Source organism: Rattus norvegicus, chromosome 16, assembly GCF_036323735.1.
Source record: "Rattus norvegicus strain BN/NHsdMcwi chromosome 16, GRCr8, whole genome shotgun sequence".
Classification (NCBI taxonomy): domain Eukaryota; kingdom Metazoa; phylum Chordata; class Mammalia; order Rodentia; family Muridae; genus Rattus; species Rattus norvegicus.
The window spans coordinates 67,564,381-67,675,545 of record NC_086034.1 but is presented as its reverse complement, the minus strand read 5'-3'; the positions used below and the strand labels follow the sequence as shown (position 1 = coordinate 67,675,545).

General features: G+C 43.9%; 1 protein-coding gene across 6 annotated transcripts; it reads left to right on the top strand.

Moving 5' to 3' along the window:
- Positions 1-13,731: 13,731 nt before the first annotated feature.
- On the top strand, positions 13,732-103,718 carry Fut10 (fucosyltransferase 10). Of its 6 annotated transcripts, none has more exons than XM_017600205.3 (6): positions 13,733-13,911; positions 20,845-21,180; positions 26,955-27,249; positions 75,033-75,868; positions 92,741-92,983; positions 100,244-103,718. In XM_017600205.3, exons 2-5 carry the CDS (start codon positions 21,100-21,102, stop codon positions 92,978-92,980), a joined length of 1,452 nt encoding a protein of 483 aa, XP_017455694.1. In that variant the 5' UTR covers positions 13,733-13,911; positions 20,845-21,099; the 3' UTR covers positions 92,981-92,983; positions 100,244-103,718. The 6 variants fall into 6 exon arrangements, with proteins under 6 accessions (XP_017455695.1, XP_017455694.1, XP_017455693.1 ...); XM_017600204.3 differs by having other exon boundaries at positions 100,195-103,718; NM_001411761.1 differs by having other exon boundaries at positions 13,793-13,911; positions 92,741-103,718.
- Positions 103,719-111,165: the final 7,447 nt, after the last annotated feature.

Sequence of the window (111,165 nt, the reverse complement as noted above, 5' to 3'; positions counted from 1 at the left end):
ACGCGCTCCAGACTTCTACAAAGTGGGGCTTCTTCGTCCTCTCGACCCGAAGGCGCGTCCCTGAGGCCCCACTGTGCACGCGCGGGGATTTAATGCTAATTGCCGTCCCATTTCTGTGCTGTGACTGTGAGCCTGTTAAGGCCAGAAGCTGTCAGCTCTTACAACCCGCGGTAACTTATAGCAGCCATCTCCATCCTCATTTTGAAATACACACGGTAGTGTCATTAAAGTGAATCAACAACAAATAACAAACTAGAAATCTTATATGCATGCGACACTAAAACGGACAGATTCTTCTGTCCCTGTCCTGCTTCTTCTCTAGGAGTGCTAGGGATCAAACTCAGGTTACCAGGCTCACACAACTTCCTGAGCTGTTATCCAGGCCTGAGAAAAGTGCTTTCTAAAAGGTCATCAGGAGAAACAATAAAATGGGGTTTGCTTCCCCGTTCTCCCTTCTGAAAGCCATTAAGTAGTTCAAGTGATTTTTGAAGCAATTGCCATGCGCCAAATACAGTCCCAGAGATAGAGCAATGAAGAGGGAAAATGTTCTACCCACTTACTTGGTAATGGGGTTCAGAGAATTGTACTGAAAAGCTCTCAGGGAGAACTTTCCCTCGGGATGGAGACCCTCCAACTCTAAAGACCAGACTGAGACACCACAGGATGCAATCAGCAAGAGGATTTGGTTTATTGTCGGGATACACAGGCACAGGCACCTGCGGGCGCTTCAGTCACTTGGGGGACTGGCGCGCCCCACGGAACCAAGGATGGGCTTTTTATAGGATTTTGGGGAGCAGAAGCAAGCATACAGAAGCAGATGCATGGTTACAGGGATATAATTGGTGGATTCTAATGTGGCAAGGGTTCAGCCCGGGGGCAAGTTTCCTAGCTACCTTCTTGAAACTTAATGGCTGACTCGGCCCCCCACCAGGGTGTGGGACCTCTCCCGGGGCTTTTCTCATTGTCAGGTGCTCAACCGCAGTCGTCCTGTTGCCAGGCCTTCAACCAAACATATCTTGCTTGGCAGCCGCTGTGTACTCAGTGTTCTAACCTTTCCCTGAACCAGTCATCTTAAGTACAGCCTTGCAAAATGGCGTTACTGCTGTTAAGCTGGGGTCTTTCAGTACCATATACTGTATAACGCAATGTTTAAGTCCTGCTAAGTTGTAAGAGAAACTAAGCAGTTGTGAACCATATATAACCTCTCAGGTAGTCAGAAGGTTTGTTCCAGAGCTTGAGACCAACGAGTATTATAGGGAGGCCACACCCCAATGCTGGTGGTAAAGGTGATGTATGAAGCAAAGCAAGTTCATGCACTCAGGCTCTTTTAGAAGGTTTATTGGGAGAACGCCATAAAAGTGATAACTAGATAGAGAATCTCAGTGAGGGGCTGCAGTAAGTCATGGCATCAGGGTGTGTGTGCCTTTTAAGGAAGGATAAAAAGCAAATGTAGAACCCTTACGTTAAGGATGAACAAGGGGAAAGTGTGGGCTGGAGAACGGAGAGCAAGAGGAAGGATCAGTAGGAAATTAAATCAGGAGGAACCCAGGCCCAAAGTACGTGCAGCCTTGTACTTGACTTTTGCAGTAAAGGTCTGGGGGTCTTTTAAACAACCCCAGTGGCTAGATCAAACAGTAACAATATGGCAGAATGGTATTGCTTCCCTCAGGGCTCTCAAACTGAGTGTAACTGCAGCCAATACTGCGGTCAGCTTTGTGTGTGGTTGTAGGGAACCCAATGTCTTAATCATGCTAGGCGAGGTTCTAGTGTTGAGCGACACCTGTAGCCCTGTCTTGAGCTATATCTGGTGATCTAATTATTTTTTTGAGACAGATTATCACCATAACACAGGCTGGCCTGCAACTCACTCTATAGCAGCCCAGACTGCTCTGCTCTCAAACCTGTGAGCAATCCCTCTGCCTCCCTACCTTCTCCATTGGGATTACAAATGTGAGCCCCAATATTGAACTGTGACTAATTTTAAAAGGTGGTGGCATCCACTGCTTTCAAGGAGAAAAGTATCCTTCTACAAAGCCCCTAATTACAAAATTGCAAGGTCCTAAGAGGCTGGATAAAGGGATACAATTCCCTGACAAGATTACAAACTTCACACAGCCCTGTGTAACAGCACCAGGTTACGTTGAGAAAAAAAAATGGGACTGAATAGAGAGCCAGGAACATTTCCACCCACATGAGGAGAGCAGACACATCAGAATCTGCATCAGGTAGAGTATCACTACACTGTTGATGGGACAATAGGTCACTTATATGACAAAACTCACAGAAAGCCACACTAAGGCCATCCTAACTGAAAAAAATGAAAATCTGAGTTAAAAAAAATTAAAAAAAAAAGTATCAGAGAAAGAAAAACCTTGGCTACAGAGAAAATGAACTCAAACGGGAGCAGATTCCTATCAGACATCATATAGTCAAAGGAAATGGTATAGTATTCTTCTAAGTGCTTGGGGGGGGTCACTTAGAAACGTAGACCCTGGTAAAATGTTCCTTAGGAATAAAGGAGAAATCACATGACAGGTTCTGGTAAAGTAAAACCAAGAGACACTGGTACCAGGAAGCCTACAGAATGGGTTTTAAAAGTTGTCTAAATGATAACAGAAGTTTTGGAATCTGTGGAGGAAGGCAAGACTGTGTGGTCAGAAAGCTATGCATAGCACTTGAGAAGTTCGTCACCTCTGAAGCTTTAGCTTATGCCTGGTATAAACTGAAGACATGACAATTCCAAGGGATGACTGAGGGGAACCTTTTCGTTGTGTAGATATGAGGGATAATACAGTCAGAGGTGTCTGGAAGAGTCCAGAACACTGAGAGAAAGGAGTAGATTAAACATGGCCAGCAGACTGCAGTAGGCCACAAGAGGAGCAGGAAAGCAATAGAGGAAGAGAAAGGGACAAAAAGAGAGGGGGCCAAGAGAACATAGCCAAAATACCAGGGTTCCATGGGAATGAGAAGCTGGGGGGAAGGGAAGCCCATAAGCTGGAGAAGTTTAGAGTACGGGGTGGGGGAGGAAGAGACACAGATAGTGAATGAACCTGGAGACCGGCGTGTGTTTTGATCTGCCAATAGACACCACATATAGCCTTTAGTCCCTTCTGACAGTGAGGAAGAAATGGATCCTTTGGTAGAGGGGAACAGACTCCAGGATTTGGGGGAGTGGAGTTTCCTCTGAACCTGATGCTTGGTAATAAACACAACATGTATGATGTTGTTACTTATTGTGACTCTAAATGACACAGAACAGAACTCTCACCTCTCTCTGAGTTGTTTCATTTCTGTTGACTGATCAGGGACAGGGGACATGTTTCTGGTTGTCCTAAGTGATGTGTTCCAACGTGAAAATGATCTCACAAAGTTTTTGCAGCTATAGAACAAAACAAAGTTGTAAGGCAAGGCGTTTTTCAGATTCGTTGGTAGAAGAATTAAGTAGTGGGTTCCAGCAAAGCAAGGGAAGCTTTGTTATAGACTTTGGGTGCTGTCTTATGACCTTCTTGGCCTTTTGTGAAGTTCTAATCCTGCAGCCTTGTAGAATCTTTACCATAGGTGTGTTCTCCCAACCCCTGGGTACATTAGATCACACAGAAGACTAAAGCAATTATAACTTGTAAAGGGCTGAAGCAGGTGGAGTGGTTTGAACAAGAATGGCCCCCATAGGCTCACATATTTGAATGCTTGATCTCCAGTTTGTGGAATTGTTTGAGAAGGACTAGGAGGTGTGGCCTTGTTGTGAGAGGTTTATCACTGGCGTTGGGTTTTGAGGTTTCCAAAGCCCACACCATTCCCAGTTAACTTGCTCTCTGTCTCATACTTGAGGATCAGATGTAAGCTCTCAGCTACTGTTCCAGTGTCATGGCTGCCTACTTGCTGCCATTTCTCTCCACCATCATGGTTATGAAGTCTACATAATCCTCAAGAAACTACAAGTCTAATTAAATGTTTTCTTTTATAGGTTGTCTCGGTCATGGTGTTAGGTCACAGTAATTGACAGAAAGCAAAAGTACTCAACAGAGCAGGTGAAGTGAAGTAAGGCTTCTAAATTTCACTCAAACTGGAAGGTGGCAACATCAAGCACTACAATGTTAGGACATGCCTGTGATCGATACTATTATCAATATTATTGATACTATTATTACTTAGAATGGAGAGCCAAATGGGAATCCTGGTCACACGGAAAAGGACTACCATGTCACTTTTCTTGCTGTCCAAAACACCTCAACAGTGCCCATGTACATCAAAATGTTTTGTGTTTAAGTAGTTTGGAGAAGATGTGTTTCCTGAGGCTTAAGTGAAGGGAGGCCTCATGTGCTAGGCCAGTTCTCTAAGACAAAGCTATGTTCCCAGCCTACACAAACACACACAAGCACTCGAGAAACGGTCTTACCAAGTCACCCCAAGTGCTGACTTGTAACTTGCTGTGTAGCCCAAATCGGCCTGAACATTCATTCCTCTTGCCTCAGCTTCCTGAGTAGCTGGGATTATAGATCTTTACCACTAAACCAAGGCTGGGTGTTAAAGTATTTTGGAATAATTAACTTGTCCTCTTTAAGCCTTGTTTTCCGTAACTAAAAACCAGCCAACCAACAAACACAACCCCCCCCCCCAATCCAGTTTGGTTTAATTTAATTCACAAATCCTAGTGTGGTTTCTGTACCTGAGTGCATGGCACTTGGCCTTTTAATTCAGGGTTCTAGATCCTGCTGACTGACGTTGGGTATGTTTTCTGAAGGGTTGGACACTGTGCATGAGACTTAATACTGCCTCAGTCCCAATGGGCCACCTCCTCTGAGCAGTGGAGGCCACATCTGTTGGTCAGTCAGAACCAGTGGGCACGTTCTTTCCAAGGAGAAATAGCAAATATTCTGGCACAAGGGTTTTGTGGCATACATATTTTGTTTGGTTTTTGACTTTTGTATTAGTGACTCTGATTAACGCTGGATGAATGTTTCAATAAGACTTGTTAGAACATTATTATTTGAAATGAAAAGAACAATACATTATTTTTTTCCTTGTCTTTAAGAAGGACCTTAGACTGTCCTTCTGGACTGGAGAAGTGGGAGGGTCCAGGTGACAACACTGGAGGAACATTTGCTTTGGAACTGAGATATACTACTTGAAGGTAAGTAAGGAAGAGCGGCTTGGTGGAGTGGGAAGATGCTTTACCAAGAGCTTCACTTCTCAGTCAAGTGACCCTGAGGATTTCTCACTGATGCTTTTCTAGGTTTAGCACAGAGAGATCTTAGATGAGAGGCCTTGAATTCCCTTAGAGGACTTTCAAAGCCTGGCTGTCAGCCTTCACCCAGCTGTGGAGTGGCTTTGAAATAATGGGGCTAAGAGTCCTCTTCAGTCGGCAGTTTGATCATCCATCCTTGCTCTCTTGCTTTGAATCCAACAGTCTTTTCAAGGCATTCTTCAAGAGCTTATGAGCTTAAGGGTACGGAAAGAAAGAAAGGTAAGTGTTTGTAATTCCATTCTGCGAGGATAAAAACTCTAAAATTCCAAGGAAGTGTTTTGTTGTTGTTGTTTTTTTTGTTGTTGTTTTGATATTTCTTCTTTCCTCCTCCTCCTCCTCCTCCTCCTCCTCCTCCTCCTCCTCTTCTCCTCCCTCTCCCTCTCCTTCATCTCCTTCTCCTTTCTCCTTTCTCCTTTCTTCTCTCTTCTTCTTCTTCCTCTTTTTCTTCTTCTTCCTCTTCTTTCTTCTTCTTCTTCTTCTTCTTCTTCTTCTTCTTCTTCTTCTTCCTCTTCCTCTTCCTCTTCTTTCTTCTTCTTCTTCTTCTTCTTCTTCCTCTTCCTCTTCCTCTTCCTCTTCTTCCTCTTCCTCTTCCTCTTCCTCTTCCTCTTCCTCCTCTTCTTCCTCTTCCTCTTCCTTCTTCTTCTTCTTCTTCTTCTTCTTCTTCTTCTTCTTCTTCTTCTTCTTCTTCTTCTTCTTCTTCTTCTTCTTCTTCTTCTTCTTCTTTCCCTCCTCCTCCTTCTCCTCTTCCTCCTCTTCTTCCTTCTTCACTTTTCATCTCTCTCATTGCCCCACTCCTGGTCACTGTCTCCCACAATCCCTCCCCCATCCCCTCTCCCCTTTCATTCTAAACAGGTTGAGGCCCCCCTGGGTAGCCACCACCCTGACACATCAAGTCTCTGCAGGGTTAGGTGCATCCTTTCCCACTGAGGCCAGACAAGGCAGCTCACCTAGAAGAACCTATCCCACAGACAGGCAACAGCTTTTGGGATAGCTCCCACTCCTGTTGTTCAGGTCCCACATAAATTCTGAGCAGCACATTTGTTCCATATGTGCCGGGAGGCCTAAGTCCAGCCCATGTATGCTCTCTGTTGGTAGTTCAGTCTCTGAGAGCCCCAAGGGTTCAGGTTAGTTGACCCTTCTTGTGGTGTTCCTTTCCTTTTCAAAGCCCACAATTCTTCCTCCCCTATTCTTCCAGAAGAGTCCCCAAGCTCCATTCATTGTTTGGCTGTGGGTCTCCGCATCTGTCTGAGTCAGTTCTGGTGGAGCCTCTTGGAGGACAGCTAGGCTAGACTCCTGTCTGCAAGCATAACAAAATATCGTTAATGTTGTCCGGGATTGGTGCTTGTCCATGGCATGGGTCTCAAGTTGGGCTGGCCATCCCCTCAGTCTCTGCTCCACCCTCTGTCTCTGCATTTCTTTTAGGCAGGAAAAATCTTCAGTTGAAAATTTCGTGGTTGGGCTGGTGTCCCTATCGCTCCACTGGGGTTCCTCCCTGGCTACAGGAGGTGGCCTCTTCAGGTTCCATATCCCCAGTGCTGTGAGTCACAGCTAAGGTCATCCCTGTTGATTCTTGGGCCAGCTGTCTGTCACTTTCTGGAGATGCCCCTACCTCCCCACCCCTATAAGTTGCAGATTTCCATTCATTCTCATGGCCATCTGGCCATCTTTTCTGTCCCTCACCACACCTGATCTGGAAACACTGCATTCCCTTCCCCATCCCCACTCCCATCTAGTTCCCTCCACCCATCTGCCTCTCATGACTATTTTATTCCCCCTTGTAAGTGAGATTCAGCATCCTTACTTGTGCCCTCCTTCTTTTTTTTAGCTTTTTTGGGTCTGCAGAGTGTGGCGTGATTATCCTGTATTTTATGACTAATATCCACTTATAAGTGAATATATACCATGCATGTCCTTTTGGGACTGGGCTACCTCACTCAGGATGATATTCTCAAGTTCCATCCATTTGCCTGTAAAATTCATTATGTCTTTGTTTTAATAGCTGAATAGTATTCCATTTTGTAGATGTTCCACATTTTCTTTATCGATTCTTCAGTTGATGGGCTTCTAGGTTGTTTCTAGTTTCTGGCTATCACAAATAAAGCTGCTATGGATATAGTTGAGCATGTGTCTTTGTGGGATGGTGGAGCGCCTTTTGGGCATATGCCCAGGAGTGGTATAGCTGGTTCTTGAGGTAGAACTATTCCCAGCTTTCTGAGAAACTGCCAAATTAATTTTGAATGTGGTTGGTTTTTTGTTTGTTTGTTTGTTTGTTTGTTTATTTTTACGACAGGGTTTCTTTGTGTATGCCTGGATGGCTGCAAACTTACAGAAATTCACCGGCCTCTGTGTTTTACTTAGGGTTTTCTTGCTGTGAAGAGACACCATGACCAAGGCAACTCTTATGAAGGATGACATTTAATTGGGGCTGGCTTACGGGTTCAGAAGTTCAGTCCAATATCATCAAGTCAGGAGCATGGTAGCATCCAGGGGCTGGAGGAGCTGAGAGTTTCACCTCTTGTTGTGAAGGCAGCTAGAAGACTGGCTTCCAGGCAGCTGAGATGAGGGTCTTAAAACCCATGCCTATAGTGACACACCTACTCCAACAAGCCACACCTCCAAATAGTGTCAGTCCCTGGGCCAAGCATATACAAACCGTTACATTCTACCACTGAGCATATTTTCATAATGCATGATTTATCTTATTATGACATTATATTGCCCATTATATATGCATTATATTACCCGTGTTCTGCGATGTTTGATTCAGAGAAAATAGGCTGCATTTCTTAAATGTGTCTGAATTTTGAAAGTATGAACGCTTTTCATTTTACCCTCAGAAAACTTAAGATTCTGGTGGGGCAAACAGACAAAATGAACAAGCCATAACGCCATGCTGAATGAGAAAAGGGAAACAGGAGAAGAACTGAGGCGTGGGGGAGGGGTGGTTTCAATAAGACTTCAAGCAAAGCCTCTCTCAGGAGGTAACTTTAATATTGGTGTGGCAAGAAGTGGAGAGTGACCTGTGCAAGCAGCTGGGGAAAAGACCCTCTCTAGCATTTAACAGCAAAGAGCCTACACAGATATGGGTAGAGACAGCCTACATGAAGAGGTAGGCAAAGAATCTCAGTCAGAGAAATAGCCCGATCCAGATAATTTATGGCCTTAAACTTCATTACTGCACTCTTTATGGGTACTTTTTTTTGACTTTTAAAAAATTTTAAGTTGAAAAAAATACATCTGATCATACCTTTCCCCTCCCCCAACTCCTCCAGATCCCTCCCACCTTCTACCACACAAATCCATGGTCCCCTTTCTCTTTCTCTCTCATTATAAAACAAACAACGAAGCATACAGAAATCACCACTCCAAACACAAAACACACAGGCAAAAGATCAACAAGACAAAAAAAAAATGGCCAAAGGAAGCAAAATGAAGCCTAAAGTCTACAAAACTACCATCGAGTTTGTCGTTGGTTGGGCAACTGGAGCAAGGCATACATGGGGCTTAGCCTGAAGCTTGAGTAATATACCTAGCGAGATCCCATCCCTAGTGAGAAAGAACAATATGTTCTCAGGTGTCAAGTGTAGACAGCTTCTTGGTTAGGTGGGAGCCCTCCTCTTCCTCTGTCTCTCAGCACTGAGATCCCTTTCTGGCTTGAACCTCTGCAGGCCCCATGTGTGCCACACAGTCTCTGTGAGTTCACACATGTATCAGCTCAGTTGAGTGTAGCCGACGGTTTCCTTGGCAACGTCCATCACCTCTGGCTCTTAGAGACTTTCTGCCTCCTCTTCCACACAGATTCGTGAGATCCGAGAAGAGAGGCTTGAGCGAGGCATCCCATTTAGGGTTGAGGGACTGCTCTGAGGCCTCTCACTCTCTGAGTAGCATCCCACTGTGAGTCTTTCTATTCATTCTCGTCTCTGACAAGAGGAAGCCTCTCTGATGAGGATGGCTCTGTGGAGGACAGGGATGAAGTGAAGGCGGAAAGAGAAGCTCCAGGGCCTATGGTAGCTGTGGTATTTGAATAAGATGGAGGATTCGTTGGTTTTATGAATTGCTCTGGGAGTCCTGGAGAAAAGCAAAGGACCTGTCCGGTGTGCTAACTCACGACCCAAACACGGTGGGACTTGAGAAGGTTTCCATGGCTATGCTGAAAGGAACATCTCCTGCAGATGCAAGGGATAGTGTCTTGAAAACCAGGCCAGACTGTAACAGTTATGAAAGAGACAGGAGGGAAAGCCAAAGCAGGTATCCTTTTCCAAAGTTAGGGTCCTGCTAGGAAAAATGTAAGGTCAAAAGAGCTGGGACAGGGATCAAAAACATGGAGTCACTGGCATGTTTTACCTGTTTCACAGCATCAGGCTCAGCCTGCTAGGAAACCCTGTCTACTTCTCCTGGGTCTTGCCTGGCAGAGTGATGCTCGCTTGTTCTCCAAATCCTCATCCATGTCTACTTACTGGCTGTAGGAACACAGCCATACACACAGCTTGGCTTAGCACATGGAGAAGCATGGCTCTTCCCTAGTAGGAAATGATTTGCTGAGAATGGGAGGAGTTGCTTCAATGTGCACAGGCAGGCCCCTGGACTCGCTTAGGACAATAGGTTCTGAGGCTGTCGGGAAAGAATAGAAATAGAAAATACAGACAACACAACGTGTAGACACCGGAGCACTGTTTTTTTATTTAATTCTGTGTCCTGGCAGGATTCCTGGAACAGTCTATTACCAAGATGGTTTCTTTAGATGTTGGCAAAATAATGATCGGCCGTAAATTGAGTCCAGGTGTTCAGGTGCTAGAATCTTCCCGGCAGAACATTGAGGAGGACAGCAGAAAGCCTCAAGGCATGCAAACATGGGAAGGGAGTCTTTTTCTTTTTGCTCCCTGTTTATGGATGGCACGTTTCTAAAAGTATTCAGAGTCACAGAGTCAAGTGCAATTAAATGGTGGAAATCCGTAGGAAACACACCCATATGCATCTATACAGAGCGTATAAAAAAGAGCCAAAAGAAAAAGCATAAGAGATATATACATACTCTGAGATGCACATATTTGTACACACAGAAAACCCATAAAAATGAGATCAGAAACTATAATCTATAAGCAAAAGCTTTGTAAGGAAAAACAAAACAAAACAAAAGCTCAGACAAAGCTTTGTGAAATCAAAACCTCCAGAATAACAACAACTACAACAACAACAACAGACAGACATTAAGTTCGGTTTGCTTTGGCCATCTACTGCGCGTGGACCTGCCTTAAGTGTGGTTCATGGACCCAGTGAGACTCTGGTGGAGAAAAAAAAAATTCCTCTGTGAGTAGTTACCTTCTGGGTTCGTAAATAACCCAGTAAAATAATATGAAGTGTGCTTATCCCTGCCTAGCTTCAAATGAATGAGACCCAAACTATGATTTATTTATTAGGCTCTGCGTAGTTACTGGGGGATCACCCCTCATCTAAATCTCTAATGCTAGTCTGGCTACTTCCCCGACTGTGTTCCCCAAATACTTGCTGTTTGAATCTTCCTGGGTAACTTCTGCTCCAGCAGCCTGGAGTCCTGGGGAGGAATTTCACTTCGGCCAGTGCTGCTGCTCCCTCATGACCAACAGAGACCTCCTGTTCTCTCTTTCCATGTCTCCTCCTCTTCCTCCACCCTCCAGCACTCTTCTTTTTCTTCAGTATGAATCATTTCAGTCCCTATAAACCTAAGCCGGGTGCATTTTTCACTATGTGAAATGTAAAACACAAACAAACAAACACAACAACAACACTGTGAACATCCTGTCTCTGCCGCCTCTTCATTTAAATCTACCCCACTGGACAAAAGCTGGGTGCACACTCCCTACCCCCAAACTCCAAACAAAATTCTCTATCTAGATTTGTGATGCATTGCCTTGGGTGCCAAGCTGCTGTGGAGGAGGGAAGGCATGTTTATCATCTTACTGGATTTTTGTTTAACTGGAAAGATCTGCCATATAACAAGTGATCTGGGCTGGAGAGAGGGCTCAGAGTTTAAGAGCACTGACTGCTCTTCCAGAGGTCCTGAGTTCAAATCCCAGCCACTACATGATGACTCGCAGCCACCTGTAATGAGATCTGATGCCCTCTTCTGGTGTGTCTTGAATATACAGTGTACTTATAATAAATGAAAAATCAAAAAACAAAACAAAACAAAAATCAAATGATCCTCGACTGGCAGGAGATCCTGGAGAACTGCTTAGGCTTATTTTACAACCTGATACATTTTTCCCCTAGTTTTCTATCTGCCCCCCTCCCCCCCAGTAAAGCTAAAAGATACCATTAGGCACAGTTACATTCTGCCTGAGATCTAAAGTTCTAAGAGTTCAGTGTGGTGGAAGTTACAATGGGATAGTTTTACCACAGACTTCACAACTGCACAAAGCATCAAGAACATGTAACAGCTTGTTGCAACAATTTTCTCTCTTTTTGTCCTAGTTTGCTTTCTGTTGTTAGGATAAAACACCGAGAGCAAAACCAGCTTGCGGAGGTAGGGTTTTATCATCTTACAGATGACAGTCCATTGGGAAGGGAAGTTAGGGCAGGAATTTGAGACAGGAACTAAAGCAAGGGCCATGCAAGAGCACTGCTTCCTGGCTTCCTCTTCTGCCTACCTTTCTTGTACCTTCCAGGACTCTCTGCTCAGACCTGACATATCCCACAGTGCACTGGGCCCTTCCACATCAATCTTTAGTCTAGAAAATGTCACTGGGCCAGATACTTGCTTATAGATCAATATGACAGAGACATCTTCTCTAGTTTGTGCTAAGTTGACAAAACAAACAAACAAACAACCAACAACAACAACAACATCAACAAAAACCCACCAGTTAGAGTGTCTCACTATGTAGCCCAGGGTAGGCTTGAACTCATAGCCTTCTATCTCAGTCCCCTGAGTGCTGGGATTATAGAAATGCCCCACAACAACAGGTCCAATTTCTTACTACTTTAATAATTAAAAAAACCCCATCAAACCTTCAAATTTTAGATTCCTTTTGGAGTGGAGCATGTTCTTTAGGTCCGGCTACATGAACTACTTAGCACAATGGCTGTGGATTCAATACCCGGCACCACAGACAGCAATTATAAGGTTATTTCTCAGCTGCGCAAATTCTGTTTTCCTAAGGATCAGCCACACATCTCCTGACTGTCTACCATTATTACAGTTTGCCCAGGGAGTAGCACTATTAGATAGTGTGGCCCTATTGGAATAGGTGTGTCACTGTGGGGGTGGGATTTAAGACCCTCACCCTAGCTGCCTGGAATCAAATATTCCACTAGCAGCCTGCAGATGAACTGAAGAACTCTCACCATTTCCTGTACCATGCCTTCCTGGATGCTGCCATGCTCCCACCTTGATGATAATGGACTGAACCTCTGAACCTGTAAGCCAGCCCCAATTAAATGTGTCCTTAGAAGAGTTGCCTTGGTCATGGTGTCTGTTCACAGCAGGAAAACCCCAACTAAGACCATCATTCAGCCCCAGGAAGGATCAATCAGAAAGCACATGATGCTTTTTATTTGTGTCTGTATTGAGATAGCATACAGTAACGAATTTGGGCAATTAAATGCAGTATTATTAGTGTTCATTTTTCCTCCAGCCATTGAGCACCACATTGTCCCAAGATCAGTGCCACAATGCCACAGTGGTCCTGTTAAAAAATAAGCAAGCAAACAAACACAACCCTAACCCCCCACATCCCCCGGGCCCCAAGAAACCAAAACAGCTTACTTTAAGCTAGGTAGTGCATTTCTACCTTAGACAGGTAGCACTTAGGAGACAGAGATAGGAGGATAATGAGTTCAAGGCCAGCCTGGGCTATGTAGTGAGATACTATAATAAAATAGAAACAAGAACATTCTGAGTTGGAGGCCAGCTACAGAGCAAGGTCCAAGACAGCCAGGGCTACACTGTCTTGAAACCCTGTCTCAAAAACCCTAAACCAACTAACCCGGTAAATAAAAAGTTGAAAACAACTTCAGGTGCTGGTTTTCTTCACCTAGCCGTGGCTAACATACCTATTCTGGATTTGAATATGTACACTGGTAGTATTTGGAACTGGGGGCCCCTACCTTTTCATAAGGGGTCGAATCGCATTAGTGAGGACTGACTTTGTCACCAAGTAATGCCAGCACCATGGCCACCAGGAACTTGCAGCAGACTTGCCAATCTAAGACACTGAGACCAAAGCGACCCGCTGCTGGGGACCTTAGTTGAACGAAATTGGGAATGACTTCGTGCATCGGTCCTCCTAGCTGGTGAGAACAGTCTCCTCTGACTGAAAAGGACATCAGTACCCTTCCTTTCAAGAGGGGCTTTTATAGAGAACTTTCCAGAATTTGCAGGACCTGATGCGTTCGTGAGCCAATAGCACTGAGAGGTACCAGTAAGGAGGCGGTCCAAAGTGTTTTGAAGCCCTGACCGCTAGCTTTTAAACACCGCATCCACGAAAACGTGGATCCAGGATTTGGCAGGCTGACTGCGATCCCGGAGCTGCGCCTGCCATTCCATCGAGTCTTCTCCGGGTCTCCGTGAGAGCTCAGGCGCGTAAATAGAAAGTGAGGGCTCTGGGGAGTGGGTAGAGCGTCCTGTATTCCCTGAGGATGGTTGAACTACTGTGCTGGGGACTTGTTTTGATACCCTGCCGCCTAAGGTGAGTCTCCTGCTGCCGGTGGAGACCAGAGCGCTGTGCCGAAGCAGAGTGCAAGAAAGACAGTTTGCTGGGCCCTGGCGAAGCATCCGAGTCCGCTGGGAGGAGGGGTTGCGGGGAGGATCTTAGAAACCCTAAGCACTGCTTTCTGGAGCCAGAAACTGGGGCGCAAGCCGATCTGGCCGCTGAGAGTAGGTGACCCAGAGCCTTGGGATCAGGGAACAGGGAGGAGCACCGAATCCCGAGGGTCTGATTTAGCACGAGCTGGGGCTGCTCTCAGCTTTCTTCCCAAGGCCCCAGGCAAAGTCTCCCGGCCCTGCTGTGTCGAGAACTGCAGTTTGTACCTGCGAGCTCCCTTAGAAACACTTGTTGATAGGACTTGTGTCCAGAGAGTAGCAGTTTTGACTTTCCTGAGGTGGTTACATTGTGCATTTAGTAGCTACTTTGGGAGCGCCTCCATAAAGCAGGTTTTGCTTATGTGTATACAAGTAGTTTCTTTGGGTTTTTGTATCCAGCTAGGGCACTTAAAATGTGACTCATTTTGTATTACAAGATACAGAACTTGTGATTTTTAATGATATTCGATTGGATTTTTTTTCCATGATTCCTTAACGGATAACAAATCTTACACAAAATGCCTTTTTTCCCTTAACATAACAGCTCCAATAGATTACCTCCTAAGCACTAACACGCTGCCCTGAAACAGCGCTTAGAACAGTTGATGAAAGACTGGTTTGTGCTGTGCAATGCATGCAAACCAGATAGGCCCAACTTTGAAGAAGGCTAGCCGAGCCTCAGGAAGAAGGCTAGCCGAGCCTCAGGACCGTAATGCTTTCAAATGCAAGTGTGTCAGTCCTCACAAGCACAGGGCCAGCCTTGCACTTGCTGGAGATGTCATACTACAGTGTAGATTCTTGCTTTCCTTTTGCTCCACCAGACTCTCAGGTGGGGTCCTTACAGGTAGGGCCGGAATTGATGTCTGCGTTGAAGAATCAGCCCGAGTGTCTGAACATGGACTGTTCCAGCTAACAACACGCAGAGTACTCTATTTCAGGGTTAGAACTGCCTCTCAAATGCTCTCCAAGATGTGTGCAGTGCTCCTCTGCTGATAGGGTTCAAAAACAAAACAAAACAAAACAAAACAAAAAAACAACAACATGGCTCACTGAGGTGGTGCTTATTAACATACCAGAGTTGAGGTTGGCAGCCGTGTTCTCCCAGCATCTTGCAGTTCCTATCTGTTGCCAGGTCCTCCTGACATACCCAGCCCCCCTACCCTAAACTTCTCCAGTGAGCAGTCCTTCCCTCAGCTGCTCTGGACTTTCCTTCATGTCTACTAGGCTTACCATCATCTCTCCAATAAACCTCCTTCACCATACTTGGGAGAGGTCATCTCACGCCTGCCTGCCTGCCTGCCTGCCTGCCTCCCTGCCTCCCTGCCTCCCTGCCTCCCTGCCTCCCTGCCTCCCTGCCTCCCTGCCTCCCTGCCTCCCTGCCTCCCTGCCTCCCTGCCTCCCTTCCCCCCCTTCCCCCACCCCCCATTCTTTCTTATTCAATGGCCTGTATCTCTAGCACTCGTTCTGGAAACCAAGACAAGAGAAGGTGATTTAGAGGCCAGTTCAGGATCAGAGCCAGACCCTGCCTTAGAAAAGAGAAGAAAAAAAACAAAAAACAAAACAAAAGAAAAAACCAAACAAACCAAAAAAGAAAAAGAAAAAAGAAAAGAAGAAAAGAAAAAGAAAACCTGTCTTTTGCTTCTAAGCCAAAGGCATTTCGTCAAGTGACCAAAAAGGTGTGTTAAAAGTCTGTAGTTGTAGTAACTCATCTGCAGGCTTCCTGCTAGATGGCAGTGTCTGACAGTGAATCAGCCTCCATTGTTACTGCGTTACTGCTCATCCTGTATTCTTCAAGGACAAAAATAAAGGGGTTTTCAAGGTTTTTTTTTCCCCTTATAAACAATGTTCAAAAACCCTTCCTTAGGGTTATACCTAGGAAATAAAGGAAGAGATGGTAATTTGGCCAATGTTACTCATGCACACATAAATCTGGCATAGCACAAAAAACCTTCCCAGACTATATTTAAATGCTTTTCCATGTATGCAGGATTGTCCCAAGAAACATAACATCGTACTCTCGTCATTCTACACCAGACGCCCTCTCCCACAAGCTCATGTTTGTACACACTTGGTCCCTAGCTGGTGGCACTGTGTGGGGAAGTTGTAGAGCCTTGAGGAGGTGGGCTCTAGGTGATGGAAGTAGGTCCGGGAAGAGACTATGAAAGGAAGCTCGAGAATTAGAGTGGGGTTCACATCTGTGTTTCTTTTTCAGTGTTGGGGTTGGAGCCCAGGGCCTTGTGTATGGTCGGCAAGGGACCTATCACGGAGCTGCAGTCCCATATTGGACCTCTTTTTAAGCTGATATTTGGAACTTTTGTGAAGGCATGGGCGGACTTCAGTCAGAGCAAGATATTCAACTTTCCTTCTTGGGACATCAATTTATCACTAGCTGAGTGGAGAATCCAGGAGGCATGGGAATGGGAAGAACACTAGTTTTGGGGCCTGAGGGGTGAATGAGGAGCCTTGACTCGGCACAGTTGAAAGGAGACAGATAAAAGTGCTTGAAAACGTGACGCATTCCTGCCAGTGTCCCATGTCATTTCTTCCTAAGGACATCCACACTTTAAGCGGTGCACTGGAGATCTATGCAATATGAAGTGACAATATCTCTTGGAGAGCCGAGTCTGTTTGAGACATTAAGCATTACTGTGAATTTTTCAGGTTGGATAATCAGATTCTTCCAAGACCCATCTCTGGTGTTCTTTATTTATTTATTTATTTATTTTTTCTTTTCTTTTTTTATCGGAGCTGGGGACTGAACCCAGGGCCTTGCTCTTGCTACCACTGAGCTAAATCACCAACCCTCTGGTGTTATTTTTATAGCCTAGTAAAGACGATTGCTGTTGCCTCCCAGTTGCTAATGGAGAACAAATTCAGGGAAGTCATTTTAGAGCTGCGTGTCTTCTGCCTCACTTCTGTCCTGCCTATGGGGAGAGGGAGGAGGAGAGGAGCCCACTGGGTGTCAGGATTTGGGATAGTTAATCTTGATTGTCAGCGTCAGGGAAGCATGACTCTGGAAACTTCTCAGAGAGTGTTTCCAGAAAGGTTCAGTGGAGAAGGAAAGGCTTGCTCTGAATGAGGGCACGAGCATCCTGTGTGCCGGATGAAAGGGAGGAAGTGGGTTGAGCACTAGAATCCCCGTTTCCTGACTGGACACAGTGTGAGCTGCCCCCCTCACACAGCTGCTCCTGTGTCCTCCCCACTGTGTGGTGAGCCAAACCTAGCCCACCCTAGCTCCCCTAAGTCCCTTAAGTTGCTTTCACAATACTTTCTTACAGCAACAAGGAATGTAGCAGTTCCAGAGTGAGACGACTCAGTGCGTCAGGCATGTCAGTGGACCTGCTTTATCAACTTTGTCAGGGATAGGGCAGAAATCATCCCTTGGTTCTATCGCTGGCCCCCCACTGCCAAAATCTGAAGCTTGGCACCCAGAGTCTGCGGATTTTCTTTGGAATACTTAGCCTTATCTTCTGTAGAAAAAAAAAAAGCAGGAATTATTTTCCTGCTCATTTCTTTGTGTAAAAGAACTTCTAGATGTTCTCTACTCATCCGGACCCTTTCCTCAGGGCAAATGGGCAACCGTAGATAGTGCGCCAAAGCAGCCATGGGATGCATTAGGGAAGCTCAGCTCTCAGTTAGGACGTGGTTAGTCAGAGTCCGTCTCAGATGTTACATACCATGGCCTATGAAGAGATACTTCTTCTCTCCTGGAAAATATTATTATTAATATTATGTCCTGATGTTCTCTCTTCAGAGTTCTCTCTGAAGAACTCTGAGGTTCGTCCTGTAGGTGATGATGAAACAGAAACAGAGTGGAGCCTTCCTTTTGGAGTGCCATTTCACTGGAGCTTGAGGGCCTGCATGGCGCTCTCCGTGGGTCCATCTGCCCTCCCCAGCTGGAGGGCTTCCGACTTGATGCCATGCTCCTGGCTAATTACTGGCATGGGTTAGATTGCCTGCTACTTTTGTAAATGCACCCCAGGCCTGGCAGGTTGCTAGGGAGTGTAATTCAGATGCTGGAATTCGCTCTTTAGTGGCGAATATTTAAATCACAGCCAGGTTCCTGACACCTTACTACAGCCCTAGCTTGAGCAGGAACCTAACTGGAAGTGATGTACGTGAAGGGAATTTGTACTCTTGATTCATTCTTTGGTAGTTGATACGACTGTCTAGAAATTGCAAGGCAGAAGCAAAAACAAAAACCAAAGCCCTGCATATGCTGAACCGGAGTAGCTGCAAAAATATCCCAAACTCACTTCTGAGTCGCTTCAGCGTGTGTTTTCCTTCATTCTTGACTCTTTCCGTCCTAATAGCTGCCATGTTGATGGTGTCTCTTCCTATTGATCTTGAAATCATATGACCTGATTTCTAGACCTATTTCTAAAAATATGATCCCAGGCCAGTTGCTTAAATTTGGTAAGGCTTACTTTTCCTTTTGGAATAACAGGAGTCATCTCCACCTTGTCTTATTTTTCAGAGTGATTGTAAGTGAGATTGAGGGAAGTGACAGATTTGAAACTCTTTGGCAGCCCACGTCATCTTCATTTTACTTTGAGTGATTTATATGACTGTACGTGTGTTTGGTGTGGGGTGAATGTGGCTGTGTGTGCCAGTGATACATGACAGGGTCAAAGGACAACTTTCTGGACGTTGTTTCTAGTCTTTCTCCATGAGTTCTGATGGTCGAACATAGGTCGGGGGTTTGTGTCGTAAATGATCTTACCCACTGACCCATTTAACTGGGCTGAAAGTGATGTATTTTTTTTTATTCCCGTATACAATGGGAATATTTTACTCTCTAATCTGGGTCATACCAATTATAGCTATAGTAAATTGCTTTTGCACATAAGATGAAAACTTAATAATCTTTCTGCCATGCAAGGGAAAGGATGAACTTTATTATAACTTAACAGTGAATACGCTAAGGACTTGAAACACTCAGTAACGTCTCCAAATTGATATTAGGTTTGAAGGAGAGAACCTGAAACTGGAATTCAAAACGCTAGCTCTGTAGCTTATAGCTGATAGCTATTGATATGCGCAGAGTAGAATCCTGCAGGGTTCTTAGAGCCTTTTGTTCCCTTCCTCTGACCCATCAGCTCTCAGCTGTTCTAGGAAGGGTTGGCTGCTCTCTGTGTTAGTATCCTTTAGTAGGAATGTTATAGTATTAATGTTAAAAACTATGAAAGAATATGTGAATTTCAGAGCTAAACTGGTTTCTGTTTGTAGCATTTATCAAAGATGATTTTGTAAAATAACTTTTTAGATTATATTTATAGTATTTCTCTCCTTCCCTTTTATTCCTCCAACTCCTCCCATGCTTTCTCTCAAATTCATGGCCTGCTTTGTATATTGTACACACACACACACACACACACACACACACACACACACACACACACACACATTGATTTGCTCAGTTCTATCCCTTACTCTTCCACAAGACTCCCCAAGCTCCATCTAAAGTTTGCGTCTGGGTCTCTGCACCTGTTTCCTTTTGGGAGACTTATATGCCAGGTTCCTGTCTGCAAGCATCATGAATAGTGTGAGGGGTTGGCTCTCCCGTGGGATGTCTCAAGTTGGGCCAGCTGGGCAAGCCTTTTCCCTCAGTCTCTGCTCCATCTTTGTCCCTGTGCATCTTGCTGTCAGGACCGATTTTGGATTGAAGGTTTTGTGGGTTGGTTGATGTCACCCTCCTTCCACTGGAAATCCTTTCTGCCTACAGGAGGAGGTGGCCACTTCAGTCTCTGTGTCCCCTTCTGGTAGGAGTCTCGGGGACTGAGAACAGAAATGGGTTGGAGGCATTTCCCCAGCTGGAGAACTGGGATGGGGGAGCCTAAAGGGAGTCTGTGGGAGTGACTCTATCCATCCATCCATCCATCCATCCATCCATCCATCCATCCATCCATCCATCCATCCATTTTCTGAAGAGGCTGAGAATGTACCTTACTTGATTTGTTGCCTGTCTGGAATACACAGGGCCCTGGGTTTCATGCCTAATACCCCATAAATCTGGGCATGTTGGTGGGTGCCTCTCATCCCAGCATTTAGGAGGGAGAATCGGGGGTGGGATCAGAGGTTTAGGGCTCTCTTTGGCTACAATAGTGAGTTTGAGGCCAGCCTGGCTTCATGGGGAACCTGTCTCTAAAACGCCAAAAACATTCACCCAGTTCAGGTAGATGAAACTCTTCCGCGAGGCTTTCAGAATCTCATATTCCCCGCACAGCCCCGGCTTTGCTGTGCTTTCTACAAAAGCCTCCTTGGCAAATAATGCAGAAAACAGAATTCCCTGATGGGCTGCTTGGTTTCTTCAGCCTCAACCTTTATTATTCCGCCCCCCCTAGGTTTATCAGAAGTAAGTGTGTGTGTGTGTGTGTGTGTGTGTGTGTGTGTGTGTGTGTGTGTGTGTGATTTGTTTCTTTTTTTTTTTTTTCTTTTTTTTCGGAGCTGGGGACCAAACCCAGGGCCTTGCAAGCGCTCTACCACTGAGCTAAATCCCCAACCCTGATTTGTTTCTTTATTCCTGGATAGGAAGTAACTTCCTGTAAGTAACCCTGGAATTCACTGGTCTGATGGCGGAAGAACTACAGAGAGATTTAAGACTTGGGAGTTGACGAAGCTCTGTGGTCCCGAGCAAATTAGACCATTTTGGTCTCAGTTAACCTTATTTCTGAGTGAGGTATTAAGTATATGAATATGATTAGGTTTTACATATATGATCTATAAGGTTTCTTGTAGCTTCAGACGTCTGTGCTTTTACCCAGTAAGGCTTTGCCAATCAGTCCTTCATAATGGTTAATAAGCGATTCATTTGTTGCAGTGTTTTTGGCTGGCACCGTGTCTGAGGACTCCAGCTGTTCTGATGATAGCCTAAGAAGATCACACGCTGTTCCCTCTCAGCGCCAAGCCAGGCCCATTCGGAACCGTGGCTCTCAGTCCTTCATGGAGACCAGCTCCCAGCAGGAAATTGGCACCCAGATGGTTCCTCCATGTGACGTTGTCTCTGGATGTGGGCTGACTAGAGGACACCTGGAGGCCAGGCCAGCCCTTTGTCAGTCATTCGTGTCGGGGCAGCATGGTGCGGATTCCGAGGAGGAAGCTTCTGCCATCTTGCCTTTGTATGACAGCCACTGTCTTTCTGATGGTGACAGTCCAGGTACTGGGAATCTGGGTTGTGCAGAGCAGATTCACTGCTAGGCCTTGTCCATCTCCTTTCTCCTCCTGTTCTCTTCCCCCAGGACTCTGAGTAATTGGTGTTTGCTCAACTTTTCAGCATTGTGAACCCACATTACACGATGCAAGGAGAGCACCTCTGTTCTGTTCTTTCCTTTTATTATTTTTCTTCCTTCTCTCTCTCTCTGTCTCTCTCTCTGTCTCTCTCTGTGTCTCTGTCTCTCTCTGTGTCTCTGTCTCTCTCTGTGTCTCTGTCTCTGTCTCTGTCTCTCTCTCTCTCTCTCTCTCTCTCTCTCTGTGTGTGTGTGTGTGTGTGTGTGTGTGTGTGTGTGTGTGTGTGTAGGTTTCTTTTCTGTAGTGCATGGTGGCCTGGAACTCAAAATACTTCTGCTTCTGGCTCCTTAGTATTGGGATTAAAGGAAGGAGCCACCATGCCCAGTTGGGAGAACACTTTCTCTTTTTCCTTTTAACATTGTCTCATGGGCCTCAGATCTGATGTGTATTCAAGGATAACCTTCAGCATTGATCATCCTGCCTCTAATCTCCCAATTGTTGTGATTATGGGCATATGCCACTGTGTTCAGTTATTTTTTATAATTTTATTGAAGTTTTTCTTAGTATACTTTGATCAAGTTTTTCTTCTTCTTCCAATGTCTCTGTGATCCTCTCACCTCCCTACCCACCCAACTGTTATGTTCTCGCTCTTTTTTTTTTTTTTTTTTGGTTCTTTTTTTCGGAGCTGGGGACCGAACCCAGGGCCTTGCGCTTCCTAGGTAAGCGCTCTACCACTGAGCTAAATCCCCAGCCCCCATGTTCTCGCTCTTAAAAAAAGCATAAAAGCACAAAACAAATATCAAACAATGAAAAAAATAACAATAAGAAAAAATGCCAAAATGAAACAAAACACCTACAAAAAATGGGGTGTGTGTGTGTGTTGGCATGGAGTCTGCCACGGAATGTAGTTGATAGACCCAGCGAGCTGGCATCAATTGTAGATAGTTCTTGGTTAGGGATGGGAACCCACTCATGTCTACTTTCAAACTGAGTGATCCAACATCTCTCACTCTTTGCACATCGTCCAGTTGTGGGTCTCTGTGTTGCATCCCATATAATGAGAGCAGAGTGAGACACCGATCTATAGGAATAGCAGAATGCCATCAGGGGTCCTTTTATTGTTATGTTCCTTTCCCCCATAGGCCCGTGTCCTATCCAGTCTGATGTTCTTGGAAACCCTAGCAACCTTAGGCCCGAGTTCTTCCTCATGGAGTGGGCTAAGGCCCCCTTAAAAAATGCAGTTAAGAAAAGTGATTGGTTATACCATTATATGATGTTGGCGTGTTGCTGCTGTAGGTTGCAGGGTTTGTGGCTGACTGATGTTGATCGTTACCTTTCTTCTCTGGTAGTGGGCAGAGCGCCTTCCAGCACCATGGATGCTAGCTAGTAGCGATGGAGCTTCTAGTTGAACACCGGATGGTTGTGTCAGTGTTCAGAGACCATCTCCTGCTCCTCACTGTCATACCAGGTGTGGTGGTGTTTCATGCCTCAGAGTGTTAGACAGTTGTAAAACACCACTGATGACAAATATAACACCTGTGTTCCGAATTGTTCCGTTGTTACTGGTCCATAGGCTAGATGAATAGGTAGGGTAAAGGTAAATAGAAGAAACAGCCTGTTGTGGATCCTCCATCACTCAGCTGGAGTTGTCATTAAAAAGTACTTTATGCTTAGAAGCTTAAACAAGATAAATTTATTGTGTTGCAAATAGAACTTGCTTGGGTTGTCTCAGGACTGAGGTGTGGACTGGGTTGTATCTTCTGAGACTCATCTCCTTGTCTTCTTTCTCTGTGTTTATATGGCCTTTCCTCTGTGCTTCTTTGTGCCTAGCCATGCTTCTGTATACCCTTTTTTAGTGATCTCAGTTATACCGGCCCTAATGACCTTATTTGGATGTAATTATCTCCTTCAAGGCTATACCACCAAGTATAGACATATGTGCCTGAGTACATAATTCAGCTCACATCACATTTTTATAACCTATACTTTTAAAATCAATGACATGATGGTTACTCTTCATTGTTCACTTGACTGGGTTTAGAATCACCTAGGAGACCTCTGGGTCTCCCAGTGAGGGCTTTTCCAGGGATGTTTAGTAAAGAAGGGGAAACTAACCTGGACTATGTGTAGCACAACCCTATGGGCTGAGGGCCAGATTAAATAAAAGGGAAAAAAGGAACAAGGGAAAGAAAGAGAACGTGAAATGAGCATCCCTTCTCTGCCTCCTGCTCTGCTAGGTTGGGAGGTGAAGAGCCCTGGTCACAGGTTCCCACCACGTGGAGCCCCTGTCCACGTGACCTCCCTGCCACAATGTGCTGTGCTCCCCAATCAGTGAGCCAAAGGTGAGCACTCCTCTAACTTGCTGCTCATTGGGTATTTGGTCATAGCGATGAGAAAAATGACTAGTACACATGGTAGTCTACTCATGACGATGTAAATGACAATCGCCCAATTAAGCCCAAATGCTCTTGGAGGGAGTCATGGACTTTAGACATCATTCTGAATCCACACCTCATTATATTTTGTCAGAAAATTCACTGCATGTGTCTAAAGCTTTATTTTTGAATTTAATTATTTACTTGTAAAAATGAATACATGTGGGGTATTTTAAAACAAATTCTTGTAACACTTCACTTGGCTCTGCATTAGTCTGTTTTTCTAACACATATGGACTATTTTTCTTTCTGAGACTGGGTTGATCTATCTTGGTCTCTAGGTGTCTGTGTCTGTGCCTGTCTCTGTTGTTTCTGCCCAGGCCAACTTCAAACTCAATATCTTCCTGTTCTGGAGCCCCATGACTTGAATGCTGGAATCTGAGTGTGTTCCCTGCATCATATAGTTAGACTCTAAAAGACTTTTGTTTTTGTTTGTGTGTGTTGGGGGGATTGCGAGCATGTGTGCCCATGTGTGTAGGCACATGTGTGTATATGTATGTGTGCAACTGTGCTATAGTTGTGTTGGTGCCTGAAAAGACTAAAAGAGAGAGTCAGATCCTACATAGCTGGAGTCACATAGGAGTTTTGAGCTGCCTAGTGTGGAGTCCTAGGAACAAAGTCAGGTCTTCTAGGAGGATAGCAAGTACAGTTAGTCACTGAGCCATCTCTCTAGTCCACAGACTTCAAAAACCATAACCACACACCTGCTGTCTCACCTATCACAGGGAACAATAGTTTCTCAGTACCCTCTGCAGTAGACATTCTGGTTGTCTCCTGAAAAGGTCTTTTGTAATGGCATTCTGAATCTGCAGTAAATAAATACATCTCCATTTGAGTGGCAAATCTCAAGTTTTGCATTTGCATTTTTTTGTTTGTTTCTTTGGGAGATTTCTTTTGTTTTCTGTATTGGATTTGTGGAAGAAACTGGTTTATTTCTCCTTGGATTGTAGGTTTGACTGATCTTATCCTTAGAATTTTTTTTTTTACTGTCCTTCAGTCTCCCATATTTCCTGTAACAACAATGGCACCTGGGGATAGTACAGGTGAAAAGCGTATCTATCTCTCTTTAAATCGCCTGTCATTTGTGATGAACTTCACACCTCACACAGGACACATGGGTGAGGCACACGGAGCAAATTTTGTCTTTGAAGTTCCATCTCCTGGAGTTTTGACAGCCTTTTCTTTTTTTTCTCTTTAAGTTACTGGTTGTACATTATCGAGGAAGGTTAAATGAAGAGAGGGTCTGGGGCTGTAAATTAACTTGCTTCCCTTAAGCTTTTGGGGAAGAGCCATATTATTACATTATAAAAATGCAGAGAAAGCTCTTGGCAAGGGCTGACTTGGGCTCGGTTGCTCAGAGCTAATGCAATTGCTTTACTCTGTTGGAAAATAGCACTTGGCTTTCATAGAAAAGGTCTTAACATTTTAGTTGGCATGGGTACTTTAAGTTTTACCCTTGTTGCAGAGAATTACAGACTCCATGTGATGCTTGGTGGCCAGTGGCCCCTTTCTCATACCAGGAAGAGCATGCCTGTTAAACAGGAGCTGCCCCTGCTGCTGCATGTGTATCTTCCCCCATACCGCGTGCAAACCCTCTGGGGGTCACTGTGGAGGAGTTAGTAGATCATCCTTGGGGATCCTGGGATAGGTTTCAGGGCCCTCTGTGTCTGACTGTCCTTTAGAATCACCAACCCTGGTTGGCAGATAATTTGGGAGCTAGGTCCGTGCCTCTGGAAACTGTGAACATGTCACTTCAACGTGGCAGGAGGGACTTTGCAGATACGATTACTGCGAATGTATCATGAGATGGGGAAAAGGTTTGGTGTGAATATGACCCTTATAGTTTATATGTTGGAAATTTAATCCACACAGGGAGAGTGGTGAGAGGCGTGGGATGTTAAAAGGTGAGGTGCTGTGGGCTCAATGCCATTATCCTGGGACTGTGATATCTCAGGGGCTGGTTGCTGATAAAATGATGACTCTGATTTATATTCTCTCTCTCTCTCTCTCTCTCTCTCCCTCTCTCCCCTCTCTTTCCCTCAGCTTCTTATGTGCTAGGATCATGTGTATGTACCACCATTTCTGGCTCTAAAATAATCTCTTTAGGGGAGGGCATGGGCCAGCATAAAAGCCCACTGGTTTGACTATAAAGGGCAAGCATTCTAACACTAAGCTACACCCTAATCCTTCCAGACCCTTTCCTTCTCACTGGTTCCTCAATGTCGGATCATGTAGTCTCCAGAACTATGAATCTTTACTCTTTAGAGATTACCAGCCTCAGGTATGCTGTTATTGCACCCTTGGACCAAGAAAGGGGGTAGTCCTGAATTATCCACAGAGACTGAAGGTAATCACAAGTCATTGAAAGCAGAGAACCTTTCCTGGATGCGGTCACAGAGAGAGCTGCTGTCGGTAGGGAGGGGAGTGGTATCAATAGATCTAAATATTGAAAATGGGGTTGTGAGCCAAATAAGCATTGTGAGCTATTCCTAAAAGATAGAAAAAGCCAAGAGGCTGTCTGTCCCTCCGGGTCTGTGGAGAAGAAAACACATTTGCTAGCCCTTTGATGTTAGACTATAAGCCCATGCCTAGCTCTTGACCTCTAGAATTGTATAGTAATATGTAATATTACTATAATATAGTATGCAATATGTAATATGTCTGTATTTTAAAGGGGTTTTGTTGTAGGATGTTTGATCACACTGTGAACCCCAAGACAGTGTTATTTACTGGAAAACCTGTTTCTAGTTGTGATGTGGCTTAGCCTTAGCACACACCTTTAATCCAAGAACTTTCTGTTTATCATAAACAGGATTAATCAAGTCAACCGTAGGTCAAGAGGCAGAGCAAGCAACCAGTTGACAGGGAGTGAGGATAGAAAAAAAAAAAAACAAAAAACAAACCATAGAGAGTAAGAGGGAATCAGAAGGATGGATAGAGAGGAAGTATAAGGGAGGGACATTTAGTTTGAAAGGTTTTTGAGCCAATGTGGAGAAAGAGGCCTTGCTTTTCCTTTTGGGATATCGGCTGAGGAGGAAGGTCAGCTGGTTGCTTTCTCTGTCTCTCTGAGCTAGCAGGCTTTCACCACAGCATTTGGTTCCTGAATCTTTATTGGTAAAATAGAATGTTTGAGATTTTGTTAAAAAGAACAGAGTTTTGGTATATTGTTACGGAAGACTGACAGGAAGCAAAATCACCAAGACAGATGAGAGGTACAATGAACGAAATGGAAGAACCAGCTTCTGATACTGACTGTCTTCACTTTCAGGTAGTGGTTGAGCTTGGGAAATTTGAAAGGAAGAAGTTTAAAAACTCCGATTTGCAAGATGGACAGAAAGATGTGGAGGGAGATCCCAAACACTTGAACCCACTTCCTAAAAAGGACGCACTGGCCTTGTCTGGGAGGAACAAGGTGGATGCTGGTAGCTACCCCATTGTGCTGTGGTGGTCTCCACTGACTGGAGAGACTGGCAGGCTCGGCCAGTGTGGGGCAGATGCTTGCTTCTTTACTATCAATAGAACCTTCCAGCATCATCCTATGACCAAGGCCTTCCTCTTCTATGGTGAGTTGGGCTTTCCCTTTCTCCTTTCATGTGTTAATGTCTGTTCAAAGCCTAGTTACTGCTCATCTCCTGAGAGGGCAGAGCTCTCCTTGATCACGTGTTGGTACACCCGATTTCTTCATTAGCTCTGTAGAAGGCCTGAGGTATTTAGCAGATAGCAAACAATACTATTTGTGCTGGTTTGACAGGGAATGGCCCCTTTGGGCTCATATGTTTGAATGACTGGTCCCCAGTTGGTGGACTGTCTTCCAAGGATTAGGAGGTATTAGGCCTTGTTAGAGAGGGTATGCCATTGGAGATAGGCTTTGAGATTTTAAAAACCTGTGTCAGGCCCACTCTCTTCTACTGCCTGTAGAACAGGGCGTAAGCTCTTAGCAATTAGCATGTGGCATCATGTCTGTCTGTGTGTCCCCATGCTCCTTGCCATGATGATCACACACTAACCCTCTGAAACCGTGAGCAGTCTCCTAATTACATGCTGCCTTTTATAAGCTGCCTTGGTCATGGTGTATCTTCACAGCAGAAGAACAGCAATTAGGACACCAACACCAACTGGGAAAACCAACTAGGCCTGGTTAGTTGGGCTGCTCAGTGTTTTCATAGGTAACTGTAGTGTTTACTGAACCTGATACGTAGACTTTGGTATTGTTGACATGAGTTCAGATATCACTGGCGATGAAGGCAGGAACTTCTGATCATTATGACAGATGTGTAATTGGACATAAACAAGTATGATGTTCATCCTTTTGATGTTAGATTAATCAAGATTAAAAGAAATGGCTGGGGAGAGAGCTGAGTCACTAAGGTGACTGCTATGTAAACATGGTGTCTTAGTGACATCTCTGTCATTGTTAAGAGGCACTTATAAAGGCGAGTTCACAGTTCCAGAGGAATCCATGACCACCATGGTGGAGACAGGCAGGCACGGCATGGGATCCATGTGTGAGTGTGTGTTTGAATGTAGGTGCTTGTGCATGTGTGTGCATGTGAGTTTAATTTCTTTCCTTTTTTGGCTTTTTGAGTCAGGGTTCCGTGATGTGGCCCAGGCTGGAGCTAAATCCACCCCTCCCTGCTTCAGCTTCTTGCCCTGTTGGGATTTCAGCCATACTTCAAAGCACTTGGTTTAATTGCCCTCAATTATAACAACGCCGTAGTAGGTTTCCAAGGCTGAGAAACAAAAGATCATAACCAGAACTAACTGCAGAAAAGTAAGTGTGTGTGTGTGTGTGTGTGTGTGTGTGTGTGTGTGTGTGTGTGTGTGTGTGTTGTACACATGCTGTTACTCAGGGATGCAGGGTTGATGTGCTTTTGTACCATTAAAGCTTTAAAATAATTATAATACAATGACTGATGAAAACTTCTTTGGATGTTGGTTTGGCAATGGCTAATAAACATAATAAGTTCATATCAAATAACCCTTTAGTAGGTGCAAATCTTCATGAGTTCTCAGATAGGTATATGTGTTGTTTGTGATAGTTTTGTCTCCATCAAAGCTTTAAAAATAACTCAGTTATTTTAAAAATACATTTTTTTAAATGAAAAATGCTGTATTGACACAGTGGGATACTATACAATGGTAAAGATGTGTAAACTAGAATTGTAGGCGTACAACTAAAACCTCAACCAAGGTACAGATAGGAAGTTATTCATGTATATTGAATATGTGTGTGTTGTGTGTGTGTGTGTGTGTGTGTGTGTGTGTGTGTTTATGTGGGCATGTGTATATGCATACTCATGTAGATATAGGTACATGTATGTATGTGCATGCATGTGTGTATGTGTGCATGTAGAGGGCAGAGGTCAACCTTGGAGGTCATTTCTCAGAAGTAATCTACCCTGAGTTTTGTCAAGGTCTTCCACTGGGACCCAGGGCTCACCAATTAGGCTCAGCTGTCAGGGCAGTGAGCCTGAATCTGTTTGTCTCTGTCTCGTGCTGGGATTGCAAGTATTTGCCACTATATCTATCTTTTTTAATGTGGGTGCTGGGGATTGAATTCAGGTCCTCTTGCTTATGAGGTAGCACTTTATTGATTGAGCCATCTCTTCAGCTCCCAAATCAAGTATTTATTTTTTTCTACTGAGTATTGAACCCAGAGCCTTGTATGTGCTCAGTAAGTGCTTCATCACGGAGCTTTGTCCCAGCCTACTATTTCTGAGACATACAAAATAATACTGAACATTGTGGATGCTCTTAGGAATTGGTAGTAGACATTTTAAAAAGCACACCAGTGGCTTCGTGCCCCAGTGAGACAAGCTGAATACCTGTGTCCTCCAACATAAACACATGTACACATGTACACACACACACACACACACACACACAGAGCCATTGTGCATAGTGTGCTTTTGCCTCATTCTTCTGTCTTAGCCAATGTATTGAATTTTCTTGTTCTTATGAGTTAAAATTCTGTAATGATTGCTTTGCTGGGTGACTCTGTCCTTCTGTCATGGCCGGAACTCAAAAAGCTGGGCTGGTGGAAGTTGGTAAAGCAGGACTGCTTGGTAATTCTTCCGGACTGCATATCCATCTGCACCACACTTAATTCTGTAGTCGTGCTAGGGTCATGTTTTTCTCAGAGGTGGCCTTGCCATCATCCAGCTTCCTGGCATGTTAAGAGTATGCCTCAGCTGTGACCTGTCATACTGTAGGTCCTCTGATTTGCCACCACTCTCATTGACAACCAAGTGCTAAGTGTTTGTCATTTTTGCTAATGTGCCATTCAAGGCTCCACAGGTCTATTTCAGCCTTCCACGCTTAACCCATTAATTAACCTTGTGTTATAGGGGTGAGAATGGAACAGCGGCCATCTTGGATATACATTGCAAATGTTCCTGGATTGACATCATGTTGAATTCAGTCTCTGTATCCTAAAGTGTTTGTCTGTTTGTCTCTTGCCAGAATAATCTAGTGCATCTACATGGGTTGGCACTGTAGATGAACAACAGTTTCTGGTATCACCTTCAGGAAGTAGGAGATGGGCAGGGGCCAGGTTAGTGGTAGAGCAGGCATTTTGTCCATGTGAGGCTATCTGTATTCAGTACTCAGCAAGAGAAACAACAAACCCAAATAAAGTAAGAGAAATGTCAAGTTATCCTCCAGGGAAAATGTAGTTGGGTTGTGTGTTAGGATTTGATACCATGGCGGGTGGGGGAGGAAAATCTAGTGTCTGAGAAACGTAACAGGTAAGGAAGAAATGAGGATTGAAGGTTACACTGGGACTGAGCGAGGATGCTGCCTTAAGATTCTATGTTCAGTAGGAGGATAGGGTTGGGGAAGTCTGAAAGCTGAAGATCTTTTGTAAAAGTCAGTGACGAGGAAGAGACAGAAAACCCTTAACTAAGGTCTCTAGATGTAGCTCAGTGGCAGAACGCTTGCCCTGTATAGACGAGACTGTAGTGTCAATTCTTAGCTGTTCAAAAGCCAATTCAAGTGTAACACTTATAAGTCACCCTGGCTCTTTCCCATCAGAGTACGTTTCTCCTTGAATGCCCATCTACTATCTGCTGAGCACAATGCTAATTGTTTGTAGTAGAGAGGTTGATAGTAAGGTAACCATGGTCTTGGTTTTGTATTGTGCATCATTTCTTCCCTAGTAGAGTATGACGTCACACTTGATCGTAGGGCCATGCTGACTCATCATTCTACCTCTCCAATCTCTACACCTAGCATAGTCCTTTCAGTATGGCTGGTGTTAAAAACAAACAAACAAACAAATGAACACCTCAGACTTGGAGCTATGCAGGATGTCTTAGTTAGGTTTTACTGCTGTGAAGAGACACCGTTACCGTGGCAACTCTTTTTTTTTTTTTTTTTTATTAACTTGAGTATTTCTTATATACATTTCGAGTGTTATTCCCTTTCCCGGTTTCCGGGCAAACATCCCCCTCCCCCCCCTTCTTTATGGGTGTTCCCCTCCCCATCCTCCCCCCATTGCCGCCCTCCTCCCAACAATCTAGTTCACTGGGGGTTCAGTCTTAGCAGGACCCAGGGCTTCCCCTTCCACTGGTGCTCTTACTAGGATATTCATTGCTACCTATGAGGTCAGAGTCCAGGGTCAGTCCATGTATAGTCTTTAGGTAGTGGCTTAGTCCCTGGAAGCTCTGGTTGCTTGGCATTGTTGTTCATATGGGGTCTCGAGCCCCTTCAAGCTCTTCCAGTTCTTTCTCTGATTCCTTCAACGGGGGTCCTATTCTCAGTTCAGTGGTTTGCTGCTGGCATACGCCTCTGTGTTTGCTGTATTCTGGCTGTGTCTCTCGGGAGAGATCTACATCCGGCTCCTGTCGGCCTGCACTTCTTTGCTTCATCCATCTTGTCTAATTGGGTGGCTGTATATGCATGGGCCACATGTGGGGCAGGCTCTGAAAGGGTGTTCCTTCTGTGTCTGTTTTAATCTTTGCCTCTCTATTCCCTGCCAAGGGTATTCTTGTTCCCCTTTTAAAGAAGGAGTGAAGCATTCACATTTTGATCATCCGTCTTGAGTTTCATTTGTTCTAGGCATCTAGGGTAATTCAAGCATTTGGGCTAATAGCCACTCATCAATGAGTGCATACCATGTGTGTTTTTCTGTGATTGGGTTACCTCACTCAGGATGATATTTTCCAGTTCCGACCATTTGCCTACGAATTTCATAAAGTCATTGTTTTTGATAGCTGAGTAATATTCCATTGTGTAGATGTACCACATTTTCTGTATCCATTCCTCTGTTGAAGGGCATCTGGGTTCTTTCCAGCTTCTGGCTATTATAAATAAGGCTGCGATGAACATAGTGGAGCACGTGTCTTTTTTATATGTTGGGGCATCTTTTGGGTATATGCCCAAGAGAGGTATAGCTGGATCCTCAGGCAGTTCAATGTCCAATTTTCTGAGGAACCTCCAGACTGATTTCCAGAATGGTTGTACCAGTCTGCAATCCCACCAACAATGGAGGAGTGTTCCTCTTTCTCCGTATCCTTGCCAGCATCTGCTGTCACCTGAGTTTTTGATCTTAGCCATTCTCCCTGGTGTGAGGTGAAATCTCAGGGTTGTTTTGATTTGCATTTCCCTTATGACTAAAGATGTTGAACATTTCTTTAGGTGTTTCTCAGCCATTCGGCATTCCTCAACTGTGAATTCTTTGTTTAGCTCTGAACCCCATTTTTTAATAGGGTTATTTGTCTCCCTGCGGTCTAACTTCTTGAGTTCTTTGTATATTTTGGATATAAGGCCTCTATCTATTGTAGGATTGGTAAAGATCTTTTCCCAATCTGTTGGTTGCGTGGCAACTCTTATAAAGGACAACATTTAATCAGGGCTGGCTTACAGGTTCAGAGGTTCAGTCTGTTCTCATCAAGGCCGGAACATGGCAGCATCCAGGCAGACATGGCACTGGAGGAGAGGTCTACCTCTTGTTCTAAAGGCAGCCAGGAGAAGACTGCCTTCCAGGAAACTAGGAAGAAGATCTCACTGTTTACCCCAACGGTGACACACTTCTTCTTCTTTCAACAAGGCCACACCTACTTTAACAAGGCCACACCTCCAAATAGTGCCACTTCCTGGGCCAAGCAAATTCAAACCACCACCACCACCACAGAGGACTAGGGTCAGTCTAGCAATGTTTAACCAAGGGTATTGTCCTTTCTGTATTACAGTGATGCTCCAAGGGTCTGTTGTAATTGCAGAGCATGGTTGGGTGTGTATGCATGTATGTTTTGGGGGGGGTACACACACCCCGTTCTCATTTCTCCCTCCCTTCCTCCCTCCTCTTCCTCCTCCTCCTCCTCCTCCTCTCCTCCTCCCTCTCTCTCTCTCTCTTTCAGTCTTGCCGTGTATCTCAGGCTGGCCTCAAACTCGAGATCCTCCAACCTCACCTGCCCAGTGATGCGATTCTATTTTGCAAATACCTAGCTTCAACATATTTTTCTGTCTGAGACTCTTTCCGAAGTCTAATTATTAAGTGGGTCACTTATGCTGTAGTGGGACTTAATTGCAGCAGGGGTTGAAAAAGAAAAGGCAGACAAATTGATCCAGGTTATCAACAGCTGACCCCGAAAGGGAATAGCAAGTTAGGCAGATTATGTCACCTCTAACCTTTTATACACCAGGTTGGGTTTGGTTACCTTTGTTTGTTACCTTTAACCCACTTTCCCCCCCTCTATTTCCTAGAGATGATTACTTAATATAAGCATATTCGGGAGGTAATAAAGACTTTAGCTAAAGAAATATAATGAGTACTTCTGTCTGGCTCAAGCCGCTTGAGAAATGCAAAGAATTAGCTTCATCGACAGTTGTCTGAAAGAAAAATTAAAGCAGTCACAAGTGAATAGTTTTTAATCCCAAATCCATAGTTACTGAAAGGTAGTCTTAGAAGTGGCCCCTGTGGTGATATTTTAGAACAAAACTGAACTTTATAATGGATCTCTGAGAAAGTGTCCCTCAGGAAGGGCGGTTGGGATACTTTCCCGGGAGTGAGGTGGTTGGACTATGCAGCTGCCTGCAGTACCTTTCCGGATAGGTGTCTCTGTCATAGGTAAGGTAGGGGCATCATAACTTGCAGTATGGGACACCTGACTGTTATTGGGAAATCTGGCTATTAGCATGCCTCGCTGAAGTCTGGCATTAAGCATAAGCTGTGGAGAAGGTCTGCCTACAAGGAGAGCTGCCGTCCCGTGACTGGGGGAGTCACAGTGTACCTCGCGGGTACCACCTGCATGCTCACTGTGTCTTGTCTAATTGTCTAGGAACTTCCTCAACAGTTGATCTCAACTGGTCCCAAGCAGCCTGGTTTGGAAGACTTTTTGTTGTTGTTGTTGTCTTTTTGTTTTTGTTTGTGAAAAAAGGGACACACGTGGCCCAAGTGGGCCTGGGACACCTATGTAATCCAGGTTGGCCTTGAACTGGGTGTCTTCCTGTTCTGCCACTTGAGTTCTGGGATCATAGGTGTGCCCAGCCCCAGCTTGCTAAGGACCAGTGTAGGAAGATCTCTCCATTGTCATAAACTTCGAGGAAGCAATGAGGAGAGAGATTATAGATGTAACGAGGGAGAGCTCACTGAGTCCTGAAATACCATGAGCAGTTGTGGAGATGAGCAAGGGACACAGTGGGTTCCTAACTTGTCCTGAATGGTGGAAAGTGTTGAATGGATACAATCTGTGGATCCTTTGTTTCCCCGAGAGTCGTAATAAAAGTCGCCAAAGGACACATGGTAGCGAAGCCAGTAGATGTTGTCTTTGTTCCAGGGGACACTTAGGGGTTTATGTTCAGTGTCCTGCTGTGTTCACATGCAATTAAAAAGAGAGGGAGATGGGTGTAGGAGCCCAGCTCCTCACACAGGCCTCTCCTGGGCTTTCCACCTATAGGACCTTTCCCATGCCCTTCCTTTACTTGGCTAGTGCTTCCCAGCCTCCTCTTCCACAGTAAACAGATGTCTGCCCAGATAACAGTTCTCAGAGAGGCTTTCCCTCATCGTTCTAGACTGTTCTCAGGTGAGGAATTGCCCAGATCAGCTTGGCCTGTGGGTGCCTGAGAGGCATTATCTTGATGGTTAATTGAGGTAGGAGTGCCTAGCCCACCGTGGGCAGCTCCATTCCCTGGGCAGGTAGTCCCAGATTATACAAAAAACGAACCAGTGAGCCAGCCAGCAGAGTGTATCCATGGTTTCTGCTTCATGTTCCTGCTTGAGTTCTGGTCCTGACTTCCCTCAACAGTGTGTCTGTAACTCGTAAGCTGAAACAAACCCTTTTCTCCCCTATGTTCCCTTTGATCAGAGTGGTTTTTGTTACTGCTTTTTAAAAATCACTGCAATAGAAATCAAAGTGAAATTCTCAAAGGGTAACATGAGGATGACAGCCTTGTGGGCTTTGAGTTAGAAAAGACAGCTAAGCTGTCAGTGTCTGGCTTTTAAACGACCACTTAATTATTTATTCAGTATGATAGCCTAATCTCAATTAAAGTTCCATATCTGCAGCCCAAATATCCCATTGTTTTCCTAATAAAAACCTCTGAGAATGATGGGAAGGAACCTTTGCTTATCTGCAGGATCTGTCTGATGAGAAAGTGGGAATTGTCAAGTCTGGAGGGGCCAGTGATCTCTGGCATGTTGCAAGGAGGATGGGAATGGGAGGACACGGATGTCTGCGCCCTGCCTGATTAAACCAGGCTTTCCCCCTTAAAGGCCCGTACAGTTAATCATTTGGCTGAAATGGAAACGTACTCCACAAAGCCACTTTGATTTCAGAATGAGCTCAGCACAAAAGCAGTGACATTTTTATGAGCAAAATCAACAGCTCTCTGACTTTTCTTGCTTTGTAGAGATAGCTTTTCGAGAAAGCGTGACATGTAAAGGATTTGCCATTTCCTTGCCGCTAAGAAACTTCTTTCTGCCCATAAATAAAGACTCTCTGTTAACGTTGGATTTTAATCTGTGCACTTTAAAAAAAATCACAACAGTGCGTCCCATAGCATTGCTATAAGGGTTGGTAGCAGGAGTTCTCCAGCCTCCCCTCTGACTAAGCGCTCTGGTGTGGCGTGACCATGTTTCTCAGGTTAACTTTAAAATTCTGACAGAAAGCAGAGATAAGCATCCGCTTGAGCCTCTTCTAGTGGCAGCTCGGGAGGCAGGCAGTGGGGAGGCTGAAGTCCGAAGTTCAGTGATTTGGGGAGGCGGAAAGTCTGGCTCCCTCTTCAGTTCTAGGCAGATTCTCTGACACCCAGAAACCCCTTGAGACAAGAAGGGGTCTCTGTCATCACTGCAGACAGCCGTGACACAGTTTATAAATGCAGCTTTAGTCTGGTTCTTTTTTTCTTTTTTGAAAAATCAAATTAGGGGTCTGGAGAGATGGCTCAGCTGTTAAGAGCGCTTTCTGCTAGGAACTCTAGTTCTAGGGGAATCTGCCTATTTTTGGCCTCCCCATGTAAATGTACATACATATGAGTGAAATGTTCATATACATAAAGCAAAATAAACAGAAAAAAAAAACACAGACTGTATAGTGAGAACAGCAGGACCCTGCACTCATGGTTTGCGCTTGCAGTTTGATTTGCCCCCCCTTGATTGTTCTACAGCAGAGATTCCCAGGAACTTTTGCGACCCGGAAGTTCCCGGAAGTGGAGTTGCTGCCTTGCAGGCAATGTCTGCCAGCCTTTGTCACAGTGGCCTTGTGCCATACACGGTGGCACGGGCTGGAACTCCCTTGAAATGATGAAAATTTTTGATTACCAGTAAATAACACCTCCCCTCCCATGCAAGCCAACTATGAGCACTGATCCCGGAAGTGAAGACAGAGGCTGGATGTCTTAAGAAGCCATAGTGTGGGCATGGAGACATGGCTCAGAAGTTAAGATCATTGGCTGCTCTTCCAGAGGTCCCAGGTTCAATCACCAGCAGCCACATGAGGGATCACAACTGCGTAACTCCAGTACTAGGGGATTTGATGCCCTCTTTTGGCCTCTGTGGGCAGGAGGCATAAACGTGCTACTCAGACATACATGCAGCCAAAATATCCGTACACATAAAGGAAAAAGCAAGAGTAGTTATTAGTCAGACAACAGCCACTTTAATGGAATAAAGAGTAGATCACAGAACTGAGTTCTGTGGTGGTCTCATACAGGTATAGTAGTCCGCGGAATTCTAATTTAAAATAATAACATACAGGGATATTTGTGTCAGGTTGTAGGCACATAAGGTGAAACGTAGGAACCATGTCAGTGGGCTGCCACCAGGTGGGAAGGGAGCCCAGGGCTGTCTGCGCAGGCTAGTCCTACACAGCTATATCTTGGCCGTCCATACATTACAGATGCTGTGGGAAGACGGAAGGGTCTTAAGCAGGGATGACACGATCATGATTTATTTACTCATTTATTTCTTAAGTTTTTGGGATTAGCCCAGGCTAGCCTGAAACTCACGATCTTCATGGCTCCGTCTCCTGAGTGTTGGGGAAAACAAACTGAAATGTGGCTCAAAGAAAGTGTCAGCGATAGATCACTAGGCGAGGGTGGGCGTCAGTGGGGAGGAAATAGTGGGAAGTTTGGAGATGTGCGTTGGAGACAGAATTTACGTCTTGATGAGTTTCTATGTCGAAAGAGAAAAGTTAACTGCATATTCATCTGACTCCTTGGCTTGCTAGTTACTACCCATCCTTATCTTACCATATATCTTATATATCTTATGATATCTTATGATATATGAAGATATATTATATATCTTATGATATATAAGAATGTAAATTCAGTTACTCACCTCCTTCCTGGCAGGTAAAAACATCAATGAAACATTTGTCACTAAGTAACGTGCTTCTGCAGGGCTGTTCGTGTTTAATTTAAGAAATCCTGAAGAGGGGCTGGGGATTTAGCTCAGTGGTAGAGCGCTTGCCTAGCAAGCGCAAGGCCCTGGGTTCGGTCCCCAGCTCCGAGAAAAAAAAAAAAAAAAGAGAAATCCTGAAGATAGTCCTCCTTACTTAGAGAGAAAGAACATTATGTAGGAGAACGGTTTTAAGGTTTTTCTGTAAGATTGGTTTGATCTGGTGTGTTCTTTTGTGCCTCGTGGATGGGGACTCTTGAGAGAAACTGACTGGTCTCCAGAAAGTACACTTCCTTTCCTCCGAATGTTGAGTACCGTGTGAGCTATCTGACAGTACTGCCACCACACAGGTGCCCTTTCCTGCGGCTTCTCTAAGCCCTCGCTTTGCTGTATTTCTAAAGGTGCCTCAAGCTGACTTGAAAGACCATTGCTAAGCCTCACTGCTCATGGGCAGAGCTGCGTCCAAAAACACCCAGCAGCGAGTGGAATGAGATGTTCCCACTGTGCACTCCTCTCTGTTTCCCTCCTCACTCAGTACTGTCCACAGTAATAATCCTTTTCTAGTATGTTAAGTCTTTTGGGGCATGTGGAAGGCATAATGGATACTTGTGTGGCTGTGTGAAGTCATCGATGGTGACCAGGGATCCTTTACAGAGTCCCAAGTTTAGACAGAAGAGCGCTATATTGACATGGAGTTGCATGAACTTAGGTGCAGTGACCACTTCCCCATTGATTTATACAATCCCGAGCTCCTGGAAAATTCAAAATAAAACTAGTCACATTTAAAATATTTTTCTTAATTCTTAGTAAATTTACGCAATGTAGTATTTTTAGTCATATTCACCTGATGTAATGAATTTTCATGTGGTGTTCTTAAAACAATCTTTTCTTTCTTGCTTGCTTTTTTGCTTCCCAGCTTTCTGCTGTCTGTCTGTCTGTCTATTTCGATAACAAGCTGAGTGCAGCCGCTTGTTTCTCAGCTGATTTGCTCTTGATATGCCAGAATATGAAGGGTTAACTTAGAGATCATAGATTTGAACTTACTTCATGGACTGCAGTAAGGTCAGTCGTGTTAGCACTCGGAAGTACGACATACTCACTGGGGACCAGGCCAAATCTTATTATCTGGACTCCATTTCCAGGTGCACCCGAGAGCCTGTCCTCGTCTTCACTTGCCCATAGTGGGAGTGCGGACAATTAGTTCCCATTGAAAGGGCGAAGCCCACGCTGCTGAACAGTAAATGTAGTCTTTCTCTTGGAAACATGACTGCCATCCAGGGCGTGGTGGTGCACCTTTAATCCCAGCAGTTGGGAAGCAGAGACAGACGGATCTCTGAGTTCAAGGCCAGCCTGGTCTCTAGAGTGAGTTACCGGACAGCCAGGGCCAGGTCTACACAGAGGAACGCTGTCTTGAAAAACAATAACAACAACAACAAAAACAAAAACAAGAAAAAGAAAGCACAACTTCTAGTTCCATTTCCCATGGCTGTGAGCAGTTGCTCTCTTATATTCAAAGTTCCCCAGAAGCATGTCAGAGCTGTGTCTCTGTCTTCTCAGCACAGCCTCTGCTATTTCTCAGCTCTGCATACTGGCCTTTGCCCATTTTTCCACAGACTCTCCTTAGTACCATAACTTCTTCCCACTCCCAGCATGCTCTAGGGGTCCTACCTGCAGCTGCCTGCCTCTTGTGCTGCTTCACAGCCTCTAGCTGCTATTTTTCTTTCTTCTCATCTAATGACCATGTTACCTGCCTTCCCTGGAATGTTCCTTCTACTCCCTTAATTCTCCTTGTTCAACTCATCCTTCAATCTCAGCCTGCATCCCTACCCTAGACCTCCTCTAACCTACTGACAAGGTCTAGCCTGCTGTTCAAACATCTCACAAGTCCTCTGAGCTCTGCTGTAACATTTACCATGCGACCCATCACTGTGTGCCTTTCCTTCTGTGTTGTGATCGGCACAAAAATGAGGGCATTTCCCATTTTGCTTCCCGTTGCATCTCTAGGACTGAGCGTAGTGAGCGGCACGCGAGAGCTACCCTGGCCAAAACGGCAGTGGGTTCTGTGGCAAGAGTCAGCTGTTCCACATGGTGACGAGAGGGGGCAGCAGAGAGCTGTCAGAGTAGAAGCCTCAGAGAGGTTAGCAAACCAGGCTGGTCAGGTTGTTTAATTAGGAACAGACTAGGGGAGGGAAGAAATGTCAAATTGGAAACCGAGAAGCCAGAGGACAATTTGTTCAGAAGAAAAATGGGGTGAGAGTGAGAAGCTTCTCGCAGGAGTTAGGGAGAGGAGGCTGGTGAGGTTTTTGAGCACGTTTTAGCCTCTGGCTGGGCACCCTCATTCACAGGATCCTGCCGAGTTAGGGAGAGGAGGCTGGTGAGGTTTTTGAGCACGTTTTAGCCTCTGGCTGGGCACCCTCATTCACAGGATCCTGCCGCAGTCAGTACACAGGGAAGCCATGCTGCAGACAGGCTAGTCTATGAGGATGGAGGCCACTTTGTTCTGGCCAGCAGTTTCTTCCTTTTGGGAGCTCATAGCACATTGAGGGTGGCAGTTCTGTCCCTCCACGGGATTTGGGACTCACAGGCTGGACCTTGAGACACGAAGAAGAAGGAAAAGGGTAGGAAGTGACATTTTCAAAGTACTCTGTGTTATAGACACAACTTAGTCTGGTAAGATCACCAAAGCTTTAACTCATGCGTTCTACTCCGTGTCAAGCATCCATGGGGCTAATTGGAATTTTAACCTTAGTCTCCTGGTTTACAAATCTGTGTCTTTCTGATATACTCAGAAGACATGAAGATTTCCACCACAGCTTTTGAACTTCTCCTGATGTAAGGAGAAGTGCGTTCTGTTTTCACTCCTGTGTCACACGAGGACCACATTTTTATGACAGGTGGAGAGTTCAGCTTGGTGTGTTTGAAGGCTCTAGATTCTACTGCCAGCATCACACAGAAAAGCCACACTGGGAACTGTTACCTTAATGACGCCTGCGCTGGTTTCTGGGAAGTGATACTATGTCTTAGGTCGGCCCCCCCCCGCCCCCCCCCGCCCCCCGCGCCCCCCCCCCCCCCCCGTTCTCTATGGCGGGTCTGTAAAAGGAAATCTGTCGGGACTGTTCTGATTTTATGTGGAAGCAAACAAACATTTTGTGGTTTTTTTTTTTTTTTTTTTTTTTTTTTGTCAGAGCAGATGCCAGCGTAGAGAAGGGAGTTATAGTCAGCTCGCAGCTCAGGAACCAGCTTTAGAATTAGTCTGGACTTCTTTGAGTTTCTCTGAAGAGTCCCCTCAGGAGAGCTCGCTCTTACACCCCTCCCCCCACCCACTACCTCCATTGCCTTCACTGTCTTCATGGTCTCCACTGCATGCTCTGTGCTCACTACACCCACTGCTCACACTGCACCCACGGTGCCCACTGCTCCGCTGTCCTCACTGCCCCACTGGCCCACTGCCTGCACTCTAGGCTTTGGCTTGCTATGCCTGAGCACCCCAGCCCAGGTCCCTGACTTCATGGTCCACAGAGCCGGTGTGTCTAGGTCTGTGGCCTGGGGTGAGAGAGCATCATCTCAAGAGACAGAAAGCCAGCAGAGTCAGGGCAGTGTATGGCACTGTCTGTGTTACCTCGAAGCTGAGAACTGAGCACGAGCCAGTGTTTTGGCAGGGAGAGACGTGCGGCTCCATCAAGTACTTAGTAATGCTGAGGAAGAAGAAGACACAGCCGTCTGATTCCATAGAAGCGAGTGGTAAAAGCTGTGGTTATTAGCATCCATTGTATTTGTGCGTCTTTGCACCAGTGTGGCCTGTTACTTTGACCCTAACCATTTTCACCCACGGGAACGGTTCGTCTGTGACCCTCCCTTCACCACCTGCAGGGGTAGTATCTGGGACGCCTTGCTTTTATTAGGTCAATTTGGCCGAGCAGTGACTAATGGTGATGGTACAGCTGCTCTTCAGAAGCCCTCGGATGTTAGTACAGTCATCCAAGTGGCTGCTGCCACGGGCATGTGTGTGTGTCCCGTGTATGTATGGGTCTCTGTGCACGTGCCCCGTGTCACGTTAAGTTTCTGTCACACTCTGCTTTTGGTTCAGAAAGCACCTGCAGAGATTCACGAGATGCCGAGAGGAGTGAAAGGGCTCTGTTCTCCAACTGAAGGAGTATTTGCTTGGGACTTAGAACACATTTCTCTCTAAATTTACCAGTAAGTAGTTTTCATGATGCTTTAGTGAAACCTTTTGGAAAAGACCACAGTGAAGACATACTGTCAAAGAAATTGTTCTAACCAGATTCTGGAACCTAGAATTAGGAGACGAAGCACATGAAGACGATGGAGGATTGAAGATGGCTTGGATAAGTAAACTTCACGTTCAAATTTCAGGGTGGTTTCCCACGAGGCGACACTAGAGGGCAGTATGTACAGTTGAAGCTGGTTATGGAGCGAGCTATGATTTCTGTTCTTCAGTTAAGTTCGAAATTGTTCATGTATCAATCTTTAACCCTTCATTTTATTACACAGAGGAAGAGAACGTCAGTATTATATACTAGCAGAAGTATTTTAGGATGAAGAATTTTGATAATTTTCTCTAGTTAATATTCAGACATAATGTTCAAAGTCAAACTTTTATCTTTTTTAAATAAAACAAAAATTAAAAAAAGTGTTCCTAGTGTGGCGGTCCTTACCCATAATTCCAGAAGGCAGGAGGCTGAAGCGTCAGGATTGTAGTCCAAGAGCAGTTCAAGGCTATGTAGGAAGGAAGGCTCTGTCGCTGGCACAATAAAAATAATAATGGTAGTTCTTTCCCTCCATAGTCACTTATCCCAAGGCTGTCCTCTGGAATTTATGTTTGTGTTTCTTCTCTCTCTCACCTTTCCCTCCTTGGTTTTTAGACAAGGTCTCAGGTACCCAGGCTACCTCAAATTCTCTACTTGGCTGAGGATGGTCTTGAACTTGGGATTCTCTTCCGTCTCCCGAATGCTGGGATTGCAGTTGTGTGACGCCACGCACCATTCCTACCCATCCCCCTCCTCCCTCCTCTTTGGATGGGAGTGTGATCTAAGCGCTTCATTAGGGTTGGTTATACAAGTGAGAAGCTATTTATAGTAGCCTGGCCAACTTACACCACAGGAGAAAATGTCTTCTTTTCCCTCTGCAGCATTTACCTTCCAGTACCTTTCGGGGAGGTTTAGTGCCTTAGGATACTTAGGGAAGCCTCTGGCCTTTTTATTCTCTTCCCTGTCCACGACAGGATGCCATTTAAAAAGTTAACTACATTTACCCACCCAGACATCTTGCTTGCCGTGACAGATGTCAGCGTTGTGCAGGTCGTCTGGTAACCTCAGCTGCTGTGAGTTTAGGAGTAGAGTGACCATGGGATGGCGGTAAGACCCACAACCCTCCAGAGTCAAGCTCCTACATTCTTCCTGCCTCCTCTTGCTTGGTGTTCCCCAAGATGTGGAGAGGACGTCTCCTTTAGGGCTGAGCGTTCAACCATTACTTGTTCTCAAGACTTTCTGCAGAATTAGACTTTCTCGAAGGAAGCTGACAATAGCAGTAGTATGTGGATGTAAGTATTAATCTTTAGAAGGCACATCGTGATCACTTAGGAAAACAGCAGCGATAGATTTCCTACCAGGGCATGCAGCTAGTCTTCCCAGCATGGGCTTTTTGACCAGGTTTTATAGGACCAGATGTGTGAATTTCCTCTTGAGGAGGGAATCCGAAAGCATTTGGTTATCCCCATAAGTTATTTGCTGTGATTGGACCAATGGGAATATCTCGTCTGGTTGGAGGCAGCACGGAGGCTTCACAGCTGAGTAAGAATGTATACATGAGCTTTCTCCCTTAGTGGCCTGCCTACCTTCTGTCAGGATGAGGGCTACCCAGCAGGGAGAAAGCCTCTGACCCACTTGGGTTCTCAGGGAAAGCAGCAAGCCCTCTAAACCACAGAGTCACCCCTCTAGTCTCCTCTCCCATAGAGAACTGTTAGCTTTATGTAATGTTTATTATTATTGTGTGTGGAGTACATACAAGGGCGCATGTGTGGCATGGTGCCTTGGAGGAGGTCAGAGGACAGCATTGTAGAGTTGGTTTCCCCCTTCCATCTTCTGTCAGTCCCGGGGATCAAACTCATGTCGTCAGGCTGTGCAGCGAGTAGAGTCACCTCACAGGCCCTGTTAGCTCCATTTTTAATATGTTTCCCCAGACACATATATTTCTCTACCTCAAATCTAATATAGTTACATTGAATCACATCAGAAATCGATTATAATATAATGTTGTAATATAGCTTTTCCTCGTGGCACATTTCACTTGAGAATCGGAGCGGATAGAGTGAAAAACCTCTCCCGTCCCTCACCCTCTGAGGCAGCCGTCAGTTTCCTGTTTGGGTTTGATTACTCCCAAATCGTCTTCTCCTTCATATTGCTGTAAATGCAGCCCAGAGCGTCATTCACCACCATTGTTTACATCACCGTCACCATGGAAACCTTGCTTAACCTAGGGCCAATGACTCCATTTCTTTTTTCCTTTTGTATATTTTATTTATTTTGAACTACATCTTTAAAGTTTCTGAAATTTTTATTGATTATTCACCATTAATTTTGTGTTCCACTAGACAGATCAAACACACATAATTCTCTGTAAATGTTTTAAATGCATAAAATGGGAGTAAATGGTCCCCTATTACTGTTACTTATTCATTTCTTGTAAGGGAACGTTTGTTACAAATTTGACTCTCTTGTAGGGGACGTTTGTTCTGCTTTTTAATGCTGCTGAATATTGTGGGATATCGTCACTCTGGACACTCAGGTAGCCTGTGTCCCCGCATACCCATTTTTGCTGATTTATGATGGAGTTCCCAGCTGCTTGTGTACTGTGTTTTGTCCTCCCCTTGAGTAGCCACAGCCCATTTCCTAGGAAGTATAGAAAGGAAATGAGGAGCTGAGGCCGGAACTGAAGGCTTTGCTTCTCTGTCTCTTAGACCTGGCTGTACTTCCGATCCTTCTGCTTCCTTATGTGACCCTTGTAACTAGAGCATCACACAGGGCTGTTTCAGTACGGCATACTGGGTAGTTGATCTCCCCGTGAGTTACTATCCCATGTTGTATCTTTGGAAGAAAAGTAAGATGCATTCTGACTAAAAAACATGTTGGTGTCTAGCCTTGGGTTGACTCCTAGATCAGATCAGTTCTCTGTGTATCTGGACATGTTTTGATTCTCCTTCTTCTATATATAAGATTCCAAGAACTCGTGCTGATGCATCTGGATGTGGGGTTTTCCCTTCTTCAGGATGGGTGCTTAGCAAACCTTTTAGTGTAGACAGGTTTTTCATTTCTGAAAATGTGTGTTGTGGTGCTTTCTTAATGGTGTCCGTTGATCGCGACTTTCGAAGCTATTAGGAACAAGATACTGAAATTTCTAATCTTCCTTATTTTTAATCTTTCTTCCCCATTACCTTGCCATGTCTCTTTTTGTTGACTTATTTTTTTTTTTAAAAAAGATTCATTTATTTTATGTAGATGAATGCTCTGTCTGCACATGCACCCACATGCCAGAAGAGGGCATTGGATTAGATGGCAGATGGTTGTGAGCCACCATGTGGTTGCTGGGAATTGAACTCAGGACCTCTGGATGGGCAGTCAGTGCTCTTGACCACTGAGCCATCTCTCAGCCCCACTATTTTGTGTTGCTGTGAGTTTTTGCTGCACTACTTGGTGCTCCTGGTGGATCACACACGTGTACCCAACCAAAAGCTATTGTTGGACTGCAAATGAAAGACACACACACACACACACTAGCTTATTTTAAAAATGCCTTGGTTACTTCAAAGGCTGGGCGCTCCTAAACCTTCTCTGGCTAGCCCAGACCCAAATGTCTCACGTGGCTGGTTAGCTTTATTTCCTGCTGCATCTCGTCCTTCTACCCCGAGTCATGGCGATTCTCTCCAGTTCCTCTCTGCATCCTACCTGAGCAACTCTAAGTGTCCCACCCTGTGCCCAGCCATTGGCCGTTGGCATCTTTGTTGATCAGTCAAAAACCAATTGGGGACAAGGACCTTCAGGGCCTGGACACGCAGATTCTCATTGAATCAAAATGCATTAGAAACAATCTCTTAACACTTCACCTTTTCTGACCAAATTAAACAAAACAAAACAAAAAAACAAAAAGCAACCACCTCTTCTCTCAGACATAAGATGAGTACAGCCATAACAATTATGTAAATCATAGAGTATTGTATACAATTAACATCCAGGTCATCATATTTGTGAATTAGATAAAGTACTCTACCATCTTTCCTAACTTAACGAGTATATGATACTATACCTGAATTTATGTTTTGACTTTAGCCTGTAACACAATCTGAAAACCATGTTTTTAATTCTATATCATGTCTTTTAATGTTAAACAACTTAAGTTTGCTTATGGGACTATAATTAGTCTTCAACCCTGTCAGAAATCTGAGAATGATTTAAATATTACCTGAGTATGTTTTTGGTGAGGGAGCATCAAAAATAGCTTCTAAAACTCAAACAATTGCAGAGGCAGCTGACGACTTGAACTGTTCCCTAATTTCTTGTGATGTTGGAGCATCTGTCTACAGCCTTTTGGCTCAGAGCCATCTGGCAGACCCTGCAATGAAGTAGGAATATGAAAGACTAGCTCACCCTGTCTTGGCAGAGCTTAATAGTTGACAGTCCCACATCTGTTTGTCCTTTGGACAGTATTTTATCTGCAGATGAAATAGGCAATTTCTGCCCAGTAGCTACCACACCATGATAAGCAACCTTGCGTGGGGGTAAAGATGCTCAATATCTTCTTCGAAATGTGAAGAGGGTACTGTCAGTAGCAGACATGTCTCTAGTCAAATGATCCTTAATAACATTAAATGCCATATTCTGTGGATTTTAGATGTTTTTGAAGACTATGTGAAGTATATTTGTACTGCTAAACCTTAGCTACTCTTAGCCATTTCTATTTAAGTAAATTTAAAGCACTTTATTGTAATTAAACTAGACTCTAAAAGCCATGAGTTTACAATCTGGCCCTTAACTTGTGTTACTTTTTTTTTTTAAATTTTTTTTTTAAGATTTTTTTATTTATTGTATATGAGTGCACTGTAGCTGTCTTCAGACACCAGGAGAGGGCATCAGATCTCATTACAGATGGCTGTGAACCACCATGTGGTTGCTGGGATTTGAACTCAGGACCTCAGGAAGAGCAGTCAGTGCTCTTAACCGCTGAGCCATCTCTCCAGCCCCCAATTTGTGTTACTTAATCATCTTAAACAGTTTGTAAAGTAGCTATTAGATGAACTTGTGTTCTTAAATGAGTTGCATAGGCACAGTGCCTATCTAAGAGTAACAGTGCTAATTTCAAATTTTGTATCATTATACCGATTTATACCAATGAAAACCTTAATTCTATATAAATATATGAATTCTGTACCAGTGTAAGAAATTAGAACTTCAATTTTACACCAGTTGTAAACATTTCTACCAATGTAAGATTATGGCTACACAATGCTTTGTTCAAGAATAAATTTAGTAATTCATCCCATCTGTTTCCTTTCTGTTCTAAATTATGACCATTTCCAAATTAAGCCTTAAAGTGATAGCCTATCTATAATTTGTAAAATAACCATAACCAGACACCCAAACTCAAGGAATTGGGCTGATAACTCTCCATGGCTTCTTCCTGGTGAATAGGGATGGTGAGAAATTCTTATATTTTTGGTTGTGAGCCTAGCCTTTAACGGTTGAGCCATCTCTCCAGCCTGAGAAATTCTTTAAAGGGGTGGGGAGGGATAAGAAAATTAGATAATTGGTTAGACTTAAGAAACTTGGCTTTAGCATCTGTTATCCATTCTCTGTATTCGTAGAAGGCCCAGGGCTTGACTGAAGTTCTGACTAGAGCTGTCTGAAAGGTTGGATGAGACCAGATTATCTGGAATCGGTAACAATTCCTGAAGCTGTTCTGGAAGCAAGTCTCTGGGCAGCATCGGGAAGCAAGGGGCTAGAACAGCAGGTCAGGTCAGCCTCTCTGAGGATGAATCTTGTCAAAGTTGTACATTCTGTAATATATGAATCTTACAACCAGAGTTTTAGTACCATTAAGATATTAGTATGGATTGTGTCTGGTGCATAGATTAGCTGATGAAATTTTGTTCCTTGTTTGAGCAGGTGGAAGACAACTTGTCTTTTTTATGACTTAATTTTATCAATAACCAATTATAATAAATCTTTATTCGTGCCATATGAGGGAGGCACAAAGAATCTTAAGGATTCCATAACCAACAAGATTGATTGTCTCATTTTAACTGAGGGTTTGGCTGGAGACACTTTTATGTCTGAGCCAGTTACTGGGCTGCTCCCACGTTGAGGAACCAGCAGATCAATTCTCCTGTCTTGTTTGATTTTCTCAAAATTTTCGAGATCTTCAGGAGGTCTTCCCCTGTCATATCTGATTCATATCCCTCTGGAAGGGGTCCAGAGCCTTTTCTCTTTTCCTGTGAATACAAATACAGAGCCTCTCTCTTGGTCCACGTCCTTGGTCCAGTACCCGAACCTTAAAGGTATAGCTTGACCTTTCTCTCACAGGAATTTTAATAAACCATCAAACTCATAACCACACTTATTTTGATAATGAAAACAATTCAAAGAAATTAAAGCAATCTGAACAAACCGTCAAGTCAATGCTTCCCTGCTGTTTCCTGCCCTGACTTACATGAGAGCAAGGCCTCAATTATTTATACATCTTTGTATACTTAATCCTCCCTACTATGGAGGTTAATATCTCTGTGGGTACATATTGTAGTATACCCCTTTCTCTTTATATGACTCTCAAGACCTAGGTACTAGGCTTCCCATTCCCTTCTTTTGATAAATTTTTTTTTTTAGGATCAGATGTCTCAATTTTTTATACGTCTAGGTAATTAACTTTAATTAAGTTCTCTTCTACTTACTGTATAAGCCTATTGCTAGGCTCTAATTTTTGTCATACCAGGCAGGCAACCCCAGAAATCCCATGTAGACCACGTTCAAAGATGCTGAGAATTTGCCCTTGCAAGACTTCTAATTATCTCAAAGCATTTGTTCATTCATTCTCCCCTCTGTGGAGCTTAATATCTCTGTATATTTAAGAACATTTAAACAATTAATATCGTATATTTCTCTATTTTTTTATCATATTTTAATGTTTACTTATCCTGAAGGGAACATCACTATTGATCATTAATTACGTCTCCAGTATTTTACCCCTGTTTCCTGTTGGAGTAAAAATCTTGGCTTGCGTCTGGACAAACTACACCAGGCCAACATGGTCCCACGTGGAGAGGTTTAATGGGAGAACCAGAGCAAGGTCTCAGATGGAGAGAAAAGAAGAGTAGAAGAGGAGAAGTGTAAAGGCCGGCCATGAATACGTGGAGGGAAGAGGAGGGGGATGGGGAGAGAAGGGACAAAGGGCAAGAGGGGACGAGTAAGAGCAAGAGCTCTTCTATTCTTAAAAACAATGAAATCAAAATGTAAAAATTTCTATCCTTGGATAGGAAGCAGGCTGTGTCTACCATCTGGCTCCCTGGCTCTCATTGTCTCCCCCTAGCGACCGGTCTTTGTTCTAGTTTTTGCGCTGGTACCATGTGACTTGGCTCCACTCACTGAGAAACCAGTTCTCCCCCTCCTAAGGCTTATATCATTTGCACGCATCTATTCTATCTTGGAATCCCTGAATTTTTTTTTTTTTTATTAACTTGAGTATTTCTTATATACATTTCGAGTGTTATTCCCTTTCCCGGTTTCCGGGCAAACATCCCCCTCCCCCCTCCCCTTCCTTATGGGTGTTCCCCTCCCAACCCTCCCCCCATTGCCGCCCTCCCCCCATAGACTAGTTCACTGGGGGTTCAGTCTTAGCAGGACCCAGGGCTTCCCCTTCCACTGGTGCTCTTACTAGGATATTCATTGCTACCTATGGGGTCAGAGTCCAGGGTCAGTCCATGTATAGTCTTTAGGTAGTGGCTTAGTCCCTGGAAGCTCTGGTTGCTTGGCATTGTTGTACTTTTGGGGTCTCGAGCCCCTTCAAGCTCTTCCAGTTCTTTCTCTGATTCCTTCAACGGGGGTCCTATTCTCAGTTCAGTGGTTTGCTGCTGGCATTCGCCTCTGTATTTGCTGTATTCTGGCTGTGTCTCTCAGGAGCGATCTACATCCGGCTCCTGTTGGTCTGCACTTCTTTGCTTCATCCATCTTGTCTAATTGGGTGGCTGTATATGTATGGGCCACATGTGGGGCAGGCTCTGAATGGGTGTTCCTTCAGTCTCTGTTTTAATCTTTGCCTCTCTGTTCCCTGCCAAGGGTATTCTTGTTCCCCTTTTAAAGAAGGAGTGAAGCATTCACATTTTGATCATCCGTCTTGAGTTTCATTTGTTCTAGACATCTAGGGTAATTCAAGCATTTGGGCTAATAGCCACTTATCAGTGAGTGCATACCATGTATGTCTTTCTGTGTTTGGGTTAGCTCACTCAGGATGATATTTTCCAGTTCCAACCATTTGCCTACAAATTTCATAAAGCCGTTGTTTTTGATAGCTGAGTAATATTCCATTGTGTAGATGTACCATATTTTCTGTATTCATTCCTCTGTTGAAGGGCATCTGGGTTCTTTCCAGCTTCTGGCTATTATAAATAAGGCTGCGATGAACATAGTGGAGCACGTGTCTTTTTTATATGTTGGGGCATCTTTTGGGTATATGCCCAAGAGAGGTATAGCTGGATCCTCAGGCAGTTCAATGTCCAATTTTCTGAGGAACCTCCAGACTGATTTCCAGAATGGTTGTACCAGTCTGCAATCCCACCAACAATGGAGGAGTGTTCCTCTTTCTCCGCATCCTCGCCAGCATCTGCTGTCACCTGAGTTTTTGATCTTAGCCATTCTCACTGGTGTGAGGTGAAATCTCAGGGTTGTTTTGATTTGCATTTCCCTTATGACTAAAGATGTTGAACATTTCTTTAGGTGTTTCTCAGCCATTCGGCATTCCTCGGCTGTGAATTCTTTGTTTAGCTCTGAACCCCATTTTTTAATAGGGTTATTTGTTTCCCTGCGGTCTAACTTCTTGAGTTCTTTGTATATTTTGGATACAAGGCCTCTATCTGTTGTAGGATTGGTAAAGATCTTTTCCCAATCTGTTGGTTGCCGTTTTGTCCTAACCACAGTGTCCTTTGCCTTACAGAAGCTTTGCAGTTTTATGAGATCCCATTTGTCGATTCTTGATCTTAGAGCATAAGCCATTGGTGTTTTGTTCAGGAAATTTTTTCCAGTGCCCATGTGTTCCAGATGCTTCCCTAGTTTTTCTTCTATTAGTTTGAGTGTGTCTGGTTTGATGTGGAGGTCCTTGATCCACTTGGACTTAAGCTTTGTACAGGGTGATAAGCATGGATCGATCTGCATTCTTCTACATGTTGTCCTCCAGTTGAACCAGCACCATTTGCTGAAAATGCTATCTTTTTTCCATTGGATGGTTTTGGCTCCTTTGTCAAAAATCAAGTGACCATAGGTGTGTGGGTTCATTTCTGGGTCTTCAATTCTGTTCCATTGGTCTATCTGTCTGTCTCTGTACCAATACCATGCAGTTTTTATCACTATTGCTCTGTAATACTGCTTGAGTTCAGGGATAGTGATTCCCCCTGAAGTCCTTTTATTGTTGAGGATAGCTTTAGCTATCCTGGGTTTTTTGTTATTCCAGATGAATTTGCAAATTGTTCTGTCTAACTCTTTGAAGAATTGGATTGGTATTTTGATGGGGATTGCATTGAATCTGTAGATTGCTTTTGGTAAAATGGCCATTTTTACTATATTAATCCTGCCAATCCATGAGCATGGGAGATCTTTCCATCTTCTGAGGTCTTCTTCAATTTCTTTCCTCAGTGTCTTGAAGTTCTTATTGTACAGATCTTTTACTTGCTTGGTTAAAGTCACACCGAGGTACTTTATATTATTTGGGTCTATTATGAAGGGTGTCGTTTCCCTAATTTCTTTCTCGGCTTGTTTCTCTTTTGTATAGAGGAAGGCAACTGATTTATTTGAGTTAATTTTATACCCAGCCACTTTGCTGAAGTTGTTTATCAGCTTTAGTAGTTCTCTGGTGGAACTTTTGGGATCACTTAAATATACTATCATGTCATCTGCAAATAGTGATATTTTGACCTCTTCTTTTCCGATCTGTATCCCTTTGATCTCCTTTTGTTGTCTGATTGCTCTGGCTAGAACTTCAAGAACTATATTGAATAGTAGGGAGAGAGTGGGCAGCCTTGTCTAGTCCCTGATTTTAGTGGGATTGCTTCAAGTTTCTCTCCATTTAGTTTAATGTTAGCAACTGGTTTGCTGTATATGGCTTTTACTATGTTTAGGTATGGGCCTTGAATTCCTATTCTTTCCAGGACTTTTATCATGAAGGGGTGTTGAATTTTGTCAAATGCTTTCTCAGCATCTAATGAAATGATCATGTGGTTCTGTTCTTTCAGTTTGTTTATATAATGGATCACGTTGATGGTTTTCCGTATATTAAACCATCCCTGCATGCCTGGGATGAAGCCTACTTGATCATGGTGGATGATTGTTTTGATGTGCTCTTGAATTCGGTTTGCCAGAATTTTATTGAGTATTTTTGCGTCGATATTCATAAGGGAAATTGGTCTGAAGTTCTCTTTCTTTGTTGGGTCTTTGTGTGGTTTAGGTATAAGAGTAATTGTGGCTTCGTAGAAGGAATTCGGTAGTGATCCATCTGTTTCAATTTTGTGGAATAGTTTGGATAATATTGGTATGAGGTCTTCTATGAAGGTTTGATAGAATTCTGCACTAAACCCGTCTGGACCTGGGCTCTTTTTGGTTGGGAGACCTTTAATGACTGCTTCTATTTCCTTAGGAGTTATGGGGTTGTTTAACTGGTTTATCTGTTCCTGATTTAACTTCGATACCTGGTATCTGTCTAGGAAATTGTCCATTTCCTGAAGATTTTCAAATTTTGTTGAATATAGGTTTTTATAGTAAGATCTGATGATTTTTTGAATTTCCTCTGAATCTGTAGTTATGTCTCCCTTTTCATTTCTGATTTTGTTAATTTGGACGCACTCTCTGTGTCCTCTCGTTAGTCTGGCTAAGGGTTTATCTATCTTGTTGATTTTCTCAAAGAACCAACTTTTGGTTCTGTTGATTCTTTCTATGGTCCTTTTTGTTTCTACTTGGTTGATTTCAGCTCTGAGTTTGATTATTTCCTGCCTTCTACTCCTCCTGGGTGTATTTGCTTCTTTTTGTTCTAGAGCTTTTAGGTGTGCTGTCAAGCTGCTGACATATGCTCTTTCCTGTTTCTTTCTGCAGGCACTCAGCGCTATGAGTTTTCCTCTTAGCACAGCTTTCATTGTGTCCCATAAGTTTGAGTATGTTGTATCTTCATTTTCATTAAATTCTAAAAAGTCTTTAATTTCTTTCTTTATTTCTTCCTTGACCAGGTTATCATTGAGTAGAGCATTGTTCAATTTCCACGTATATGTGGGCATTCTTCCCTTATTGTTATTGAAGACCAGTTTTAGGCCGTGGTGGTCCGATAGCACACATGGGATTATTTCTATCTTTCTGTACCTGTTGAGGCCTGTTTTTTGACCAATTATATGGTCAATTTTGGAGAAAGTACCATGAGGAGCTGAGAAGAAGGTATATCCTTTTGCTTTAGGATAGAATGTTCTATAAATATCCGTTAAGTCCATTTGGCTCATGACTTCTCTTAGTCTGTCGACATCACTGTTTAATTTCTGTTTCCATGATCTGTCCATTGAGGAGAGTGGGGTGTTGAAATCTCCCACTATTATTGTGTGAGGTGCAATGTGTGTTTTGAGCTTTAGTAAGGTTTCTTTTACGTATGTAGGTGCCCTTGTATTTGGGGCATAGATATTTAGGATTGAGAGTCCATCTTGGTGGATTTTTCCTTTGATGAATATGAAGTGTCCTTCCTTATCTTTTTTGATGACTTTTAGTTGGAAATTGATTTTATTTGATATTAGAATGGCTACTCCAGCTTGCTTCTTCTGACCATTTGCTTGGAAAGTTGTTTTCCAGCCTTTCACTCTGAGGTAGTGTCTGTCTTTGTCTCTGAGGTGTGTTTCCTGTAGGCAGGAGAATGCAGGGTCCTCATTGCGTATCCAGTTTGTTAATCTGTGTCTTTTTATTGGGGAGTTGAGGCCATTGATATTGAGAGATATTAAGGAATAGTGATTATTGTTTCCCTTTATATTCATATTTGGATGTGAGGTTATGTTTGTGTGCTTTCATTCTCTTTGTTTTGTTGCCAAGACGATTAGTTTCTTGCTTCTTCTAGGGTATAGCTTGCCTCCTTATGTTGGGCTTTACCATTTATTATCCTTTGTAGTGCTGGATTTGTAGAAAGATATTGTGTAAATTTGGTTTTGTCATGGAATATCTTGGTTTCTCCATCAATGTTAATTGAGAGTTTTGCTGGATACAGTAACCTGGGCTGGCATTTGTGTTCTCTTAGGGTCTGTATGACATCAGTCCAGGATCTTCTGGCCTTCATAGTTTCTGGCGAGAAGTCTGGTGTGATTCTGATAGGTCTCCCTTTATATGTTACTTGACCTTTTTCCCTTACTGCTTGTAATATTCTTTCTTTATTTTGTGTGTTTGGTGTTTTGACAATTATGTGACGGGAGGTGTTTCTTTTCTGGTCCAATCTATTTGGAGTTCTGTAGGCTTCTTGTATGTCTATGGGTATCTCTTTTTTTAGGTTAGGGAAGTTTTCTTCTATGATTTTGTTGAAGATATTTACTGGTCCTTTGAGCTGGGAGTCTTCACTCTCTTCTATACCTATTATCCTTAGGTTTGATCTTCTCATTGAGTCCTGGATTTCCTGTATGTTTTGGACCAGTAGCTTTTTCCGCTTTACATTATCTTTGACAGTTGAGTCCATGATTTCTATGGAATCTTCTGCTCCTGAGATTCTCTCTTCCATCTCTTGTATTCTGTTGGTGAAGCTTGTATCTACAGCTCCTTGTCTCTTCTTTTGGTTTTCTATATCCAGGGTTTTTTCCATGTGTTCTTTCTTGATTGCTTCTATTTCCATTTTTAATTCCTTCAACTGTTTGATTGTGTTTTCCTGGAATTCTTTCAGGGATTTTTGCGATTCCTCTCTGTAGGCTTCTACTTGTTTATTAATGTTTTCCTGTGTTTCCCTAAGTGTGTTCATGTCTTTCTTGAAGTCCTCCAGCATCATGATCAAATATGATTTTGAAACTAGATCTTGCTTTTCTGGTGTGTTTGGATATTCCATGTTTGTTTTGGTGGGAGAATTGGGCTCCGATGATGGCATGTAGTCTTGGTTTCTGTTGCTTGCGTTCCTGCGCTTGCCTCTCGCCATCAGATTATCTCTAGTGTTACTTTGTTCTGCTATTTCTGACAGTGGCTAGACTGTCCTATAAGCCTGTGTGTCAAGAGTGCTGTAGACCTGTTTTCCTCTCTTTCAGTCAGTTATGGGGACAGTGTGTTCTGCTTTCGGGCGTGTAGTTTTTCCTCTCTACAGGTCTTCAGCTGTTCCTGTGGGCCTGTGTTTTGAGTTCACCAGGCAGCTTTCTTGCAGCAGAAGATTTGGTCTTACCTGTGGTCCCGAGGCTCAGGTTCCCTCGTGGGGTGCTGCCCAGGGGCTCTCTGCAGTGGCAGCAACCAGGAAGACCTGTGCCGCCCCTTCCGGGAGCTTCAGTGCACCAGGGTTCCAGATGGTCTTTGGCTTTTTCCTCTGGCGTCCGAGATGTGTGTGCAGGGAGCAGTCTCTTCTGGTTTCCCAGGCTTGTCTGCCTCTCTGAAGGTTTAGCTCTCCCTCCCACGGGATTTGGGTGCAGAGAACTGTTTATCTGGTCTGTTTCTTTCAGGTTCCGGCGGTGTCTCAGGCAGGTGTCCTGCCGCTCCTGGGCCCTCCCCCACGGGAGCCCAGAGGCCTTATACAGTTTCCTCTTGGGCCAGGGATGTGGGCAGGGGTGAGCAGTGTTGGTGGTCTCTTCCGCTCTGCAGCCTCAGGAGTGCCCACCTGACCAGGCGGTTGGGACTCTCTCTCACCGGGTCTGGGAGCCGAGAGCTGCTGCGGGCCGGGATCCGCGGGTGTGGGCCCCTGAATTATTTTTAATAGTGGATTTTCACCTACTACATAATGCGCCATATGTTGTGGTGAGTTTTTGCTCCACTACTTTGTGTTCCTGGGTGATCACATGCATGCATTCACCCAGGAGCTATCTTTGGGCCCATGAATGAATCTCACACACACACACACACACACACACACACACACACACACACACAGAGACACAGACACACACACACAGACACAGACACATACACACACAGACACACACACAGACACATGCACATGCACACACACACAGACACACACACAGACACACACAGACACACACACACAGACACACACACAGACACACACACACAGAGAAACACACACAGAGACACAGACACACACACACACAGACACACACACAGAGACACAGACACACACACACAGACACACACACACAGACACAGACACACAGACACAGACACACACACACTGAGACACAGACACACACACAGACACACACACAGAGACACACACACACAGAGACACACACACAGAGACACACACACAGAGACACAGACACACACACACAGACACACACACAGACACACACACACAGACACACACACACAGACACATACACACACAGAGACACAGACACACACAGAGACACAGACACACACACAGACACACACACAGAGACACAGACACACACACACACAGACACACACACAGACACAGACACACACACACAGACACAGAAACACACACACACAGACACACACACAGACACAGACACACACACACAGACACACACACACAGACACACACACACAGACACATACACACACAGAGACACAGACACACACAGAGACACAGACACACACACAGAGAGACACAGACACACACACAGAGACACAGACACACACAGAGACACAGACACACACAGAGACACAGACACACACAGAGACACAGACACACACACATAAACACACACACACAGAGACACAGACACACACACACAGACACAGACACACACACACAGACACACACACACAGACACACACACACAGACACATACACACACAGAGACACAGACACACACAGAGACACAGACACACACACAGACACACACACAGAGACACAGACACACACACACACAGACACACACACACAGACACAGACACACACACAGAGACACAGACACACACACACAGACACACACACACAGACACAGACACACAGACACAGACACACACACACTGAGACACAGACACACACACAGACACACACACAGAGACACACACACACAGAGACACACACACAGAGACACACACACAGAGACACAGACACACACACACAGACACACACACAGACACACACACACAGACACACACACACAGACACATACACACACAGAGACACAGACACACACAGAGACACAGACACACACACACACAGACACACACACACAGACACAGACACACACACACAGACACACACACAGACACACACACAGACACATACACACACAGAGACACAGACACACACAGAGACACAGACACACACACAGACACACACACAGAGACACAGACACACACACACCGACACACACACACAGACACAGACACACACACAGAGACACAGACACACAGACACAGACACACACACAGAGACACAGACACACACACATAAACACACACACACAGAGACACAGACACACACACAGACACACACACAGACACACACACACAGACACATACACACAGACACACACACGCACACACAGACACACACACAGAGACACAGACACACACACACAGACACACACACAGACACACACACACAGACACATACACACAGACACACACACGCACACACAGACACACACACAGAGACACAGACACACACACACAGACACACACACACAGACACACACACACAGACACACACACACACACACACACACACACACACACACACTCACTCATCACTTATTTTTAAAATGCCTTAGCTACCTCAAAGGCGGGGACTCGCAAACCTTCCCCTGCTACCGCAGGCCCAACTGGGGACGTGGCCAGCGGCACTTACCTGCCTTGCATGGCAGGTTGACTTTATTTCCTGATGCTCCTGTGTCCCATCCTTCTACTCCTAGTCATGGCAATCCTTTCCCGTTCCTTTCTGTGTCACGCCTGGGCAACTCTTAAGTGTCCCACCCTGTGCCCAGCCATTGGCCATTGGCATCTTTATTGATTGATCAAAAGCCAATGGGGGACAAGGACCTTCAGCATCTGGAAACACAGATTCTCGATTGAAATAAAGCATTAGAACCGACCTCCAACATTTCTGTTTTAATTCCTTCTCTTGACGTGCACGTATCTGTGCATGCACATATAGGCATATGCTAATGTCATAAGCACACATGTGCAAGTCGGAGTACAACTTGTGGGAGTTCTTTCCTTTCTCCAAATGGGTCCTGTGGATGACACCAGTTATCAACTTTGCTTTTTGGCTGAGCCATCATATCAGCCCCTGTTTAGCTTTCATGGGGATTTCTGCTTTATCTTCAACTCCTGTCACAGTCTAGAACATTTTTTTACATTTTTAATTTCATTTGTTTCTTTTAGTATTTTTCTTGAGTGGTTTTGGTCATGCAGTTTCTCAATTAAGCTCTTAACACTTAAACTTTTTTCTCTTTCAGTTCCATTTTTTTCTGTCTGCTTTTTCTCTTGGGTGGGCTTTAAGGGAAGCTGACTGAACTTGATTTCCTCCCAGGGGATTATTAAGTGTCATCTGTAGTATAGGTCATTTTTATCGAGCCATTCAGTTTCTAAAGGAAAGCGTCCCCCAACCCCTGTTGACCTGACTGCTGGAATTCTGGGACTTTGGGGTAGTAGGGGTAGTTGCTGGGCCTTCAATCCCCAAGTTTTAGTTGAGTCTCCTGTTTATAGTTCTCTATCTCACCCTGCCCTTTATCATATCATGTGCATACAAGACTGGTTATTTTCATTTCAAGACTAGAGAGAACCCTACTACTCTGGGTTGGAGCACACGGGTCACTTACTGAGTGATGCTTACTTTATCTGTAGTTAGACTTTTTCCATCAATCCCAACCTCTTTACTCCTAACCCCATCCTTCGAAGGCTCTCTGTTAGGGTGTGGTCCTGCGGTTCTCATTATCCAGTAGAACCACTCCCCCTCCTCCACATCACCTTCTTGCATCCTGCATCTGTACCCTTCCGATTGTGCGTTTAAATCCCTCACTTGATTTAGTGAATTTTTTCCTCCAGTTCTCTATTGTAGGTTTCTATTTTCTCCATTTCAGTGGTGGTTTGGGGCTGGGGAAAGAGCTGGCTTGTGTTTAACCAGGAGTGCGTAACCCAGTGAGCGAAGCCTAGTATGTTCCCTTATCGTGCCTGCCAGCTTCACGTGTCCACACGTGTGTGCACGCACGCACATGCCACACACACAAATACACATTCACACACAAACCCACACCTGTGGAAAAAGATAATGTTTTCCTTTAGGAATAAAAAAGAAAGAGTATGGCTAAGCTACAGGAGTTTTAATAATTTGATTTTGGTTGATAATTTCAGAGCTTTGTGCTTTGGAAAGAAAGATACTCCGATTATTAGAATCTTAGGTCCTCTTCCAAGGCACATTGGGCTACTTGGAGGTGGTGGAGCCTTTAAAATATGCTCAGTGGGAGGTTTTAGATTATTGGAGCGCATGCCACATCTGGGGTTAAGGGGACTACAATTCTTCCCTTTTTGCTTCTTCATCTTCTATCCATGAAGACAGCAATTTGCCTGATCATGTGATCGATCAGCAAGGATGTGCAACCGTGAGCCTAGAGCAGTTGGGCCCCTAGAGCATGGGGTGAAAGCTCCAACTGTGTGCCAAGGTAAATACTCATTACAGCTTGGCTCACCCAGGTGCTTCCTCCAGAACTAAAGTTAGTGCGAGCACTTACTCGATTATAGGTACAAGGCGAGTCCACCTTTCTATCAATTTCCTCTGTTTGGGTTTGTTTGATTTTATTTATTTACTGATAAGCAGTGGGAGTTGAACCCAAGACCTCGCACATGTTAGAGGCTCGGCTGTTTCAGTCCATTTTAGAGCTTGAGATGCACTTGCATGGTATGTGTTGGAATCTGCTTGCTGTTTTGATGGGATATTATGGCATTGTACACATTGTATACATACATCATCATCATCATCATCATCACCACCACCACCATAATCACCACCACCATCATCACCAACACCACCACCATCATCACCACCACCACCACCACCACCATCATCACCACCACCACCATCATCACCACCACCATCATCACCACCATCATCATCACCACCATCATCACCACCACCACCATCATCTCCACCGCCACCATCATCATCACCACCACCATCATCACCACCACCACCACCATCATCACCACCACCATCATCACCACCACCATCATCACCACCACCATCATCACCACCATCACCATCACCGTCATCACCACCATCATCACATTGCTCACCTACTTTCTTGCTGACTAAGTTAGTCAACTATGGTCCTGAGATTTGATAGAGTAACTCGACAACAGGAAAGAAAGCAGACATAACTGTTCTCCAGGACAGCAGGGCATCTTATTTTGGGCTGCGTTTACAGAATCCCACAGCCTGAGTGCTTAAGGGACACTTCTCACAGTTCCTGAGCTGGGAAGCACGAGGTTAAGGCCCCTGCAGGGGAAGCCCACGGTGGGTAAGGTCCTCTTCCTGGCTCGTGGTTACCTGTTCCCTTGCCAAGTCTACACTTGGTGTAGAGAGTGAGAGTGGGGTTCTCGTCTCTTAGAAGGGCACTAGTTGCCGACTTCTCGTGACCCCATATGACCCTAATTCCCTCTTAGAGGAAACTCCTTAAAATATCAAAATGTTAGGGTTTTAACAATTAAGATTTTGGGGAGCACACTTAATCTATAACACATGATCAGCATTTTCATTTTTGAAAATAGGCGTAAACAAATGAGAAGACCAAACTATTATGAAATCGTGTACCTAGGAAGTGACTTTTTCATTCTCTCATTCACAGAGCCCTTTTCTCACTAAACACAGTCTTGAGATGGAGAAACAGAGATGTGACAGTTGCCAGGAAAGGGTCAGGTACAGAATACATCTTTCTTTTTTTTTTTTTTTTTTTTTGTTCTTTTTTTCGGAGCTGGGGACCGAACCCAGGGCCTTGCGCGCTTCCTAGGTAAGCGCTCTACCACTGAGCTAAATCCCCAGCCCCAGGATACATCTTTCAAATGGCAGTGCAGGCTTTGCACCGTGGCTCTGCTCAGACCTAGAGTAACACTCATGACAGCCAAGCATCTCCCTGGTCTGTGTCCCCACTGTGAGGCTGCAGCCTGTGAGTGACAGAGGACCCGGCCCTCGCCTTCTGTATTGCAAGAGTGAACAGAACTGAAGTAGGCGTGTAGCGCCTTCTGTCTCAGTCTCTGAAGCCTTCTCATTACTTCACAGCTGACCTACTCGGAATTCTTAGCGTCTCACTTCCGTTTTCTTTGGCCTCGTCTCTAATGTCTTTGAAGACATGGTGAGGCACCATTAAAAAAACTGACTCAGTAATGGCCGGTTTCAAAGGGGCCGAGAGTTTCATGACGACTGCAGATATTTACAGCCCCTGTTCTTAAGACAGAAGAAAGTGGAAGTGTGTGTTCAGTCAGGACAGGGTTTAACCTTAACATATTGTTTCTTAGTCAGAGTTCATGTGTTAACCTCAAACGTCTTCTTTTACTGCGTGGTGCCTGAGACTTGATACTTGGTATCCAGTCTGTGCATCCGAACTCAGGAAGCAGCAGATTCAGGTCCACCCTGAGCTGTGAGTGCTGAGCAGCCATCTTGAGGGTTTGAGTAGCCGGGCTTTAGACGTCACCTGGCGATGCTCACCATGCGTTGTTTATAGCCGGTCCAATGGTGATGTTCTAGATGAACCCTCTTGGTTCATCGTACGACTCAATCCCAAGTGAATAGTCATCAGTGTAGAGTTCAGTTGGAGATTATTGGTGCACGCAACCACGTCTGACTTTTATTATCTGCTAACTCTAGGTTTTCCCCTTCCAGCCAAAGCCATTTAATAAAGCGAAATCACCACACCCTGGTTACCCTACCTGCCAGGAAGCAGGTTTATAATATGTGAAAAATATGATTCCGTGTACTTCCTCTTGGCCCAGGTCTAACTGCGCTGTAGATGACAACAGACTCAGGACTATCTGTCTCCTGCTCCTTCTGACTTCATGTTATCCTATCTTAATTTCCTCACCTTGGATCAGCGCATGTGGTACTTTTCTCATAACGTCATGTGCACGTTCGAATCCTCTAATTCCTTTTGTGCAGAAACAATGATATCTCTGTGGTGCCGTTATTTTCCCAAGCACTAACTGTGAGGTACTGGGGGAGGTTTCGTTTTTCGCCATTTGGCATCCAGATGACCCAACCCATAACACCCAGCGGCTGTCCACTGTACATTATTGGGCAGAGGGGACCACTGGTGCGGTTGGAAATCTGAGCACAGTGGCCATTAGGGTTGGTCATCAGGAACAGGCTGCTGGCCTGAGGGATCTAGCTTGGGCACACGGCACTGTGTTGGACCCCCGAGTGCCAGTTCGGCTCAGGTTACAGAGGCTCAAATTGGCTCTGATGTTTTACTGGGCCAGGATCTCTACTGTGTACTAGGCTTTGTTACATAGCGTTAGATGGGAGAGGCCATCCAACAGCTTTCCATTTCCCAGGCGGGAAATAACTCTGGGAAGATGTTTGGCTCTATTGGTGCGGCGCGAAGAGCCGCTCTGTCGGCTAACAGGAACCGGCAAGACTTTTGGCACATAGAAATGTATGCGCTTGCACACACCCATCCGCTCCCAAGCCTTGGCCCTTGCCAAATATGTATCAAGTGAGATTCTTCTGGCTGTTTTACTCGAGACATTTTCGGTGCAAGTTCACAGAAGGGTCCTTCCGGGCCAGTTAGGTTTGCTCTGCTTTCCTCTTCCTTCGTTACCTTCAGCAGACAGCGTCGTCCCTCCCGTGGCTGCTGCATGCTCTCTCTCTGGCTACAGCAACGAGGAGGATTTCATCAGTTCCAGCCTCAGATGCCAGCTATGTGCGGGGCATACCAGTCCTCTGGGGTGTGTTAGAATCATGGCCTCGGAGTGGGCAAGGGAACATCTCAAATCCAGATGTTCAAAGGCCGCATCTGTATACTGAAGGTCACCTGTAACTTCTTCACGTTTAACCAGAAAAATGAAAAAATCTTATCCAGTTCCTTAAAACACAGCGCAAAACACTGTTATTGTTAAAAATGCCCTTCCCCCCTTGCTGTGCCACACGGTACAGCTGGGCTCCTTCTGTGGCCAGGTATCCCGTCCCTTAGCTTTTCCCATTTCTCCCTCCCCAGTTCTCCCCAGCCATCAGTAGCCACTGGGCGACTTGAAACATCTTTGGGATTAAAAGTTTCTGCATGTGAGCTAGCTCTTTCTGCCTCCTGCCTGGCTTATGCCATTTGGCAAAATGAGCTCTCCGTGCACTTTATGTTACAGGTGACGTCACCCTTTGCCCTCGTTAGCGATGCACGCTCAGGCTGCTTACGTTCCCTGAGGGTCGTGAGTAGGAGTGCAATGGGCATGGAAGTGTAGGTGTCACGTTGACACACCGATTTCACCTTCGTGTCCGTCGTGGTATGCGCCCAGCGGAGGGATTGCTAAGTCGCATGGTAGCTCTGATTTTAGTTAATTTTTTATTTTAAATGACTTGTTTTTAGACATGATCTTGATATGTGGCCCAGGCTGGCTTCAAACTAACAATCCCCCTGTTTCAGCTTTCAAAGTGCAGGGTTCGCTAGCAGTCAGTTCCACATTTATTTGTTTGTTTGCTTTTTTTTAAAGCTTTCTTACATATACTACCTGTTTATGCTCACGGGTTCTTGTTAATGGCACTCCCTGTTTATGTTACATGTTCCTAAACATGTATTGCCTATTTATGCTGATGGATTACAGTGATATTTTCTTATAGCATGAATGGATTAATCTGACATCCCAAGATTTTCAGTGGGAAAATCTGCATTCTGGGTAAATTGGAATTAATTGGCCACTGTATCGTCCTTTAGGAAGTACTACAATAAACACCAGGGGACCAGGGATAGGAGCTTGGAGAGGCTCTGTTTGGAAGCCAGAGTAAGAATTAGGGTATTTGCTGCGTGCATAAGCATCACCTGACTTCAGCCGACTAAGTTTTTTTTTTTTTAAACTTCTTGTAACTTAGTTTTTTTTGTGCATATTATGCTTTAATTACTTTTCTGTCTTCATGCTATTTTAAAACATTGGTTTTTAAAATATTGAAAAGAAGTACCCAATCAAAAGCAGTCAGATGAATATATTAAATTACGAGATCTTATTATGTCAAGGTAAGTCACATAGTTTCATAGGCTCCAGCTTCCTTATTTTGATGTCAGCTGCTTAATTAAAAAAAAAAAAAAGAAATCTATCCTTGTTTTGTTTGCTTGGTTTTCAAGACAGAGTTCTGGCTGTTCTGGAACTTGATCCATAGACCAGGCTGGCCTTGAACTCACAGAGATCCACCTGCCTCTGCCTCCCAAGGGCTGGGATTAAAGGCGTGTGCCACCACTGCTAGGCTCTAGCTGATTCTTAAGCTGAATTGCAAGACATTTTTCTAGCAGGACTTCTGAGAAGTTGTGTTACTCTTCATTTGCATCTGAAGTAATTCCTTAGCTGGAAATTAGCAGATGGTTCCACCTGCTGGTCCGCTGATGCTCGAGGAGGCCTTCCCCCTCCGAGACCCCTGGCCGTTTACTGTACCACACAAACTCCCATATAAATTATGCTCCAAGATAGTCTTACAAGCAGGCAGGCCGGCTGCCAGAGGCAGTATTTCTTAAGCAGCAGTGGGGACCAGGTGGCAGTTTTAGGAATGTATGTGAGCTCGTCCACACTTTACTAAGTTTCTGAGGCTTTCTTACGCTTTTCTTTGTCTTTCTCTATAAATTTCAAGTATTGAAAAACTAGACCGATTGTGCCTGAGCGTGTATCACTGTAGAAACATTTAAACAGTAAAAGCAATCTCCCAGGAAACAATGAAACTTTACCTTTTATGAGCCACATCCCGGTTATATTCAGGGCTTTTAGAGTTTTAATGTAAAACCATTTGGCATGTAGATTTGTGTATTTTAAGGAACCGAGTCGTGTGCACACACACACACACATGACTCGTACACGCACACACATGTATGTACATTTAAACATTTTCACACCATGTTGTTTCAAAGCTCTGATGCATCCTTTCACACGCTGGGCTTGCAGCCTTGCCTAACCCTCCTCCTGCGCACCTTGCCTGCTTGTGCTGAGCTGTGTCAGTCAGACCTCTACCCCTTTGACAAAATCCTTGAGGTAAACAGGAGGAGGAAATACCTTACAGGTTCCCGGCAATGGCCATTGCCTTGGTTCTGTTTTGGCTGTGCTAACACAGCACAGGAAGTTGGTGGGGAGCAAATTTTCTGACTTCCTGACAGCGAGGAAGCAGAGAGGAGGGCCAGGCCTACTTCACGCTCCATGGGTTTTCTCTCTAGTGTCCTTCCACTATGCCCCATACCTAGATGGTTTCACCATTATGGGCTAATGGCGGGCAGATCACCAAGCCTTTAACACAAGGAGTCTTTGTAGGATGCCCAGATCAACCTGTAACAGTTACTAGAACACACTTGGTCTTTGCCTGAATGTGCTATTTGTTCTCTGTCTGAACTATAGGTCAGTATATTCATCAGAATGTTGATATAGACTATCAGATTTGCCTCTGAAAGGTACCTACTTTTCCATTCAATATTTCCGTATTTTTTTTTAAACAACCGAATAGTTTGAAGCAAAACAAAACAAAAAAATGGATATGGAAAAATTTCAAGCACCAGCAAGTCAGAAATTTTTTCTTGTTTAAGCAAAATTTTATTGGCTGCTTACTTTTACATTGGACTCAATTCTCTGCAGAGAATTCTCAGACAAACTTAATACGTTTGGGTTGTTGATTTAGATGCCAGTTATAACATCAGGATTTCGCATGGGTTCAGAATGAAAGTTGGTATTTCTTCATGGCTGCAGGCTGAGGGTCAGCACTTAGGCAAGTTGGGTCTGTTGTGATAGAATTGCAGCTCCCATCCAGACAGACCGCACCAGGCCAATGTAGTTCCACAGCAGAGAGGTTTATTGTTGGGGAAGGGAGCAAAGGGGGGCGATGGAGATGAAGGGAGAAAAGAGAGAGGGCAAAGGTCAAGAGGGTCTCCCTTTTATTTAGGCTGTAAGGTAACCGCCTATGGGTGACGTCACCACCATCCCTGAGTGCGAAGTCGATCTGTAACCAACCATAAAGCCGGTTCCTGATACCAACAGGGTCAGCATGGGATAACCAAGAATTTACAACCCAGCAAACGGTCTTTCATTTCAAAGCTAAGAGTCTAACAGCTTTGGCCTCAGTTTCCTTGCCTATAACTTAATAATTCTTTCTCAAATCACTGACTTTATAAATTTTTGCAAAGACTAGCTGAGTCCTAAAGCATTGCGTATATTTTTATTGCATTGTGTTACTTTAACGAGGTAGCACTGTAACAGACTCACTTGCGGTGAAATAGCATCATGGAAAATTAACCTAAAACTTACCCAAGAAATAAGGCCGTAAAAAATTTCACAAGACAAGTGATTTGTTGCACCAATTTCTCTCCAATTTGCTATTTATTTTTGTGGTCACATGTACCTGTTGATCTCATGGGGTGGAAATGCAGGCCACAGAATCTAACGTCTAGCTATGTGAGCCGGAAAGGAGGGGAGGGCGTTCAGGTTAATATTGTCAACTTGACCGAATCCAGAATCACCTGGAAAACAAACTGGTAGGCTTTTGCTCTCTCTTGGTGACACAGACACAGGCTAGATGAGACCAGATTAAAGGTAAGTAAAGGCAGGTTTATTAGGAAACAGCTCTCGGATGGGTTCACCAGTCTCACAGGTGGAGACAGTGAGGTCCCAAGCCCGGGCTAAAGCAAGAGGGTTTTACAGATCTGAGGTGAGGAGTGATGACAGGTCAGCTAGGAGCGGGGATTGTGCCCATACGTGATCAAAAACTGAGCCCCTGAGTGGGCACTCTTGGGCGGGTTTCTCAAAACTCGGAGACCAGGAGTTATGACATGTTAGCATGGAGTTTTCTCCATGCAGGCAGAGTTGGGGGAAAGAGGACAGATGGGGTTTTCTAGCTATGCAGGGGTTCCAAGCAAACACAATCTCTTGTTGTGTCTGTGAGGGGTCTCCAGGCTGGGTCAGCTGGGGTGGGATGTCTGTGAGGAGCACCATTCCATGGGCTGGAGTCCAAAGCAGACTGAGAAGGAAAGGTGGAGCTAGGCACCGGTATGCACCTCTCTGCCCCAACTGTGGATGCAGTGCGAGCCGCTGTCTCCAGTTCCCACCACTGTGACGTCACCACTGCGACATCACCACTGCGACGTCACCACTGTGATGTCACCACTGTGATAACTGTAGCCTTAGACTGATAGCCAAATGACCCTTCCTCCTTAAGTCGCCCCTGTCAGATTTCGTCTTCTAGTGATGAAGAAAGCACCTTACTCACCTTTCATTCCCCTGGGCTGCCACAGTTGAACAGCCATCTTCCTTCCCTCCCACTGCTCAGAGGTTTCCAGAAGCACCTCAGTCCATGTAAAATGAATCCATTGCTTTTCCGTTGGCTCTCATGATCAGGCTTCCTGTGTTCCGCCCTCCAACGTGGCTAATTACCATGTTTGGCAGATCGGTAGTCACTCTTTACATCATAGTGCAGATTATATTCACACATCAACCAGAGATGGCTTTTCTTAAACAAGAAGCTACTAATTGAGCCTAATTTTTTGATTACTAAGCTTTCTATTAAGTCGTCAGTAGTTCAGCGCCAATCTCTTAGACTAGTCAGAAATAATTACTCGTTTCTTTCTTCTGCAGCGACTGTGTGTATGCATCGGGCTCTAATTTGAATTTCACCCAGTGGTTTAACATTTACATCAGCATCAGAAGATGCCCCGGGGCTCGTTTTGTTCCTCTTTGAAGCGCCAGAGCTTTAGTTTAATGTGCAAGTGGCTCGACCCAGTGCCTCCGCGCTCTGTAGGAATGGTTGCTGTCTGCTTGCTTTTGCTGTCTCCACATTTGTGGACTGCAATTGAGCAACAAGGATATGGCTCACAGAAGGAGAAGGATGCTAGCAGGACTTTAATTTTCTTATACATTTTATTTCTTTAGTGTGTGTGTGTGTGTGTGTGTGTGTATGTGTGTGTGTTTACACTGCACTAGCAGGCACACTCCTTCATGCATGGGGAAGAAGGCATGCTTGTGCCCTGGCACACACATGTAAATTAAAGGGGACAACTCAGGAGCCAGTTTTGCACCAGGCAGGACCAGGGAATCAATCACTAGAAGACGAAATCTGACAGGGGCGACTTAAGGAGGAAGGGTCATTTGGCTATCAGTCCAAGGCTACAGTTACCACAGTGGTGACATCACAGTGGCAGGAACTGGAGACAGCGGCTCGCACTGCATCCACAGTTGGGGCAGAGAGGTGCATACCGGTGCCTAGCTCCACCTTTCCTTCTCAGTCTGCTTTGGACTCCAGCCCATGGAATGGTGCTCCTCACAGACATCCCACCCCAGCTGACCCAGCCTGGAGACCCCTCACAGACACAAGAGATTGTGTTTGCTTGGAACCCCTGCATAGCTAGAAAACCCCATCTGTCCTCTTTCCCCCAACTCTGCCTGCATGGAGAAAACTCCATGCTAACATGTCATAACTCCTGGTCTCTGAGTTTTGAGAAACCCGCCCAAGAGTGCCCACTCAGGGGCTCAGTTTTTGACCACGTATGGGCACAATCCCCGCTCCTAGCTGACCTGTCATCACTCCTCACCTCAGATCTGTAAAACCCTCTTGCTTTAGCCCGGGCTTGGGACCTCACTGTCTCCACCTGTGAGACTGGTGAACCCATCCGAGAGCTGTTTCCTAATAAACCTGCCTTTACTTACCTTTAATCTGGTCTCATCTAGCCTGTGTCTGTGTCACCAAGAGAGAGCAAAAGCCTACCAGTTTGTTTTCCAGGTGATTCTGGATTCGGTCAAGTTGACAGTATTAGCCTGAACGCCCTCCCCTCTGTTTTTGTCACCTCCTACCAACAAGACTCTAAAGAGAAAAATCTTTGACAAAAGTGATTTTTGGCATTAGCTTTTTGAAACAGGATCTCTCTATGTAGCACAGGCTAGTCATAAACTTTTAGTCCTTCTGGCCTAGCATTGTGAAGGCTGGAATGACAGACTGACAGAGATACCTGACGTTTTTTTTTAAAAGGCAGGTATCATGTGTAATCTAAGCTACTTTCTCTTGCTATGTAGCTTAGACTGGCCTTGAACTTTCGCTCTTCCTACCTCAGCGTCCGTGTGCTAGGATTAGGGGGCATATATTACTATATTAAAAATTGTTTGAAATACGTGCCTTGTACTACTTTTCATACATGCATGTGTGTGCACAGTAGTAATCATAAAGTTATATACAAAGGTGAAAGAGAACATTGGATAGCTTGTTAGAAAGATCTTTAGCCTTTAAAATATTTAAGCATGTGTGAGAGAATCTATTTTTCCTTTGCCTTGGGTCGTGCACCTATTAGGAAGGGGACTGGCCCTTAGCACAGGCTCAGTAAGGAGTTTGAGGAATTTCCGTGGCTGGCGGACCAGGCATACTTAATGAATGTGTGTAATTGAGGGAAGGTGTCTGTGCGATGGTGAATTGATTTAGGGGCAGGCAAAGGGGCACTTGGAGAGAATTAGTGGAAGAGGGAGGAATGGGGCTCAGTAGATAGTTGAACGACTCTCTTAGTCAAGTGTCCTGTCAGAGCCTGCTCTGAATTGGCTAGAGAGACTGGTTTCTACTGAGGTTCATGTAGCTACTCCAGTGTTCAGAATTTAGCTTTTCAGTAACAGGATTCTTACCCTGACATGATTTCAAAAATGAAATGACATGATGGGGTGTGGACAAGTCAAGAAAATTCACAGGAAATGGATTTAAAGTAGCAATAAATGGACTCAGAGAACGATACCACACTGGGCTGCCCTTTGCTCTACACTGCCTGTCTTAGAAAGTTTTAATTCTCGTTCTTGAGTAATTTTGGTAGTACTGAGTTTTTACAGGATATGTAGCTTTATGGTAGGGGTATTTTGTTGTTCTTACATAGGTGTTAAGTTCAGGAGCTACTTTGGGGAGCATGCCTGACATTCAGGTTAAGCTATGCCATATTTCTAAGCAGGCTGGGTTTACTGTATTGCTGGAATGCTAACATTGGTGTCTGTTTTTTTTTTTTTTTTTGTAGGAGTACTTTAGTGTGTCCAGACTCACTCATTCATGCTCATTCATTCATTCATTCATTCATTCCCTAGAATCAGTACCATGGTGGGGTCAGCCATCATTCTAGACTTCTACTACTGTCCAGTCTGATTCCTGTTCCTCATCTGGCTTTTTTAGTTCTAGCTAAATACTCGAACCTTTGCGACTAAAGTAAGGTGAATAAGTGTCTTCTGTTTTCTCCACTTTTTGTGGGGATGATGAAAGATGTCCACGTGCCACATAAACGGGGGTAGGGGCATCCCATAAACACATCCCGTAAAGCCTGTCTCTCCTCTTATTGCTGTTGCAAATCAGTCTCTGTAGTCAGCAGTCTGGCAGGATTCGCCAGTATTAACATTTGGTCCTAACTGCAATTCCCTTTAGGGTGCTCTCTTTTTTTAGCACTTAAGTTCTGTTCATCAGCAGCTGTTTATAGGCCCTAATAAATGTATCAATAGTCAGTAAACATAAAGTAACTGTTTGAGTTCAAAGCTGTTAAATGTAAAAGGCATAAAGTAACTGTATAAACTAGTGAATGAATATATATATAATATATACATATATATGTATGTATGTATATTTCACATTTTTATGGATTGTCCCTATTTTATGAAAATATTTGTATTCCCATTGCCTGACTCAGCCCCACTCATAATAGACATTACCCTGGAGTTGAAGTTAAATCATTCATTTTTTTTCCAGCCACTCCCTTTTAGGATGGTGGAGCTGCTGTAGGCTGTGATGTACTCTTAGTCTTTGAGATCTGGGCTGGTTCTGGTTTTACTGTTTCCGAGTGGTTTCTGTCTTAAGCGTGGGCCTAGGACAGTAGCTTATGGAAGCAAAGTGACATTTGAAAAATTGTTCCCCGTAGAATTTTGGCTTGAGACCATCAACAGAAGACTTACAGAATGTGATGTTTGTGCTTAGGGATTTGTCCTTGTGTTTTATGTTTTGTGTGTGTCTCGGGGAAGTTACCGAGTTTTGTGCTTTAAAACTGCAAACATGGAAAGTGTTTCTGGGAAGTTAGGTCCCTTAACTTTTCTCTCCGTGAAAGTGATATCTCTCACTGAGATGATTGGCGTGTTCTACCATGTCCAGCTGAGTGTGTTACTTCTTAATAAACAAATATAAATAGTTTTGCTTAGATTCTGTGATAATTTTTTTTAAGATTTATTTATTGTATGCATGTAAGTACACCGTAGCTGTCTTCAGACGCACCAGAAGAGGGCATTAGATTTCATTACAGATGGTTGTGAGCCACCATGTGGTTGCTGGGAATTAATTCAGGACCTCTGGAAGAGTAGTCAGTGCCCTTAGCTGCAGAGCCATCTCTCCAGCCCGATGTTTTTTATTTTTTATTTTTAATTTTGATATTATAGGTGTGTGTGTGTGTGTGTGTGTGTGTGTGTGTGTGTGTGTGTGTGTGTGAAGGAGTTTCATCTGTCGTTTCTGACACTGAGATCCTACAGCAGCTCACCTGTATGCACAATACACTTGTAATGAATAACAGGCTTGTTTCAGTTCCTTTTGTACTTCCAAAACAACTGGAGTGGACGCGCCTAGTGCTCACAGAAGTCTTGGTGCATCTGTTCTTACTTCCTGCCGCGCTTCAGAGTTAAATCTCAGACTCTGCTCAGCCTGGGAACACTGGAGGAAGCTCTGTGGTTCCTGTGCTCCTAATCAGATGCACACACCAAGGCTCCAAAGACGCGTTTGACTGGGAAGAGAGGGATTGAACAAAAAACAAAGCAAAGCAAAACAACAACAACAACAACAACAGCAACACTAGACAGACACACAGAGGTGCTGAGATCCGGTAGTCTTGGATCTCTGCTGAAAAAAACCACAGCAACCCAGAATTTCGTTGTGTTTATGTTACAGACCAGGACCGAGGGGTGGAATTACTGACATTGAACAGAACGGAGGGACGGGTTTATTGGCCTAGAACTGAACTAGGAGACGAGATTATTGCATACAGAAGACAAAGGGGTGGGGTTCATGGTATTAGACAGGTTTAGCCAATCTTGGTCAGGATCAGTCTCTGCCACCCAGCCACAGATGTCCAAGGGGAGAAAGCTACAGAGGACATTTTCTGCACACATTATCAACATCTACATATGGACTAGAAGGGAAGGCTTTGCCATTTTCCAATGGGACTGAGGATCCTTAGTGTGGATTTCCCATGATCCTCAGTATGGCCAAGCCAATGTCAACAATATATCCAGTCAGGACCTCACAGACCCTAGGCTTCCTCCATTCTCTCCACTGCTCTGTATTCTTGTTGTGTTGTCCCACTTTGACCTGGATTAAGAGTCTCTCATGTATGACCAAGCTGTTAGCCGTGGACAGCCAGCGGGTAGGAATTGCTTGCTCGAAACCTCTGTGACTGACCCAACAGTTAATCGTTGACTTCTGTGTGTGTGTTCGTATTCTTTTTCTATTCTCTTTTTAAAACAGGATCTCATTATGTAGTCTAGGATGACCCTGAACTCTTGGTTCTCCTACCTCAGCCTCTCATGTGCTACATAAGATGTTTAGACTTTCTGAACACCAGGAGTCCTCAGCCTTCCAAGGGCTAGGATCCCTCAGTCGTACAAATGCTGGGAGAAGAAGTGCGGCCCGTGCATGGCTTGGGTCTCACTTATTATAATCACATATCCCTTTGGCCTCCAATGGTATGGCTTTGAACCACATCTCCACTTGTTATGGCTGCTACAAGACTAAGCCCGTTTGAGCAGTAGAAGCTTCATTATGGTGAACTGCCTTTCTTCCCAGATTTTCCTTCTTGTCCCCCTTTTCTGTGTTGATAGTTATTAACCTCTGTGAACAACCCCATCAGACTCCCTTTCTAGACCATATATGTTACATTTCAAGTGCCTGGGGGAGAATGCTTTTCGATGCTTAATATCAAAGATAGCCGGTACCAACTTAACACATGCAGGTCAGTCCTGCTAGTGATCGAGGGCACAGCCCATTACTAAGATAGAGATGCCTTTTTTTCTTTTTTCTTTTTTTTGGCAAATTCTCTGTGTTCAGTATGTCTCCTCTAACTTAATCTAATGTCCCCACTTTTTAAAATTCTTTGAGTCACCATTAAGAAAAGCTATCTGTATCACAGGGCTCAAGAGCACCTACTTAGTGTGTCATTGGGATGACACGGGGGTGGTTTCACCCAGTGTGGAATTATTGAACAGGAGGGAACTAGTGAGCAACATTGGTACAGTAGGCACAAAGCGCAAAGTTGGTTCTGCCTTGGGTTCCCCCACCAGTCTGTAGCACGTAGGGGATCGTGCACTTGACGGGGAGCAGATCACCAGATCACCAGATCACCTGGGACCCTCTTGTGTATCCATACCAGTAACATGGGGTACCTATCCCGGAAATGCTCCGTCATGGTCATACCCCTCAGTCAGCCAGGTATGGGATGTCTGCTTCCTCTGTAAGTGTTGGTCCCTCCACTGTGGATACTGTCTATCAGTGAAGGGAGGGTTAAACTCCACATAGCTAATGGGGTCCTTGGACTGTTGGCTTGATGGTTCAGGGTGTCCCAGAGGACTCTCATCGTGCCTCCCACATGAGCTGAGTAGGTTGTGAATAGGCAGCTTCAGGATGAGACATTCAGTCCCATCTGACGTCTCACTGATGTAACGTTGACATCAGAGAGTTGGTGTCTATTTGAGATCATTTGCGCACATCTTGAGTAACTAATTTTTATGAGCCCAGCAAAGACTATGTTTTATAGTGCTATAGTTATTTGGTGCATTTTAACTCCCTAGTAGATGGTGGAAGATGGAGTATTATGTTTTTTTTCTTTGTGTGTGTGTGAGTGTGTGTGTGTGTGTGTGTGTGTGTGTGTGTGTAGTGTGTAGGTGTGTAGTGTGTAGTTTTGGTATTGCTCTGTCCTTACACTAATGTTTAAAAACCTCAAGCCATTGTTCACAGTATCCTTGTCAGAAGCATTCAGAAATTCCACATTGTGATAAAGTCTTAATTTGTCTTCCTTAGTCATAGAAATTAGTTTTTCCTGAATGGTCAGGAAGTAACTGCTCACCACATCCATTATGTCTATCTGCATATTATCATATTTCAAAAGTTTTTTAATTAATCCCATGGAAGCCAGAGTCACTCCTCATTATAAGCTTGTTATGCCTCTTTAATTTTGATGTGCTTGTTAGTCCGTGCCTATCCCTGCATCGGTCTGTAACATAGAACTATTATCAGTGCATTTGTCTTTAAAAGCCCTTGACTAAGATTGATCAACTGCACTCTGCTGTAATCAATCATTTTGGATAAAACAAAATCTATTCTGCCTATTTCTTAAGGCAACTCTTGCATGGTCCTTTCCAACTTAACCTGCTCAATCCATCTGCCAGCCCAGTGATTTTCCGCCATTTTGACTTCCTTGCTCTTTTCTTGTTAAGACACTGTCTGTCTATCTTGATGTCTTTATTTCTCCTGCTATCTTGTAGACAGCACCTCTGGAATGAAGAGACACTTGCAGAAGGCAATAGAATCTTGTTTCTTTATAAATCTGCCCAGGCAACCCACCCCCAGTACCTTTTTTATGGAATGAAGGAAACAATCCTTATATTTGATAATTCCTTTGCCGGTCAGTTTTGGCCTGTAGGCTTCACCAATGGCTTCTTGGGAACTTTGGAGGAGCACTGACACGTGCACTTGTTATTCATAATATCAGACTCCTCTATATTATGATCTTCCCCTAGATACCAACTGTGGATTCTTTTTTTTTTTTAAGATCTATTTATTTTATTTATGTGAGTACACTGTAGCTGTTTTCAGATACAGCAGAAGAGGGCATCTGATCTCATTACAGATGGTTGCTGGGAATTGAACTCAGGACCTCTGGAAGGGCAGTCAGTGCTCTTAACCACTGAGCCATCTCTCCAGCCCGGATTCTTTAGATATAGTCATTCACATTTTATTTTCTCCTCCTAGGTACTGACTTTAACATAGACAGCTTACCTCTGCCTCGGAAAGCCCATCATGACTGGGCCCTTTTTCACGAAGAGTCCCCCAAAAACAATTATAAACTCTTCCACAAGCCAGTCATCACCTTATTCAACCATACGGCCACATTCAGCAGGCACTCCGACTTGCCACTGACTACACAGTACCTGGAAAGTGTAGAAGTCTTGAAGTCACTCCGATACTTAGTTCCTTTACAGTCTAAAAACAACCTGAGACAAAAACTGGCCCCACTGGTGTATGTTCAGTCGGACTGTGATCCACCATCAGACAGGGACAGCTATGTTCGGGAGCTGATGGCTTACATTGAAGTTGATTCCTATGGCGAGTGTTTACAAAACAAACATCTCCCTCAGCAGCTGAAAAACCCTGCCTCTATGGATGCTGATGCCTTCTACAGGGTCCTTGCCCAGTATAAGTTCATCCTTGCTTTTGAGAATGCAGTCTGTGATGATTACATCACCGAGAAGTTCTGGAGACCACTGAAGCTGGGAGTGGTGCCGGTGTATTACGGATCTCCCACCATCGCAGACTGGCTTCCCAGTAACAGAAGTGCCATTCTTGTGTCAGAATTTTCTCACCCCAGAGAACTGGCAAGCTTCATCAGGCGACTGGATTATGACGACGGATTGTATGAGACCTATGTGGAGTGGAAGCTAAAGGGCGAGATCTCTAACCAGCGACTTCTGACAGCTCTCCGGGAACGGGAGTGGGGCGTGCAGGACATCAACCAGGACAACTACATTGACACATTCGAGTGTATGGTGTGCCGCAGGGTATGGGCCAACAGGAGGCTACAGGAGCAGGTGAGTGGATGGAAGTCTGGTGGTGGCCGTGGGCTGTCTCTCGGTGTGGTTCTGGTCTTCCTTCTGTGGCTGTTGCCTGCCACTGTTCTCCATTCCTAGAAGAGAGGTGGATCACACAAGGAGGTAGAAGATTGCTCTACTCTTGGGGGAGACTGGCGTGCTTACAATTCAGGACCTCTGAAGCTCTTCAGTTCTCCTTGTCTCTGCTGAAGGATGTTTCGGGGACTGATGCTGGACATTGGCACAGGGGCTGCAGAGAGAGGGAGAAGGTCCCCAGATCAGAAATGTAAGAGGTCTGCCTGCCATGTGCATGAGCGACTCTGTAACTTCTCCATAAGGAGCACGTGGTTTGTGGCAGCCCCCTCCACTCAAGCCCACAGCCTGCCATCAGGAAACTCATATTGTACATGCCGTTAGCTACCTTTGTCTCTGTTCTTGACTGCGTTCTTTCTGACATACACTCATGCTTCCTAATATAATATAATTATCCTAATTCTTAATGCTTGGATCAAAATCTGAAGGTTTTCAAAGCCACTTACAGAGACTTCACAAGTTGACCATTTCTCATTCCCAAATCCCAAGCCTGAAATGCTCTAAAATTAAAAAGTTTTGAGTGTCAGTTCGTTGGTCAAAAAGTGTCAGACTTTCGAGCATTTTGGATTTCAAATATTCAGTTCTTATGTGAAGGATGCTCAGCTTGTAAGATTTTTCAGGACTCGGGTGAGGAATGCTCAACCTGTATGAAGAATTCAAATAACAATGAGGCTAATGTCATGGGGCAAAGACCCAAGGACCACGTGACCAAACCAGGCTATGAATTTGAGAGTATTTATTAAGCCCACTGATGACTGCCTAGAGAGAAATAGTTCTCACAGAGCAGCCCTGACTACTTTCTGCAGAGAGCTTTTAAAGCAAAAACCTATATCTGGGTTGTCACTTGCAAGCGGCAGTAGAACAAGCAAGCAGTTTAACAGAAGTAAAAACTTGCAGGTAGCCGCGGCACCTTGACCTCAAGTGCCTGGGACGATGTTGCATAATTTTAAAGGGACTTTTCCACAGGAAGGGCTTTAGACAGAGAGTCAGCTCTGAGTCAGATCTTAGATGGCTACAGAGATGGAGGGGCAGTCACAGTAAGCCTGAAGTATCTTCCTTTTCTTAAATTATTATAAAATGGCTTATGACATCTTCAATGCTTAGATTACTCTTGATACATGTTTGCATAACAAATGGCCCCACTCTCTGCATGGCTGAATCTATTAAAATGGTATTTATTGAAGGAAACAGAAAGGCTAGTTTTAGTTTCCTACACAATTAAGAAGGGCTGTTATCCAAAATATACAAAGAACTCAAGAAATTAGACACCAACAAACTAAATAACTCAGTTTTAGAATGGGCTACAGATCTACACAGAGAGTTCTTTTTTTCTTTTTTTTCTTTTGGTTCTTTTTTTTTTTTTCTTTCTTTTTTTCGGAGCTGGGGATAGAACGACCCATAACACACTCCCCAAGTGTGCATATGCATATCATGTGGGGACACACACACACACACACACACACACACACACACAGACACACACAGACACACAGACACACACACAGACACACACACACACACACACACACACACACACACACACACACACACATACAGATGCCCATGTCTGTGCCAAGAGACAAGTCCTCACCAAACACTGAAATTTCTAGCTCCTTGATCTTTTACTACCCAGACTCTAGAATTATGAGAAACGCCTAGTTTATAGTTTTCTGCTACAGTAGCCTGAATACACAAAGGCACGAGCTAGGATATTAAACAAAGGCCATGTAAACTTATGTGTGAACTGAAGTAATTGAAGCCTGCAAAGTTGATAAAATTATTTTTTTCTACATTCTGTGTGAATTGAATAAAATTGAACGCTACAAAGTTGATAAAACTATTTTTCTATATTCTAGCAGTAAATGATTGGAAAATTAAATTGTTTTAAATGCTGTTATAGTACCATAACATATAAACTAATTAGAGTTTCATAACCAGTTACAAAGTAACACACACCAGAAGTGAAAAATACTGTCCAGAGAGGCTGAAGAAGAGCTAAATCAATAGCCAGATAAATCATACCAAGGATTTGATCAATATTTTCAGTTCTAAAATTGATAGGGATTTAACATAATCTCCGTAGAAAGCCTGTCGAATGTGTTTGTAGCAACTTACAAACGAATATAAAATGTGTACAGATCTAAACTGACATGAAATTTGCAGGTAAATCGATGGGGCCGGGAATAATCATTCTTAGTGAGGTAACTCAGACCCAGGAGGAAGAACGTGGCATGTTTTCTCAACGTTTGTGGCTGTTGGCTTTGAATCTTTATATGAGGCATATCCACAGAGGCCAAGAAACTGGGGAGAGTGTCTGTGTGGGTGGGTGGTGTTGGTTCAAGGGAAAAAGATTTAGAATTCAGGTAACAAAGGGATGTAGGAAATATTGAAGCAAGAAAGATTTAATGGGCTAGGTAGGAAAGAAGAGTGAATATGGGAAAAGATAGCTAATACTACAGACCTTCGAGAAAGTCATCTGGAAACCTAGCACTATAGAAGATGGCAATACTCTTTAATAGGAGGGCAGTGCCCCTCCTAGATCTTATAGGCTATGGAAAGCCGGTGCCAGGAATGAGTTACCTCTTTTTGGAGTTGTTGATCCCACGAACTCCCCCATAAATTGTTATAGGTTATTGTCATTGCTCTTGATTATTCTCCAGAACTTCTTGCTGAAGGCATCATGTATGGAGGCTGTAGAATACAGAGAAATCCATGGTAGTGACCTCGAACCTCCCTTTGTATCGGCATGTGCTACCTGAGAAGAAAAATAGTCATCAGTCTTAGCCAGCTGTATATTATGTGTGTTTTCAAAAATGACAGGGCTGGCAAGGTATGCCTACTGGTGAAATGGTGACATGAATGTTTTGGAAGCAGCCAATCACTTTCTGATATTTAAGGCCACCTTCATAAGATAGCACCCATACCTGATACCATCATATGGGCCAAGAACCTGTCATATGGCTAGATAGACCCCAGGCCCCAGGGGAGAGCCTACTGTTATTTTGCTAAGTAGCATAGCAGTCAACAGAGTCCTGATGACTTACCATTATGTTTATAGTTTAGTGCATCTCGAAACCTGCTAGAGAAACTTCTTTTTGTAGTTTATGGCATTTAACACAGAGATCCAAAACTGCTCAAAGTGTGGAGAATAAGAGCCTCTTCTCAGTTCTAAATGGAATGTGTATATCACACTTCTCCTGAGGCTCAGGGATCATTGTAGAAGAGAGAAGAGAAAGATATCAGAGACAGTGGTTAGGTTTAGGGTTCCGGTTAGGGTTAGGATTGAAATAGTGTTCTCTGGGCACAGCCAGTCAGCTGCACATATGAACTCAACAGAGATTGTGGCAGAACATGCAAGACTTATTATGCAAGATCAAGACGGACACATTTCAGCTTGGAGGAGGGTAGAGGTCAGGAAGTCCCACCTCAAACTGAAGATCTGTTGACAATTAGTAGCTGTCAGGAGAGGAAGAGTCAGTTTTCTTTAAGGATGTGACCCCTGGTAGGTAGGGCCATGCTCCAGTGAATGACCCTGCACCCAGGAATATCTGAGCAGCACATAATACACTAGATGGATTATGTAACGAATAAAAGGAGTTATGAAGGGTAAGGAGGAGTGGATCTGGAGGAAGTTGGGAAAGGACTAGGGGGCGAAATGATAAAAAATACATTCTATTCAAATCTCAAAGAATTAATTGAAATGTAAGACTTTATATACATTTTGACAAATATTTAAAAAAATATGCTGAAAAAGACTACCTTTTAAAGTAAATTTTGCTACCAAACTGAATATCTACCTGCAGAAGGATGAAGTTAGATGCCTCTCTCTTATCCTGCACAAAAATCAAAGTGGATCAAAGACCTTAATTTAATATGTCAATACTAGAAGAAAATATTTCAGGGTGTAGGTGTAGGCAAGAAACTTTCTAAATAGACCCCAGTGAACAGAGCACATATCCTCATGACAAATGACAAATAGGACTTTGTGAAATTGAAAAGCTTCACAGCAAGAGAAACGATCAGCAGACATAAGGGACAGCCCACAGATGGGAGAAAATTGCCGTCAGCTATATTTCAGACAGGGATGCTGATACCTGGAATATATAAGGAGCTGCAAATATTAATACCAGAAAACAAAACAATAAGTGAACCAATGAACTGAAGAAGCTCCAAAAGCTGAAACACAAATGCCTATTAAAATGTATGGAAATGGGCTTACCCTCATTAGTCATCAGAGAGAGAGAAATGAAAGCCTTGGAATTCCACTCAGAAGGGCAGTCACTGAGAAGATGCTGATGAGGTTATGGTCATAAGGGAATGCTGCTGGTGGGGATTTAAATTAGTCCAGCCACTGTGGGGGTCAGGATGGCAGTTCCTAAGGAGTCTAAGAATTTATCTATCATAGGACACAGCTACACCACTTCTGGGTATTTACATAAAGTACTTCAAGTCAACAAATCTTGGAGAAACTTACACACTATAGGACTGTTTACAACAGCTGTTGTGGAATCAGCCAGGGTGTCCAGTAGCAGAGGAGTGGGGAAAAAATGCAGTTCGTAGTCATGGAGTCCTTCCTTCCTTCCTTCCTTCCTTCCTTCCTTCCTTCCTTCCTTCCTTCCTTCCTCCCTCCCTCCCTCCCTCCCTCCCTCCCTCCCTCCCTTCCTTCTTTTCCCCTCTCCTCTCCCCCATCCCCTCCCCTTCTACCCTCCCCTCCCCTCCTACCCTCGCCTCCCCTCCTCCCCCCTCCCCTCCCCTCTCTTTTTTCTCCTATACAGATTTTAAATTGTTTGCAAGAAAATGGGTGAGCTGAAGAGAATCGTGTGAAATGAATTAAGACACTCTCCAATAAATACATCACATTTTTAGTTTCACGATTTTACACAGATTCCTAAAACCACATACGAACATATAACATAAAAGGAGACGCAAAACTGGCTAAGGAAACAAAAGGACTTAGTGGAAATTGGGGGGCTTAGAGAGAGGGGAGACTAGAGGGATATGGAGAGGATTTTGTACAGTGTAATATATATTCTTGTGTAAAAATATCTTTATGTAATTCAGGACCAGGTACAATAAATATATAGAATAATATATGTTTTAAAATATATAATGTAGGGTTGGGACTCTGTGGTGGAGGTAACCTCGTAGGTCTTTCCCTGTTCACTTGCAAGTCCACTGTACCTTGTTCATGTTGGTGAGACTTTGTGGGTATAACTTCTGTTATTACCAGGAGACACAATCTCAGAGCAAACTCTCTTATCCTCTGTTTCTGACAATTTTTTTACCCTTTCTTTTGCAATATTACAATAAGCCTTAGGTGAGGGAGTGTTTTGTGTGTGTGTGTGTGTGTGTGTGTGTGTGTGTGTGTGTGTGTGTATTCAATGGCACTGTGCTCCACAACTCTTATCAACCCTACAAAGAACTATAGGCAACCAAAGAAAGCTGGGAAGCTGGGAGCAGGAGAGGTGGTCATCCCAGGGAAGAGCACATCAATTGGTTGTCCAATGCCAAATGGACGACTCTGAAAACATACACACAAGTACCATTGTATAGACTGACCAGGTTCATCCATGTATATATTTAGACTTTTTCCTGGTTCCTTGTGAGTGTCACATCATGCACCCCAGTCCCTCTCATCTCCCATCCCCTCATATCCATCCTTAGCCCTTGCAACCTTGAAGCACACCCCCCCCAATAAACCCCAAGCAAACAAATAAAGAACCAAAACAAACCATAAAAAATCTCATCATGGAAGCTGTAGTATGTTATAGTGTATCCCACAGTATATCCCTCTGCCCACAAGTCTTCACGCGCAAATGTTCATTGCAGTGAAGAATCAGTCTGGCCAGAGATCTCTGGTTTCTGTGACACCATCAATATTGTGTCCTCACCAGGATTCCTTCAAGTTATCCTGTTGCTGCCCTGTGTCATGGAGATCCTACAGCCCCGACTTAGCAGGATCTTACATGCTCTGACAGTTCACAGATGATATAGATTTTGGGGTGGGCCAACTCAGAATCCTGGATCTGGGCCTGGATGGCAGCTGAGGTGGCTGAACAGGTTATATTTAAGTGTGTGTGTGTGTGTGTGTGTGTGTGTGTGTGTATGTTTGTATGTATGTCTATAAATATGTACATATATATGTATACATGCATGCCATAAAAATTGGAAAAAAGAGGCCATGAATTTGAAGACCAGGGAGGGGTGTATGAGAAGACTTGGAGGGAAAGAAGATAAGGGAGAAATGGAATTATATTCTCAAAACATCCTATTTTGTATTTACCATAATTTAAATGCAACATTACGGATCCTCTGTCCAGTTAAAATAACACATAGTCTAGCCTTTCCCCAGGGCCTTCTAAATAGATATCCTAAGGGGAATGTCTTCTGTCAGAGAGATCATAGTCATGGGGTTAAAAACCTGTCCTAGCTCTCCCTGCTCCCATAGCTCTCGGACCACCCTGCTCAGTATTACACCAAGCAAGCTTTGATATCTCTGTTTACAGTGAGTTGTCATCATGTCCAAGTTTCAAGGACACATTCAACCTGTCACAAGAAACAGCTTCAGTTATTCTTGTTCCAGCATTGGATTTCATGAGTCCGTCCCTCCAGGTCTGTGAAAGCTATTCTATGTCACTCTCACCTCAGCCCACACACTTCACGATGGGCTCCATATGCTTCTCCAGTTCTTTCTTGCCAGCATGGCCTGGTCAGGTCTGCTAGAGAATTCTTGTGGTTCCAGCAGGCTGTCGCTTCTCAGACCTGGTGATGGGTAGGTGCTGCCCTTATTAAAGTTCAAGGCTCCACAGCAGTGGAGAGAGCATCTACTCTTATCACGTAAAGACTGCTCCATGGGACCACTTAGCCTGGTCTCCACAGAAAGCAAAAATGGAAGCAGAGTCTTAAGGACTGTGTGGCTTTATTAGGAAGTCTAATCCCAGAGAGGAAGAGGCACACAGAGCAGCACAGGAAGGAAGCAGGGTAGATACAGAGACGTGACAGGGCTTTTCTGTGAGTTTCATTGGCTACAACCATACACTGAGACACATACCCTGTCTCTCAGGACCAGTTCTTCAGAGAAGGAAGGAGATATAATATATCTTCTTCTGATTAAAGGAAAGGTGCCCCACAGAGCCCAACTCTTTTGCTGTATTGAGTTGGAATATGGTTATAAGGTGGTCCATGACTTCAGTAGTTAACTTTGCGGGTAGGAAGAAGGGAGAGTCACACAGAAGAGGTGAGGTAGACATTTTGTCCCAGCCCTGCTCTGTTGCAACTAGAGAGAGCTGAACTCTTGGAGTACGTGTGATGTATGTCATCATATCACTGTGACAAATCCCTTGTGCAGAGAGTGTAGGGCAAAGGGTGTCCTTCCTCATGGTTTCAGAAGTTTCAACCCACTGTCCTTGAGCTTGTCTTTTTAAAAAAAATATTAACAAGAGAACACTGTGGCAGCTGCTATATGATCAGTTAGTCACCTCAGGGCAGAGTAGAGATGGGAGATAAAGGCAGGGGAAGATAAAGATGAGAGGGAAAGAAACACCTCAGTGATCTCTTCATCCAGTTACATCCTGTATCCTAAAGTTCCAGAACCTCCTGGAACAGTGCCAGCAGCTGAATGCCAACTTTTTAATACATAAGCCTTTTGGGGACATATTTCATAGTGAGGTATCCATTGGTATTCAATGCCCTTACCCTCGTGTAAGCCTGGGAATCTAAAGTCTTTAGGTTAGACCGTTGAGATGGCTCAGTAATTAATGGTGCCTGATTCCAAGCCTGACAACTCGAGTTTGACCCCCAGAATATGTAGGATGGAGAGAGGATTGACTTTCAAGGTGGTTCTCTAACTTCTGCATGCACATTCCTCCCTGTCCTGCCCGCAGAGTACAGAAGGTGTGGTGTAACTCTAGTAAGAAAATCCAGTCCCACTCCTCAAATTCTTTGAAAGTAGATTTTTGTCCCCCATGAGTGGTGAGCATCAGTTTTCTGTATGCAGAATCAGGACATGCAGACTCCATGCGTCTTATCCAAACATCGAGTAGCTTTAACTTTGCTGTTGTCCCCACCTTTATGGCCACGCCCAGGGATCCCATGGGGCACCAAGCTCCAGGATATCTTGGTGTTCTTGCAGCTTCTTGGAATTGGGTTTTCTCTGGTCAGCTGAATCATTGCTGCCCACCTATTAACTTTGCAGCTTCCAAATATTTGGTTACCATTTTCTTTATCGTTTTAAATTTTCTTTATAAATCTATACCACAACACAGCATGTATTATTTTCATCATGTGGGGGAATTCAGGAGAGAATGGGATTAAAATGTGTGTCCAGCGAATGCCATTTTACTTGGACATCTTCATTTTATTTACTGAAAAAAAATGCTGTACAACTATTTTATTATGGCAGTTCCCTCATTCTGGATGGACCGACTTAGAAAACAGCCATCAATAAAAGCATTTTGTCATAATGCTTGGAGTTTGAACTGACAGCATTGAGTAATTATGGAAATAAACTTCGATGAGCTCTGGGAAGGAAAAAAGTCTCCAATCAGGAACATAAATATTTACAGTACAGATCCTACTAGAATCTTCCAAAGGGCCGTCCTCATTATTGGAAAAACTTTTTCGTGTAGCTGCCACAGTGCTAAGGAGACCAGCTGTTAGCAGTGACTCCATTATCCACCAAGAGGGTGCACCATCTAGTAACAAACGATAGAATTAAATGGAGTTGGAGTCACATTTCAGAATCCCATGGGGAGACAAAGCTGTTGGCACTAAATAAATACACTTGTTATGACTGTGCCACCAACTGGACTTGGAGACAATGAATTGTGTGTATGCATGTGTGTGCATTTACATGTGCGTGTGCATGTGGGTTCTTTGAGAAAATCAACAAGATAGATAAACCCTTAGCCAGACTAACGAGAGGACACAGAGAGTGTGTCCAAATTAACAAAATCAGAAATGAAAAGGGAGATATAACTACAGATTCAGAGGAAATTCAAAAAAATCATCAGAACTTACTATAAAAGCCTATATTCAACAAAACTTGAAAATCTGCAGGAAATGGACAATTTCCTAGACAGATACCAGGTACCGAAGTTAAATCAGGAACAGATAAACCAGTTAAACAACCCCATAACTCCTAAGGAAATAGAAGCAGTCATTAAAGGTCTCCCAACCAAAAAGAGCCCAGGTCCAGACGGGTTTAGTGCAGAATTCTATCAGACCTTCATAGAAGACCTCATACCAATATTATCCTAACTATTCCACAAAATTGAAACAGATGGAGGACTACCGAATTCCTTCTATGAAGCCACAATTACTCTTATACCTAAACCACACAAAGACCCAACAAAGAAAGAGAACTTCAGACCAATTTCCCTTATGAATATCGACGCAAAAATATTCAATAAAATTCTGGCAAACCGAATCCAAGAGCACCTCAAAACAATCATCCACCGTGATCAAGTAGGCTTCATCCCAGGCATGCAGGGATGGTTTAATATACGGAAAACCATCAACGTGATCCATTATATAAACAAACTGAAAGAACAAAACCACATGATCATTTCATTAGATGCCGAGAAAGCATTTGACAAAATTCAACACCCCTTCATGATAAAAGTCCTGGAAAGAATAGTAATTCAAGGCCCATACCTAAACATAGTAAAAGCCATATACAGCAAACCAGTTGCTAACATTAAACTAAATGGAGAGAAACTTGAAGCAATCCCACTAAAATCAGGGACTAGACAAGGCTGCCCATTCTTTCCCTACTTATTCAATATAGTTCTTGAAGTTCTAGCCAGAGCAATCAGACAACAAAAGGAGGTCAAGGGGATACAGATCGGAAAAGAAGAAGTCAAAATATCACTATTTGCAGATGATATGATAGTATATTTAAGTGATGCCAAAAGTTCCACCAGAGAACTACTAAAGCTGATAAACAACTTCAGCAAAGTGGCTGGGTATAAAATTAACTCAAATAAATCAGTAGCCTTCCTCTACACAAAAGAGAAACAAGCCGAGAAAGAAATTAGGGAAATGACACCCTTCATAATAGACCTAAATAATATAAAGTACCTCGGTGTGACTTTAACCAAGCAAGTAAAAGATTTGTACAATAAGAACTTCAAGACTCTGAGGAAAGAAATTGAAGAAGACCTCAGAAGATGGAAAGATCTCCCATGCTCTTGGATTGGCAGGATTAATATAGTAAAAATGGCCATTTTACCAAAAGTGATCTACAGATTCAATGCAATCCCCATCAAAATACCAATCCAATTCTTCAAAGAGTTAGACAGAACAATTTGCAAATTCATCTGGAATAACAAAAAACCCAGGATAGCTAAAACTATCCTCAACAATAAAAGGACTTCAGGGGGAATCACTATCCCTGAACTCAAGCAGTATTACAGAGCAATAGTGATAAAAACTGCATGGTAGTGGTACAGAGACAGACAGATAGACCAGTGGAATAGAATTGAAGACCCAGAAATGAACCCACACACCTATGGGCACTTGATTTTTGACAAAGGAGCCAAAACCATCCAATGGAAAAAAGATAGCATTTTCAGCAAATGGTGCTGGTTCAACTGGAGGTCAACATGTAGAAGAATGCAGATCGATCCATGCTTATCACCCTGTACAAAGCTTAAGTCCAAGTGGATCAAGGACCTCCACATCAAACCAGATACACTCAAACTAATAGAAGAAAAACTAGGGAAGCATCTGGAACACATGGGCACTGGAAAAAATTTCCTGAACAAAACACCAATGGCTTATGCTCTAAGATCAAGAATCGACAAATGGGATCTCATAAAACTGCAAAGCTTCTGTAAGGCAAAGGACACTGTGGTTAGGACAAAACGGCAACCAACAGATTGGGAAAAGATCTTTACCAATCCTACAACAGATAGAGGCCTTATATCCAAAATATACAAAGAACTCAAGAAGTTAGACCGCAGGGAGACAAATAACCCTATTAAAAAATGGGGTTCAGAGCTAAACAAAGAATTCACAGCTGAGGAATGCCGAATGGCTGAGAAACACCTAAAGAAATGTTCAACATCTTTAGTCATAAGGGAAATGCAAATCAAAACAACCCTGAGATTTCACCTCACACCAGTGAGAATGGCTAAGATCAAAAACTCAGGTGACAGCAGATGCTGGCGAGGATACGGAGAAAGAGGAACACTCCTCCATTGTTGGTGGGATTGCAGACTGGTACAACCATTCTGGAAATCAGTCTGGAGGTTCCTCAGAAAATTGGACATTGAACTGCCTGAGGATCCAGCTATACCTCTCTTGGGCATATACCCAAAAGATGCCCCAACATATAAAAAAGACACGTGCTCCACTATGTTCATAGCAGCCTTATTTATAATAGCCAGAAGCTGAAAAGAACCCAGATGCCCTTCAACAGAGGAATGGATACAGAAAATGTGGTACATCTACATAATGGAATATTACTCAGCTATCAAAAACGAGTTTATGAAATTCGTAGGCAAATGGTTGGAACTGGAAAATATCATCCTGAGTGAGCTAACCCAATCACAGAAAGACATACATGGTATGCACTCATTGATACATGGCTATTAGCCCAAATGCTTGAATTACCCTAGATGCCTAGAACAAATGAAACTCAAGATGGATGATCAAAATGTGAATGCTTCACTCCTTCTTTAAAAGGGGAACAAGAATACCCTTGGCAGGGAATAGAGAGGCAAAGATTAAAACAGACACAGAAGGAACACCCATTCAGAGCCTGCCCCACATGTGGCCCATACATATACAGCCATCCAATTAGACAAGATGGATGAAGCAAAGAAGTGCAGGCCGACAGGAGCCGGATGTAGATTGCTCTTGAGAGACACAGCCAGAATACAGCAAACACAGAGGCGAATGCCAGCAGCAAACCACTGAACTGAGAATAGGACCCCCGTTGAAGGAATCAGAGAAAGAACTGGAAGAGCTTGAAGGGGCTCGAGACCCCATATGTACAACAATGTCAAGCAACCAGAGCTTCCAGGGACTAAGCCACTACCTAAAGACTATACATGGACTGACCCTGGACTCTGACCTCATAGGTAGCAATGAATATCCTAGTAAGAGCACCAGTGGAAGGGGAAGCCCTGGGTCCTGCTAAGACTGAACCCCCAGTGAACTAGACTATGGGGGGAGGGCAGCAATGGGGGGAGGATGGGGAGGGGAACACCCATAAGGAAGGGGAGGAGGGAGGGGGATGTTTGCCCGGAAACCGGGAAAGGGAATAACACTCGAAATGTATATAAGAAATACTCAAGTTAATAAAAAAAAAGTTATAGCAATTAAAAAAAAAGCTATCTCAAGTGTACCTCAACACAGTGCTTGGCCAAAGCAACTCCAAGTGTACCCCAACATAATGCCTGTTAACGTAACCCCATGTGTAGCCCAATACAGTACCTGTCCAAAGCAACCCCATGTATACCCCAACACAGTGCCCGTTAATGTAACTCCATGTGTACCCCAATACAGTACCTGTCCAAAACAACTTCAAGTGCACCCCTATATAATGCTTGGCCAAAGCAATCTCAAGTGTGCCCCAGCACAATGCCTGGTCAGAGCAACCCCAAGTGTACCCCAATATAATGCTTGGCCAAAGCAACCCAAGTGTGCCCCAGCACAATACCTGGTCCAAGCAACTCTAAGTGTACCCCAACACAGTACCTGGTCAGAGCAACCCCAAGTGTACTCTACCACAATAGTTAGGAAAAGCCCAATTTTGAATCTACTCCTGGTCTTTTGAACTTTCCATTGCTAGTACATCTCCCAGATATTAAGTCTGAACGTTTCTTCACAGTCTGCAATTTGGTTCTCTGTGTTTAGAGATGTCTTGGTAAAGAGTTCTTGCGTTATTATAATGGTAGGCCAAGGAGTAGGGAATTGGGAGAGGGGGCTGGTTGTCGAAAAGGCACCTTAACAACTCTGATTTACTAACATCTCAGAGAGCAAGTCTTTTACTCTGCTTGTTCCTGCTTGTTTAAAAAGAAATCAAAAGAGAAGCTCGGGCTCTTAAAATTGCCACAGAGCTGAAAGGTAACCTGAAGGCAGCAGGTGGTGGTCTTGTCACACAGCTGACACAAATTAAGATATCGGCCAAACTCGTAAAACAAGCTAGCTGTCTTCTTTCTGAAATGCCCATCTTGAATCTTAGGTCTCAGAAACAGCATTTAACAGACCAAAAGTTTAAAATAATCAGAATTAAAGAGGTTATTTATGTCTTCCTTCCCTAGTCCAAGGGAGTGAAATGCAGTTTTCATGTCCTCTCCCATAAAAGCCTTAGCCCGGACTCAGACGCAGCACGACTTCCCACCTTCTTTTGTCTGCTTTTGCCCCTTAGTACAGAACCCTGCTCTCCTCCCCTGGGCTCTGGTTTTATTAAGAGCCCCTCGGTTTCCATTCTGCTCTCTAGTTCTTTGTGTAGTCACGTGCTGGGCTACATGACGTCTAGTCATGTCAGGCCAAGCCTTATTGAGAACAGAGACAGCTCTCCAGTAGCAGTGCCAGTACCAGGCCTTTGGAAACCAAACTATCAGGAAGAGGGTTGGGGGGAGGATTGCCCTCCGAAGTAAACTGCATGCCTCCTTTGACAGTCCCTTTTATACCCACAGCCCTGCCCACATCCCAGTATCTTCTCATATGTTTTCTGTGGGCATTTTAAGGAAAAGAAAGTATATTGACCTCACGATGGTAGCATCAAAATTGCTTTTAGATCCCCCAATTTGGTTTACTGCTCTGTTTTTTAACTTTGAGATAGGTAAGGATTATACTCATGATCAATCTGATACATTAATGTTATTTTTATGTTGAACAACATATTTTTAGGAAAAGATTCTTATGCATATAGACGAAAGCATGAAATAACCCTACTTATTTAAAGCAAAACCAACTTCTTTCACCTCATTTGCTTCTTCATAAGCTACCACAATCATTAGCTAATTATGCCATCACTTTGGCATTAATTTGATATTTATAAGTATTTATATATATCTTTTTGATAGTGTTCATATGATTATGTTATAGAACTTATTCAGAAATTGGCTAGATAGTATACTGCCTTGTTTCTTTTCCTTCTTACAGCTTTTTTTCCTTCTAATTAATAATTTTATATTGTTGGATTACTTTTTCTCTGGAATTCTCACTGTTAGGCTTTTGATTGCTTACATCTTCTATGAAGAGTTCATGAACTCTAAGGGTAATGATCGATCTTGATTGTCAATATGGCAGTCCTGAGATACAGGGGAGATGGGTATGTTTCTGAGGACATTTCCAATCATTGTTTGATCATGAGGGCCTGGTAACATGATCGATGGCTTAACCCATTTATGGAGTCAAACCTTAACAAGCCATTGTAAACTGCTAGGGTCAAGAAAATGGAGCCTAGATGAAGGATATAGGTCACCGAGAGTATATCTTAGAGCAGTGGTTTTCAATCTGTGGGTCTCTGACACCTTTGGGGGTTCACATGTCAAATATTTGTAGTCAACCTGTGACTACCAGTCAATGTAGGTACTTTGAATGGGAGTCTGGGAATTAAAGGACAGGTACGAGAGAAGAATGGAGCCAAGACAAAGTTTTGATCAAGGCTCAACCTCATTGCAAAGCAGCAATCACAAGCCCAACCTCTAGACGTGACTGATGGCATAAGTCACCTCATGCTGGCAGCCAATGGCCTAGGTTTTCATTTCTCAGTACAGGTCTCTCTTAAAGCAAGGTGAAACTGAGATCAGGGTGAAAGTGGAGCTCCAAACTCGGGCGGGGAAATTCTACCAAGTACTGTGTTAGCAAAAAAACTGATATGGCAACTCCTGCTATCCAGGTCAGGGTAGAACATCCAGAGATATTTATATTATAGTTCATAACAGTAGCAAAATTACAGTTATGAAGTATCAACAAAAATAATTTAATGTTTGGGGGTCACCACAATATGAGGGTTATAGCATTATGAAGGTCTTAGAGGGTATATCTTTAGCCAGTGAGATAGCTTGGTAGAAAGATGCTTTCACACCTGATAACCCGAGTTCCACCTCTGGAACCCACACGACAGAAGGGAAGTATCAACAAGTTGTCTCTGGCTTTTCTATCCATCCCATGTCACCCCTCCTCTCTAATAAACAAGAGAGATGTCATCTAAGAGAGAAAGAGCCATCTCTTGCTTGGTTCTTCTGTCTTTGTTCAAGTGTGTGGGGTATCTTCATTCTACTCTAGGGTTTATGACATAGCATAGCCAAGTAGAAACTGTGAAATCATCAGTTTTCCTGGGAATTTTTAAAGCATTTTACCATTACTTCTAAAAATGTTTTCTTGGACAAATCTTGTTAATGGAAGGGTTACACTTAAAAGCTGATTCTGTGTACCCTTTACCTTGCTTCTCTTAAAGCCACTTTGCTTGTCAACACGAAAACATTACCGTTGCTGCATCGCTACTAACTGAATTACAGGCATGTTTCACTTTAGAGAAACTTTATTGTATTTCTCCCGCCGTTTGCAGTTGATAGCTGCAGGAAAAGAGAGTATCAGTTTCCTTTAACTGAGTGATGCTGGGTATGTCAAGCCATGTAGATCCTGTGTCCAGAAGTAGGTGGCCAACACAAGTCAGGTTCCATTTAGTTTCTTTTCTAATGGAATATTTTTAATGATTATTGGGAAAGCATCACGATCACACTTGCTTTCCTTTACTCCAAAGTCCACCCTCCCACCCCTGTGCCCTCACGCCCAAAAGAAGAAATATACATCACGCCCAACTTGGGTTGAACGCATACTCATTGCAGTGTGAACAATGAAACTCCCAGTCACCAGCCCGTTAAAGATAGCTGAGTCCTTCAGGATCTTATTTTCTTATTTATTTATTTATTTATTGTGTGATTTATTTATTTATTTATTCTTGAGAAACAGAGCATGAAGTTTCCTGGGTTTGTGGAGCAGTGTGGGGAGGGGAAAGCACACGATTACTTGGTCCCCAGTTGGTGGAACTTTTTGGGAAGGATTAGGAGGTGTGGCCTTATTTGAGGAGTGTGTCACTGGTGGCAGGCTTTGGGGTGTCAAAAGACTCACACCATTTCCGGTGCGTCCTGCCCTCTCCGCCTCCTCCTCGAAGAAGAGGATGTGAGTCCTCAGCAGTTCCTATTGCCACTCTTCTACTCCCCTGTCAATGATTCTAACCCTCTGAAACTGTAAAGCTAATTAAATGCTTTTTTAAAATAAATAAATAGCCTTCCTTATGGTGTTTTGTCCAAGCAATAAAAAAAGTAACTAACATTACATCAGAATCTCAATAACTATATTCTCACAGTACAAAGCTTTCCTGTTCAGTGGAGAACATGGGTGTTAGCATAGAGAAGAGAAGTAATTAAAATAAGGCAATAAGCAGGAGTGGAGAAGCAGACTCTGGAGAGAACTGAGCTGCGTCTTAAGTGTGCTGATATATTGTTTTGGGACAGTTCTTAGACTTCTACTTCCCACCTCTGTAAAATATGATGGTTGTATTTATTTCATGTGATTGCCAGGAGAACTAAGTGAGACCATTTCAGACGCCCGGTGGAGTATCCAGTGCATAGAATAGCCCCAATAAATGTTGATACTTTCCCCTGTGAGACCTCGACCGTATAACTGCTGAGACTATGGAGGGAAAGTATGTGCTTTACGAAAGTATGCTGCGTTGTATGGCTGAACAGCGGGAACATGGGGACTGCATTTCCTTACTGTATGTTTTAAGTGCTTTTTCTCCTTCTCTCCATGCAGGGCTTACCACCCAAACAATGGAAGGCAGACGTTAGCCACCTGCATTGCCCAGAGCCTACGCTGTTCGCCTTTTCATCTCCAGCTTCTCCGGCCCTACGTGGGAGATCATTGCGAGAGCTGTGGCTACCCAGCTTTCAACAGTCTAAGAAGGAAGCCCAGGCACTGAGGTGGCTGGTGGATAGGAACCAAAACTTTTCATCGGAAGAGTTTTGGGCTCTAGTATTTAAGGACTCATTTTAAAAGGTACTAGACTGACAGAGTAAGCTTAATTCTCTTGGTGGCCTTAATATTTGAAGATGAAAGATGATGGCTATTCCACCGAGCCTCCTTTAGGATAGGGAGTAATTGTAGCAGTTCTCACAAAGAGCCCTGGCAAGTAGTAGCTGTGAATTACTCCTAGCAGTTGCCTCTGTATTTTTAGACTTTTAAAAATGGACATTGGGTGCCTTCAGGTTATGCATTTGGACCCAGGGACTGGCTGTCTTCTGTGGAAACCAACCTAACGTCCTGAGCTTTCCTTGCTGCACAGTTCGTTGTGAGTGCGTGATATGCACCTCCCTGTCAGCAGCTCACTGGTCCTTGGCCAGCCCAGTTTCTTGAGGCTGGGAATGAATGAACCATATCAGAACTTGGCAGTGAGAGTCTCCATCTGTTCTCAGGGAAGTGAGTGAGTAAGAAAAGCTCTATCGGGCTCCTCTGCTCCCCCAGTCCATGTTCCCATTTTCCTTCCTTTCCTCACCTGCAAGCCACCTCGCTAGCCTCCCCTGTATTCGCCTCACCTGTGCCCTCCTCGCATTTCCCTCTGAAGGGGAATTTTCTAGAAAGCTGTAACTTCTCCTGGCTTCTCCACCAGTGAGATGTCAATGATAGTTTCTGATCCAACAGAGGCAGGAGAGGAAAAATAGTCAGCTTCGTGGCAAACAGCCATTTGTTTTGATCAAGTTGTGGGATGCCAGTGCCCTGGGCTCTCCTCTGGTTTGAAGCTGATTGCCCGTAGAATGATGGATACAGCCTGTCAGTGGGGGCAGGCAGGCTGCCGAGGAGCGTTTCCTAGTTTCCAAGGCTGACACCGGCAAAGGTTCAGCTGGGTTATCTGGTTCCCTGCTGGAGCTCTCTGAAAACAAGGAACCACACTGACTTTCATTCCAGTAGATGGTAGGAAGACTTCTGGCCCACAGCAAAGCCTTTTGGTAACTGGTGTGTTGGCCTTTGTGTTTATGTGGGAAGGCAAGCCATTGATCTCTCCAGCTGTGGCAGCCAGTCTGCGAGATGAGGATTGAAAGCGACCCATTTTTGATGAGCGGTCGGGTCACCTTGCTGGTGGCAGAACCTGCCTGTGGAGAGTTTCTCCTCATCTCACATCTGTCACGGACTAAACATGGGCGTAGACAAATCTCTTAACCTCCCTGGACCTTGAATTTGTATCTTAGGAAGAAGTGGCCTTTGAAGTTGTGACTTTTTAAATTACTCATCCGAGTTTAAGACGGTTAATTTCACAGGTGCTTTTTACTCAAGTGGGAATAAACTGGCATAGATGTGTGTTTCTCAAAAGAAATATAGTCTTTGGAGGAAGGGTCGTATGCATTTTACATAATATTGGAAATGAAGGGGATTCTCTATTATTTTATCTAATAACATCAACACAGTAAGTGTTTGAAAAGGGGTTGTTGGTGTAAAGTCAGGCCTTAAACTGTATGCTTAATGAAGTGGAATTCTATCTGAATCCTCAGAAATGGTCTGCAAAAGGATTTATATCTTTGACACAATAAAACAGTAGCTTCACTTTGCATAATTGTCTAAAACTAATGCTCAGTGCTTTCATGTGTGTCTCAAATCTCAATATGTCAGGCGATTCTTAAAACTTTTTTGAGAGCTTCAAATATGCCATGACGGAGATGATTCTCTCCCTCTCCTCCCAATGCCCCTGCAGTGTCCTCCCCTCCTTTGTCTCCTTTTAAAGTCGAACACAGAATATTCTCTCATACAATATATCCCAACCACAGTTTCTCCTCCCTTCACTTTGCCTAGCTCCCCTCCACCTTCCCTCTCCTGTAGATCTACTCTCCCTCCATTTCCTCTTCATAAAGACCTCCAAGAAAACAGCTCAATAGGACAAAACAAGGTGCAGTAAGACAGGCAACAGCCCTAATATTGAGGCTGGGTATTGAATATATATTAGAACACACTCAATCCGGTTAGTTCCGGTTAGTGCTGCTCGTCTGTGCATGGATAAGCAACCACACACTGGTGCCTAGAACACTCTCAGCGTCCACTTTCTCAACTGTAAGTGACTCCTTTGTGAGGCACAGAGTCTGGCGATAGACTGTGACTGACTTGATCTTTTGCAGGTCTGTTATCGTTAACCCCAGCTGCAGTGAGCTCAGCTGTGTGCCTCAATGGCGTGTCTAGAAGATGGCATTTCACAACACTGGTTCCTATCCTCCCACTCTTCTGTTCTCCCCATCCCCCTTTCCTCAGTGTTCCCTGAGCCTGACTGGAGCAGACGTTTGAGGTAGATGTCCCTTTTACGGCAGAGCCTTTCATTCTCAGTACTTCTGACCAGTTATATCTCCCCAGTGGTTGTTACCCGCTGCAAAGAGAAGTTCGTCTAAAGTTCTGTTCTAGGTATAAACAAAATTTATTTCCTTTTTTAAAATAAATTACTTTTTCTAGAATTTCATACATCGATATACTTTATTAACATCGTTTCCACCCATCTTCCTCTGCCCCAACTTCTTTCCCTCACTCCTTTTCAAATTCATAACTTATTTGTTTATAATTAATATTACATATATAAACACATATACGTGTATAGAACGTACTAAGTCCATTTAGTGTTGCTTCTATGTTCATGTGTTTAGGCTTGACCACTTGATGTTGGGGTATAACTCTAACCCTAACCCCTAACCCTAAACGTGATTTTTTTTGTTGTGGGAACAAAGTCCCCGCTGGCTTCCCACAGCTCAGGTAAGCCACCAGTTCTGTTCCTGTCCTTGAGGCTCCCTCCCAGTCTTGTACCTAGAGAAAACTGTTTTGTTTTTTTGTTTTTTGTTTTTTTTTCTCTTTCTCTCAGCAGCCACTGACTGCCCATAATTTTTTTTTTATGATACCATTGTGTATTTTTATTTTTTTTTCTCTTAGGATCATTTATTAAAAAAAAAGTAAAATAATTGCAAGCTGAATGCAGAAACACATCAATACATCATCCATCTTAGTCTAGTAGATTTCATTCAAGACATGAAGGGATGATTCAATATGTGGAAATCCATTGATATAATTCAGTATATAAAAACTGAAAAAAAAAGTCACATGATTATATCATTAGATGCTGAAAAATATCGGGAAAATTCCATCATTTCTTTTCTTTTCTTTTTTTTTTAAAGACACCTTCACACTCTTTACTCCCTTTACCTAATGCATCCTTAATGCACAAACAACCTAAAGAATCCAATTAAAAGAATCGAAGTTTACAACACGGCGGGACAGCGAGACCGCCATGGTTCTATATCATGACACAGTGAGTGAAGGGTTAATTTGGAATTTCTGCTCCATAAACTGTTCCCAAATGGTTTGCTGCACCCATAAGAGATAAATACACAATACTGCTGCTGCTGATCCATAGTGTGGCTTCTTTTCTTTTCTTTTCTTCTCTTTTCTTTTTTTTTTAAGCTGAGCACAACTATTATCATTTTGTAATTAAAAGCATAAAATATATCTAACACCCAGTCCCACACTACATCAGTTATACAGAATATTTAGTTATCCATTCCATTATTATCCATTATTTAAGAAAGGCCTAAAATCTATATTATATCTTGCTAGCTTGTACACTATCTGATAACTATCCAATAAAATATGTATTTTCAGAGTTAAACAGCCTGATAGGCTATGAAACTAGAATCAGTCTTCAACCCCATCAGAAATCTGAGAACGACCAAATATCTATACACATAGGAAGCCTAACATGGCTTCCAGAACTGAGAGGTTGTAGAGACAAATCTCCACTAGTGCAGTCGCCTGTTAGGAACATGTGAGTGCAAGTCTTCAGTCTTCGGGCCCAAAATCAACTGACAGACTCTTGAAATGGAGATTTTGAAGGGCTAATCACCCTGTCTTGGCAGAGTTTATCAGTCAAATATTCTGCATAATTTGTCCTTTTCTGGACAGTATAGTCTGCAGATGAAACAGGCAGTTTTGTCAAGTGGCTGCCCAGCCACAAATTATTTCCTCACCTGAAGGTAGAGATGTTCACATTCTTCGTCCAGGGTTGTTTCCATGTGTTCTTTCTTGATTGCTTCTATTTCCATTTTTAATTCCTTCAACTGTTTGATTGTGTTTTCCTGGAATTCTTTCAGGGATTTTTGCGATTCCTCTCTGTAGGCTTCTACTTGTTCTCTAAGGGAGTTCTCCACGTCTTTCTTGAAGTCCTCCAGCATCATGATCAAATACGATTTTGAAACTAGATCTTGCTTTTCTGGTGTGTTTGGATATTCCATGTTTATTTTGGTGGGAGAATTGGGCTCCGATGATGCCATGTAGTCTTGGTTTCTGTTGCTTGGGTTCCTGCGCTTTCCTCTCGCCATCAGATTATCTCTAGTGTTACTTTGTTCTGCTATTTCTGACAGTGGCTAGACTGTCCTATAAGCCTGTGTGTCAGGAGTGCTGTAGACCTGTTTTCCTGTTTTCTTTCAGCCAGTTATGGGGACAGAGTGTTCTGCTTTCGGGCGTGTAGTTTTTCCTCTCTACAGGTCTTCAGCTGTTCCTGTGGGCCTGTGTCTTGAGTTCACCAGGCAGGTTTCTTGCAGGGGAAAAGTTGGTCCTACCTGTGGTTCCAAGGCTCAAGTTTGCTCGTGGGGTACTGCCTAAGTCCTCTCCGCGGCGGCAGCAACCGGGAAGATCTGCGCCGCTCTTTCCGGGAGCCTCCGTGCACCAGGGTTCCAGATGGCGTTTGGTGTTTTCCTCTGGCGTCTGGACGTGCGCAGAGTGCAGTCTCTTCTGGTTTCCCAGGCGTGTCTGCCTCTCTAAGGGTTTAGCTCTCCCTCCCACGGGATTTGGGTGCAGAGAACTGTTTATCCGGTCTGTTTCCTTCAGGTTTCGGCGGTGTCTCAGGCGCAGGGGTCCTGCCGTTCCTGGGCCCTCCCCTACGGGAACCCAGAGGCCTTATACAGTTGCCTCTTGGGCCAGGGATGTGGGCATAGGTGGGCAGTGTTAGTGGTCTCCTCCGCTCTGCAGCCTCAGGAGTGCCCACCTGACCAGGCGGTGAGGTCTCTCTCCCACGGGGTTTGGTAGCAGAGAGCTGCTGCGGGCCGGGATCCGCGCGTGTGGGACTTCCGGTAAACACAGGAAGTGCCCGGTCCTAGAGGAATTTTGCCTCTGTGTGTCCTGAGTCTGGACGTGCGCAGAGTGCAGTCTCTTCTGGCCTCCCAGGCGCGCCCGCCTCTCTCCATAATTCTTTATCTAGGGATGAGCCCTCGTGTAATTTCACCTATTCCCAACGGCACGTTGACGGGTATGGCCATTACCTGTTCCCACCGGCATGTTGACGGGTATGGTCATTATGTAGGTCTTGTTTAGGCAACTGTTTCTGTTGAGACTTCATGGGCACAACACTGATGTCATGGCTAGAAGACATCTCACACCAGGTAGCATGGTCCTCTGACTCTTACTATTTTCCTTCCTTTCCTTCCCTCCCTCCCTCCCTCTCCCTCCCTTCCTTCCTTCCTTTCCTTCCTTTCCTTCCCTCTTTCTTTCTTTCTTTCTTTCTTTCTTTCTTTCTTTCTTTCTTTCTTTCTTTCTTTCTTTCGATTTATTTTATGTATATGAGTACATGGTCTCTCTCTTCAGACAGACCACTCAAGGGCATCGGATCCCGTTATAGATGGTTGTGAGCCACCATTGTGGTTGCTGGGATTTGAGGACTCAGGCTCTCTGGAAGAGCAGGCAGTGCTCTTAACCACTGAGCTATCTCTCGAGCCCCTGTTTTCTTTTTAAAATTGAAATTGTTTTTCAGTCAACACCTTCTGATTTCCCCTCCTCCACTCCGTCTCATATCCTCCTCACCTCCCCACCCACCTATCTATGACCTTTCTTGCTCTAAAACAAACAAAAACAAATATTAAAAAAGCAAGAGACACCCCAAACCCTCACATTTGAAAGCAAAATATATAAGCAAAAGACCGATAAGACAAAAAAGTGTAAACAAAACAAAATGAGCCAAAAAAAAAATCTACAAAAAAATGCCATTGAGTTGTGTTGGCCAAGTACTCTTGGGCACAGGGTCTACCCTGAAGTGTGGTTGATGTACTCAGTGACACTGTATTGGTGAAAGCCAATTTTTCCTTGGCCACCAGTTATAATTTGCACGTAGCTTCTTGGTTAAGGGTGAGAGCCTATGCAGCCTTCCCCTGCTCAGTGCTTGGACTTCATCTGTCATAAACCTGTGCAGGTCCTGTGCATGCTGCCACAGTCTCTGTGCGTTCATATGTGTATCAGTCCTGCTCTGTCTGGAAGTCATCCCAGCACGCAAGGGGAAAGGATTCTTGATCCTTGACCAGCAACTAAGGAAGGCAGTTGTCTTCTAGAGAAAGAGTCATTTTTCTTTAAGGGTGTAGGCCACGCTCATGTAGATCAAGCAGCACCCAGGACTATATGGATAGCATTAATTGGAGTCAGGGTTATTAAAAAAAAAAAAAGAGGACATGGCATTGTGGGGTGTAGGAGGTTGGGCATATCTAGGAAGAACTAGGGAAAGAGTGGGTGAATTTTATTAAAATGCATTGTTTGAGATTCTCATTAGAATTAATAAAATTATTTTAATAAATTATAATAAAATAATTAATAAAAATATTTTTCATTGAGTATATTTTAATGAAAATAAATGAGGCCTTGTGGGACCCTAGGTACCCACAGATTTGAGACTTGCATGCTTTGAGACATTTTCGTTACTTAGCATCTGCTGCTTCTTTTATTAGGTCTTTCTTAGGACGATGCCTTCTGACAGTCACTGTTGCAGGGTGAGAAGTGTCTCCTAATCTCACAGGCTTCCTGTCTCCAAGTAGAATTTTTGAATGCCTTGGTGCACTTTCCTGTGTTTCTCCTATCACACCATGCTTCTCTACACCTCACTGTCTGTTAGCTGCTTCAAGGAGCCATCATAGTAATGCCAGTGCAATAGTCATGTTACAGTACCTCAGTGTATTTCACTCGGGTTATTCACAAGGATGAAGTTTCTCAGCAGCATGAGAAGGTAAACAGGGCTGGAGGGATGGCTCAGCAGTTAAGACCACTGACCGTTCTTCCAGCTGTTCAGTCAGTTCCTGAGTTCAAATCCTAACAACCACATAGTCGCTCACAACCACCTGTAATGAGATCTGATGCCCTCTTTCTGATCTCAAAGACAGCTACAGTGTACTTATGTATAATAAATAGATAAATAAATCTTTTTTTTTAAAAAGAGAAACTACCAGGACTTTTATGAAGATGATTACTAATGTTTGCCCATAGTCTTCGTGCCTTCACTTGAAAATGGAGACTGTCGCGCACCCAAAGTCTCGCCAGCAAGAACGACGTGCGGACACCAGGATCCTTCTGCAGCAAAGCATTTATTACATCTTGAAGAGGAGAGACCCGGGGCCCAGAAAGGCGCTGCTTATATACACCCTAATGTGGCGTGTCCACACCTGATTGGTCGCTTACCCATGATCTCATTGGCACGCCCCGGGGTGGGCAAAGACTTGGCGCGAACACACTCTTGCACATGCGCACACAGCTAGCTTCCTGAAAGGAAGTCGGGCTGGTGGCAGCGGAAGCCAGCGCCATCTTGTAATGGCAAATGCTATCACGGCTTTCCACAGGAGACAGATTTGACTTTTAGTCAAGCAACAGATGTAAAGTTTCTGAGATGAAATGCTTACTGGTTTAAGGACTACATTCTAGTAGCCAGAATGTAAGTTAGAGCCATTATCATTATTAGTAACTGGATGCATAGTAGGTTGCTTGGAAGAAAAGTGAAAACACGTGTCTTTCTTCCCCATTCGTACATTATGTATTACATGTAGGAAAGCTAGCTCAGTGTCTGCAGGACATTGAGTCCAGCAGAGAACCAAACTGAAGCGAAAAGCCTCACATGATATTATGTATTTTATAAAGCCTTTACAACACAATTCCTGCTAAAGATAATCAGGGATCTTTTCTGGTGTTTTCTTCCCCTAGTTCCGGGATGCCTAACTCACTTTAGGAACTTGGACAGCAGCACCTCATTTCTGATAACAAGTTCTATCTTAGTCACAGACTAAGTGGCTTATTTTCTATACTGTCACAGGCTTGGTGGCTTACAAATAATAAAAATTTGCTTCTTATCTTTTTGGAGGCTGGGTCCAAAGGTCCTAAGGTCAAGGTGCCAGTAGATTTGGTATCTAGTCAGAGGCTTCTTGGCTCACAGATGGTGGCCTTCTTGCTGTGACTCCCACAAAAGCAGGGGAGTGAGCTCTCTGAGGTTTATTTTATAACATTTATCCACCCAGATGCCCTACTTACTTCCTAAAGGCTCTACCACTCTATATGGGTGTTTTGTTTTGTTTTGACAGGGTCTCACTATGTATCCCTGCCTGGCCTGGAACTGTCTGTATACATCTGGCTGTTTTCAGATTCACAGACCTGCCTGTCTCTGCCTTCCAAGTGCTCAGATTAAAGGTATGCAGCATCACATCTGGCAAATGGCAAATATTTGATATTAAATTTTTAGCCTATCCAGGCCATACATAGCACCAATGTAGAGTAAGTCGACTCCTCAGGAGCAAGACAGGCACAGTTTGGCATAAGTAATGTGTCTTGGAGTAGTCAAGGTGTAGTGTAGAGGATCAAACAAGAACAGTGGTTAGTTTTGTTTCAGAAAACTTGGAAGTCTTGACTATTTTATAAAATGTCCTTACTGTACTGTAATTAAAAAATGTTATTAGTGAATATTTTTACTGCATATTGTATTATCAACATATTCTATATCTACACATATATGTTTATATATACATATACTATGTGTATATATAATATAGCTTAATAAATATAAAGTTCATATATATATATATGATAACTGGAAATGTTAGGAAAAAGTCAAGGGATATAGAGTTATGCCTATAATACTAGAGTAAGAAAAATAGGACCAATATATTATATTAATTATAATAATTATACATTATATTATATGTAATATTATATTATAATATATTATATTAATTATTTTTTCAAGTTACTTGGCCTTTTGACCCATTTTGCCATATGCCTACTATACTAGCTGTTGTTCTGGTGAAATGGTTTTGACGACTAAATAAGCAAATGTTCATAGTTTACATTTTATATAAGTGTTGGTGTCCATAGCCACTACTCTTTTATTTGTGAAGACCGTGACTGAGATCTGTCCAGGAAGACAGATTGGGGAATGATAAGTTATGGGGATGCCTCTTTGTTCTTGTTTGTTATTCGATATGTATTTATTGAATGCTGTGAAATAGGCATTGTGTCAGGCGATGGAATGACGTAAGATATAAGCGAGAGAGGAGGTGAAAGGGTTCTGGGGAGGGCTTTGTGATTTTATTAAAACCAGGGACTAGGAGCTGCAGAGAAGGCTCAGTGAGTGAGAGCGTGGGCTGCTCTTGCATAGCACCCATGTTCGGCAGCTGGTTAATCCAGCTCCAGGAGATCTAATGCCCAATCCCGGACTCCAGGGATATCCTCACCCATCCATTCCTCCTTGACACTCTCCCTTTCCCTCTCCCTCTCCTTCCAAGGCCCATAAAATAAATCATAGAAAACCAAACAGGTATGAAGGAATGCCCAGAGTATTCATAGTTACCCTTGTGGGACTTTTGATAGGTTTGCGCACAGCCTCAGACAGCAGAATGACTGGAATGGTCCTGGGATAGGAAGGGACAAACCCTATAAACCTGCCTGTTTGATTGATGAATACGGTTTAGACCTGAAACCCAAGGAGGATCTTTTGTTGCCTTCCCATTACTCTGACCTGAGTCTTGGAACCAGGCCATTTAATGGACCCAGACTGAGAAAGAGGACAGAATTGACTAGGTCTGTAGATCTGTGTCCCAATTATTCATTCCCAGAAGATCAATGAGGAGAAAGAAAAGAGAAACCTGAGAAGTCTTCTGGGAGCAGACCTGCTCTCTCCTGTGCTCCATGTGGTGTGGATGTGGGATTACACATACAACAGCGCAGGAGTGAGCCTTTATACACACTAGTGACTTCTCTCCCTGTAACTTTGGCCCATCGCTTTCCCAGGCTCACATGCATGGACTTAGAACCTTAATAGGGTTAGAGATAGGGCTCATTGAGGATCTGGGGAAGGGCTTGCAGTGTGGGGTACAGCAGAGGTGACCCCCTAGGATTTCATTCTCATTGTGTCGGGATGGACAGCCTGATTTTCATCAGTCAGAGGTGAGGCCCTATCTGAGCAGTCATAACATAACAAGAGAGACCTTTATCTGTCTTCATGGGCTTCTTGTCTGTTCTCTGTTGCTCCTTTATACTTCCTAGAGCAGTGATCTGGGAGGTTCCTTTAATCTGTTCCACTGAAGCTTGTGAAGTGTGTCAGGACTGGACAGTGATGGCTGCTTCAGAGGACATAAGTCCTCTATGTTGCTTACGAACCCCACGTCATCCAATCAGGAGCACAAGAAGACGTTCTACAAGTAGCTGACAAAGGGTGATACAACTATTCAAAATTTTGCTACCATGGACCTAATTTTTAACAACGATTGAGCTGATTATGAGGTTTAAAGACTATCACTGTAGGTGATGGGAGTTTTAATGGTTTTGAGGCTGACCATAATCTAAGAGCTTTTGAGATGAACTTAAGTTGTTTCTCAAACACACAGAGTAAACTCCTTAGACGAATCTACTCAAAGGAGGGGAGAGAGGGCAATATTATAAAAGAATGTCCGTGATAAAGCAATAAAAATGATTAATTAAATCACTGTGTGTCTTTTTATTCTGTGTGAGGGTATTAGTCTAGAGAACAGAAATTACAGGATGGATGTACATTTATGTTTAATATATAAAGAACTTATTAGGCTAGGTTCCTTCAAATAGTAACAACTAAGTGACAATTGGTGATTGAATGTTATGGAACAGGCATTGTGACAGGCAGTGTAATGATGTGAGATGTGAGTGAGAAAGAAGGTAAGAATTGTGTGGTTGCCTGGCCCTGAGGCCAAGGGCCTCAGTCATGGCAGTGGTCCCACGGCATCTGCATTTTCCCAAAAGAGGCTGAGCACCCAGCAGTTGCTCAGTTCACCTGAGAGGTTCCTGGTCCTTAGTCCATGATGGACACCGGGCAACATTGTTTTGCTATCAGTGATAGAATTGGTAGCAGCAGCAGCAGCAGCAGCAGCAGCAGCAGCAGCAGCAGCAGCAGCAGCAACTGAAATCAACTCAGTGGCCAGAGCGAAAGTCAGGTGATGAAAGCTGAGGAGTCTTTTTCTTCCTGCACTGCCTCCAGAGGGTTCTGCTCACAATCAGGCTCGTTTCTTCGCTCAGCAATCAAGATGATTGGATCGGGATGCTTCGTCAGGAGAGGCTTCCTCCCCAGGTGGTTCTAATTTGTGGCAAGTTGACATTAAAACCAACCGTAGTGACAGAATTGGGAATGGACATAAGACTACCGCCTGGGCTGGGAAGACAGCTCATGGGAAAAGTGCTTGCCACAGAAGCCTGAGGACCTGAGGTTGCACCCTGCTACCATTCTCCTAAAAATGTCACATGTCTGTAATCTCAGTGTTGGGAGGTCAAGACAGGAAGATCTCTGTGATGGTGTAGTCACTTTGGTGAGCTCCAGGTTCACTGAGAGGCACTGTTCACACAAAAAGCAAAGAATGGTTGAGGAACACACTGGAAAGAAACCTCAGGCCTCTATATCCATGTATACATATGTGCATACACACGTGCATAGGCCCACAGGAGCAGGTACACGCACATAGATTTCAAGTTAGTGCAGTTACTTTCTGAAGTAATGCAGCCGCTGGAGGGCAAGTCCCAGGGAACAAATGGGAACAAAGTGCGCGTGCTTTCCCAAGAACACGCTTACTCAAAGCAGACCATCTGGGAAACTACATAAATGCAACCTTGAGATATTTGTCAGTTATTTTCCTAAAAACATAGGGAGCCCGTCACTTTAAAAGACTAATAGAATTGGCTGTCAGTGATTAAAAATAAAACAGCCTTCAAGTGAAAATGGAGATTTGGGGAATCGAGTATCCACTTGCATTAAACCTGATAACTGCCCAGCACGGACGCTCCCGAGGAGACGAGGGCAGGAATATTAACAAATGTTATGCTTGACACAGAAGTCAATGGTGGCTAACGGCACTGGGCGGGGCTGTCTTCTGCGTTGCCTTTTCTAATTCTGAGAGTGGAGAGAGAATGTGGTGGGGGCTATCTTAATTTAGTTTTGTGTTTTACTCGAAGCATTCCCGAGTGAGGTTTCGAAAATATTGATAGAGCTGAGGCCCGACGGCTCACCACTCTAATCTCAGTGCTCCGTGGACTGAGGCAGGAGGATCACAAGTCTGAGAGCAACTGAGGCTACAACAGACGACCCTGTCTCTTAAAACAATGAAGTAACACAGCCAGGTACTGATGATTTGAAACCGAGAGTAAGATGAATAACGGTTACAGTCACCGAGGAAAATAAGGCCGTTTGTTTTTTATTTGGAAAACAAGAAAAGTGTTTTCATATTAAAACAACTAAGGAAATAATTATTGTTTTGGTCAAGCATCCCAGAACTTATTCATAGATCTAATAAAGCTTTATTGAGCGCACAAGAGTGAGCCTAATGGCTGTAAATCATGTTACCGTGGAGTTCCTAATTGTAGTAGTGGATGACAAATTAAAATGCTTCAGCAGAACATAAAACATTCAAGGAAGTTTTTTTTTTCTCTTTGTAAGAGCCTGGTGAGACGGAACTTACCTCTGGACCCCTACTACTCCATGTGAAATGTGATATAAGTGTGCAGTATTTATGGAGCATATTAAATGGGCTGTATTCATAACAAGAGTCAAGCAAAGCACTAAGAGTTCAGTTTTGCACCAACCAGGGAGCCTGCACAGGACTGGTCTAGCCCTCTGTACCTATGTTAGAGTTGTATAGCTTGGTCTACTTGTGGGACTCCTAATAGTAGGGGCAGGGGCTGCCTCTGACTCTGTTGCCTGCTTCCTTTGGGACCTTTTCCTCCCACTGTGTTGCCTCCTCCAGCCTTAATAGGAGAGAAGGTGCCTAGTTTTACTGCAACTTGATATGCTAAGGCTGGTTGATATCCATGGGAGGCCTCCCCTTTTCTGAAGAGAAATGGAAGGGGGGGGCACGGAGGAAAGTGGTGGGGAGGGACTGGGAGGATTGTATGCAGTGCTGAGGATCAAACCTGGGTCCTCATGGAGGCTGGTTGGGAAGGTGAAAATAGAAGTACATACACTCCCATCCCTAACCCAGAGACAATCCCCAATTGATAAGCATTTGTAATGAGCATTTAGCATTCTCCTAGGGAGTCTCTCTGGGGAGTCTAACAGAGGATTATTCAGGGTGGGCTTCTTGCCCAGCTGAAGATGGCAACAGAAAAAGAACTTAACAATATCACTGGAGGTTCCTTATCTCATGATGTCCTGCCAAGGCTGATTTCTTTTTAAATTCATTCATTCTCTCTCTCTCTCTCTCTCTCTCTCTCTCCCTCCTTCTTCTCCTCTTCCTCCTTCTTCTTCTTCTTCTCTCTCTCTCTCTCTCTCTCTCTCTCTCTCTCTCTCTCTTTCCCAACCCTCCACAGGTCTTTTGCATATATATGTTATGTTATGGCCTCCAGTTTCATTTTTATGGGATTCTTGAGTGTGTGAAAAAAATGTCTTCTACATAAATTTCATGTCCCTGTTGGGGGGGCTCTTCTCCTTCTGTTTGTTTCCTTTCTATTCTGGTGTTTTTATTCTACCGTATTCTATTTTATTACTATACCATAGAAACCTGCTTGTGTGCTGCTTGATTCTTTTTCTATGATAGAAGTGTCTCAAGTAGCCCAGGCTGGCATTAAGCTTGTCCGCATCTCTCAAGTGGTGATTGTATGCAGTGCTGAGGATCAAACCTGGGTCCTCATGGAGGCTAGGCAAGTGCTCTTCCCACTGAACCACAGACTCAGCCCTGAAACCTGCTTGTTTTCTAAGGAAAGCTAGAGATGGAATGGCTCCACATGGGCGAGGAAGAGGGGAGGGACGAGGAGGAGTAGAGGGAGAGAAACCATAACCGGGATATATTATGTGAGGAAAAATAAAGCTATTTTCAATAAAGGGGAGGGGGAAGGTGTTCAACTCTGCAGTTGGTATGTCTAGAAGCAATCATTTGTATAGAAATGTCTGAATGAGTCAGTGCTTACTTAACGAGAGCAGCTTCAATGGGTGAAGTTTTATCCTACGGGCTGCGTTCAGTCACCATCTATGCATGTACATAGGCTGGACGGATGCTTGCTTCCGTGGGCTCACCACTGTTACACCCAACCCCCCATCCCAACAAAAAAAACTCAGTCCTTGTCAGAAATTATCCAGCTCCTTGTCAAGAGGAATAAATACCGGAGTTTTTAAAAAAAAAAGGAAAAAGAGTCAGGGGAAGAAAGAGGAAACTTAAGGTTCACAGAGAAACATAATGTTACCTGTGCTAGCAAATGACTGAGGCCAATTAAACCAGCAAATGAGTTATCTTCCAATTTTCTCTTTGTAAAGCAATAATAGCCAAGAGCTAATAGTCACTTAAAGTTATTAGATCGTGGGAAGAGTTATAAAAGAGGGTTTTGATATAAAAAAGGATAGACGCTCATATTAAAAGATGGGATTTTATTATTTTCCATGACGAAGTGAGGCCTAGAAAGGTCCCAAACCCCACTCTTACAGAGCCACAACTTTCTCCTCTCCAAGCACTGGTGTTCTTGGTTTGGGGACCTTTGGACTCAGGCTTGGAATTCCCCGGTCACCCCGACAACCTGCTCTTCTCAGTTCTTGTATAATTCTTGGACCAGGAATTTTATCAGAGCCCTCCTCTTTCTCCAGCTGTAGAGAATAGGCAGAGGGGCGTCTTGAAAACTATAATCACATGAGTCAAATCCCTCAATAAATCTCGTGCAATTCTCTAAGTCTAACTCTATGACTGTCTTCCTCTACAGCTATATCAATATCCGCTATATCTCCTATTGGTTCTTTCCAAAATTCATATTCTTAACCAAGTTTTAAAAACAAATTTCCCAAATAGACTTTACCAAACAGATGTTCCTTGAATTAGACAGTGCTTTCATAATAATATTTGTAAGTTAAAAATGTCTTCTGTCCACCTAGAGTGCTGAATTACATCTCAGTCAAAGAGGACTCTATGAAGTGCTGATGTTTCCCTCAGGATCCTGAACCTCACTGGAGACTGACCTGCTGCTGCCACCAGACCTCACTAGAGAGTCTCAGATTGCATGACCCCAGTGTGGGAAGAGATTAAAATTCAAAATTGGAAGTCCAGTTCCATAAATGTGTAATTACTTTCATAACATCATGAAGTTGAGAATACTGTAAGCTGAGCCATCATACGTCCGGGCCCATCTGTTATAAAAAGATTCTCAAATTTTCCCAAACTCTGGAAGACTAGCAGCATAGGATAGACAAGTATGGACAACCTAGAGAAAGAGTTACAAAAGTCCATTCTAGGGTGATAGAAAGAGTGTTAAGCTGTTGGGGCAGATTGCTCAGTGGAGCTGATATACAGATAGTTCCAGAAAGAAAGGCTTCCTGTCGACCCCCCCCCCACAAAGCCCACACTTCATTTGCAAGAATTCCCCAGACAGGAAATACCATGTTGCAAACTTTGTGCTTTGGAGACAGACTCACAACAGTGTCAAATTTCAATGCTCTGAAGTGCTCAGTGAGCCTTTGGCTTCTGAAGACTGGCTACCGAGTCAAACTACCATACCTGGCTCTCGACATGGGAGGCTTGCCCTCAGCACTGCCACCCTTCACTGCAGACTGTGGTTTGATCCACAAAAATCATCATACAGCCCCAGTCCAGGTTGCACAATCCCACAGTGAGCTGGAGGGCCATTCGTAGGAGGTGGAAAACAAAAAGAAAATGACCCATGGTGATCTGATGTGGACTAGAATCCGTTCTGGCTGTGGCGAGAAGGGCCTTGCTGTAGAACTCTGTTAAACAGTGATCTCATCTCTGGCAGCCTCTGAAGTGACCTTGGAAAAGACTTTTTAGTCTGTGTCAACTTGATCGGAACCTCTAGACGAAACATGCAAGTTCAGCCAAGCCATGTGTTCAATGTTTGTTTGACAGTCTTCATTGCACTGGGAAATCTCAAAGGAGCTCTACCTACTACCCTCCATTGTCTTCTTTTCTGTCATTGGCACAAACATATTGGGGGGGGGGGAGAAACATCTGACAGTGTAAGCACAATATGCTATTATATGGCAGTTTGGGGTTTGAACAGTAGATGACCTGAATGTGATGGGAAGGGCCAGGGACATGTGTCTGCAAGAATTGACAAGTTATTTGAAATATTCTCTTACCCGCTCTGCTTTGCAAGGAAGCGAAGCTTGGGCTCTCTTGAGCTCTGCCCACTGGGATCATTGATTAATTTAAAATAGCCATGGCTTGTTTGCAGCGGTTATGTAGGAGGGTAGCATAGTCTAGGCCAATCTAAAATGAGAATTGCTGGGGGTGAGTAACAGCTACTCTAGTCATCTTGCATGGACCCCCATCATTCAAAGTCTGCTTTGGCAATTATCCAAGAGAGAAAACAGCAGCAAGCTGCTCTTCCCAATGGGGGATTTCACTGTCCATTTGGGTCCCTATGTTTACTGAGTTTTGAAGAAACCATGGCAACCGTAGTCGTCTCTGTGTCCTCTCCCCTAAATGTTTCTGGTTCCATCTGTTAGCTATTCACTGATAAAAATCTATTTTTCTTTCTCCTCTTTTCATTGCAAACAGAAGGAGAGTTATGAGTTACTTTACAAAATTAAAATCCAAATGTACTTGGCTTGGTACATTTTTGAATAGGGGGCCAGAGAGATGGCTCAGCAGGTAAAAGAAACTTGCTGCGGAGTCTGAGGACCTGAGTTCGATCAGCAAATGGTGGAAGAAGAGAATTTATTCCTACACACTGTCCTCTGACAGGCATATCTGTGCTCTGTTATGCGGACGGACACACACACACACACACACACACACACACACACACACACACACACAAATACATGTTATAAATGTTGAAAAATATGTAGCATCTTCATACTTTCTCTTCATTCATTTTTGAGAGATTGTTTTATGTAGCCTGGGCTAACCTTGAACTCACTGTGTAGCAGGAGCTAGCCCTGACCTGCTGCCACTTCTTAATTCTGGGATTACCGGGTGACTATACTTGGCTCCTCTTTCTTAATCTTCACTGACATATGAACACAGTCCCTTGTTTGCCTTGTCAGAGAGTTCTTGTGCAACGTCGAGAGATGTATCATCACAAAGAAGGGACATTCCCATCTCCACACCACATATTTAGTCCCTTGTTTCATCTCCACACAACATATTTAGTCCCTTGTTAGTGCCCTGTGTTTCAAGAAGCATGTGAGAACACAGGATCCTGAAAACGGATATGATCACATTGGGTCATTTCAGATGGACTTAATAGATACAGACAAATCTCACACTTACATTGTCCCACCAGATAATATGCAGGGCCCTTGTTTCAAAGCCAGAAGATGAGTGACTGGCAAGACTGTTGCCCTGGGAATTGCCTGTGGCCATTACAGTCCTTGCACTCCTCTGCCACTAGGGGTTTTTAGAGTAGATGCATTTTTGACACTGATACTTACTTCCCATGAGGTTTCCCTAGTTGTATATATCCGGCTTAGACTCTTCCAAGGTCATGTCCATACAGCTCTGGCTCCTGGCTCAGATGAACTGCCTATCTAATGTTTCCTCCAAATGGGGGCAAACTGTATTCTGCCCACTTCAGTTCTCCTGTCCTAAGCAACCCCCTCCCCACCTCGAATCAAACACCGTTTACTTGATCATGACTGACTGTCCTCTCTGTCCTTTCCTTGACCTTGCACATGAGCATCTTCTCAGTATGTCTCCAGGCTCTGGCACTGCAAAGACATTATGTGTTGTCCGGACTTTCCCTATTGTCTTCAAACCTCTGCGTTTTGTATACACCATTTTTATTTCCTTTGTGGGGATTATTAGCTAAAGCTTGCAAGACTCAGATCTAACTATGTTCTCAGTGAAGTCTGCCCTGATATTCTCAGAAGACGTCAGTTTCTCCCTCCCTACCTCCCCCTCTTGGTGGGATCTCATATAGAGGCAGAGCTTTCTTTCCCTATAGAGCTGAGGCTGACCATAACCTTCTGATCT

What these genes read in the sequence shown, in the direction of transcription:
- Fut10 (XM_017600205.3), top strand. Translation starts at nt 21,100, where the DNA reads ATGGTGCGGATTCCGAGGAGGAAGCTTCTGCCATCTTGCCTTTGTATG. An exon ending in TTCTGATGGTGACAGTCCAG is followed by an intron (nt 21,181 to 26,954) that starts GTACTGGGAATC and finishes CTTCACTTTCAG; the next exon opens with GTAGTGGTTGAGCTTGGGAA. An exon ending in ACAGGAGGCTACAGGAGCAG is followed by an intron (nt 75,869 to 92,740) that starts GTGAGTGGATGG and finishes CTCTCCATGCAG; the next exon opens with GGCTTACCACCCAAACAATG.